The 112,818-nt window shown below is 40.0% G+C and overlaps 6 protein-coding genes and 2 non-coding genes across 10 annotated transcripts; 5 read left to right on the top strand and 3 right to left on the bottom strand.

Annotated features, from left to right (window-relative positions):
- Nucleotides 1-26,964: 26,964 nt before the first annotated feature.
- On the bottom strand, nucleotides 26,965-30,610 carry LOC114554274 (zinc finger protein 37 homolog). The gene is made up of 2 exons (XM_028576001.1): nucleotides 30,220-30,610; nucleotides 26,965-29,550 (listed from the first exon to the last, which is right to left on the bottom strand). The coding sequence occupies exons 1-2, from the start codon at nucleotides 30,398-30,400 to the stop codon at nucleotides 28,631-28,633; spliced, it is 1,101 nt and encodes a 366-aa protein (XP_028431802.1). The 5' UTR covers nucleotides 30,401-30,610; the 3' UTR covers nucleotides 26,965-28,630.
- A 1,521-nt stretch (nucleotides 30,611-32,131) lies between these two features.
- On the top strand, nucleotides 32,132-37,621 carry gnl3 (G protein nucleolar 3). Of its 2 annotated transcripts, XM_028575603.1 has the most exons (16): nucleotides 32,132-32,239; nucleotides 32,461-32,519; nucleotides 32,712-32,852; nucleotides 33,057-33,176; nucleotides 33,587-33,667; nucleotides 33,762-33,897; nucleotides 34,046-34,149; nucleotides 34,727-34,877; nucleotides 35,104-35,191; nucleotides 35,396-35,573; nucleotides 35,690-35,832; nucleotides 36,063-36,199; nucleotides 36,479-36,627; nucleotides 36,841-36,910; nucleotides 37,016-37,132; nucleotides 37,165-37,621. In XM_028575603.1, the coding sequence occupies exons 1-15, from the start codon at nucleotides 32,227-32,229 to the stop codon at nucleotides 37,108-37,110; spliced, it is 1,665 nt and encodes a 554-aa protein (XP_028431404.1). In that variant the 5' UTR covers nucleotides 32,132-32,226; the 3' UTR covers nucleotides 37,111-37,132; nucleotides 37,165-37,621. The 2 variants fall into 2 exon arrangements, with proteins under 2 accessions (XP_028431404.1, XP_028431403.1); XM_028575602.1 differs by having other exon boundaries at nucleotides 37,016-37,621.
- Nucleotides 34,442-34,566, top strand: LOC114554990 (small nucleolar RNA SNORA47). Its single transcript, XR_003692510.1, has one exon. It is a non-coding gene; the product is annotated as a small nucleolar RNA SNORA47 (small nucleolar RNA).
- LOC114554988 (small nucleolar RNA SNORD19) lies at nucleotides 35,890-35,963 on the top strand. The gene has a single exon (XR_003692508.1). It is a non-coding gene; the product is annotated as a small nucleolar RNA SNORD19 (small nucleolar RNA).
- Nucleotides 37,622-40,358: 2,737 nt separating the features above from the next.
- glt8d1 (glycosyltransferase 8 domain containing 1) lies at nucleotides 40,359-44,932 on the bottom strand. Of its 2 annotated transcripts, none has more exons than XM_028576276.1 (9): nucleotides 44,548-44,932; nucleotides 44,201-44,299; nucleotides 43,808-44,018; nucleotides 43,552-43,669; nucleotides 43,377-43,461; nucleotides 43,101-43,213; nucleotides 42,811-42,977; nucleotides 42,028-42,140; nucleotides 40,359-41,250 (listed from the first exon to the last, which is right to left on the bottom strand). In XM_028576276.1, exons 1-9 carry the CDS (start codon nucleotides 44,561-44,563, stop codon nucleotides 41,066-41,068), a joined length of 1,107 nt encoding a protein of 368 aa, XP_028432077.1. In that variant the 5' UTR covers nucleotides 44,564-44,932; the 3' UTR covers nucleotides 40,359-41,065. The 2 variants fall into 2 exon arrangements, with proteins under 2 accessions (XP_028432077.1, XP_028432078.1); XM_028576277.1 differs by lacking the exon at nucleotides 44,548-44,932 and adding an exon at nucleotides 44,440-44,537.
- Nucleotides 44,933-45,623: 691 nt separating this feature from the next.
- On the top strand, nucleotides 45,624-47,787 carry spcs1 (signal peptidase complex subunit 1). Its single transcript, XM_028576544.1, has 4 exons — nucleotides 45,624-45,755; nucleotides 46,987-47,046; nucleotides 47,147-47,233; nucleotides 47,483-47,787. The coding sequence occupies exons 1-4, from the start codon at nucleotides 45,720-45,722 to the stop codon at nucleotides 47,606-47,608; spliced, it is 309 nt and encodes a 102-aa protein (XP_028432345.1). The 5' UTR covers nucleotides 45,624-45,719; the 3' UTR covers nucleotides 47,609-47,787.
- nek4 (NIMA-related kinase 4) lies at nucleotides 47,626-57,562 on the bottom strand. Its single transcript, XM_028576543.1, has 16 exons — nucleotides 57,214-57,562; nucleotides 56,115-56,381; nucleotides 55,823-56,020; nucleotides 55,627-55,734; nucleotides 55,303-55,454; nucleotides 54,945-55,086; nucleotides 53,136-53,822; nucleotides 52,414-52,464; nucleotides 52,090-52,239; nucleotides 51,430-51,591; nucleotides 51,229-51,295; nucleotides 50,871-50,983; nucleotides 49,931-50,022; nucleotides 49,531-49,748; nucleotides 49,313-49,446; nucleotides 47,626-48,588 (listed from the first exon to the last, which is right to left on the bottom strand). The coding sequence occupies exons 1-16, from the start codon at nucleotides 57,301-57,303 to the stop codon at nucleotides 48,490-48,492; spliced, it is 2,730 nt and encodes a 909-aa protein (XP_028432344.1). The 5' UTR covers nucleotides 57,304-57,562; the 3' UTR covers nucleotides 47,626-48,489.
- A 939-nt stretch (nucleotides 57,563-58,501) lies between these two features.
- Nucleotides 58,502-99,694, top strand: camk1b (calcium/calmodulin-dependent protein kinase Ib). Its single transcript, XM_028575395.1, has 12 exons — nucleotides 58,502-58,586; nucleotides 66,795-66,908; nucleotides 87,922-88,053; nucleotides 92,722-92,796; nucleotides 93,873-94,011; nucleotides 94,162-94,288; nucleotides 94,649-94,724; nucleotides 94,900-95,012; nucleotides 96,202-96,280; nucleotides 96,844-96,931; nucleotides 97,435-97,558; nucleotides 98,103-99,694. Exons 2-12 carry the CDS (start codon nucleotides 66,823-66,825, stop codon nucleotides 98,198-98,200), a joined length of 1,137 nt encoding a protein of 378 aa, XP_028431196.1. The 5' UTR covers nucleotides 58,502-58,586; nucleotides 66,795-66,822; the 3' UTR covers nucleotides 98,201-99,694.
- The last annotated feature ends 13,124 nt before the right edge of the window (nucleotides 99,695-112,818 follow it).

Raw genomic sequence — 112,818 nt, 5'->3', positions numbered from 1 at the left:
AACCCAGGTTTGTCCAATCTAGAGACGCGCGCATTCACATAAAAGAGCGCAATACAAATAGCCGACGCTGTAGATGTTTAAATCACAACTCCAATATCACTTCCCCATCAGTCAGGGCCAAGATCTGGCCATAATTACACTTGGGCTTTCCATAAACTGTCGTTGCTTTAGCCTATTGTTTCACTTCTAACCCTGGCAGTGGGAAGCGATCGTGAGAGCAAATAAAAACATAAAAACATAATTCAAACCGATGTGCGCATTGGCGACACACGGCTCAAGAAGCCGATATGTAATTCCCTCCCATTAAAATATATAGGCTATATTTTATAAAAATACCCATGTTAACGGGGTTGTTGGTCTCTAAATGTTTTAACTTTTATGAGCGCACCCCTCTCTCCCCCTCTCTCTCTCTCTCTCTGCACCGAGCTCCGCCTGATCTTCTTTAAGAATGGTGACGCCGTTATCAATCAATAGAGAGACTGATGCTACGTTTACACGTAGCCGGCTATTTTCATAAACGGACATTTCAACTTCTCCGTTTTCAGAAAAGTGTTTGTTTACATGTACCCGTGTATATATGCTGTCAATGCCGTCAAGAGCATGCCAAACCTGTAGGTGGCAGTGTAACGAGAAGCTCAAGCCCACGTTAGCCAATCAGAATCCCGACAATAGCAACAACAGCAACCAATTACGTCCTCCTTCTCTCTCTCGGGTGCCTAAACCTCCATTTGTCTCAGTTTACATGCAAATGTGCAAACAAAGATTTCCAAAATCTCCACTTTGGCCGGAGTTTTTAGAAATAATCGTTTTCTGTAATAAAAACTGGGTTTTCGTGTAAATGAGATTCCAAACCACAGGAAAATATCTGCGTATTCCCTTCGTGTAAACGGGGCCACAGAAATTGACAGGCAAAGCAAAACAGAAAAATGGCAAAATAGAAAACACAGGACTCACAGCTGGAAAATAAACGAAAGAAAAATAGAAAATAAAACAGGAACTCACAGCCAGCCGGAGCCCAACCATCACAAAATGATTTGCTTTTTTGTTGCTTAAAGGTCCAATGTGTGAGAATTTCTCCCATCTAGCGTTGAGATCATATATACAGTTCAAAGTACATATTACAGTTACAGTAGCCTTCACGCTTTTTTCTGATGATGCCGGTCTCTTGCTCTTTTCAATATCCTTTTTCTTTTTCTGGGCGACGAAGAAGACTCCTGTTCCTGAAATTTGGATTTTGAATACGTGTGGTCCTCCATGTTTCCTTCTTCAAACTTGCCGGGGCCGGGAAGCTACGATACCCATTAGCAGCATTAGCAGCACCTGTGAGTTTATCATGCGACAGCGAAAACGTGAAAGGCCGAGCAGTATGTCCTGTATGCCCCTTACCGGCTAACGTATTTCAAGATGGCGCATGAATATAGAGTGTCTATCCCAGTTCATGCAGATGCAAATGTAAAATTTCAAGCCAAAATGAATACTTGGAATTTATGGTGGTGGTAAACATTCATAAAAAGGACACGTTTGTGAAAGGGCAACACAGATTTTGTTAATGAATAACTAAAACCGTTACACACTGGACTTTTAAACTGCACCAACTTTTAATTTTAATCAGAAATGTATGCAAATCAATATGTAGCGCAAAACGAAATCTTGCTCTGCATCACAATAGCTCTACTCAATCATAACTCATAAGGTCAGTCTGTGCACAGCATCATTTAGATGAATCTACTGAGGGCTGCCAGAATATAAGTGAATTAGGCACCTACCACAAAACCTTTAGCATTATACTGCCCTCTTAAAAATATTGCTTGAATATATGTTGTATTTTTTTTCACTTAAGATGAAACTCACTTCATTATGCATTAAAGGCTCCAATCCAAACCTTCTACTATCGTATATCTTCCCTCTTTCTCACAGACACATTTTTAGAACTAAACATACCATAAATGTTGATCTTTTGGGTGAAATCCAGACTTAAATATATTGGTATCAAGCTAGTTGTCATTAACAGAACCTCTTTTTATTTTTAAGGGGGGCATGCTGGGAAAGTGAGCCATTGTGGGGAAACAATAGGATTAGTGGTTTAGATACCTGCAGAGGCTTTGGAAATTACTTGTAAGTTCAAAGTGAAACCAGTTGAACATTATTCATCAAAAGGAAACCTGATCAAAATGTTTTTGTGTGTGAGGCTGTGTAGTTTCTGCTTTTAAAAGAATAGTCTGACATTTTGAGAACTACGAAGCTGGAGTCAAGAGAGAGATAGCTTAGCATAAAAACTGGAAACAGCTAGCCTGGCTTTGTTCTAAGGTAACAAGATCTGCCTACCAACACCTCTAAAGCTCACCAATAGTGAGCCAAAGTCTGGACGTCATGTCCAGGCTATAGCCTCTGTTCCACTAGCTTCTGTAACGCAATACAATGTGCCATTCAGTATTTCTTTCATCGGCCTCCTAGGCCCTTCTTTCCATATTCTAACAAATTAGCATCCTCAACAACAGTTGCTATAAGAAGTTGAAAATGTTCACTCATACTCATCACTCATCTTTACAGCTTATCCGGGGTCGGGTTGTAGGGTCAGCAGCTCCAGCAACAGACCCCAACTTTCATTTCCTGAGGCATTCCCAGGCCAGTGTGGCTATCTAGTCTTCCACCTAGTCCTGGATCTTGCCCCAAGGCCTCCTTCCAGCTGGACGTGCCTGGAACACCTCCCTATGGAGGCACCCAGAGGGCATCCTTACCAGATGCCCAAACCACGTCAACTGGCTCCTTTCGATGCAAAGGAGAGGCAACTCTACTCCGAGTTCCTCACAGATGACTGAGCTTCTCACCTTATCTATAAAGGAGACGCCAGCAACCCTCCTGAGAACACCCATTTCGGCCAATTGTACCTGATCTAGTTCTTTCAGTCATGACCTAGCCTTCATAAACATAGGTGAGGGTAGGAACACAAATTGACCAGTAGATCGAGAGCTTTGCCTTCCGGCTCAGCTCTCTTCTCCTCACATAGGTGCGGTAAAGCAAAAGTAAAACCGCCCCTGCTGAGTTTTAATTAAACCCAGGAGACTGGGGTTCATGTCAACATTAAAAATAAAAATAAAGTTTCTTTACAGATCTTGGTACTTTCCCGGAACAAACGGAGCCACGTCACGTTCTGTGTCATGTGCGTAACCCAAAGTGAAGTTAATGTCTTATTTAACCCAAACCACAACCTTTTTCTAAACTTAACTAAGTATTGTATACTATATAAATTGTACAGTATGTTACTACTACGTGTCTATTTGTTGAATGCATAGACAGTTAACACCTACCAAAGTCAAATTCCTTGTTTATGTAAGTATACTTGGCCAATAAATCTGATTCTGATTCTGATTCTGAGTAGTTTTTGTGCCTAAACCTAACCAAACTATGACCGTTGAGATGTTTTGGCTTTACTTTTGGGGAGCTGTCAAGTCATCCATGATTTCTACTGCTGCAAACATTAGGAGTTGTTGGTGCTAATTCTCCAGTTGGGTGCCATTAAACCAAGAAGAGGGTGCAACGAGATGACAGAGAGAAACTGTTGAAATGTGATGGAAATATGGCATTCATGTTTGTTTCATGTGTTAATTAGTAGAAGGTTACAGTCTCCTCATCGCTCCACACAGATCTGATGTCTCTTCAGTGGCTTTTTAGTCACATGCTTCGTTATGAGAAATTAGTTTGGTCTATTTCCATTTTACTTTGTTGCATTTTGTTTTTATCAATACATCAACTTTTCTGTTGGAAACACATTTTGTTTTTTGAACTTCTTAGCTGTAATCTCTACCGTGTAAAAACTAAAAAGCCATTCAGACTTCTCTGTCCTGCTGTTATTACTAACATGTCTGACTCGCCATGCTTCTGTCATGCTGGTAACGTGAAAGATGCCATGGTCTAGGGCTTCTGGGAAATGGTGTTCTTCAAAAGCCACTAAAAAAAGAAGTATAGAATAAAAAACAATGTTAGACAGTTTAGAAAAAAATTACCTTCATTACATAGATATATGGAGTGAAACACTTAACACACTATTGAGTAAGTTTCTGTCTTGAGGTTGGATTTTTAGTAATTTACATTATTATTATTATTATTATTATTATTATTATTAATGATAATAATGATATTTATGAAAATGCCAGTGTTTAGTTCCAGTGTCACTTTTTTAAATCCATTTGTTGTTTAATCTCTTTGTTTAATCTGCTTAATTCTTGGCTGGGCGATAGGACTTCCTGGAGTATTGCAAGGAATAAGAGCGAGGGGTTATTATTACATCATTTAAATTTTGCATTGGTGCCAGACTTTGGTGCCATCTCTATAAATTTAATGGGGCGAGCATGGCAAGTCCCACTATCATATCTCTAGGAGTCTTGTGGTCTCTGTGAGGTTGCCAGGCAACCAGGGGGGACCAGGATGTCACTGCGTCTAGACAAGAAATACTACACGTCCCTGTAAAACTAACGTGTCATTTTTACACTTTAAAGGTCCCATGACATGGTGCTTTTTGGATGCTTTTATATAGACCTTAGTGGTCCCCTAATATTGTATCTGAAGTCTCTTTCCCAAAATTCAGCCTTGTTGCAGAATTACAGCCACTAGAGCCAGTCCCACAATGAGCTTTCCTTAGGATGTGCCATTTCTGTGTCTGTAGCTATTGAGGAGGAGAGAGGGGGGGGAAGGTGGAGGGTGGGGGTGTGGCCTTGACCAACTGCCACTTTGCTCATTTGAAAGCCATGATGTCTCTCTCTCATGGGTGGGCCAAATTCTCTGGGCGGGCAAAGCAGAGAAAGGGGAGGTAACCTTGCTCCTTATGACCTCATAAAGAGAAGATTCCAGATTGGCCCATCTGAGCTTTCATTTTTTCAAAGGCAGAGCAGGATACCCAGGGCTCGGTTTACCCCTATCGCCATTTTTAGCTAATGGGGGACCATAGGCAGGCTGGGGGAATGCATATTAATGTAAAACAAATCTCATAAATTGAAATTTCCATGCCATGGGACCTTTAATTGTTGTACAGAGCAAACAAACATTTGCATAAATGTCATACTATTCCTTTAAATTCATACACAGTAGTAGCAACTGATTTAGCTCAAGCCGATGAAACAGTAGGCTTGCAATAGTAACAATTTTCTGTAGGTAAGTTTCATTACGAAAACTGCTGACCTAAGAGGCAATTAATTACCTAGTGCACATGTGTCAAACTCAAGGCCCGGGGGCCAAATCCGAGCCCTTGCAAATTTTGATCCGGCCCGCATATCAATTTAGGTTCATAGCAAATTTTGGCCCGACTAGTTGTGCACCACACCAAAAAAATTAGGAAACTGTAATTATGTGACACTGCCGTGCAGAATTTGACAGATTTGCAGACTTTGAGACTCAGAATTCCCCGCAGAAGCAGAGAGTTTTTTCGTATCCAGGCTGTGAAACAGGTTGTGGTGAGTCAGATGGGTGGCAGCTGCTTTTAAAAATGTAATGTTTGTTTTTCATAAGTTGCTAAATTCTACGATGGCTAAGAAACTTTTTTGCTGACTTTTTTAGGGTTTTATGTCGACCAAACTGTATGGGAGAAAGCTATATGAGACATGCAATAATACAAAGTTAATTGACTTTTTTTGTTAAATAAAAGCATGTCAATAAACTCAACATGTCTGGCCCTTATTGTGATCATCATTTCCAGTGTGGAAGTGGAATTTCCTTAGTGAAATTGAGTTTGACACCCCTGACCTAGTGCGTCAATACACTGTCTTGAGTCACCATGTTATGGCACGCTGATGTGAGATTATTTGGAAATGTGCCCTCACAAGTCGTTGCTGTCAGGTGATAGTTTAGATGTTTTTCATGGCTGTTCACTAATACAGATACTGCTTAACATGTGCTTCATTTTCCAGCAGTGTCCGCCCAGCATCAAGACCCTGTCAGAGCTGGTTGTAAACATGTATCAAAGAATCCCAAAGAGTGAGACAGTCAGTGAACTGAAACAAGCTTTAAGTAAGGCAATTAGGTGAAAAAGGAGAAAGTGTATTCATCATAAGAAATTGTTTCTTAATCAGTTTAACTTGTCACCACACATATTACAGTGACTAAAAAATAGAGAATATCTTCCTTTATCTCAGTAATCTCTTTCCTCTGTTCCTCCTCTCTGTTGCTCAGAATACCCTCAATAAATTAACCCCATAAAACAATCAAGATTTGTATCAATACATTAATAAAAGTCAGATGGGGGGTAAACAAACACGTTTACCTGTTGGAATTTCTTTCTTTACCTCTGCTCACTCTGCGCTTTCACTCCTGATTTACCTTTTCTTCTCTCATCTGAACCCCCCTCCCTCTATTTTACCGCTCCCTCCTTACATCTATTTCTTTTCCTCTGGCTCCTGTATCGACTCAGACAGACAGAGAACTGAAGCTCATTGTAATGCTACACACCGCAGCGCTGGAACAAAACAGTGTCTCTCCTGACTGAAATGTTAGAACGACCTCTGCGTATATATGTGTTATTTATGTGGATATCATTTATTATTTTTAATCCTTTCCTTTTGGGTCCAAATGCCAACAGATTCACCACTTTGTGAATTGACATACCTGACAAAAGCAATTATTTACTCTAATAAGGTGTTACAAATTTAAAATTAGGTTGACGCAGCCTTACACTTTTAAATACTGAAGTTGTCAAATCACATAGAGAAAGTGTTGAGTGTCTTGAGATTAAAGTGTCACTCACAAAAGGGAGCTTTGCTGACAGCATACTATGTCGGTGGTGGTTAAAAGCCCTGCTGTTATTTTTATACTTCAAAGGATACACCTAAATGTCACTATATGAGGACTCTGCTCAGGCCTAGAGCTCATAAGATAAGTATGTTTTTGGCTATTTGACATGCTGCTGCCATAAGGTATTCTAGCAAAAAATCTGTTAGAATTAACATTAAAAGAGTAGTTAAACTTCAGGGAAATGCACTTATTAACTTTCTTAGTCACATTCCTAGAATTACTAACGTAGGCTACATAAACTAACGTAGGCTACATAAGTTAAAACAAGTCAACGTTGTGTTACGAAACGCACTAAACAAATCGGGCTCGTTAAAACCCCAAAGACCACCGCTAAAGGTTAGCCTAGCCAGTAACAAAATAAATTATTTTCCCTACGTGTTGCATTCAACGTGAGTGTGAGACTAACCAGCCTGGGTGAGTACAACACTTTCCTACTTCTGGAGGTGTTTGCGTTGTGTCACTGACTAACCTCAGACTCTGATGCTGTTGCGTTCAGAAGACGACGACTGCCTCGGGGACCGCTCCAGTGCTTAATTGGCCCCCTTCTGTCTGTGTATTTGCTGGGCCAGCCCCGCTCCTCCTTTATTGTAACAGTTCAGATTTTTGAAAATGTTTACAGTATATACAAAAGTAGTAGTAGTGGGGGAAACAAGAAAGTCTTTTGGTTCTTTGTCTTCCGTAGTGTTCTTTGTTTAGCAACATCTGCTTTACAGCCATTCGCCTGAGGCCGTTCTTTTTGACTCACCTCCAGCTGGAAGCAACCTTCTCCATCACCACATTCATCGCACACACCCGTGACTCGAGGTTATATCAGAACACAACCACTTCCCCCTCAAGTCACGTCAGTCTGATCCCTCCCACTTCCTGAAAGACCCAGATTAATATGTTAACAGCTGACTTTTGGTTTCACACAGGACACAAACAACGGCCTCCTGGACATGCGTTCCCCCAGCCTGCTTATCCCCCAGTGGCTAGAAATGGCAATAGGTGTAAACCGAGCCCTGGGTATCCTGCTCTGCCTTTGAGAAAATTAAAGCTCAGATGGGCCAATCTGGAATCTTCCCTTTATGACATCATAAGGGGAAAGGTTACCTTCCTTTTCTCTGCTTTGCCCACCCAGAGAATTTGGCCCACCCATGAGAGAGAGAAAGAGACATCATGGCTTGCAAACGAGCAAAGCATGGCAGTTGGTCAAGGCCGCACCCCCACCCACTACCTTGCCACCTTGCCACCCCCCTTCTCCTCCTTAATAGCATTTAAAGCTACAGACAGAAATGGCATATACTAAGGAAAGCTCATTGTGGGACTGGCTCTAGTGGCTGTCATTCTGCACCAAGGTTGAATTTCGGGAAAGAGACTTCAGATACAGTATTAGGGAACCACTAAGGCCTATATAAAAGCTTCCAAAAAGCAGCATGTCATAGGAACTTTAAATCACATCTATTAATTCCGTACAAAAGCTGAAGCGTGAAAATGACAACTGTAGGTAGGTGGATTATTTTTTTGATTTACAGTCAGGCAGTTCCCCCATTTCCAGTCTTTAAGATAAACTATGCTAAGCTAAACTAAGCTAAGCTAAATGTCCCCTCCTGGCTATAGCATCATATTTAGCACGCAGACATGAAAGATATTAATCTTCTTAAAAGGAATTGATTAATCCTTATTTTGACTTGTTTGTGTAAAATGATTGTTTCTCTTGTTGGATTTTCCCTTCATTTCCTCAGCCTCCAACGCTTTGATTCTACTGTTAATGTCATTTTGCTCTCAGTGTGTTATGATTGTTATCTTGTTTCAAACCATCAGGAAGCTCCATGTCTGCTTTATTCTGATCTGTATGCAGCCAGGGGGGTTAGTGTTTGTTGTCCCTGCTGAATATTTTGGATACTGGGGCAGCTGATTTCCATAAGTGATGTTTGCTGCATTTAACTGGTTAACATTTTATGGCAATGACACTAAATGTATTCAAATTGACTGTGTTCTTCTCTCCCCAGGTAGGTCATCGTGTCTGATACAACACTTTTGCACCGACAAATGTCAGCACTGCAGGGTTTCGGACAGCACGTTGGTCATAGAATATCCATCTAGGTGACCTTTAGATTTGAAACGGTTGATAAGAGCAAGGAAAAAAGAACAAATCATGTCTTTGTTTATCTAAACACTACACCAAAAAAGCTTATCTCAGACATGAGACTATTCAATGTCAAAAAGTGCTCATAAATAAAAAGAAAATGGTAAGCACTACTTCACTTTACATATTGTGTCCCTCTAGAGCAGTGCATTTAACCAGCAGTGTAATTTGAAACACATGAAAGAGAAGTGTGATATTATATAGAGGAAAGAGAGAGCTGAAATTGTGTCGGTTTGGACAGCTGTGGGCTCCAGCAGAGTTATCGCTGTAAATATGGTGGTCGGTGCTCTGACATTTGTTTGATACATAACTGCTTCAAAGATCACTCTGACCATTCATGCAGAAACATACCACCGTGACTGACTGCTCCTCTCCGAGGCGCTCACAGACTCAAAGGTCTCCGTGTCTCTGCTTCAGCTCGCTCCTGTGTTTCTTTCTGACATTTTGATAGACCTATATGAGTGACTGACTGAACTAAATGTAGAATTACCTCTGAGGATACGCCAAGAGATATTTGTATGGATGTGACCAAACTTACTCTGTTAACAAGATTGTTTTTACTTTGTAAACGTGTCATGTTTTCACTGTGTGTTCTTGATTTAAAAAAATGATAGTTTTGAAATATTCCAAATTGTATAATGTAACATGCTTTGACAGCTGTTTTTGTCACAGTTTGGGTTTGGTGGGTCCTCTACGTTCTTAAGAAATACTAATCTGACAATATAATCTGTTCGCCTCAAAGGCATTGTCATTGCTAACCTGTGTTTATTGAATAAATTGGTAAATGTTAAATTGTAATGTTAGTAAAATGTGTATCTGTCAATTAAATGTACCTTGCGAGGAACTGTGTACAAAAATAACTCATTTATCGTAAGCAATGAAAAATTTTGTCTTGTACCAAGACCCCAAGAAGAGGCCACAGGACCACACCTAAGGCAGGGTGGTTAAACCAAACACTCCTTCATGGGAAGGGACTGCCCCTTCCAGGTACAATCAATTCCCTTAATATGAGGCTATATATAACGGCTTCCTCCCTTTGTTCACTCGTCTACCTAACCATGATTTGTCCTGTAAATTGATTTTCTTTCATATTGTTTTTGATTGTTGCATTGATTCACGCACACAATTTATGTGTATGTTTGAATCATTGTTAATTAATTTTATGTTATCTCATTGCAGAGTGTTGTGTATTGAGTTAGAGTGCGCTGTAGACCACAATACATTGTACTGGATGTTGGTAAGAACGGTGAAGGAGAAGAAAATAAAGAAAAAGAAGTTAAGTTGGTGCTAGCTTGACGGTCTCATCTGTTCTGCTGTGGATTATCTGATACATAACAAATTGGCGACGAGGATGGCGACTGCCGGTGTGCCTCTTCCTGCGTTGTTTCTGCCATGCACCCTATCTCGAACCTCCTATGGCGCCATTTTGATACTACAAAGTGATCACTGACTAGCATTCATTTTGACGTCACTTTGACAGTGAATAACTTTACATCTGAAGCGTTTAAAGACTCTCTTTGTCCATTTTTTATTTCTAAAGAAACACGACAATGTATAAAAGGCTCCATTACCTTGTACCTCACATTATGGCTCCATAGCAGATGTTTTTGTAAAAATAGGCTAACGATTGTGTCATAACCACGCGACTTACTGTCGCGTAGTAGAGGAATTATCGTATAGTACAGGAGAAGCTCGCAGGCAGTTTTGATTTGCGTTAGCTGTTTAGGTTTAATTACTAATGTTAACTATCATTTTAGTTAGCAATAATTAGCCTGTTCCCATGTTATCTCCTTACATATACCTACACTCTCCGTCTCTGCAATTCGGAATGATTGAGATTTCTCTTGTCACAGCTACCAGAAGACTTACAACTTTCAGACAGGTTACGTCAGGTCATGTCACATTTACGTTGTCTCTCTCAGTTGGAGGCTGCGCAGTAACGTTCAGCGCTCACCAGAAAAGTGCTTCTAATATCCTTCACTGGTCTCCGTCCAGAGCAACGGGATCTGTTGGTCCATTCTTATATACTGTCTATGGGAATTACCTGCTTGCTATTCACGCAAAGGGGGACGACTGGCCCGACACAAGGAAATGTGCAGTTCTCCTACACTGCCTGGGCACCGAAGGCCAACATGTATTTTATACACTCACGAATATAGGTACAAACAATGATTCAGCAGTGGATGCACTGCGTGCACATTTCAGTCCAGCAATAAATGTTGTGGTGGAACGACACAAGTTCAGACAAAGAGTGCAGAGACCGCACGAAACTGTAGCCGAGTATGTGGGTGTGCTACGTGAGTTAGCTACAACGTGTGGAACACAGATGAAATGATATTGGACCAATTGATTGAGCATGCTAGCTGTGTAAAAATATGTGAGAAACTGTTAGTACAAACTGAGGCAGATCTCACTCTAGTTGGCTTGTCAAGTGGAAGCAGCCATTGTTAAAAGCCCTTTTAGGGACAGGTGTTGCGAATTAGCCATGGCTATAAACACTGTGATACAGGCATCGGATTGTTCTTTATGTAATAATCTATGTTTTTTGTATCTGTCCCTATTCAAATAAACAAACAAACAGAAAAAAAAATTGGGCATGCCCAGACTCTAGCTTCGGAGCCGCATTCTTCAGTGCACGTGGTGAAGGTGAGACCGAAACGTCCATTCAGAACCAGAGCAAAGAGTAGTTACTCCGCCGAGCCTGCAGCAGCACTGAAACAGGATCAAAGTTGGTTTAGATGTGGATCAGCAGCTCACCTGGCAAATGCTCAGGACTGCCCTGAAAGGAAAGTGACTTGCCGAAACTGCAATAAGGTCAGACACTTTGCCCGTGTATGTAAGTCCAAGCAAACGGCCAAGGTAGGAGAAGTGGTTATTCTGGAAATGAATACGGTGCGAATGATAGAAAATCATCAAATGCAGAGACTCCGACTCTCTGTTAAACAAGCTGTCTCTGCTGAATTGGAGAGATTGTTAGAAATGGATGTGATAGAGAGGATTGACGCATCTCCATGGGTATCACCCATCGTCACACGACAAAAGAATGGTTCAGTGAGTGCGTGGACTTACGTGAACCAAACAAGGCTGTAGTGATGGACAGTCACCCACTTCCCCTCTTCTCTGAAATGCGTGGAGCCACTGTGTTCTGCACCATTGATTTTGCAAATGCTTATCATCAGGTGTTACTGGCAGAGGAAAGCAGAGATATGACTGCATTTATAACTCATGAAGGGCTCTGTATGTGTTGAGCCCCAAGTGCGTTCTCCAAGATGATGTCTCTGGTGCTGAAAGACCTCAAGGGGGTCCAGAACTATCTGGATGATGTCATAGTCTATGGCACAGGAAAGGAGGAGCATGATCGTAACCTGCAGATGGTGCTTGCTGCGCTAAAGGAAGCCGGCCTCCAGCTCAACAATGAAAAATGCCACTTCAACCAGACCAGCCTACGGTTCCTTGGACACACCATCTCAGCCCAGGGTTTGCTGACAGACAAAGATCACCTCAAGGCTATTACAGCTGCTCCAGCACCTAGCAACGCCACCCCACTGTGCTCATTCCTGGGGCTCACAGCATGGTATGCAAAATTTGTGCAAAACTATGCATCTCTGGTGGAGCCCATGCGAGACTGCCTACGTGACGACACATTCCAGTGGACGGCAGCAGCACAGTCAAGCTTTGACACGGTCAAGACTCGCATTGTAACCAGTTCAGCGCTATCCGTCTTTGACCCCAGCCTTCCTACAATTGTGTCTACAGACGCTTCGGATTATGGTCTGGGGGCCATACGGACAAAAATGCACTCTGATAACACGGAGCGCACAGTTGCTTTTGCCTCACGTTAACTTACCCCTGCTGAACGGAAATACTCCATTGTAGAAAAGGAGGCGTTAGCCTGTGTGTGGGCAGCGGAAAAGTGGAGGACTTTCTTATGGGGGACAAGATTTACACTGCGTACAGATCACCAGGCTCTGACCACACTGCTACACACAAAAGGACTTGGGCGCGCAGGAATGCGTATTGCCCGGTGGTCAGCCAGACTTCTTTGCTTCACATATGACGTGGTGTATTGTACAGGAGCACAAAACTATGATGCTGACTGTCTCTCCCGTTTGCCTCTACCATCAGAAGAGAATGCAGAGCCAGTGACTGAGCCTGAACTTGTAAGCTCTCTCGGTGAAGGACTTCGCTGTGGCATGTGAGGCATGCCCAGAGCTTACTGCCATCAGGGCACAGATGAAAAAGGGGTGGCCTAAAACAGCAAAGTCTCTACCTGCAGTGCTCAAACCCTGCTTTGCTACTAGAGATAAACTCTCAGTCCAAGATGTGACAATATACAGGGACCCTCACCGACGGCTAGTGCCTGTGGCCCTGAGAAAACAGCTGGTGGACCTGGCACATGAAACTCACCAGGGTGTTGTGCGCACCAAGCAGAGGCTGCGTGACTTATATTGGTGGCCCGGCATGGATATGTGGGTGCAGGACAGCATTAGTGCATGTGTGACTTGCCAGATGAATGATAAAAGCGCTAAGACGCATTTTGCCCCACTCCAGTTTCCCTGCCAGACGGTCCATGGCAGAAGGTGGGAATCGACATCGTCGGACCATTCAAGTCAGCAAACTGGGACTGCCGCTTTGCGGTGACGCTGATTGACTATTACACAAAGTGGCCGGCAACCCCATAGAACTCATTAGTGATAATGGGACACAGTTTACTTCGAGCGAGTTCTCAGAATTTCTGGCAGTGAGGGACATTACACACAGGAAAGTTTCCTTGTATTATCCACAAGCAAACGGAGCCATTGAATGCTGGAACCGCGTTCTCAAAGAGACACTTCTTACTGCCGAGCACCATGGAAACCATTCATACAGGATTTCTTGCTCACGTACCGTGCAACTCTACACAATACAACAGGAGTGTCACCATATGAACTCATGTTCAACAGGAAAATGCGCACAAAGGTGAACATTGGTCCAGCAAGCAAATCTACTCTGCTGACAGAGAAGCAACTGCGCAACTGTGTCACCTCTAAACAAAATGCATCAAAAGCTTACACAGATGTGAGGAGAGGTGCACAAGTACCAAAGATCAAAGAGGGAAGCCTAGTAAGAGTACGGAAACCCTTCCATGTCAAGAAAGGACTGTCAAAGTTCCATAGACCTGCCAGGGTGGTACGGAGAGCTGGTGCAAATGCGTATGTGCTGGAAGACGGACGCACCTGGAACGCTACTCCTCTCTCTCTGGTCCCTGACAGCGTAACAGACACCACTGACAGTTCTGTTCCGGTACCTGAGTCGGGAACTGCACAACGGCTGGATGGTGACGTGCGGATGTCTGCCAGGGTCAGGAAGAAGCCTGCATGGCTTAGTGATTATGTACATTAATCCTTCTCATGGCCTTTGGCAGGGGAAACTAAGAGGGAATGACAATGAAAGTTGAAAAAAAAAAAGAGGACATTGAAAACGTGACTGGAAGAAAACTATAATTGGAATGCTGTTTTGCTTGTGAAATTGTTTTTTTTAATTCCGCTTAAGTTTAAAGCTTCTGTTAGAAGTGTGATAAACATAATGTTGCACGCTATAGCTGTTAAATTGATACTCTTATTGGAAAGAAGAGGATGCTAATGTTAAGTATGAAAAAGGAAACCTTTAAGTTTGCATTATATTACAGCCAAGGTCTAAGTGATTTAAGAGACAGCGTATTCATTTTTATTTTACCTGGCAAGCTTCCTAAACAAGAGGGGAAATATGTTGTGTATTGAGTTACGGCTTAACCACTAGAGGGCGCTGTAGACCACAATACATTGCACTGGATGTTGGTAAGAACGGTGAAGAAGAAGAAGAAGAAGAAGAAGAAGAAGAAGAAGAAGAAGAAGAAGAAGAAGAAGAAGAAGAAGAAAATAAAGAAAAAGAAGTTAAGTTGGTGTTAGCTTGATGGTCTCATCTGTTCTGCTGTGGATTATCTGATACATAACACAGAGTTAAAACCACACGTATACCCAAACAGAAACAGGCAGAAAAGAAAGTGAATTGAATCTGCGTTCTGCCAATAAATGCTTTGCTTTAACTGCCCACCTGCTTACTGATTCTCTTCCATTCTGACATCAGTTGAGTCTCCTCCAGTCGTTTCCCTTCACCAACTGAACTAAAAATACATTTAATATAAAATACCATGAATTACAAGCTTCAATCACATGCCAGATCTGCCCAAAATAGATGCCCATTTATGGAATATAAGGGTACTATTATACATACATAATGTTATGTGCCTATCATATTTAGGGGCCGAGGATGCTAACGACTAAATAAACCCGGGGGGAAACCAAGGGAAAGGTGGAAACAGTTCAACATAAAAACAAATAATGTATTGTTAAACTTAGCAAAACAACTTAAAGCAGTCTTCAACATGTAGTGGTGTGTGCAGTAAGCTTTGCAACCTGTTGGTTCTTGAACACACCTTAACTAGACCAAATTAGCTCCACCCAGACCAAACCCCCTCATTAGCTGAGCTTATATAAAGCACCTGTATCATCTTATCTTCCTCTAGTAATCTTTTCATACAACACCACACCACACCAATCTACTGATGAGTCCCCTTTCTTCTTGATGTTTGGACAAGATCCCCTTTTACCTGTTGACTTCCTCCTAGGAGAGATCCAAGTCCCAGAAGCAGGCAGTACTCATGACTGGATTGTGGAGCACCAGGGCCCATAAATCACGATCAAAAGGTGAAGGACGCTCCCCTGCAGGATGGACGGCTAGTTTACCTCAAGGACGTGGGAGTGAGAGGCCACAACAAAATACAAGATGTTTGGCTTTCAGAGGTATATAGGGTTCTTAGAGCCCCCAAAGAAGGAGGATCTGTGTACACGATCGCTCCGGTGGATGATCCTGGTAAAGCGAGGCATGTTCACCGCTCACTTCTGAAAGGCCAGCCTGGTCGTATGGACCTGAATGCGACCATGGAAGCCTGCGCCCAACAAGATGAGGAACCTTTTATTGGGGAGGCAGACTCGTTCGATGGTGATTGGTGTGTGGTATACCCTGATATTATCCAGCCTGATGTGCCTGTAAATCCTCTATGCCCACAGATCAACACTTCTTCACACCCTGTCCAACCCCAACTGGCTCCTGCCACAGATACCACAGCTGAAGAAGGAGCAGTAAGGAGGACTAGTCGTCCCACAGTGGGGAAGCACACAAACATTCACAATCTTCCCCAGGCAATGGGGAGCAGGGCGATTGGGGCTACGGTCTTCCAGGTACCTGTAGCTGAGACAGCTGTTTTTAGACCTCTGCAATAAATTAACCTTCGGGCCAACGATTCAAAAAAATGGGGGTGGATTGTAGTGGTGTGTGCAGTAAGCTTTGCACCCTGTTGGTTCTTGAACGCACCTTAACTAGACCAAATTAGCTCCACCCAGACCAAACCCCCTCATTAGCTGAGCTTATATACAGCACCTGTATCATCATGGCTACCTCTTAGCTTTGTCTCTGCCTGTTGGTTGCCACATGGGACCATCTCTGACTTTTAGTTTGCTGCCTGCCTCAGTCTGACTGTTGTCTGCTTGGGCCTGGAAGGGATTCCAAGCTTCCCTGCCTGGAGTGGTGTGATAAATTCCCTCTTAGCCTACTGAGTACATTTGAGTGACTAAAAGTAGCAAGTCTGGTATGATCACTACCGGAGTATATTATCACCTGTTGACCACTGCTTTTAAACTTGTCATTAATGCAATCTTCTGTCTGAATTGTAGGTGGTCAGCTGCTGTTTTGCCTTAGTTTAGTTGTTTTGGGATTTTAATCATTTAGTATATTTGTTAGTGACCCCAGGACACTGTTTGGATTGCTTGTATTTTAGCTTATCAACTGGTTTTGTTTTTCTTGATTCTGTTAAAATATTTAGCTTTGCAGTGGAGCTAGAAGCCAGCTTGTGGTGGAGACTAGGCACGTTGGTGTGGTTCTCTTCACAGATTGTAGTGAAAACCGCACGGTGACACGATTTGCAGTGAACCGGTTTGCAGTGACAATCGACTGCAGTGGGCACATGCGGTGGGTAAATTGGAGTGACGTCACATACTCAGGTGAACTCCTTGGAGGGGATTATACACAAGAAATAACAGCAACACAGAAACCAAACACTATGGCACATAACAAAGTTTCAGCCATTTAGCAGAAAGGGGGGGAAAAAAACTTGACTGGATACACACAGCATAACCTAATTGAATTACATCCACTCAGGATGTCTGTAGTGAACCAAGGTCACTATAAACTTGTGGATTCATTTATAATTTCAAAACTTCTCTCCAGAGCTTTTACATAGTAATGTAGCCTATAATTAAGTGTAAGGCATTTGAATAGCTGGAAATTATGCAGCACACCTTGAAACTGCATAGAGATGGTTGTTCTGATGGAGAGTGGAAGAGGGAGAGCATTGATGATGCTTTTCAAGCGCTTGATCTAATCATCTTGAGTAGTTTCGCGAATAGCTTCTTAACTGCATTTCATACTCCACAGATGTATGACGTGCATGAACCCTCCCTGCAAGCCTGACTATGTGACGTCTCAATCAGTGGAAGCTGCAGTCTAAGGAAATGGTTCAGAAAGTCTTTTTGGAATTGGAGGATGAACTGTTACATATTTGAAAAGACAGATGAGATTATATCTTCTAAAAGACAGGTATTTTCCCAGACCATGTTTTTAAGTTCGCTGCTACCCTCAATTTCATTTCGATTTACTTTTTTGGTGACAAAAGTAATGAAAAGGCTTCATGTACCGGTCTTTTTGGCTGAAAAGTATATTTTATTGTCTTATCAGTCCAGCTTTTGGCAGGATGCTGGAGAAAGTGCAGTAAATTACTTCTACAATTTACAGCATGTGCCTAAAGTCTGTTATGCCGTCCTGGAGCTAGGCCAATTTGTTTAATAGGCAAGTCTTTTAAAGTTATTGATTTTCAGGGTAATTCTTTCATAAGGATAAATGATTTCTAGTAGCGAAAACAGAGGAGATTCAGGGACCCAAGTGGGGCACCACTAATACTGATGTAGCCTATTCATCCGAGCCTGTTCTCTCTAGAACCCATTACCCCCGTCGCCTCACTGGGGTCAAAGCACCAGGGTTGTTAGTGAGTATCCTCTTTTATGAAGCTTCATCTCTAATGAGGCCCACTAAACTCAGTGCCCAGTCAACCAACTCTCATTTGATCTCTCTTGCCTCTTTTCTCTTATCTTTTCTCTCTCCTTATATTGTTAACACAACGTAGTAGCCAAACTAAAAGTTGGCAGTATTTTAATAACTTACAGTAACCTTTTTGAATAACCTCGTAGCAATTTGTCAAAGGAAAGATGACCTTATTTATAGAAGTTATTTTAGTTACTTTGGCAAGTTTCACATAATAGAATGCATTTTTAAGTTTCATTACTTGCCCATAAATTGCTTGTGACTGAAACTGATAACTATCTTAAACCAAACAATGTGGCTGAAGCCAAATTCACTATTATAGGGAAAAGCAATGTGCAGAACGAATCGCTTGATAAATGATATCCAGTGTCTTACCAGACCAAATCTAGACATGTAAACATTTAGAGAAAAGGCGATATGAGGACCGAGACTAGCTGTAACTCATATGTTGCGTATCACCCGTCCATCTCTCATGTCATTTTCCACTTAAAGCTGTCCATCGAAGCAGAAAGGCCATAAAGGATCATGTAAAAAACAGCATACAATGCATGAATTGTATAAATATATATATATAACCAACAAGTGCTACAACAACAGGAGGCAAACCGCATGATAACAGGTGCTGGCAATAAATGGTGACATTTGAAGCAAAAACGATAAGCCCTGCCTTCTGTTACGCTTTCCATTCTCACAAGGCACATGCAGTTTACAGTGGTGGATTTACCACTTGAAATTCGCAGTATCCTAATTTTTGGAAGAATGGGTTTTACTTAAATTTTACACGGAAGAGAAAAGAGGAGGCTTCTCAATTCTAGGTCATAAAAATATGCTAGGGACAGTTTAAATGACGACTGTCTGTCGCTAGCATATTTTTATGACTTGGATCTAGCTAACGTAAAGTCATCCAGACTCTAAAACTCTGGGAGTTGGCTGAAGATCCCATCTTTTTAATATTTAAATCAACAAAACCTGTCGAAGGTCTTATATGATGGCCACATGATACAATGCTACAAGAGTGAGGCTAAAGCTAGATATCCCAGGTAAAATGTTAGCATGCTCACAAGTTGATGATTCATGAAGAAGACATGGAAATAAAGCAGTAGCAGTGTTTGTTTAGGGGATGGATGGATGGACTTTATTAATCCCAAATTGGGAAATTACTGTTACAAGCAGCAAGTAGCAAGGGCATACACACATACTCACTCACACACAAACCAAAAATAGAAGAAATATACTAGAAATAATAAATAAGATGAAAAAAATATGGTTGAATAAAATAAGATAGCAAATATTATAAAAAGCCAGAACTGAAAAATATACTTCAATGAATGAACAAGAATGTACATGTACAGTATATACAAGTGTAGAATAAAAATGTACAACCTACATACATAGTATACATATCACAAAATCACAAAAAATTATAATAAATGTTTTAGCCCCAGTGTATGGCTTTGTAGGCCTACTATAACTATGAACAGGGTTTTGTAACCTGTGACATCACAAAATAATGATACTATAGGCTCCTTTTGGAAGTAATACTAGATTAATACTGTAGGTAAAAAGCTAGTTAGCCGGGCATGCTAACATTTGCACAGATTTCCCTGTTTTCTTGGATAGTGGGATCAGAAAAATACAGCTGCACATTTAATCCCCGAGATTTATGGCAGTGCATGTGTGCACCTAGGCTGGCATCAACATTAAAAGGCCGCTGGAAATGTGATGGCAGGGCCAAGAGATGGCAAGGCTGCAAGAGAGAGTGATAGTCATAGACAGTTAAAGAAATGGACGTCATATACTTCCAGGGAGACCAGTGAAGTCAATTAGGAGCACTTTTCCGGTGAGGGCTGAGCGTTACTGCACAGCCTCAAACTGAGCTTGACGACGTAGATGTGACGTGAGCAACCTGTCGGAAAGTTGTAAGTCTTCTGGTAGCTTTGCCAAGAGAAATCTCAATCATTCCGAATCTTGAAGAGTTGGAGAGCGTGAGTAGGAGCTGTCCATGAGCGTAGGAGCAGGAGCAACTTTTGGTATTCTGATTAATTATTTTGTTATTTTGACTGTATGCCTCCAGGTCCCCCCGATTGCCTGCGAGCTTCTCCTGACTATACGGTAATTTATCTACAGTGCGACAGAAAGTCGCGTGGTTATGACACAATTGTTAGCCTATTTTTATAAAATCAGCTGCTACGGGGCCATAACGTGAGGTACAAGGTAATGGAGCATTTTATACATTGTCGTGTTTCTTTAGAAATAAACAATGGACAAATAAAGTCTTTAAACGCTTCAGTTGTAAAGTTATTTGCTGTCAAAGTGACACCAAAATGAAATTGTACAAGGTATAATTCCAGTTAAATCTTATTCCATTAGCATCTTCAACATGTGCATGATTCATCATACGGTAAAGCAGAATGTGGCCGTCCGATCGGCACACAGTAAAGGAGTCACCTTGGTTGAATGGCAAAATTGACTTGACTCCAGTCAAGTCCAGTCAGACATGCAATAGAGGCCGTGTGTACAGATTAGACCATCATAAAACTCTATAATTTCTTGTAGCATTGTATGTCCAAGCATTACCATCCAGCTCTTTCCAAAAGCTGGCATTAAGAGGAAGAAACAAGTGAAATGAGTACTCTGCTGTTGATGGTATTTGTGACTGAGGTCTGTAATCCTATTATGGACAAATTAATTTCCTGTGATGCTTATTATGGATTTTCCAAGAGATTATATATAGTAATTAGACCACATGGCAAATCATATTAGTGTGAAGCCACAACTCTTTATAGCATGAGAGACTTTGTTCTCAGTGACTTAAGAGGTCTAAATCACGAGGAGGGAAGGACTGCTTAATAATTAGTCCTTGAGTTTTAATCTGTGAGATTTACCTTAGTTTTCCAGAAAGTTAGTTTTAAGAGGAATTTGATAGGAAAATAATCTAAATCCATGTATCCAATATATATTATCCTAAATAATGAAATTGTTACACAGCATATACAGTCTATAACTTCATAATTCTGTTAAATTATCTTTGTCTTCCAACAGTTTTCATTGACCCTCTACAACTTGCTTTAGGGCATCACATTAGTTACCGACTACACTGACAACATCACTGACTCTCTGCCTCTATTACTGACTTACTATGTTACTACCTCTGTAGTTCCTCATGAAGCATTATTCATGCAGCCACATCTCTCTGACTGGCCCTTAAAATCACTTACACTCCTGCCAACATACAATATATGTTTTAATTTCCACAGGATCATAGAGATGTAGGCGTAATCCTTCCACCTCCTCTGTGAAGAACAAATCGATGTGACATAGAGCGGTCAGACAGAAGCAGAAGAAGAAGAAGAAGGATATGTGACAAATCATATTTTGTGTGTGTGTGTGTGTGTGTGTGTGTGTGTGTGTGAGATAAAACCAGAGATAGCTACATCCCAAGATATATCATGTTTGTACTATTGGATCGTTAGATCATTACATCAAGGTAATAACTCATCAAAGATGACGTGAACCAACAGCAGAGTTGAAAAGCAGAACTGTAATCTGTAAAACCGTGGTTTTTCATCAAGGTTTTGTCAACATGTGATGTCTAAATAAAAGCCTTAACATGATCATTCTATCACTGAGATACAGACACAGTGCAGTATTTGATTTACATTAGGATGATTTTTTTAAATCTAAAATGTTCTGGCAATATTTAGGCACTTTTTTACATCTGTTCCACCTATTTTCAAATTGTTTTCAAGGCTGACCCGAATCATCTGCTCAGTAACTGGCAGGAGAAAATGTACAGCTTCAGTTAAGCTGCAAAAACCTTGAATCAGCCAACTGTTAGTCCGGGCCAAACTTATAAGCAGCAGCCTGTTATCTGACATTTCTGAGAGTGATCGTTCTATTCCTCTTGCCATAAATGAACACACCTAACAAAGTAGAGAGAATGCCATTTGGCATTTAAACACAATTCAAACTGCTGAATATAATCTGCTCTGCTGGCTCCATCTGAGGAAATTTTGCCAGCAGAAATATATTCATGATACATTTGCTACCATTGTGGCAAACCAAACTCTGAACAAGCAAGCATTACGCAATAGGAGATGCGAGAGCACCGTTTGACTTAATAACTGACTGATCTAAATTTGGCTCATGACGGTCTCTTGCGATTGACTATAGATTTATTGGCAACAGTATGATGGTATGCTCCGTTGTAATACCTAGGTAGAGGTGTTTTCTTTATAAAAACCCTTAAAGTGCTCATATTATGCACACAGGTGCATAATTGTATTTAGAGGTTGTACTAGAATAGGTTTACATGGTTTAATTTTCAAAAAACATCATATTTTTGTTGTACTGCACATTGCTGCAGCTCTTCTTTACACCCTGTGTGTTGAGCTCTCTGTTTTAGCTACAGAGTGAGACATCTCACTTCTGTTCAAACTTTGTTGGGAGTGGCGCATTACCTAAGTAAGGACTACTAGCCAGTCAGAAGCAGAGGATGAGGGCGTGCCACGCTAGCAGCTAGGCGAGCATTATAAGGTGTCACAAAGTGACACACGTTTGTCACGGAAGTAAAGGCTGGACTAGAATAGAGCTGTTTGGAGCAGTTTGTGAGCAGTGTTTTCTGTTGGAGATGGTAAGTGCCTTTGGGGTGGACTTTGTGCTTTTTCACTTTGTAAACCTATTACATGCACAAAAAAAGATTTATAACACAATAAAGGAAAGGGAAAAAGCCAAAAAGCATAGTATGATCACTTAAACTGTTTTGCTTTCTGGAAGTTCTGCTTTTTGCCAGATTAAAGGAATAGTTCGACATTTTGAAAAAAAGCACTTACACGTAAATCACATTTCTTCAACCTCATCGATGAGAAACACTGAATGTAAATATAGCTTTTGTTTGTTTCCAAGAGAACCCCTCTAACTTCGACGGGAAACGGGGTGGAAACAGCTAGCCTGGCTCTGTCAAAATGTAACAAAATTAATCTACAATCACCTCTAAAGCTCACTGATTATTTCTCATTTGCATAATCTGTACACAACTGAAGTGGGAAAAAACAAGCTGTAGTTTTTACAAGGGTTTATGTGACACTATTTCTTGGCCGGATGCAGTGATTTTTTAATATTTAATGGTCATGTGGCAACCTCACTCTCGCGACAACACGATAAGAAAGCAAATATTCCACAAAATGTCAAACTATAGCTTTAAGGTTGTTTGTCATTTAAATGATGACTTGTATGTGTTCATGATTAAACCCTAATGTACTTTGGCACACACTGCTTCCCCACAGTTGTCTATCAAACTAGAAACTGTTGCGGCCGGGTTGGCTCAGTTGGTAGAGCAAGCGCACATATACTGAGAGGTTTATGCCTCGACGCAGAGGTCCAGGGTTGAAATCCGACCAGTGACGATTTCCTGCATGTCTTCCCCCTCTCTCTCCCCTTTCTCGCGTAACTGTCCTGTCCATTAAAGGCAGAAATGCCCAGAAAACTAATCTAAAGAAACTTAAAAAAAAAAAAAAAACTAGAAACTGTTTATGTGCAGAGTAAATAAATGTGATTCCTGCTTTACACAAGATACTGTTACCATTTTATGCAATTTATTTAAATTGCCACAGTACTTTGACCAAGTTAAATGAATTATTTTCCCTGTCATGATAAACTGAGGTTTTTACATACACAGCATAGTGTTTTCCAGTAAATGGCTGTAGTCTACAGACTGGGCTAATAATAACTCTGGTCTCCTGAGGCGCAGAGCCGCAGGAAAGTAGTTCACAGGCTCCCTGCAGGCTACTCCGAAGAGATAAATACTGCTCCCCTGGAGTGAAAGAAACGTCAATAGATGTCTGGAAAACTTGTGTATCTGACACACAAAGCTGAAACAAAAACAGGGACAGAGTACCACACTCACGTACAAGTATGTGAGTATTTAAGTGTACAAGATCTTATACGGCCTGGCCCCTGCATGCTTAGTGGTGTTGTTTGTATGGTTTTTTTTATTGTGCCCTGCCAGGGGACTGCAGATGTAAATTAGCTTGAGGCTAACTCTGGTACAATGAATCAAATTGTAACATTTATGTTTAAAATTGTACATGGTCCCTAATAAATTAAATTAAATAAAAAAAATAAAAAAGTAAAACTCCAAATAGATACACAACGTGCACTACACTTTACATCAGGTACAGCATGTGTTGTCCAATGTCCATACATACATTATCGGACAGACAAATTGCTTTCTTCTGTTCCTTTCTGTCCTAAACCTTAGATCAATATGTTAAAGATGAGAAACCATTACTTATGAATTACTGTTCTGAGGCTGAAATATATTGGTTTCCGGTCAGAGATCTAATATCCATCTCCAATGCCCTCTGCTTTTAACCTACCTGCAGCTACTGACCATAAACCATATTTATTGAACTTAATATTCATGCCATCATCATGGGTTATGAACTGACATCTTCACTGAATGCTTAAGCTGGAGATCCATCAACATTTGAATGAGATCCCTGGAGAAGTCTCATCACACCGCTCACTCAATCGCAACAGCGGTCAGACTTTGAAACCTCTGTAGCTCATAAAATACTGATGTTCTCTGTTATTTTTAGATATAAAGGGCATGGTGATTGCTCAAAATGTCCCTTTTATGTGAAGTTGGCGTGGAGGGAAACCACTGTATGCTCCTAGAATTATTTTTGATAAAATTGTCTGACAAAAGTAGACTACAATGACTTTTTGGGTGGACTTTTTATGGAGTCCGACATCCCAGAGATATAATGTTTATTTCAAAACCTGGGTCAAATAAGGCCAAAACTACCTACTTGGCTAAATGCCACGGTAAGAAAACCAGTTTCTTTCATAATTTGAAATTGAATCACATATTTTAGGTATCAATTGCGTGCAGTTTATAATTAACCTCCTGAAAAGCCTCCAGAAAAAGCTGAGTCTGAATTATGTGTTTTTGTTGTAAAAGACTAATAAAATCTACCCCTCGCTGATTTGAGTTAAGTAACTGTAAGTCAAATCAGTGAGGGGTAGCAAATGCTGAGGTGAGCAAACTTGTTTTAAAAGATGAGATGCTGCATGTTTTGTATTGAGTGTAATGTATTTTTCTTTGTTTGCAGTTGGCAAAGAAAAGTATTTATTTATAGAGTTGGGGACATCTGACTTTGATGGCTGATTACACCACAGGTTTCTGATTGGATTGCCTGTGATTGGGTAATGTAATCATACAATAACAAAGTAGATAGCTTGTTACATTGGGACTATCCTTTTAATAAATTCAAATTAAAAAAAATTGAATTGTCAGACTGATCGCCTTAAAGGGAAGTTTATCTAAATAACTTCTGTTTGGCAGCTACTGACATTTTATATTAACTGCATCTCCCTCAGTCTCCTGGCTTTATAGCTTCGGACCTCCTGGCTCTTCCTGCCATGTGCATTCATCATTTGTGCCAGCACCTTGAGGAGATGTGACATCTCCCTGCAAATCACAGGACTAAAGTGTGGTCCAAGTGTGATCTGTGAGGTCTCCTTGGTTTTGTAATTTGTCTCATGTTTCACGGCTGCTGGCAGACATGCCTTTATTGTCAACACAGAAACAGAATACACTGTTATATGACCGTAATAAATATCACAGTATTCCCTCACATCATGAAGATATTATTGGAAACATATTGTAGTTGTTCGGAATGATTAACTGGTGCATAAAGCTTGTTAGGGCTTTCAGTGACTCTCTCTTACTGATGTAATCTCTTCAAAGAAATTAAGCTTTGAGGCTGTGATGTGTAAATATATGGTTCAGCACAAGGTTGCATACAACCAGATATGTTGATATTAGCAGTTGTCAGTCAATTTATAATGTGTAGAACATACAAGTCTATATGATCTTATGATGGCAAAGGCCAATTCCAGTTTCCAGTTGTTCATTTGTATGTGCTTTTCATTTGAGTTAAAAATGTAGTTTGAGAGCCAAACATTGCATTAACCAATAACTTTTTTTAATCTAGAAAATTTGTCCAGGCAGATGGCAATTAAAAAAAATATATTGTCAAGTTCCCTCATGAAAAACATTGTAATGGAAAGTACCCCACCAGGTGTTGTATATATGTTACTACAAACACTTATGGATTCCTTGCTATGAATTGATCTTTTTGTTGTACATATTGCTTATCAATACTGGCTGTGGGCACATGATGGGTTTGAGGATTTTAATGTGGTTTAAATATAATTGCTTTTTTTTAAAAAAGCACAGCAGTAGGATTTAGAGTTAAAATTGAAATAATTGAATTAAGAAAAAATATTTATGTTCTCCAATGGGCTTTTTTTCACCTCACACATTTTGACTTGTCATAGCTGGTAAAGCGCAGGTGTTACTAATACCATTAACGATGGCTCGGTTATTCATGTGTCATAGTAAAGCCATAACAGTGAACCTGCATGCACATAACATAGTTAATTTCATTTTTTTTTTTTACACCTGTGCTTTTCCCACTGTGGTATGTCAAGATGTCAACTGTGAAAAAAACACACATTTCTATATAATAATTATTAAGTGATAAATATTAAAAGTTCTGTGGCTACACTTAATTTAGAAGTTTAAATTACAGGGCCTTAATGCACGCTGGCTCACTGTCACAATTTGCTGGGGCACCTGAATACAGACAGAGGCATCCTTAACGTTATTAGTAATGCCTGAGCTTTTCCTAAAATGACAAGATAACCAGAGTAAAGTCTGTATACAAAGACCTGTCCCAGAAGAGACTGAAGGTTAGCCTCTGTAATTGTATGGATAACAGTACTGTAGGTAGATAGCACTGATCATCAGCACCATGCCATGTTAGATTCTTAAACTTTGCTCTGTTTGCATAAAATACAAAACAATTACAATGGATATTCAATTACTACTTTATTAAAAAATAACATTTAATACGTAATGATACAACACTGTACATTAGAGTGTGTGCAGGGGGAGCAAAGGTGTCCCAGAGAAGACTGTGAGTGAAGGGCTGCTGGTCAGCTGAGGACATGCCGTAGTTGTCTCATGCTGCATTCATTACGCACGGAGGGTTCACTGGTGAGCATCCCAGAGCAACAACTGAGCTCTGACACACTCTGAAGGTATCATATTTTATTTTGTTGAACTTCTTGCAGGATGTTCAGACGCAAATTGTTTGGAATTGTTAAGTCATGTTTATTTCTGCAACACGCAGGGACAAATTCCATGAGAAAACTCACAAACCCTGAGTTTCTGACTTTTATAATAGCCGTTTCAAGTCAGGTATTAGCCCTCATGTTATGAATGCAGCATTAGTCCTGAGAGGAGAAAGGTGATAGTAGGGTCTACTGTGCAGGGGGTCAGTCTAAGATGGGCAGAGGAAGTACCTGATTCTATGATACACCAAACATCACCTCTGAAAATCCACTACCAGAACTGAGGCCACTCCAAAAATGTGTCACATGTGAATGACTATTGTAGTGGAAACACAGACAAACATAAATCCTTGCAGAGTGAGACCCCTGAAAAACCAAAGGATAGGCTCAGCTAATACTGTACGGCCCTATTATGGAGTGAATTTCTGCACCTTCTTAGAAAGATGCCATTGTGCATGTCATTAAAAAAAAGACACAAAATTCCAAAATGAATGGTAGATCGAGACTAGTGGTATTTTACAGAATATCACATTATGTCACAAAATAGTGGAGCAGTCTCACAATAGATTGATCCATATTTTAATGTACAACATGAAGCACTGGTGATGTGAGATGGCAGTATTTAGCTCTGCAACAATTTAAAAGCACTAAGAAAAGAAAAAGGATGTTAAAATAAAGACAAAAATGGAGATAAGTGCCAGGTTAGACTTCTCCTTGTAAGTCAGTCAAGTCCACAGTTTACGGGAACATTTTAGTGGCTTTTTGTTTTCCTAAACTTTGTGTCATTGTTTAATTGCTACATAAAAAACTACTGGCAGTGCTAGACAGAGGACACACAGGCTTCATTGGTCAGGCCATCAATTCTCTAGTTAATTGAGATAATTTTATGCACTGACTCTTAATTTTAGGTCCTAAAATAATGATTACAATATAGATGTCAAGTCTGCAGATTTTGAACTTAAGTGTAAACTTTATGGATATGAAGTGACTGGTTGATAATAAACCGTGACCGTGTTGAACATCGTTGCATTTTTTTATGCATCTCAGTTTCAAGGCATGTGTGGAAGACTTCATCATGCTAATTATTTGACTAAGGAAAGGCTAGATAATTCAGAAAGGCTAGCTAATAACTCAGATTGTGTCTTAGAGTTTTAATACTCTGTGACAAGTACAAAATTAAGTAAACGGCATACTAAACTGGCTAATACAAACTCTATTGAGAGACTATGGCGTGGAGAAGTGTTAGGTTAGATAAGAAACTTTCTCTAAGACTTGCTGAATCCCTAGTTCTTGAAAAGTTGGAAGAAAAAAAGCCTCATTTGAATGGCAGCGATTTTAGCTTTTTGTAGGAGAGTTTTCCTTATCATGGATTCACAAACTGGGTTGTTTAACAACACGCTTGCATCATTGCCCTGAGAAATATGTTCCCTCGCGGCTATGGGTCTGAAGATGCCTTTTGATTTTGTCAGAACGGCTGAAGCATTTGCCACAGACAGGGCAACTGTATGGCTTTTCCCCAGTATGGATCCTCATGTGTACCTTCAAATGAGCCATCTGTGTGAAGCCCTTTCCACAAATCTGGCAGCGAAATGGTTTTTCTCCTGTGTGGCTACGCTGGTGCTCCTGGAGTCTGCCAGAGGAGCTGCAGCATTTCCCGCACACTCCACAACGGTAAGGTTTTTCTCGAGTGTGCACTTGTACATGCACATGCAGGTGGCCAACGTGACTAAATGCCTCACCACAAACCTTGCAGGAAAAGGAAGACATGTGGCCTTGTATGGGGGATTTTTGATGAGGGCAGTCCACAGTATTGGCTCCTTGGTTGCGCATATGAGGGGCCTGTCCTCTGTTAGCTCCAGTTCCATTTCCTTTAGCACCAACCATCTGCCCTCCATTCTCAACCCCAATAATGTCAATGTTGTTCTCATTCGAGCAGTTTGGGTTGACTGGTGCGAGTGGCTGGGCGCCGCTGTTGGAGGAAGTAGAGCCTCTGTGGCCTCCTCCACTCTCTACCTTCACATGCCTTGAGGAGCCTCGAGATGCAGGATCCCTCTCCCTGTTCTCCACACCTTGACTCTGAGGGAGGTTGGATGTGTGCGGGGCTTCCTGGGGATATTCATTTCCAACACGCGGGGGAGTAAAAATGTTCTCTGGTGTGCTGCAAGAGCCATGGCCACGAAGCTGATCATCTCCTTGGTTGGCCCGGAGATCTCTTTTATCCTTAATCAGAATAGGGATACGCTCTTCATGGCCCATGCTGGGACTCCACTCACGGCGTGGATGCTCACCATCCTCCTCGTCCAACAGCGCCATGGATGGACGATCTGAAAACACAACAGGAGGAAGAGGCTCAGACGAAAAACATTTACTTAATTGCTGCAAACACAACTGCCTACCCAAAGCATTCACTACCTCACAGTGGGTGTAACTGTGATAACTATGCACACGAGAAAAAGTCTGCAAAAAAAAACTCTACAAATGGATTGTTATTAAGAGTGCATGGCGTATTTACACTCATAATAATAATGGCACCTTTGGCAACACTTAAGCAGCAGTTTCAGGCATGTGTCTACTCTATGTGGATAGGTAGTTTTAAAATTGGAGTAAACAAACACAAACACTATGACAAAACAAGTGAATATTGTGAATTTTTGTTTTTACTACGTCAAAATGCACACTAGTATACAGATACAGCTAAATGCTAACTCGGGTGTAGGCTAGTCGGCTAACCTAGCTGGTTTGCTAACGAACAAAGGTTGCTAACGCGCTAGCCGCTCCACAACAACAGCAGCTAAAGTCAACTAGCTAGCTCGCTACCGGCTAAAGTTAACTTGTTTGGAAGTGACACAACATAATTCTGAGACTATTTATTGTATTTTAACATTAGTCCTGTACGCAGTCACTCCCATTCCACTACCTAATGCCACCCTACAGACTCGGCAGATAGGACATAAAGGGTCGCAGCTTCACCGCTAGCTTTCAGCAGAGCTAACCTGGCCATATTTCAATTCCAGCGTCTCGCAGCCTGCGTCTCAAATGATCGTTCTCCCGCTCCCTGATCGCGATCTCCTCCTGGAACTCCAAAATCGTGTCCTCGACAGATTTGTAGATCTCCTGCGCAGCAAGCATGAGACGCTCAGTCAAAAAGACGTTTAAAAACTGCAGTTTGGTCATTTTCTTGAGTTGCACGGAGCTTCTGCTATCATCCAAAATGGACCAAAAAAAGATGCTCGACCCAATCACGTGACCCGGAGTTACGTCTTCTTCTTCGCCTTCTACATCGTCCCCCAATATCTTCTGTGACCCCACTGATTAGTGGATGTATAAAGAGCAGTGATTCAGTTAGGTTATTGTGCGACACCTGCTACTAGCCTATCACCGTGACAGAACAACATACCCTGATGTTGTGAAAGTGCTAATCTATGACCTATTTATGAAAACTTTTATATTGTTTGCCATATGGCTGCAAACGGTAGTTTAACATAAATTTTATTAACCTGTGGTTTCATGGTTACACTTTTTGGGACCAGTGATGCTGAGCACATAGCCTACAAATTTAAAGGCTAGCTGTTTCCTGAAGATTTTCTGACAGCCTTAATGGGCCTCTAATAATCTTAACGATGGTTCTCCTCCTTTTTGTGGTTATCATCCTAACAAGCACCCACTGCCAGCTTTGACATTATTGCATGACGCCCAAACAAGGCCCTCTGCATCTTTGTGTGGAAAATGGGCCATCTAGTCCCAAATATAAACAACACAGTGGGGCATCGATATGATACAAACACATGTGGTCTATTCCAGTAGTTACCAAAGTGGGCTACGGGGACCCTCGGGGGTCCTTGAGGGTGTTCCAGGGCATCCCCAGCAAAACGGGGAATAATTTCACTAAAATGTTCACTATAATTCCAACCATAAGTAACACAATGACAGGATATACGATTATTTTGGTCATGGGTTTCATACACTTTCTGTATTAATATATCTAAAGCTAAAATTCAATCAGATGGGGGACCCTGGGAAAAATGGTCGGCCGTCATTGTCTAATTTATGCCAGTTTAGGGGTCACATGAAAACGTTTGGGAACCATTGGTCTATACTGTGTGTCTATACAGTCTGTGGATTATACACTGCATCATAGACTCATGGACACCAACATTGCAGTATACAAAAGTTAAAGAGATTTTTTTGTAATAGTCTTCAACAACAAAATTGCAGTAACATCTCCAATCAGGTGCGTGATCAAAATTCAAAAGTATATAAAATACAGAAAAAGGTAACCATATTCAAAATAAAATTGAACAACAAATAAAGCCATTGAAAACTGTTAATACTAGTAATATACAAAAAACAATATGTGAATATCATGATATGAATATCTAACTACTGTAGCAGATACTTAGTATTAAAAATACTATAATGAAAATGTGAAAGTGTAAAATAATGTAGACTTGCACTTGCTAAAGCTGTAGACTTGCTTTTTTGTATTTTACATCCTAACAAGTCAGGATGTATTCAAATTACTTTTCAACATTATTATTTTATCACCAATTCATTATTTAGTGATAAGGATGACATGACCTGGAGGACTAGCTTCCTTGCACTTGATTAAATGTTAAGTTAATTAAACATGTTTTTCACGGAAGATGATTAGGGCCACATGTGAAAAATTTATTTGACTTCTGAGAATAAAGTCAGAATTCTGAGAAAAAAAAATCAGAACTCAAATACATTTTTATGTTTATATATATATTTATATAAATAGATGAAATGACAGCGTCTTCACTATATGCGTCTATGGTCTTCACAGCTTAAAGTATTGATTAAAGTACAAGATTAAAGTATTAAACTCTCAACGGATGAGTATAAAGCACTCCAGCTCGGCAGGGGGCGAAACTTGCGCCGACAAAGGCGGAAATGACGAATTATCAGACTTGCTCACTCCTCCACGTGCGAGAGCAGTGCTGTGCAGTCACATTGGCAGATCCGACCGCAGCTCCACGATGAAACGACCAAGTAAGTAAGCAAGCGCTAATAGCGACGTTACATTAATATAACGAGCTCCTAAAAAACAAACGTTTAAGGCTTTAATGTTCGGTTAATAAACCTAGCTAGAAATAAATGAAAATGTTAATCGCTAACAGCCACCGTTATTCAGTCTGCTTTAGCTTCGTTTTTAGCTAACTATTCAACCAATGTTCACATGCTCTAACGTTACTTTTATATTTTGTCTTTAGAGTTAAAGAAAGCAAGCAAGCGGGTCACATGTTCCAAACGCTATAAAATACAGAAGAAGGTAAGTGTCTGACTTTATCACCCGTTACTAGAAAGACCGCAGTTTAACTTTTGGACGATGAGGCCTGTGTGAGCGAGGTGCGACTGCTAAAGTTAACGTTACTCTAATTTTGAACTCTTTAGGACTAATTTTAATGTCGTCTAGCTATGAGAAAATAAGTTTCATTTTTTTTTTTTTTTGTTACGTGTTTAGGTCCGGGACCACACCAGAAAGCTAAGGAAAGAGGCAAAGAAGAAAGGAGTTAGCAAACGAGTGAAGAAAGATCCCGGCGTGCCCAGCAGCGCTCCCTTCAAAGAGGAGGTCCTCCGCGAGGCAGAGCAGAGGAGGCTACAGGTTGGCATCATTGCTCTTCTAATGCACGTTATCGCAACAACTAACGCTATCTTTTATACATGTAGTGTCACTTTTCAGATTGGCTAAAATCATCTGAGCCTTGATGTTTTTGGGAAACGGGACTGGACAGTGTTTTCAGTGTCCTTGTGTTGGTCTGATATAGCTGTATATACTCATTGCATTTCTTTTTTTTTTGTCTCACAGATTGAAGAAGAAAAAGAGAAAAAGAGAGTGGCTAAAATATTGGAGCGAGCCCAAAAGAGGAAAAAGGAGAAGGAGGTCACAAGTAAAGAAACGGAACCCAAAGCCAAGAAGGCTCGCCAGGTAAAGGCCAAACACTTAACCCTCGGGTTGTCCTTGGGTCAAATTTGACCCATTTTCAAAAAGTTTCTATATCAGAAATTTGGGTTTCTTTAAACCAAATTGTACTCCAAACAACACTCATAACAAGTAAAATAACTGATAAGTTCACTACTTTCATTACATTTGGTTTAATTCAATTTTATAGTGTTTGGAAAAAATGATAAAAGAACGTTTAAAAAAAAAAAAAGTGACAAATGTGGGAAAGGACGTCCAAGTAGTTTTAATTTTAAATTTAGACTCTGAAAAACAAAAGTTGCATGGTCGATGGGAAGACAACACAAGGTTTAAATAATCCATCAGTTCAAAATTGTATCACTCTACTGTTGACTTGCTTTTAATGTTTTTTGGGGCGGGGGGTCTTGTTTCCATAGGATGAGGTTGGAATACAGCAAGGCAAACCGTCTGCCCCAGACAAGAACTCAAAACAGTATTTTTGCTCTGAATTAAATAAGGTAAAACCTCCCAGTCCCAGCATGTTTTACTGTAGAAAATCAATGACTTTCACCTGATCTTCTTCAGTCTGATCTACCTTTTTTACTTTTTCAGGTTATTGATGCATCTGATGTAGTAATAGAAGTCCTTGATGCTCGTGATCCACTGGGGTGCAGGTGTCCACAGCTGGAGGAGGCAGTGCTGAGGAGGGAAGGCAACAAGAAACTGCTTTTAGTTTTAAGCAAAATAGGTAAGTGGACATGAGTCGCTGTCATGTTAATTTGTAGTCAAGTGTATACACACACACACACTGATGAGCAGGGGTTTGTGGTCTGTTGTGAATTTCAAAGAAACATGGTTTGTCTGGACTCTAAATGTTTTGATATTCTGTGTTGTAGATCTGGTACCAAAGGAAAATGTGGAGAGGTGGATACAGTGCTTACAACTGGAGTTTCCAGTTGTGGCGTTCAAAGCATCAACACAGATCAAGGACAAAACAGTGGTAGGAGGTGCATTTTACATACAACAGGGATCACAAACGCTTGTTTGCAGGGTAGAATGCTTTATATAAAGACTGTAGAACTCAGACAGATTTCATTACTTCCAGCTTTTGAGCTAAGGGCTCCTAACCTCTTATTTTGATCTAATAAATGTTCACCATCCAGCTTTTTGCAATGTAATTAGAATTTACAGAGTCAGAATTTAAATTAATTCCAATGCAAATGTGCGAGGGGTCAACTATCAATGATTCGTTTATTACTAAGAACTCATTTTTTGTTTTATATATTGTAATGCGGAGGACTGAGAAGGTTGAGCAGCTTGTGCTGTTATAACTGGTTATAACCTCCAATAGTAACTCACAAACCACTCAATTGATCATCTTTGTTATGAGCTGATTTGTAGTGTTTGTGAACAAAACAAATGTTTTTTTTTTAAAGAAATATTTACCAATGCCTGAATGCTGTATTTAGACTGTGAGAGGAAACTTTAGCCACTTAAAATGCTAACCAACTAGCCAGTGTGAATTTGTGGATGGTACTTAAAAAGTAATTTTTCTTGTCTCGTTTTGTCTTCATCAGCGAGCTAGAAAGCGCACAATAGTGGCCTCCAATGAAGTCCTGGACCGATCCCGGGCAGCAGCCTGCAGTGGAAACAGTTGTCTCACCGAGCTCCTTGCCAGTTTTGCTCCTAGCACGCAGAATGAAGCTTCACTCCGAGTGGGTGTAGTTGGTAAGCGCAGCTTTCTCCCTACATAAAACTGCATTCTGTGTGACATTGGATTCTATCGGTTATGGATTTAGATGTGTTGAGTTCTATGAGGACTTCAATTACTTAACTTTTATGCAGCTGTGTGATAGATGCACAGTATTGATTCTGATTTTGTTCATTTCTTTAAACTTGCTCAAAGTAGAAAATCTGAATGCTCATCTTTGATGCAATCTTCTTTTACCGCTAGGTTTTCCTAATGTGGGGAAAAGCAGTCTTGTCAACAGTATGAAGGGGATCCTTGCATGCAATGCTGGCGTCAAGAGAGGCATCACAAAGTGAGTACTGAAAATGAGCATACAACGCTAGCTCTGAACACAATTATAGCATTTTGCCTGGGATCAGTATTACAGTACCTATTTAGCACAAGCATTATGCACATAACTTTGGGATTATGTTCAAATTGTATATAAGATATTTCTTAGGCCCCTTATTTTTAGGAGCTTCCAATAGTCAAATGTTACCTGTTCCCACCCACTCAGATCCATGCAGGAGGTGCACATCTTGAAGAACGTGAAGCTAATAGACAGCCCAGGAGTGGTGGCGTCACCGTCCAACCCACCAGCCTCCATGGCTCTGAGGAGCCTGCAGGTGGAGGAGGGCCAGGAGAGTGTGCTGGAGGCTGTCAGGACTCTGCTCAAACAGTGTGACCACAGCCAGGTAGGAGCACTTCCCATCACAGTAGAGATTTGTTGAGTATTAGATGGATTTGGGTGTTCCCTTGTAAATGTGAAGTGATTTTGTTATTTTCAGGTCATGTGTTCTCATGGTTTCAGATCATGCTTCAGTATAACGTCCCAGACTTCAGAAACTCTCTGGAGTTTTTAACCTTGTTCGCCAAAAAGCATGGATATCTGCAGAAAGGTGGAGTCCCTAACACAGAGCAGGCAGCCACGGCTTTCCTTGCTGACTGGACAGGGTGAGTGTTTGTATTCTCAAAGGATTGGAAAGGGTGGGCAGCTGTAGTGCGTCAGTGTGGAAATGAGGACAAAACGCAAGTCTGAATTTCATTATGAAGACTTCTAATCCAACTCTGATCCCAACACTGTGCCAGGATAACTGCAAATAGGACAATTCATAAAGTAGAACAGGAGTGCTATGTCTTACTTTATCTCACAGAAGTCTGTCTCTGGTTTGGTGTCTCCTTAGAGCCAAGATGAGCTACCACTGTAAGGCACCGGAGAACCACAGCCTCCCCGCCTACATGTCTGATGCTGTTGTCGCTGAAATGCGTAACGGTTGGGATCTAAACAACTTGAAAACGGGCAATGAGGAAACTCTGAAAGGTACAGGTGTTTAATTGGATTATTCAAAAAGCAATTAGTTTTGAATTTTTCAGTCTTTTTTTTTTTTTTTTTTGCAAGTGGAGGGCTCCAAAATACAATAGCACTGAAGCTCAGTCTGCTGTATCAACTGATTTTCTTAACATTGGGTGTAAAGAGCAACATGGCCTCTTAAGGCCACTAATGGGCTTCAGACTTGTCAATGTACGTAGCTACTGAAAGAACATTCTTTCACTTCTGTCCGTGTTGCTGAAAACATCTTTTGCCCTTTTCTTTTTTTAGGTGTTAAATTCCCAAACCAGGCCAGCAGTGTAAGCTTTATCTCTAAAGGACCAACTGCAGGCCTGCTGAGTGTCAGCGATGTCTCTGAAGAAAAACCTGGTGCTGCAGCCACAGAGAGACAAGAGGAGCAGAATGATGAGAATAATGAGGTAACGATAGAAAAAAAAAAAAAAAATTAATACAGCTGCTACAAATAATGTTAGCAGTCTGGTTGCCTGGAAATGAGGACAAACATTCAAGTCTTGATTTGTTTATGAAGACTTCTAATCCAACTCTGATCCTGCTGGCTGGACCTTTCTCATGGAAATCACTCTGTATCTCGAAATGAGTTTAAATAGTTAAAACATCTGTTTTTCTTGCAGCCTGAACAAACTCCTAAGGAGGCAAAAGAAACGGAAGCACCAGAGAAACCACAGAAGGTGCTACTCAAAAGTAAGATCTGTTATAAAAATGTCCTTTTTAATTTACTGAAATCTCCACTTATTTGGTATTATTTTTATTATTACTATTTTTTTTACATCTCTCCTCATCTTCCAGAACAACCCGGCCATGTGCAGTTCCAGTCTGTCCCCATCAACCTCTCTGCAGCTACGACAGATGATGCCTATGACTTCAACACAGATTTTAAATAAGCTTTGTCTTTGTCTGGCGGACATGCAGACCTGGATTTGTCAGCGTATACGAACATGCTGACGTAAAGAATCCCTGTCAGGGTGCCTTTGACCACCTCATGACAGGCACGGTTGATTAAGAATCAGTTTGAAAGGCAGGCACGGTTGATTAAGAATCAGTTTGAAAGGCACTGCTTAGTTGATTGGTTTAAGGCTAGTCAATTATTTGTGCTTTTACTTCAAACTTTGAATCTGAGACACAGTGGGACAGTTTCCAGACAAGGACTTACCTTTTATCCTAGAAAACATTTTTCAGTCTGGCACAATTGAATTGTTGGTCTAGGACTAATCCCTGCTCAGATAATGGACTTCATCTATTAAGTTGTCCTGTATATATCCACTGACCAATGTCGTCGGTGAATGATCTCCAGTTTTAAATGTCCAGAGGTCATTTGTAATATTTTGTGTTGATGCAGAAAACTGTATATAGATGACGTACTATAAATGTAATAAACCCTCTACAAAGCCTAAATCTGTTATTCTTACTGTATTTTTTTTTTTTTAAACCATGAAATATCCCCACAACTAATATTTTAATGCTGTAGCGGTCTTTAACCACATCTTTTAAAGGCAGGGTTGGTAACTATTTGCAATAAACACTTTTAATATATTGTTTGAAATGGTCTTTACACCCCGACAGCAATGAATTATGGGCTCTGAAAAAGGAGCGAAAAATCATCTGTAGCTGCTGTAATCCTGGAAAAATGCCACCAATCGCTGCCTCACGGTCTGCTTGGAAAGAACCAATGAAATGCCTCCTTGCCCTGCTGTGTATTCTACAATGCCCCCAGGAACCTCGCTGGGCTTTGATGCAAACAGTGGAATTGCAATGTCACGTGATGCTCTCTGGCCCAAAAAGACTTTCCCATTGCCTTTACATGATGAAAGATGTCTATCAGCAAATATATTTTTGAGGTACATCACATCAACTTGCCAGTCAGAATACTTATAGTCCTTATTTAAATTGTCATTTTTTTAACAGTTGTAACATGCACTAATAGCCAAATTAGGCATAATGAAAGCGAGCAGACCCACAGGACTGTAACTGGCTGAGCTGCCCTGCAGGCTCATGACGGTTCTCCTGAGTTGCTGTATTAGTAATAATGACTACAAATCATCATTTGTATTATCTTATAATACATCAAAGGGCCGTATCAAAGAGTATAACCTCTTTGGCCGTATGCTGTCAAGCCTGTAACATTGACATCTGTTCCCAAACGACCGGCTAGTAACTAGTGGTTGATAGTAGCACAACATATCTCCTTGGTTCTCTTAATACAGTTCATGGGTTTATTTTGATAAGCATTTGAATGAGGAATAACGAAAACACACGTGAGTGAATATTTTGTCAATGAACAGTGAGTTTGCCTGTATAGTTGTTTCTATATACATAAGAGACCTACTCAGAGCAGCTGGGAGGCAAGGTTAAAGAAATTGCTAGTGCGCATGTCCGTCATATCATAGGCCGCATAATGCGGAAGCAGAGGGGAAGATCTGGGTATTTGTTTAGCTCCATTATTGCTTCATGTGCCACTGAGCAACTCTCATCGGAATGAATGGGGCTTTGCGTCAAATGACGTTTCCACATCTCTTAATACGTCCATGTACTCTACCCCTCCTGTGAACGAGCCTTAGCTCAATGCCGTCATCGCCGCATTTCTAACAGTAGTCATGTTTGTTTTAAAATTTGGTATGATTGTTGATGATTAGGTGTTTGCTTACCGGTGAATGAGACATGAAGTAAAATTGTGCTCCTTTCTCCGCTCTGCTCTGAAGCATTGATGCTTGTGTACGTCGGTTGGTGGGTTGGAGCTCCGAGGGGAGGGGTTGGACGGAGCCCTGAGATGCTACTTTCTAATCTTGATAGCTTTTACATTACCAACCCTGGGTTTAATTATTTTACACCCCGTTTCAGGAAGTATTACAGAAAACACAATCTTGGAAATCTAGAAAATCTTCAAAAATAACCAGGTTCATTCATTACAGATAATGGGAAAAATTACAAGATTTAAATGATAAAAATGTAACTTTTATTTCATGTACTATACAAAGGATGACATATTTACACCAGCAAGGCGAATGCTTTTCAATGTGTATAAAAATCCTGGCAGAAGAGATATAAAGCATGGGTATACTGTGCAATTCCTGCAGATGTGTAGTTTGCTTAGTGGTCTGTATATAAAGTGATTAAAAACAGTTGAGCATGAGAGGCAGTAAGTACAGTACTAATGTTTTGTTCATTTATGGCAGTTATAATTGATAGGTGGGACAAGCAGCACACTCTTAACTGTAGTTGCAAGGGATTAACAATTCATATTTGTGAAATTGCCATGGAGAATGATGGAATTATAGAGGAAGAGGGAGTTAAACAGCATTTTCTGTCTGTCTTCTTGTGATTGAAATGCTGCACTAAGCACGACCACTGTTAAAAGGATCTGATAAACAAATGTGCAATAAAGTATGCAACTTTTCCACAGGAAGTATTGAATTGAGGTAATGACATGAGGCATCTGCATGGCTAACATGATTACAATTCAGACTGAAGTCATAAAACAGAGGAACGTGTTTCAAGACACCAATTTATAGCTGAGGTAACCGATTAACTCATTGTATATAAATAAAGTAGTCGGTATTAAGATGCATGTAAACATACCTACTTAAGCCATCATTACTTTGACAATGGCTTCAGTTGTAGATGGTCGTCTTGGCACGTTGCGACAAGGTATCTCATTATCATGCTGACTGGGATTAATGCATACATACCCTTCAGATGCAATGCCTCTCTAATTATGTTCAGGAAAAGTGAAGCCAATGCGGAAGTACCTTCAACCTGCATTCTATCTCATTTCCAGCAGGGGGCAATTAACGGGTTGGGGTCCAAAAAGGAGTCAGTTTCTATAGAAGTCTATGGGGAAATGACTTTACTTCTCACTTGATTAATTACCTCAATAAAAAATTTCATAGCGAGTTTATGGCCTAAATCACTAGTTGCAAGTATTCTGCAATACATCATGATGTTCATTTTGTCTATTATGGTCCCATTTATTTTAAAATAGACAAAGCACGGGAAGCTTTAGGGGCGTGGCTACACGCTGACCTGTCAATCAGGACAGAGGCTTGGCAATGCTAACCATGGCCCTGTGTACATTAAAATACTCATGAACTTGTTTTTGGGTGTTGCCCAAGTTTTCATTTTAAACTTTGACCCTATCACTGTGTTTTTACTTCAAAGTTAATTGGAACACTTTGGTCGCCTACAAATGTCTTGTTCAGCGCCCTGCCAATCAAGCTAGCTAGTGCTAGCTGTTAACTTAAGAGAAAGTCTGCAGATTTTCAACAAGCTCACTGCCATACATGCAGATGAACGGCACCAGTCCGCGTCTACCCGCTAGTAAAACTCCGCTTGACGACAGAAGGGTTAAAGATTGGCGACATTCCCTCTTTAGTGTTTAGCTTAGCGTAACGCCATGGAACCATACACAACACTAGCTTAGCTGCGTCATCCTCCCCAGCTCACTTCTGGCTTCAAAATACCAAGATGGCAAAGGCCAAAATGCAAACTCCTAGCTTCAAAACGGCAGTCCACAACCAATGGGTGACGCCACCGATGCTACATTATATTATATTTAACGTCTATTCATGAAAACACCACTCTTATCATAGGGCGAAAAATGTGAAAGGTTTCAGGACTAAAGAAATGTGAAAAATGTGTGCGCTCTAAGCATAATAAGATGCACTGGGTATAGAAAAAAGGTGCACGTTCAAGGGAATTCAAGAGTACACAGGGTCCACATGTTCTTAGGATGACAGGACTGGAAAGTAAAAAGGCCTTACTTAGTTCCTGAGACGCGAGCGAGGCGTAGTCCTGCTGGGTGGGCCTGGCCGCTGTAAAGTTTACTAAAACCAATTTTTCAGTCTAGTTGTCCCCTGCATGCTTTCGCACGGGATGAAATTTTCCTGTGGGGTCTGGAATGAACCACTTGTCCCACACGTCAGAAAAGGAGGATGTTCTCCCCCAGGGCTTGTAGTGTCCATTCCAGTGGAGGAGTTTGGCAGCTTTCACAAACTGGGGGGAGTAGCGGTTTCCAGCACCTGTCGTGCCTGAAAAACAAGGTTTGGCCATCATATGATAAGGTCTACTGTAAAATCATTTTTTTTTTTTTTTTTTTACTTTTTAAAAGACTTAAAGCTACAGTGCTGCTCATGAGTTTAGGAACCAATGCTAAAGTTGACTAAAAAGAGGAATAAAAAAATAATCTTTTGGAAATTATGGATCTTAATGCCTTAATTAAAAAAATGTGGAAAAATCCAACCTTTAAGGACATCAATTTTCTTTGTGAATGAATAATGTATCGTAAATAAATAAATGTTCTTCCTTAAAATACAGGGGAGATAAGTCAGTACACCCCTATGTTAAATTCCCATAGAGGCAGGCAGATTTTTATTTTTAAAGGCCAGTTATTTCATGGATCCAGGATACTTTGCATCCTGATAAAGTTCCCTTGGCCTTTGGCCTGGTTTGGCATGGTTTTATTTCAGTTAGCGTAATAGCTGGTTTCATTTGCATTGAGAGATGATTTTATGGAAAGTACCCCATGCCAATCTCTAGGTATGGTGAAGGGTATGCGATGATGTGGGGCTATTTTAATTCCGGTTTTCACATGCTCGGCCATGACCGGCGACAGGCAGGTCACCGGCCGGTCTATCGGTGCGTCTCTAGTATGCTCATGTAAAGCACTTTGAATTGCCTTTGTGTATGAACGGTGCTATATAAATAAATTGCCTTGCCTTAAAATCAGTTTGATATACAGCCAATGTTTTATTGACAAAAACTCTTAATGTATTCTAGTTTCCTTTCAGTAACTAATCAAAACTTACCAAGGTGCCTGACATGCCACATGGGGTCGATCGTGGAGTGACGTTTGTAGAAAACAATGAGGAGTGGGGGGGTGGTGATACTCTCTGCCAGCGTCTTACTGTACAAATCCTCCCTGAGGAAACCAACAAATTCAGCTTAATATGAACAGAAAGAGTCCACTACAATATAATTGTGTACAATTAAAGCTACAGTTGGTAACTTTTATAACTATATCCTGACAGTAGTACATAAGACAGATAATCTGTGAAAAAGATGTTTCTCTGCCTCCTCCTAATGCTCTTAATAGCATTAGCAAGATTCCGCGCCCGAAGGAAAACAACCAATTAGAGCCGAGGAGTCTCTAACAGCCTGTTAACTCAGTTCAAACTGTCAATCTAGGCAGCACTGATCAAATATGAATCAATATTCTGTTACTGCATTGCTTATTTCCGCATTTGGCGTATGCACTGGCTGAGGCACCTTTTAAATAGTGTGCAGACTTTGCATACTTGGCGCACAAGTGATTGACACTGGGTTAGAGACTCCTTGGCACTGATTAGTTGTTTCCTTCGGGTGCAGTAGGATCTTGTAAATGCCATTAGGGAGCAAGAGGAGGCAGAGGAACACGATTGAGTCAGTTCAGTAACAAGTGACAGTTTCAGCTAATATGATAATATAAAAGTTACCAACTGTAGCTTTAATGAAAAGAAAAAAAAATCCAGATTTTGGCCTTCAGTTAGTCTACATTTGACATAAGTAGAGACATACTCATCTTTTTACCGATGTGAATGTGAGTTACGTACTGTGTGTTGAGTTCCATCCAGTTCTCCAGCTGCCGGGTGATGTTCTGGTTCCTCCACTCCGTCAGGTTGGCGAGGATGACCCCGGGGTTGAAGGAGCATGTGTTGGCCCTCATCCCCAGCTTCTTGATAGCGTCCTTCTTGAAGTCCAGAAAGCCTATATAGTTATTCTATTAGAGAGGATTCATTATTAAATCAAATGTCGGCATATTCACATAGAAACATTCCACATCATGATACTCTTAATTTTTTTTTTTTACATAACTGAAAAACTCATGCAAGAGATGGCCCACCTGATTTCCAGCCCCTCGAATGATGCCCTTAGCAGATGCTGAATCACAGTCATCAGAAAAGGCAGCTGCGTGTCCTGGTTTGAGGTTGGTTTCATAAAGCTCTTGAATGTCCCCTAATATCAAACAGAACAGGCAAAATCCATTCATAAATACCCTTCCAGAGCACATTTTGTCTTACAGTTATAACATGTATAGTTCTGAGAGTTAATGAGTTCATTAGGTGCATGAAAAACAAATTTTCTGCATGACAAGTAGTCCTTTAAAGTGGTGTCTTACCTTGTACAATGACATCGTCATCCAAATAGATGGCTTTCTCTGCCTCGGGTATGTATAGAGGTAGATAAAACCTGGCAAAAGTCAACTGAAAAAAACACCATTAAAACAAAGTTCACAAGAGATGAACATTTGAAGAAAACAAAGGAAATATGAATATAACATTCAGTTGTCTTACTGGTTTGACAGCTTCCAGTGTCTGAGGATCTTTAGATATCTTCCCATTAAGGAGCTCAGGCTTGAAAATAACTATTGTATATTTGACATTTTTAAGCCGTGTCTTACTAAGCCACACGCTGTTGGTAAAACAAGGAGAAAAAGGTTATGTCAGACAATAGACATTTCACAAATTCCTCTTAGCTAACCTAAAGACAAACCAAGGCAATATAATGGTGTGCATGATGTAGCAAGACAGACATCCTCCATCATCTTACTTTAGGTGATCCACCGTGTCATTCAGGGTCACTATGGTGAAGACGACATTGGCTTTACTGTTCTGGTAGACGCTGTTCATGGCAGCAACCACAGCTCCGAGTCTTTCCACAGCAGCAGTGACGACGACAGGGATCTCCTCTCCTTTCCTCACCGACTCTTGTCTGAGCTCCGGAGACAACTCGGATTCAAAGGGAAGAATCATCCCTGCATCTGGATAAAGACATATTTAGGATTTCACAAATGACTTCTATGGTTTCATTTTAATGCACTGAATTTGTCTGATTAGATGTTCACTACAATACATTTGACACTCTGAGGAAAAGGTGTATCCCGTGTGTAGGTACTGAGCAGCTGACACACAGAATACTTACCCAGCACAAAGATAAACATACCGGGGTTTTCCTTGTGTAAAATGTCACTGAGGTTAAGGAGATTTCGTTGAACTATGATCAGGAAGGCCACAGCCAGCAGCAAAAGGATGACCACGTTTACTGAAAGACACAATGAAGAGCTCATTTGAATGATAGATACACAGGCCAACAGTGTCAGTGTGGGAACTGAAAGCCACAAATCTGTTGGGAAGTCATGTTAAATGTAAATGGCAGCCAGTCTGCCTCAGTATTAGACTTACCAGTATCTATTTAGTTTTCCATTCTCACTGTAACGTGTTATCTAAACTACATGCATGCTTCCTTCCATAGATATAAAACATATCTATGCTTCCTTCAGACTGACTCACCTCTCCTCAATGTCATGACAACGGTCTCATTAGTTCCTCCGCCTCATTAAAAAATAATAAAAACAGGTAAAAATGTCAGGGTTGATCTGAGTGCAGCCCAATGTGTATTAACTGGCTACTATATAGTAGCTAATGAAGACTGAGGTAAACCCGGATTGCTGCTGCACCGCTGCGTGGCGACCGCATACACACAACGGGGCCGTCAGCAAACTAGTGGCTTTTAACTGTGTTAATACGCCTACATTTTAAATATATACAGCGCAGGTGAAGTTAGCTCTTCAAAGAAATAAGATAGGGCAACAAAAGTAGTTTACGCTAAAAAAGCCAAAAAGCCAAACTGCCAACTCAACATCAACAAGTTTATCCGCCAGCAATTGTGCACGTAGTAATAGATGCCAATGCGTTTGCCTGATTGTAAAATTACGCTAGCTTGGTGTTTTCAGTAAATAAAAATAATGTTAGGTTTAATTTAGTATGTACACGTGATTTAATGACTAGAGATACAAGGTCAAAATTGTATGCTTAAACTATGATGGCCAAAAGTCGCTAGACATATTGACGGGCAGTCATTTAGGCAGGCAAACTTTCTACTAAAACCCATGGATTTTGACACTTTACCAAATATGTCAACAACATGGAGTGCTTTACCCAATCCCGACTACTTAGAGATATGTAAACTAGCTTTTTATACATACAATTTTCATTGTTCTATGAGAAATGTATCTAACAAAATTAGTCTTAATTACCTTCTTATTTTTAAGATATCTTATAGAGTTGCCATATTGATGCAATAATGACAAAAATGTCAAAAAATTGGGTTGGAGTCCGCCCATTTCTGAATGTGAATTTTCCTAATAATACAATTAACTGCACAAAAAATACACCTTTTCCCACCTTTTCCTTCTATAAAATGGAAGAACATCAACTATCATGGTATATATACAGTGATAAAACAAATGGCATATTTTTTCTTTTCTAGTTAACAGAAAGTGCAAGAATATTGAATCTTTAATGTCTTTTTTGGATGGATGTTTTATTTTTATTTATTTATTTTTTCTGCAGTAGCCAAATGGGTCCTTCACAACACGACGTATCTTTGTGAAACCGGAAGTGAACCTGCTTCGGTTTGAACTAAATTCTGTCCGTGTATGCTTGTTCACTTCAAGTAGAAAATGCTGTCTATATTCAAGTCCATTCCCTCGCACATGGTAAGAGATGATTAGCGTATTTGGTGGGGAGCGGCATAGTTATGCTAGCTATTTATTCATGCTTTCTATCAAGCTTACTAGCTAGTGCAGTGGTTGAAGTTGGTAACAGCTGCTAGCTAACGTTATGATGATGATATTCTTCACAGCTAACGTTAGTTGACCAACCATCCAATGTTTCTGATTTTCTTTCGACGGAGTGACTTATCAAACACGAAGTTAACCTGCTGTCCGTTGTTTGCTGATATTTTGGCCCGTATGTGATTGGACTTACAGTTAACTTAAGCTACATCTAAAGTTGTTTAGTACCGTTAGCTTTTAAATTTAACGTTAGCATCGCCAGTAATATTATGTTTATTTTTCATTACTCTAGCTTTATTTAACCTGCTAATAAGGGTTAGTGTAACGTTAAACAAAGCTATTATCGCTAGGTAACAACCAAGTTTCACCAGATATTTATTTTTCAAAGGTGGACTAGGGCTGGGGTCAGGGTACCGAACTTCGATATTTTTAGGCACAGACCGAAGTCGAGTATGGGGGGGAAAAAAAATCCCAAATTTCAATTTCTAAGAAGTAAATCTCATCATCGTCAGTGAGCCAATATGCAGTACGCTTATACCAAGATCTACTAATGATTCGCTGTCTACACGTTGTAGGATGCAGACCTATGCACACATAGGTATGTTATGCACATAGACAGGGCTCACGTGTGTATGTTGTATGTTTAGAGACTTGACTACAGTGTGTGTCACATAGGTGTTAAGGAGCTCGGGGAAAAAAATATTTGTAATGTAATTTGTTTTTGTTGAAATGGATTTTATAAAATTGGTTGGTCACTGAAGGAGCTGCTCAGTGCTATCAGAGTCCTGCTTGGGGTGGGACCATAGACTGTAAAAATAATGGACACAGCTTCCGGGCCTGAAAAGTGAAGCCAATGTAGAAGTGCCTTAGCCTAAACCCTTCATTCTATCTAATTTCCTGCAGAGGGGAGCTCCACTGGTTGCAAAAAGAAGTCAGTTTCTATAGACGTGTATGATTTATTACCTCAATACACGCTAATTTCAAGTCTTCATCAAGACAGCATGATGTTCATTTAGTAAATTATGGTCCCATTTATTTTAAAATTGACAAAAAAGCAGGGGATGCTTTAGGGGCGTGGCTATACAGACCACTACACAGAAGACTTGCTTATTAATGTTGCCTAAATTATGTTTCCCCATCCCTTGTGTTACAGGATTATAAAGGCCAGAAACTGGCTGAACAGATTTTCCAAGGAATAATACTCATCTCAGCGGTAACTAACCATGACACATGCAAACTAGAAATTCATTTATTCATTCATTGTATTTTTACCTTTTTTATGTTCACTGATATTATTTGTATTGTCTTCCCAGGTGATCGGATTTGTGTATGGTCTGATTATTGAACAGTTTGGTTGGACAGTGTACATCGTCCTGGTTGGTTTTGCTGTGTCCTGTGTGGTAAGTTGTTTCGATCTTGTGTGTGCTTTATTTGTGGGGAAGGAACGATACATTGTGCACCCAAGATGATTAACTTTTGTCATTGTACATTGTTCTGTTAACACAAGACAACGCCATAGATTAGGACAATACGACAACATTTTTGCACATTGTTAGCCGTCTTGTGGTTGTATACCATGTAAATACTTTTTCTGGGGGGCCATAAACAGCCAACATTAATAATTTCTTCTCTTTGTCGTTTGGATGTAGTTGACGCTGCCTCCATGGCCAATGTACAGAAAGAATCCTCTGTCCTGGCAGCCAGTTATACCAGAGACCAGCGGGGAGTCCATCCAAAAACCTCAGGAAACTCTCAAGAAGAAAAAGCATAAATAACTCCGAACTGTCTCTGCCTGGATTAATAAATCCTTTATTTCGGAAACTATTTTGAATTTTGTCCCACAGATCACATTTTCGGCATTGGGGAAGAAAATTTAGTTGCAGTGTTTGTCAGTCAATAACAAATTAATCGTGTCCAAATAATAAACATCGAATACTCAGTTTTATAAACGGGATGTTTCATTTGTATTTAGTTTTTTTTTCTTTTTCTGCAGGTTTGTTTTATTGTGGTGCTCAACATTTTGGAAAATAGGTGTAAACAAAAAATACATTTGATTTATTAGAAAAGATTCAAATGTTAATATCTACAATGCATCTACATAATATTTTGTTTAAAAAAAAATACAATACAGCAGCAGAAGTGAGATCTAGTTTCTTCAAAGATACAGCATAGGTAAAACAATTTAAATTCTAGTCTGCATTATAAACAAAGGAGTATCCACAACAAAAAGTAGACGAGTGCTTTAACATGACTCAAAATCTTTGCATAAACATCCTGAAAATTACAGGAATAATTACGAATTCTGTGTTTGAAGAATGAGGTAAAAAAAATAAAAACACTTTACACAGTCACACATATGATTGCTTGCACAAGAGCAGTAACATTGTGGCAATTCCATGACAAAACATGCAAGCATCAATGATGATTTTTGAATGCAAGAATGTTGCAATGCTGCACAAGCAGGTTGGTGTTTTGGCAGGAAATTAATTCATTGTCATGAACAATATTGACTAGTTGTCACTTCAGTTTCTACTTGGAAGCTAAAACATTTCTCCCAAAGACAAAAGTTTCCTGTTGGAGATCTATTGCCTCTTCTCACAGGTGGTGTCATGGAAATGCAAATGTTTGCTCCCTTACAGTATATACAGCATTTTCTCTAAACCTTGATGGCAATATCCTCAAAGAATTTCAGCTGCCTCACCATCACAGCATAAGCTTGGTACTTCTCATCTCCCATCTGGTCACGGAGGCACAGCTGCAGTGAGAAAAAGGGATGCCAACTGTGATCATTTTGGAAACGGGACAGCAGAATTATTTTTTGAGTTCTTTACACACTGAGTTATGAACTTCGCAGACAAATTGATTACATTGTGCATAGGCAAGTTAATCTATTCGGAGGTGTGATATGGATGGAATAACACAATTTTAATTTGAAAGTTAACTTATTTTGAACTAAGAAGTCAGTATAACTTATTTAACTTGCAGCCCGATTAATTTGTGGATGTCAGAACGCGAACATAAAACATTCAATTAATGCTTTGACCTAAGAAATGCATTAGAAAATCATTAAGTTTTGTCTGTATGTAACTTGTACACTAGGCTTTCATCTTTGTGACTTCTGTTACCCTTTCTTGAATAGAAATGCACAATGTGGTGGCCAGTTAGCTATGTTGGTAGAGCGGGTGCGCATGTGCAGAGGTTTATTCCTTGACACAGAATGTCCAGGGTTTTGAATCCAACCTGTGAAGGTTTTCCTGCATGTCTCCCTGCCCTCCCCCCTTTCATAGCTCAGCTTTCTTATCCAATAAAGGCAGAAATGCCCCTCCAAAAAAATTGCACAATGTCTTTTAGTGAAGGAAACCATAAAATCCCTGAGCATTTGCAAAGCATTGTGCATACATGTTACTGAACATTTTCAGTTAAACCAGTGTATATGACTTGGTGTGGTGTGTTTAACTTTTTTTTTTTTTAAATCATACTTCTCGTTTGGTTTCATCTTCCACCTCCATGATTTCCAGGACTCTGTCCAGCAGCTTGACCCCGAGGCCCTTCACCACATCTGTTCTCAGGTGTTCTATGGCTCTCCTTATCTTGGCTGGACCAGACGTGGAGCCTTTTCGAAGAAAGAAGCTGGTTAAATGCAAGGAAGCTCCAGAATGGCGGACCAATGACAATAGAATATGATCAATTATCTAACCGATTGGTATTTCCCCGAGTGACAAGTTCTCCGCTTCCTCTCGACCCTTCCCATGAAGCACCAGGGTGTCTCTGTACTTCCTGTTCAGTTTGAATTCTGGCAACGCAGTAGAGCCAAATCTGCCTTTGTCCACCTCACTCATACCATCTCCATTATCCATTCTCAAAGTTTGGGTCATCATGTGGACTAAATCCTGCATGTCACTGGATTCAGTCTTCCTGCAGAGATGACCAATAAATCATGGATTATACAGCAAATTTTATTCAAGCAATGTGAAACAGCAAATACGTTAACATAGACTACCTAGAGCTAATAATACGAAAGCAACGCAATATGGTGACTACTTTCGAGTTGACGTGAGCTGCACTTGTTATTTTCTCCTGTCTTGTGGTTCTCTCACCTTTCCCTGCAGTCTCCCTCCGAACGTTCTGTGGAACTTGTGGATGAGCTGCACTCGTCTTCATCTGACCTTCGCTCCTGCAACTTATCCTGCTGTAATGAAACATTCCACTGTTGTCCATTTTCATATATATATATATATATATACATACACACACAAACACATAAAGTATAACTTATGTTGTCAGTCAATTGTAGCATTGACCAGCATGAAATTGGCATACGTCAGACTGACCCGCCGGTCATGGTCGTATGTATGTATATATATATATATATATATATATATATATATATTTTTTTTAAATTTTTTTTTTTTTCAAGATTTTTTTTTGGGGGTTTTCCCTTTATTTTTGTAAGTGGATAGACCAGAAAGGGGGAGAGAGATGGGGGATGACATGCAGCAAAGGGCAGCAGGTCGGATTTGAACCCTGCGCAGCTGCAGGACTCAGCCAACATGGGCCGAATGCTCTTACTGGGTGAGCTAGAGGTCACCCCAGTTTTGCTTATTTAAAGCTAATGTACTTGCACTACTTGTCTAGAGTTTGCACCTTCAAGGTTGAAAGCATATAACTGGAAGTCGCTTTGGATAGTTTATCGGTGTTGTTTTAAGCCCCCAACGTCTCCTGTCAGGCAGCGCTGCAACCGTTGACTTCAAGGCACCTAACCTTAACCATAACCATTGCCTAATCCTAGTGCCTTCCAGGCGGCGCTGCCTGGAAGGAGACGTGGGGGGCTTAAAACAGATAAAAGCGTCAGCTCAATGGCATGTAATGTAATGTAATGTAACGTAACTTCTGTTTTAAATTCACTGTAAAACCATCATATTAGACTCACAAGGCACATCTAACCTTTTTTGTCATACCAGTAGACATTAAAAAAGGGCAGTATCTTTCGTATGAAGTACAGTACCATTGAATGTCACAGTGATGGGGTATCAGTACCTTACAGTCGGTCTCAGTGATAGAGTCTGAAACAGATCTGGTATAGGGAGCATTGCAGTGCTCGTCCTTAGTGGAACTGACATCATAAGATGCCCTTCTTGCAACACTAACACCTGTGGAAAGAGCAGGAAAGTATTCAAGACAAAAAAGTCAACTACTACAAACTATTCATTTTTTGGGGTTTTATAGAGCTGCAATGCACAAAATATTTTAGCTAAAATGTGCATGTATGTTTGTTATTAAGTGTATATGTGTGTATCTATGTACTTGCATTTTCTAGGATTGCCGTTTAGTTTTTTTCATAGCTTTATTTAAGCCTCCTATTGTTGTTGTTATTGGTCCAACTGTAATTAAGTACCTGGTTTGCTGGCACTCTCCTGGGACTGCCTCAGTCTTCTTCTCTCTCTGGCAGACAGAGGACGATCCTGAAAATAACATTGAGCCACAATTTCTGTCATTGATAAACAGCATCTGCTGATTTTTATATTCTTTTGTATTACATTCACATCTTTGCAGTAATGTGGCTGTATGCAGTGCGTGAGTGGAGGGGCACTCTCACCTGTGGCAGCGCTAAGAATCCGTCCTTAGAGGAACTAACTGATGTGGAGGTTGCAGCTACACTCGCCTTCTTGGCCTCTGTGTACCTCCGACTCCTTTTCCTCCCTTCCACGGCTATGCCCTCAACAGGAGGTGGAGGTAAAGGTCTTGGAGCCACCTTGGACTAACAGAAGGCAAAAAAAATTATAAATTAAAATTAAGATATAAAGAAAAAAAGATTACTTTATTCAACCTCACTGACTGTTGATCATTGTGTTATTCTCAAGTCTTACATTTGTCATATTTACTGGTTGGCTATAGTACTACAGAAACATTTACTTATTATAGAGGATAATTCCAACAGTCATATCTTGACATGAACTCAGCATAAATTGTGTTCCTTTACAAAGGCAATATGATGGTAAGTTTGAGGAAAATCAGCAAACTCAACAGCAGTGGAAAAAAGGCAGATCGATTTTCTGGGGGGAAAACTTAACTTTCTCTCATGTTTCCCATGTTGTCCCACAAGGCACTCGTATTTAGACTAAATTGAATCCTGTAACTGACCAGTTTTTTTATTTATTTTTTTATTTTTTTATTATTCGCTCAAAGCCCACCAATTCTTGCACTTCAAGATCCAAAGTTTCAAATACCTAACATTAGCTCCTGTATCTATCTTTACCGTGTCCTGATCCCCGTGTGTCCGTCTTATGTCCCTCTCTGTGTCCTGCTGTGATATAGATGGTTCTGATGAGAAGTGAAAGGGACTTTGGCATGGAGCGATCAGACCCAGTTTACTGGCTGGTAAGGGAGATTCCTCCCGAACAGGTTCCTGAACAGAACACAATTACACTTTTTCCACTGTGGCAAAAATCTTCCAACAACACAAGAAAAACTTCCTGAACTTTGTGCCATTGGATGTTAGCAGTGTTACACACTCAGCTAGGCTTATGGGCTTTATTCTGGCAAAAGTTCACAGAATGAGTACAAGAATTGTAATGCTCACCAGTGGTGGGGGGAAGGGCTCTAACAGCTTTTCAGTAGATTCAAGGCTTTCCTACAAAGACACACGTTTTAATATAGACAAGAACACTTCATGAGAAAACAGAAATACAGCTCCATTAGGCCGGTTACACACTGGATGCGTCGCACAAGCATGTGAGCTGCGTGGCGTGTCCGTTTATATTTCGGCTCCCATGTTAACATGTTATAGCTTACACAATGCCTGCGTGACACGCTGAGCCACGCCGAAAATGCGTGCCTGCTAGAAATAGAACCGACGCCTATTTTTCACGCGACACGCAACAGTGTTAGAAGTGTTTCTAGGCAAAATAGATTAGGAAAAGATGTTTATATGTTGTTTAGACACAAATACATATTAATAAATGACATGTTGATATAAATGCAGATATAAATGTAATAAAAAAACGATTTTCTAATATTGCACCTGTCAATACAGAACGAAATATTCTGTAGCCTATTTTGCTGTCAATACTGCCAACGTTGTCTTTGCTGTAATCATATCAGTATATATTTATGTTTAACATGGTATTTCATTTTATCAATGGGAAACATACATGTGTCCAGACAAGGCTAGCAGCAGCAGCACCGCATCAGACACGTTTCTGGTGTGTAAAGACAGAAAAATCCACGCAGCTGACACGCAACAGAAACACCACACTCACGCCACGCAGGCAGTGTGTAACCGACCTTACTAAGAGCACTTACTTGGATATCTGAGGTATGGTGTTGTGTCGGAGCTCCCTTCAGAAGGGTAACGGTGTCACTTTTATTGTCCATATTCACTTCCACAACTACTTCGATACCTTCCGTATTGCATTTGGGTGCAGATCTCCTCTCAAGGATAGAAAAAGCCCCCTCTCTCTCCACTTCCAGCTTCGGGTTCTGCATGTCAGCCTCTTTAAGTAACTCCATGGTATCATCCTTATCATACACATCTGACATCTGTTTCTCCCCACAGACAGAAAATGTATCCCCAGGGTTTGGTGTGGCCTCTGGATGAATGTCTAACAATCCATTGGATGACATCCTCTCGCCTGCTCCCCGACTGCCAACACCCGATACAGACTTCAGAGGGGGCTTAACAGGGGAAGGAGGGGGAGAAGGATCTGGTTTCCCTCTTCCCTTGCTGTCTTTGTACACACTGTGAGTCACAGGTTCATTACATGCACGGTGGTGTGAAACAACTGCCTGAGGCCCCTGCACCTGTCTCTTCACACGCTCCTCATCCTCCTGCAGTTGGAGATCAATATTAATGTTGCTGATGGTTGCCAGGGATGCAATGCTGGATTTGAGAACATCAGGTGAGCAGGATTCGGGTGACCGAGGCGTTTGGACTGTAGTGCAGTCTGCGATGCGGTTTTGAACTTTATGTTGTTGTGATTTCTCTTCTTTCTGAGGATAAAGAGAAGAAAAAAAAAACATAATAAACACTGATGATTCCCTGCCTGACATTCGAAGTGAAGAAGCTTGGATAAACAGCTTTAACTATCCATAGTAATGGAGCAATCCGGTTTTTGACATCTCACTACTTTGATGGCCAGGATAAATCCACACATATATTGTACAATAAATATACAACAATGGAACTTATTCAGGACTGAAATGATTGATTTGGAAAACCTGGATGCAATGTCATGTATGGTATAAATCTAAAGATATTGCTGCAAGAACATACATGTCCACATGTTCTATTGATTCTGTATAAATGTCCCAATCAGATTCATTAAGGTGCCCTGCAACATGTATTTCATTACTTAGTGGTAATGTCTGAAATTCTACCATGGACTTTTTTATGTGGAAAAAATGCCTTGGTTACCTTGTTTCAAGCCATTTTAGTGTGGTATAGAAAGCCTGCAGGAAGACTCAGCTCGATTTCTGTCAGTTCTCCATTCAACGAGCTAAGCTGCTTGACTCTGATTGGCTAACAGCTAGCCAACGAGAGCCTGGCTATCAGCATCCTTTACCGAGCGCAACTGGGGGAGCTAATGAATAGTAATGAGCTCAGGCAATACCACATCAGACTGACCTGCTTTTGTAATTGGCCTGATTTCTCTGCTTATTTCTTTTCAGTGGCTAGAGCTGACAGAGGAGGTAGCAGTTCATTTTCACATTCACGATATAACACAAACACATATGGACCTAACATATTTCCAAAAACGTTTTTTGTGTGGCAGGGAACCTTTAAGGTTACAAATATGAATACCAGTTATCGTTATGGCTGCCTATTTGCCAAGCACAGTACCCCACTCTTAGCATTAATTATAACCAACATTGTACAGGTTAGGCCAATGCATTACCGTCCATGACAGCCATATTCAACGGGCAAACCATAAAAGGAGCATTTCAGTTCAACAACTAGCACGATTAAGTTGGCAAAATAAAATGCAGTAAAGCATGGTCATAGCATAATACAATACTGGGAGACTTAAAAACTGTGGGAATATTCTAAAATATTATAGTATTAGTATAAAGTTATCGGTGTTAAACCAGCCTTGCTATTCTCCAGTCACTCACCCGGTTTACCCTGGCTAGAGATTCAGGCTGGGAACTTCTCTCCGGTTTTGTCAGATATGACACCACAGACGATCCACTGTTGGCCCTACAATCACCACCACCTCCAGCCACAGCTTTCTTTCTTGACTTGGCCGTTTTTTCTGGTAAGAACCAAAGCAAACATAAACATTTAAGATGTATTTCATAAAGATGTATCATTCTACTTTATGCTGGCAGCTCACGGTTGCAGAGCAACAACAACAAAAGGAGGGATAAATGAATATCGGACGGTGGAAATAAATAAAAATGTGCACACAACAAATAGCTTTAAAAAAAATTAGAAACAGCAAGGTGTTTTGCTGTCAGTGCCACCTACTCTTTAGTGGCCTCAAGGAACATGGCAATTTGTTGTTTAATGTAAGGCTGCCTGAGGATAAGTTTGACATCAGGCCTGTCTTCAGGTCTCTTACACAGCATGCTCCTGATCAGTTCTCCCAGCTGGGGATCATACCTACTGGGCATCTGTGGCAGCTGATAAGAAAACCAAAGAAAATGTTATAAATCATTGTGATATATATATATATATATATATATATATATATACATACATACACACACACATACATACATATACAAAAAGATGATTGCCATTCAAACTTGACCTGAACAGAATATCAAACTATATGTAAAAAGATGAACCCACCTTTCCTTCTACAATGCGATAAACCAGCGAGTTCATGTCCTTGGCATTGAAAGCATGTTTCAGTGTGGACATTTCATACACACAGCAACCCAGGGCCCATACATCTGACTAGAAAAAAAAATAACATCCATTTGTAAAGCAGTTCCTATGACAATTCATGAACAAACTACAGAAGAAGAGCAGACAACCATATTACCTTGTGGTTATAGGGTTTATTAGAGAAGAGCTCTGGACTCATATAGTAAGGGGTCCCTATGAGTGTGCTGGCCATATCATTCTGGTTCTCCAATACTCGTGCGATGCCAAGGTCCCCAACTTTGATGATGTTGGTCTTGGTCAAGAAGATGTTCTGCGTTTTAAGGTCCCGGTGAAGAATGTTCCTCTCATGCAGGTACTGCAAAGAAATCACAACAGTGACTTCAGATGTCCTGTACTCATATAAAGACGTTGAATTATGTCTGACCTTGCATGGCCTTTACTTTTCCTACCTGGAGTGCCATGGCTATCTGGACAAACCACTCCACCACCTGCCTCTCTGGTAAGAGTTCGCCCTTTTGCTTTTTGAGTCGATGATAAAGGTCACCGCCTTCACAGAAACCCATCACAATGTACAGCTGGCAGTCATCTCCTTCCCAAGACTCCCTGTATGTCACAATGTTAGGATGTCGCAGCTGGGACAGAAGCTGCGCCTCCTGCTCTGCAGATCGCCGTTCCCGCTTGGAGGAGGTGGTTAAATTCAGCTTCTTAATAACATACTGGGGGAAAAAAATGAAAAATGCACAGTTACTCTCCCTGAATTGGAAACTATTGGAACTATACAGTATTTGTCCTTCTATATTAGTGAACATGAACAAATTAAGAAACCAAAACATGTAAAGTCACTATAAGATGGAGAAAGTGAAGCATTTCTAACCACATTGCAATGAACTGAACTCAGTTTTTGTTCACATTTACATAATTAGGGATTAACAAACCCTGGAAATGGTAGTGATCCACACATTAAGCCATGAGCCGTTGACACAGGAGCTCTGCACTTTGTTGTTTTATGTTCAAACTACAAAACTTGCTTTAAAGGAGGGGGATAACAGTCATCATGGTCAGAAATATTCATTATCCAGCTAAGGAAACTGCGGATTCTTAAGGTTAAATGGGTTAAAATAAATTGTCCCTGTTGTCTCAAACCCTTCAAGGACTCTTTAGGGACCACTACAGACAGGAACATTTTTTATCAGCTGTCAAACTGAATGTTATTGCCCTGTAAATAATAACATACATTTATCTTTACTAACATAGACTTTGTTTTGTCATGTCTTCCAGCGCACTGCATGTGTTAACATGATGTGCTGCTCCACATATCTTAAATATAACAAGTTAAAAGAGCGTCAAACTAATCTGTGATGTGATAGCCTAACGTTACTTAGCTAAGCTAACTTTAAGCTAACGTTAGTTAAAGCTGGCAGGGTTTTTATAGCGGCAAGCCCGGCGATAATAACATTTCAAGCGACTACCTAGCTAGCTACACTCGTTAAAGCTACGTAACGTTGCTTTTTTGAATTGTTGTGGACTGTACTGAATTCCATTTCTCACCTGTTTTCGGTCTGTTTTGTGTTTCACCAAGTTCACCTCCCCATAGCTCCCTTTCCCAACGACCCTGATAAAAATGTAATTATTCATCATTCTTCAATACGCTTCATAACGCGACCTGAAACGCTGATGACGCTACACGACATTCACGGCAAGATGAACAGTTTTATTCCGTCCCATTACTCCAGCTGCAGAGACGAGAATAGCATGGAATCTGTTTGGGAAACTTCGCACTAACTAGCTCACAGTGCCAGCGATGAGATTTTGAAAACGCAGGAAATCAGCAGCAGTCGATAGTTTTTCGTCACTAGGCAACTGGCGGCTCCCTGCAGACGACGGTGAGAGGGTCCGACTAGACCAAAACCAGCTCTGTGTAACCACAGCGCCACCCAGCGTCTGCATGTAGACACGTGAGCAGCGTTAGCCTACTAAAGGCACGTTAAGAAGCAGCTGCAGCACAGCATTCCATTTATAAATGCGCTCACTTCAGAAATGCTTACAATGCCATATCGTTAATAAAGGAGGGAAGGTAAGAGGCCTGGGTGTAATAACAACACAGGTGTAATCAGGGTTAAAGTGGGCCGGGGCTGTCCTGTAGCCTACTCTCAGTCTTAATAATTCAAACAATGAAGAAAACACGTTTTCCTTGTAGATGTATTTTTTCTGTAGGCACTGTAATTCTGGGTCCGTTGCCAACAATGTCTGCTAATTAAAAAAGGCAAAGATCTTAAGGGAATTAAGATAGGAAATAACAAATGGCCAATAAACATTATAATTCCCTAACTGCCACAGGCACGATCGCAGGGCTGTAGGCTATCCCTTAAAAAATATATTTAGCTGAATAATGCACATAGGCTACTTTTGGGGGGCTTTATTCTGGGCCTTATTTTAATGCGATGTCACAAATAAATTAGTCAAATTGGTTTGGCAATGGATTTTATTCTGTCATAAAACCATATACAAACAACACACTAACTTGACCAAAGATATGCTAAGTCACTAAGACGCGGATTACCAAGACAATAACAAAACACGCATTGAGCATGATATGGACACGCGAAAACAATCAAATGCAATGAAATAAAGTTACATTAAATCAAACCATAAAATATAATAATAAACCAATAAATAGCATGCGATAAGACAAGATGTTGTGTATGAAACTGAAGCATATGTGACATCTGAGAAACACGCGAAAAGTGAACGAATGTATGCGGTGATTGGTCCGTTGGTCGTCCTGCCCTGAAGTGACGTCAGGGTGAGCGCTTCTGGTGAGGTTGCCAAGTACAGATTCTGTAGGAGACCGCTCTGAGTTGTAGAGACAGACGGACGGACACAGACACGGCCGTTGGACCGTACTGACTGCTACATTTCAGGTAGGGTCGACTGCTGCTTCAAAGTCATGACACAAACTTGTCACTCTGACTCTATCTCAAGGGCTAGAAGGATGTTGGCGCGTGGTTTCTTGCCAGTGGTTTTGATTGATTGTTTTCTAGCAACATTTATCAGTAACGTTCGCTAACCTTAACAGGCGCTTTACGTTCACTCCGTGTTATGGGCACTTTTTTTTTTTAGGGTAACGTTTTACAACTCTTTGAGGTGATTTCATGACTTTAAAACTATACGTCGTATTAGCGTCACTACAGGGGAGACTGCTGAAGTTAACCGTAGTCTCGATATGCAGATGTAATGTCATTTACATGAAGAGGACCCCGTACAACCTGAAGCTGCAGTTTCGAACATACTGACATGGAATATGTACTGAAGTGATAGCTTACTTTTCTTCCACACAAACCAGTAACTAGACTGCTGTCTGAATTAATGTAATGCACACTAATAAAGTCAAGTTTATACAGTAGGATAGGTCTGACCAAATATAAATAACTCTATGCTATGTATTGAGAGAGCCCTGGTGGGGTTATTGTTAATATTTACAGCAGAGATGGTTTGAATGTTTTCTCAGTAAACATAACAACGTTTATTTTTTTTACTACTTCCCTCTTTCGGTTTCTCTCTCCCTTTTTCATCTCTCTCTCTCTCTCTCTCTCACACACACACACACACACACACACACACACACACACACACACACACACACACCTCTTCTGTCTATGGGATCTTGTAAGGAGATGTCTGCTTATCAATTAATAAGCTCACTTTGAGAGGAGATTTGTTGTGCGTCACTGACACCAGCTGACCAATCAGACGGCTCTTAGTAAATCTCTCTGTGTTTGACAGTCAGCCAGTGGGTGCATAGGGTTGATGGATGGAGAGCCATGCAGTTTTGGATAGGCACCAATGGCAAGCTCTCTCTTGAGGGAGCAATGGTGTAGATTAGTTGGATAGTTCTCTCCAGTGATAGTTAGTTATTGTTGATTTATCAAACAGAGATAATAGAGACAAAAAACGCTCGCCCACCACTGCAGAGACCTGGGATAGTTGTCTGTTTAACCGTTTGACCCAATGAATCATTTTATTTGTTGTACTAAATGTGTGAATGGAGTTTTGCCTGCATTTCACTGTGGTCAACATGTTTATTCCTTCCTGATGCCCAGTATTTCCAAAGAGACAATAAAGCCACTAAGGTAAAAAAAAAAAAAGACAAATGTTGAAAATTAGAAAAAGGATTACTATCCTTCAAAAACTGATTTAACTGTATGAAATGTGATCCCAAACCTGGGCAGCTGGATGGGAAAAAGAATGCTGGGCTTTGGTCTTTAGGGCAAATTTCAGATTGATTGAAAGGGTCCTGCCTTCTGCAGCTCTAAAAGCTCCAAAAGATAAGAGAGGTAGGTATGCCTGACCTAACAAAGCCCTGAAAAGAAGTAGTAAAATAAAATCATCACACATCCAGTGTAGTGAATCTGCTTTAACAGGAATACAGATCGTTGGCATGAGTTAAGTCTTTGTTTATAACTTGGCCGCAGAATTTCTCACAGTTTTGAGCTGTGCGGTAGATTGCCTGCTGAGATAATAGTAGTAAACACAAGCCCAAATCAATATTTGACAGTGTTTAAAGACAAAAGATAAGCAACTTTGAAGTGTGCCGTAGATTATCTGCACTTTTGTAGAGACATGAGCCGTCCACTTAAAAGATAACAAGTCCATTTGAGCAGAAATGTGCCCAAGAGCTCAGTTTGGTCAAGTTCTTATTAAAATTTTAGACATCAGGTTTTAATATTAGCTCTAGGAGTTTGTCTGTCTGTGTGTGTGTGTGTGTGTGTGTGTGTGTGTGTGTGTGTGTGTGTGTGTGTGTGTGTGTGTGCGCGCGCGCGCGTGCGTGCACATGCAACTGTTGCCAAAGGTTTTAACACCATTGCAAGTTAAATTTCACAGATTCTAACGCCGTAACCACATGTCATTTCGTCACGCTTAACTGGTCGTGTGTACGTGTGTGTGTTTCTTCTGTCAACTGCACATCACAGGAATGGGAAACCAGTGAGTACAGCGACTCTATTTTGTGTAAACCTTAAACGCAAGATTGAATGCTGCATGTAACATATTAGTCTGGGAATGTGGTTCTAGTATCGTGCATCTCCCTACATCCAGCCTCGTCAATCCTTTTGCTTCTTGGGTTTTGAGCACCTTATCTTCACCCGTTGGTCAAAAGTCGTGTCATCAGTGGACATGGAGGGGCTCTTTTTTGGCCTTCTACATGCTCATATGATACCTGCATGTGTCTCTCTCCTCTGCTCTCCCACATTTTTAAACTTGCCCCTATCTGCCCCTGAGTGTCTTAAACTTGAACCTAATTCTGCTGTTTGTAGCATTTGCCTGTTTTAAAAACAGAGTACCCCTCCCCCCCTTGCTCAACTTTGTCCTCAAAGCTCCAATTGCTTGAAATGTCTTATTTGAAATGTAATATGAAGTTGCCTAATGTAAAACACATCCAGATGTATGTGCCATTGAAGTGAAATTCAGGTGTTATAAAGGAGATTTAGGGGCATGTTGGTGTTTCCTGTAGCTTTCTAAAAGGAGCACAACCAGTGACAAGCAAGGGTTAATGCCTTCATAGATTTTAAATGACTTTGATGTTTAAATCACTTTGATGTTCAATGTCATAAATTCTGAGTGCATGGATTAACATGAATCTCCATGAATCTCCATGTGAGCAAGCTGAAATGCTAAAAAATAAAGCAGTATGTGAGAGGTGTTTTCACCGTTTCTCTAGCTTCAGTGTTTTCCTCCAAATGGTTGCAGTTATTTTAAGCCTAAAGGTTACTACTGTGTAAACATGTACTGTGATGCCCTGCCTAAATAATGCTGGTCAGGAGATAAGGTTAGAGCTGCAACTATTACTTTGATTTTTGAACTCTTCTTGCCAAACAAAAATGCCAAACATGCTGACAAATCTATCACAGTTAACAGAGCTTTAAGAAATGTCTTAAAATAGATCCCTTTTTATGTGGTAGTCAAAACGTGTTTTGCGTTGCATCAATTTGAAATGGAGAAAAGCAAGCCAATCTTCACATTTTAAGAGGCTGTAATCTGCAAATGAACTTTTTAAATAATTCACTAATGATTATTTGAATAATTATCACAGAACATTTTTTATTGGCCAGCTAGCTAGTCAGTTAGTTTCAGCACTACAAACTCAAAGTCTTCTTATTTGTAACCATGCATACATTAGAAAGCCTAGAGAAGAATCACAGTTATTATGTATTTGTATTTTCAGACGTTGATTAGTACCCATTGACCTACTACAGATATTTTTTTAATGAAAACATTCATGCTTGGGTAATGGATCCTCAATTCTCAAAGCAAAAGACTGGTGTCAAGTTGAAGATGTACCGAGGAATAGAGTTACAGTCTACTATGTATTGTTTGTTTGTCCCCTACAGTAGGTATTAGACTACAGGAACAGAGGCCCCAATAGGGCGGACTTACCGGAAAAGCTTTTATACACTGGACTTCCTCTTACTGCTTCCCCAAAGCTCACTACTTTGCATGCTGCTTTTTCATGCAAGTGTTAAGAGATTCTTCCTTTTACTTCAGTTGCTTTTAAAGGTGTGATAAATTAAGTAGAGGAAATGATGAATGAGATGAATTTAAATGTTAAACTGTAAGCTTAGTTCCTTGTGCTTTTGGTTACAATGTTCAGTGTGTAGTGACTATTTCGTCCCGAGTTTGTTCTTTGTCACCTTGGTGTTGACTGGCGGAATCTTTGACGCTTGTTTGTTCCAATAAACCAAAAAATATCCAAGAGAGTAAAGTTGAAAAAATGTGTGCTCCCACCAACGTCAGCTTCCTATTTAATGGCCTTTTGACCTGTAAAGGGCACAACTTAAGAAGAACAGGCCAAACATTATTATAATACATTTTTAAACAAAATAAATGGTTGAAAATGGCTCCTACACAGTGAGTTTACTGTATATCAGATGCTGTATGTAGCACCTGATCAGGTTATATCATTTTTCACTGCTTGTGTGTGTGATATGTCTTTCTAATCCAATAACCACACACAAGATGCTTCTGTGTACTTTATTTAAATTATTTTATAGCTAAACACAACACACTGCAGCCAGCCGTCAAAGTGAGAATGATTTCCACCTTAGCTGCCACCTGCCATCAGACACTAAAGCAATGTTGACTCTCAGATACCATAGCAGCTTCTTTGGGTTTCCATGACGACGCGTATGAAGTCAACCTCTGACATTATTGAAAGTGGCGAGAGGGCCACCGCATTTGTGTGTGTGCAGCAGCAATCAGTGACTGCACCTCAATGCAGCTAGAAGAGGCCATGCCCTTTTTAACATTTGAGATAACAGCAGTGTTAAGCCCAGCCCTGTCTATGACTTAATGCCACTCATACACGGATTTCAGAATTTAAATGAGTTTACTCTGATGTAAGAGGGAAATGATTAACTGTGCTATCATATAGTCTTTGACAAAATGACTCTTGGACTATCCAGAACAATACGTTACATCATCTCGTATGACCGACTGTGAAGTTGCCAGGCAGGCAGCAGTAACCGAGGAGGAGAGAGGCATGCTGATATGAACAGTGCTATTTTAGTCTTCCAGGTCTTGCGTTATAGGCACTTTCTGGGTTTAGATGATGATAGCTGTGACAGCAGGGTGCTCTGTGATCTCTAGAGAGTGTCGTGAGGACAAACATCTGAACGGTAACTTCTTCTGATAAATGTGAGTCACAAGTCGAATTAACATTGTTTGTGTCTTTTTTCTAACTCTTAAAGGTAGGAGTGTTTACAGCTTGGCATGATTTTTTTTAGTTGGCCCAGTTTGTGAAGCTAATTCGTATCTTAAACATGAGCGTTACACAAGCTCAGTAAAGTCACACACACACATTACAGATAAGCTGACATTTTATAGACCGATACGCTCGTTGAGTTTTGGCTCTTCACACAGAGGCTCATCTTTAAGTTTCAGTCATACCATTGACATTTTGACAATACCTTTGTCATTAGTAAAGGGTTAGGGTTTTATGCATCTCTTGCACTGCTTGGCTTGGGAAACCACTGTGTACTTGAAGTCATTCTTCTGCAGCAACAGCCGGGTCACTCAAGTGAAACTATAGTTTGTTTATTAACCTAGTAGATATTGAATTTTAGCCCTCTCTGCCATAAATTCCACTCTTGTAGATCGCACAGATACTTGACTGCAGGACGTAACTTTTTTGTCTGAATAAAGAAAGGAAATTCTATATCGACCACATCATCTAACTTGACTTGCCAGATGCTTTGTTAACACAGCAGCCGTCTTTGGAAACGGTTTGCAAAAGGGCGGGCACTTTAAAAAAAAACGTGGCAGGTGATTGGATGAATCATGTGTCTATCACGTCTACCATTGTTGTTTTGACAAACAGTCGTGGCCATCACACACCTGAACCACAGCCGTAGCTGCCAGTAGCTCCTCATCGAACGCTGATTGGCTTCGGTCCGCTGCTGTCCAAACACAAATGCATTACTTGAAGCCTGGCAAGATGGGTTTTCATGTGAAATGTGATCCTGCGATTTTCGCATGATCTCGTCCTATCGCGAGGATCCAGCTGCCGTGCAAGGTAACAGATCCTCTGCCATGTTGAACCTTCAATGTAACAACATTGCAGCAACCGCTTTTGAAGGCTAAAGTTGCAGGACTCATAAACAACAATGACCCTGTATTTACCTGTGTGACAAGTATTTCAGTGTAATGTATGCAATGCAGCTTTAAAGGAACACGCCGACTTATTGGGAATTTAGCTTATTCACCGTAACCCCAAGAGTTAGATAAGTCCATACATATCCTTCTCATCTCCGTGCGTGCTGTAACGCTGTCTGACGGCCCCAGCGGCATCAGCCCATCACAGAAAATGCAAGTGACTGGTTCCAGCAATCCTACTGCTCCGAATTGTGACAAAAGCGACAAAATAACGCCAACATGTTCCTATTTACATGTTGTGATTTGTAGAGTCACAGCGTGTACAAAAAACAACGTAACATGAGACACAGCCATCTTCTAACCGTAAACAAACCGGGAACTATATTTTCAGACAGGCTTGCTGCAAAGCAAATCACTCCGCCCAAGTAGCAGAAGTAGCAGAGCTTCGCCTTCTGAGAATATAGTTCCCGGTTTGTTTACGGTTAGAAGATGGCTTTGTCTCACGTGACCTTGTTGTTTGTACACGCTGTCACTCTACAAATCACAACATAATATAGGAACATGTTGGCGTTATTTTGTCACTTATTCGGAGCAGTAGGATTACTGGAACCATTCACCTGCATGTTCTGTGCTGGTCTGCTGCCGCTGGATCCGTCAGACAGCCTTACAGCACGCACGGAGATGAGAAGGGTATGTATCGACTTGTCTAACTCCGGGGGTTACGGTGAATAAGCTAAATTCCCAATAAGTCGGCATGTTCCTTTAAGCACATGATAGGAGGTAAAATCACGAGGTAGGGCCCAGAGCACACATAGGCAAAGCGCAGTGCAGGTATACGTCATTATTAGGCTCATTCGAGATGAGGCAGGTCTTCGCAGAAACGATCACTGGCGATCGCCGCCCGTTGCATGCCGGTTAGATTTGTGTCCGACTTGATCCTGACTTGCTCTGACGTCATGCACGCGTGGGCAACGATAACCTCACGAGATCAAGGCGGCCGCAGGTTTGAGAGGCAGGCAGCGCAGTTGCTTTTCACCGACTGAAAGACCCAGGCGGACCCAGAGCATGCTGGGAAACGCCTGCCTCTCAGCTGATTTAACAGATGATTGGTTCAGAATCTACTCAACATGATGACGATTTATATAAACTTTTTATTGATTTTGAATCGGAGGGATTTTAATGGCCATTTGTCTGATTTAAAGGCTTATTCTGTTCAGAACACATGTTGTGTGCCTGATCGTGACGTTAAGAAATCAGAGACTTAATCTGTTCAGATCACGGATCATCTGTTATTAATTAACATCAGCAACAGATCGCATGTAGAGCATTTTGACAGCTACTCTGTCTTAATAAAAACAACTGGAGACTGTGTACAACCTGATATATGTGTCTGATAACATTTTATTAAATCGGAATCGGACCTAACGGGATGTGAGTGTTTCTTTGACTGCCTGTTCAGCCTATTTCTTCCGGCATTGGTTGTGCCTTGAAAGGTCAGCGCCAACGAGGTCAAAGTTGAAATAATTTGAACTTTTATCGCAGCACTTGGCGGCAATTCCGGTGCGTGACGCCAAGTTTCTTGAATGTATTTTGATTGTTTGTGTTTACAATGTATTTGCCTCTATTTGCCTCTGTAAAGCATGTTGAGTTGCCTTGTGTGTGAATTGTGCTATACAAATAAACTTCTCTTGCCTTGCCAAGGGTAGCGCTTCCTCCACCAAAGGAAACAATGTCACAGCCAGCGAAGATGGTTTTAACCGCAGATCGTGTGTAGGCCTGTGTTGAATAACCTGTCATAAGATATGTTTTAGAGAGAAATCAGGATTTACTGCATTCCTGAGACGCATGCAATTGTCTATGTAACCGACCAAATTTTGCAACGGTCTGTTTGTCAAGCTGCTTGTAATTTTGTAAGTGGTAAGTTTAGGCCACTTCCTTCCTTCCACTGCCTGAACCTGTGAAATAGAAGTTATCATTTTGGCATCAAACAATTTGATAAACAATTAGTCAGTTACTTCACTTCATTGTGTAACTTTTAGCTGCAAGAAGTGCTCTTCTCCAACACACACCCACAGAGCTAATGCAAACCCCAGCCTTCAACCCCAAAGATCTAAATACATGCTACATTACACAGCAATGGGGCCTGGATTAGTTTTTTTTTTTAACATATGTTAATGTAAAGTACTTTGAATTGCCTCTGTGTTTGAAAGATGCATAGATCATATGCCAGTATTTCCCAACATGACATCATGCATTGCATACTATTAGTGTTACATCACAAGTGGCAAACACTTTAAGAAATCCACGGATGTCAGTAATCTAAGTCATAAAAAAATTCAATCATTTTGTATTCACTTTGAATACATAAAAGAAAAGGGAGCAGCACTATCAGTGCAGTATTGTACTTACTGCATGTGGGAGATGGAAGCAGATACATTTGGTATTAATGAGCTTCTCCTCCCTCTCCTCTTTTTCTTCTCTAGTATTGTCTCTGACCGTAACAACAAGAAGATGCCACTGGGTCACGATTGCCATGCCTGGAAAAAGAAGACCACAGATGTGAAGGATCAGTATGACTTCAAAGAGATCTTGGGAACGTAAGTGGCAGTGCCAGCGACAAAAACCCTTGTGTCTCAGCTTTGTTTGATGGCTTTTTCAGACTCTGGGAAACAGTGTCAAAATTTGAATGAAGGCTGTGTGTTTTTACATTTTTACTGATGCATTTATTGCATATTTGTTAACTGTTCTCTCAGATGTACAAAGTACAGAACATTTGCATTTGTTTTGTTTCTGATCCTGACCTTTTTGTATGGATTACATTTGATAAATGATCATGCAACTGTTTATATTTAAGTGTATTTATGCTGGGCTGCTCCTGTCAGTGTCCCCAGATAAACAGCTTGTTGCTTAATCGGACATAAGAGGCTCTAATGGGAACCTGATGTGGTGCAAGCAGCACACATGTGGTAACTGTGTCAGTGCAAATCCAGCGGTAACAACAACACTGTTTTTCTCAGGCCATTTTTTTTCACCTTTACCAGTTTGGTAATTTCATGGCTAATAACAAATAGGCTTATGCCAAGGTACATGTCGGTGGTGTGGCACAGATGAGTTTGTATGAATACAGACCAGGTGGTGCAGTGCAGTTTGTTTTGGCATGGAATTGCACCTGCATTTTTGGCTTCTCAGACTATCTCTTACAATGTTAGCACAAACAGCTATTTTTGTGCATTTGTTGAAACACACAATGACTTGTACAAGATTTTATCTAAATCTCTCTCTCTCTCTAAAATTTAAAAACACATTCAAACACAATATTTAAAGCAGTTGTCCATACTGGTTAACTATTACCTTCAGATTCCACGTTTATCCAGTGAAATCATTTGGAGCACAGAGCACCATTACAGAGCTTGTGACATTTATATTTGGGCAAAACTCCAAACACAATTTCTCTTGGTAGTCAAAAGGATATTTTTCGTCAAATAAATAGGATTAATTAGGATTGGTCAGTGTATGCAGTCTAATGCAAATTAATACAATAACCCTGCCGTAGATTTTCAGTAATATAATAGCACTACTAGGGCTAGGTACCAAATTCAATACCGTTTATGCACCGACCGAAAGTATCGAGTATCGAAAAATGTGCCGTCATTCAAAAGCTAAGGAGCAGCGCCAGGGAGCCAATAAGCATGCAGCATGTTTCTACCAAGATCTAAAAATGCTTGTGATTGGCTAACGTTCCACGTCGTAGAGACACGCAGGAAAACTCTACGTTATACAAAGACGGGGCTCACGTAGTAGGAGCTGAAGAATAAGTAAAAAGATGTGTGCCGTAAAGTGTAATGTTGTAATTGCTTTTTGTTTAAAAAAAATTGGTATCGAAAAAAGTATTGTTTAGGAACTGGTATCGAAGTCACGGCATTGGTATCTGTACCAGTATCGAAAGTTGTTGAGCGATACCCTGCCCTAAGCACTACAGTATAGCTTTAGTGAAGCTTCCAATGTTTGCATTTGTTGACTGTGTCATCAGAACCCTGTTGATTTACCTCGCTGACACAGTGTCAACAAAGCATTACATTGAGAGGCTGATGCTCTGCTCCCTGCATACAAGTGATTGTAGACAGAACATTATAAACACCTCTTAAGGAAATACAGTTCACAGGGAAACGGCACCACTAAATATACAACCTCATAAATTACCATGGAGTTGATTCAACACCTCTGACACAGTGTTAATGAAAACTGAACTTGATACTTTACAAAGATAGGAGTTATTGCTGGGCTGCTGTATTAGATTACATAAGTCTCTGTACAGGTGTATTTTATAAAATGGTAACTCTAAAGGATCTGGCAAAGGAATTTACACAGACACAATACAGCTAGACCTAATATATTATATAATAATATATAATATAATAATTCCTAAAGCTAGAGTGGCCAACCGAGCTTAACACAGTGCAACTTAGATGAAAAAATATGCAGACAGTCATTTACACTAATGAGTTTTACTTTACATCAGTTTCAACCTTGGATTCTAGCTTTCATGTCTCTTGCTGTGTCTGCGTAGGTGAGTGTGAGGCATTTGGGGAGGGGCAATTTTTATTTTTTATTTTAGGACAACATTTTTAGCTTCTTTGTCTATGGAAAGGAAACACATCATACATTAAGATTACATACACGTTTTTGGAGTGCTTGGTGGCATGCCTTACCGCTTGTCATTTGTAGAGCCGTAACTCATGTTCTGCACATCTTAAGCCAGACTTAAAATAATAATAATAATACACTTTATTTGTATAGCACCTTTCATTCCATTAAATGCAGCTCAAAGTGCTTTACAAAAGAAACAAATCAATAACACATATGGCAGTCTATTCTATATGAATATATATTATACATGTGTGAATTCACACATTCAAGTAAGAGGGAACATAATTGTGGTAGCACTAACAGTACACTTGTCCTAACCTAAAGTATAATAATTTGGCACTTGCAACATAGAGCATATTCCATCTCCAAGACAGGACCATTTTTGACCCCTCTTGGGTTGACTTGTTCCTCCTGTCTAAATGGTCCTGCTATCCTTCCCACTGTGAAGCGTTTGCCCAGCTTTCCCAAATTAGCAGGACAATTTGGTCTCAAAGAACAAATTGCTCTGAGAGTACACTGCGGTTAAGTGTAACTTAATCCTACTACTCTTTGTTTTATGAGCCTTAATCATGAGTGCTGAGTGTCATAAGACAGGATGTTTATCCAAGGTGTCTCACTTGATGCACCTTTCACATACACCCGTGTCCTTGTTAGTCCAGGATTAAGTTGTGTGAACACAAGACTGTCATAGCAGCTTTATGGCCATTTACCGTCTTTTCTGTCGGTATTTCTACTGTACACAGTTGAATGAAGGCAAGATCCCACTCAAAAGAAAATCTGCAAAGGCTGAATAATCTGTCAAATTCAATCAAATTTGCAGGAGCATTGATCAAAAATGCATAACGTAGGCAAACTGCATTAGAAAGAGTAGCAGTGGACCTCAGTTCAAAGAACTGAATAGGGATGAGATTAGAGCGACTGCCAGTGCTAAATGGTTTGCATCATAATGCGGCTTGTGTCCGTAATTGTGTTAGTTACTTCCAACTTAAAGTTTGATTCATGAAATGTTTAAATTATTTTTCTAGCACACTAATGTACATAGAGGGAACGAAAGGGGGATATTGCAGCCTGATATTACATACAGGTAAATATAGCAATATCAAGCCAAATTGAAGTTGTATAAGTATATAAGCACAGCCGATGGTTGAATGTTTTCCCATCCTTTGAACCCTCTCATTGTCGTCGCTCCAGTCCTCCACCTGCCCCCAGTTTGATGCTGAGCTTGTTTATGGAGAGATCACCAGCTCACCGCATCACTCAGCAGTGCGCCACATTCATTTGCCATTGCTGGATTGTTGTCTTGGTAACAACAGGAGACACTTTCCATAATGGACTCAAACAGTCACTATGGAAACAAAGTTTTTGATTTGCTATTAATAATCCTCCAACGGGTGCATATGTGTGTGCATTGCGCAAGAGATGAATTCACTCTCTCTTTCACAGGAAAACACAGAAATAATGGCACACAAGACAGATATTCTCCACAAATGTGCTCATGTTTCTGGAGCCTCCTTCCTTGATATGTTTGACCATGAAGGAGATGTACTGTATCACCTCATCACTGAATCCAATTTTTTTTTATATATCCCATCTAAAGCATTAGCATAAATCTTTCTACGACTTGCCACGTATTGGCCTCTGCAGTCAAAGTATAGAATTGGTTGTCTTGCTTCTCTGAATACTTTTTTTTACTTTTTATTCTCAGAGCATTTTAACATATATGACAAGTATCACAAACACATAGTTTTTACATTTGATTATTTCTTTTAAATGTCTGTCTTTAGTGACACAAATGAAATGATACGGGGACTTTAAACCCAATACTAGTGGATTATGTGGTTTTGTACTGTGACTCCCCAGCTGCTGCCACATGTTTTTGTAATCAAAACAGATTAATAATCCACACACGCAATGACACTGTCACCGCAATCAACTCAAATCCTCTTTTGCCTTCCTTCTTTTCTCATTTGTTTCAGTAACTTATGTTAATCCGTGGCACCCCCTCTCATTCTTATTTTCTGTTTAATCTCTATCTCTGTCCAACCCATCCAAAAACCACATCCCTGCTGTCAGAAATCCAGCTCCATTTTGGCTCCCAATCCCTGTCACCTGCTCTTTTACCTGTTTCCTGGTTTCACACTGTGTTTGTTCGCTGTGGAACAGGGAGCCTAGTGTGTCCTGCCGCCCTTTGATTTTCAGCTGAAATTAAAGCTTTCATTATACAGGGATCAGAACACGCAACTAAGCATAAGGCCGACCATTGGACCCACTTCAGAGTTATTGTCAACAAGACATATAGTTAAATAGCATCCTACTAAATTGTTAGGAACATTGAAAAAAACATATGTCACAAATATCTGCAAGCTTTTGCTTACAAAAAGAGTCAAAAAAGTAAATTCCTTTTTACCATGTAATTCATACACATACATACCCACCCATCCAGACCTTCTTTCGAAAGTTTGGATTGCCTTGGCTTTCCCGGCGCTTCCCTTGGCTTTATTTCAAACATTGACTTACCCTGCACTCTCCAGCATATGTTGTTTAGTATGTCATCATTCAAACCTGGCTGCTTATAGATTCACAGGTAACGTATTTGGAAAATTAATATATTCTGTATTTTGCTGTAACTGTTATATGACAGCAGAAACTATTTTTAGCAGTGCACTAATTCTACTTTCATTTCCATTTTGAACAAGTCTACCAGCTCACAGGTCTATGACAGATGTGGTTAATTAGAAATACATATTATTCTGAATCTGTAATATGGATGTAATATGCTGTGGAATACATTGCTATAAAGATTCTTAGATTCAATACAGCAAACAGCCGCTCTGTGTTGTTGTTTTTATTTCAGTGTTCCCACACTTGAGGTTTCTCTACTGTGACAAACTGCACAAATGGACCATGTTGCCTTTTCTGACATTTGAATGAATGCCGAGAGCAGTGAGGGGAAATTCTTGGCCCTTTTTAAGCCCAGAATACATTGCAAAACACAGAGGGAATGAAGGGCAGGGTATGGGAGGAGTGGAGGGTAGGGGAGCGTGGTGTAATCATCTAAAATCGTTAGGGCTGATGGATTGGCCCCTGCCTGTTTATGTCACTCTTGTCGAACGGTGACCCAGTAGCTCCTGCCCCTATGGTCAGCTTATTGGCCACCATTGATTCGGAAGTGGTTGTGTGTGTGTTTGTGTGTGTGTGTGTGTGTGTGTGTGTGTGTGTGTGTGTGTGCGTGTGTGTACGTAATGTGTGGGTGAGGGAAAGACAACACTTGTTTCGGCTATAGTTGTGTGTCTGTTCTTTGTGCACTGTTGTGTAGGTCCATAAGTGCATACGTGTAATTAAAGGGTCATAGTTGTTCTGTATGTCTTTCCTCTCTGTTTTTTCTTCTTGATGACCTTTGCCTCTAGTGTTCCAATCTCTCTCTCTCTCCACCTCGCTGAATGAACACATAGCACCCATCCTTACACATCTTCTCGTTTTACAAAGCAAGAAGCTCACAGGCTGATATTTTTGATTTGACAGACTTGACATCCATATTCAGTGGATAAAAGACCACAAAGATGAAATACCCGTGGCTTTAGTGCTTGACATTTTCATTAGCCAAGCATGCACAATGTATATTTGAATAGGTGTTTTCTTGTTGATCCTTAATTGTTTATCCAGAATCCAAACAGATTGCTGTTGTTTTGTGATTCAGGAATTGTACTCAGGGCTGGGACACAATCTGTTATTCAAAAGAGGAACCTTTTGCTCCACTTGTTCCCTCACACTAGTGCCTCTCGGCTACATTACACTGGTTTTAACGTAGATTTACCACTCAGGCTGAGGGCTCTCTGCTTCTGAGTGGAAATGTTCAACTCAACACGTGTGTGTGTGTGTGTGTGTGTGTGTGTGTGTGTGTGTGTGTGTGTGTGTGTGTGTGTGTGTGTGTGTGTGTGTGTGTGTGCGCACACAAGTGTTTATGTGTGCACTTGTGCTTGCAGAGGCATTTATGAAAGACTATAAAGTGTGTGACAAGAGGTAAGGCTTTGACTCTGCCTTAATGTCAAATTCACTTGAATTAAATTACGACATGATAAAATAATGTCAAAAATTGTCCAAAAAAAAAAAAGTCAAAGAATTGTCAAAGGTGTATTCCTCCCTCAGACCTTTCTTTATGTTGGAACTATTTAACAAACAAAGTAGTTCCTTAATACAGAGGTCTATGACGCATATGTACTGCACAAACAGCTAGGTGATAGTTGTTGACCATTAATAAACAAGATGCAAGACACAACAGCATATGCAGTAAGTCACCTAATGTAACTTATTTTAAGGAGAAATGTAATATATTTGATACAGCTCTCATTGTCTTTTGAGTTCATTTATTTTATTGATACATGTGCACTGCAGAATATACAAGTGCAAGTTAGGGTGCCACTTACAACTAAAAAATTAAGGTTTTAAAAAGGTTTCTTGATAAGGAATGTGCTGAAGGATAAACAGCATGAACATAGTCCATTCAGAACTTTACTTATTGTCACAATTAAACAGAAACAGCTTATTAAGCAAAATATACAGTGTGTTATGCAAAGGAAACCACTACCTTTATAGAGCAGATAACTCTCCCAGCATGAGGGGTGTCCCACTTCATCTATTTTTCATGTCTGTATCTCTCCATGCTTCTCTTTTTATGTCTCTGTCCTAACCCTTCCTCTCTCTCTCCATAATTGATATTTTATATATATATATATATATATATATATATATATATATATATATATATATATATATATATATTTCATATTAATCCCATTGTATTCATGTGATATCTCCTTCCTTAATGTTTTTTTTGCCTTGCTTTTCTTTTGTTAAAAGGTTTGGTTTGTCTAAGCTGTAGGATGAGAATAAAGCTAAGACCGTCCTTCAGTAAAGGAGAGGAGGCACACACAGTGCCCTGCTCCTGTACTGGACAAAGCACATGCAGGACAGCATGTTAGCGTGTCTGCCTTTGTAATGCTGTGTCAGCCACTGATAAGACCATACAGGAGTTACGAGTCAGGCTTGTGACATGCTTGTGTGTGTGTGTGTGTGTGTGTGTGTGTGTGTGTGTGTGTGTGTGTGTGTGTGTGTGTGTGTGTGTCTCTCTCTCTCTCTCTCTCTCTCTCTCTCTCTCTCTCTCTCTCTCTCTCTCATCTCTTCACTCTGCATCTTTTTTGATTCAGTGCTCAGACATTATATGTGCTCAAAAAGTGTGGTGATACCCTCCTTGTCACCTTTATTAATAATAATAATACATTTTATTTATAGTGCACTTTTCAAATTCTTTAAAGACACTTTACAGTAAAACTAGTACATTAAGCACATTAAAAACAAGTGAAGCAATAAAACCAACACGTAAAAAACAAGCCTATCAAAAGCAAGTGAAACAATAAAACCAGCAAATAACAGCAAGTGAAATGTAATATTATGTAATGGTGAAGGCTAATCGAAAGAGGTCGATTTTATTTATTAATTTTTCTCGGGGGGGTGATAGGATAGCTGAAGACAGGAGAGAGGGGGATGACATGCAGCAAAGGGCTGCAGATTAGAATTGAACCGGGCCTCTGCAGTAAGGAATGAGCCTTAGTACATTGGGTTCACGCTCAACCAGGTGAGCCAGGGCGCCCAGAGGTAGATTTTGATAACTGATTTGAATGTGTCCCGGTCAGTACAGTCACAGATGTGTATGGGTAGTTCCAGAGGGAGGGGGCTGCAATGGTGAAAGCTCTGTTAAGCTAAGTTATCAACCATAGTAAGATGCATTACAGGACTATATAAACAAGTCAGCTACTGATTAATTCTGAGACTAAATCACATTAATTCTGACACTCCAGTATTCATAGCAATTACAGTTTAACCTTTATTTTGAAAAAGAACAACTTGGTACAATTTCCAACCCAGTCCTGAAGATCCATCCCTGCTTATGGCACCCTCAGCCCTACCCTGACCTAATTTGAGCAGAATCCTGTGTTTCAGCACAGCTCAGCATGGCATAGCCTGCAGTTCCTGGAAAACACACACACACACACACACACACATAAATGCCCACTGTCTGGCCCACTTATGCATCTCCATCTGCTCACAGCAATATATCCAAATTTATATACAATTTTAAATACACTTGCAAGCTTGTCATGTACATCTTCCCACAGTCTTTCACAATTGTTATAATCTCTTATTACCCATATTCTTCACATTGCAAGCTGCCCATATCAGCAAACTGACTTGAGAAGACTTTCCTTTTTTATCTCTGGTCCTAGAAATCCTTAGGGAAGCAAATTCTTTGCTTACAATCCACTACACGACTTGGATAGGGGTATTGTTTTTTTTTTAATGTGTGTTTCAAACCAATTCCTTTCAGTAAGTGGACTTGAAACAGTGGAAAGCTGGATCTAGTATTCTCTTACATGGGGAATAAAGCACTTTACGTTGCATTAATTGAGCCACTCAATGGCTAATGTGTTAGCACACAATTGCCTGCATTCACCACAGAGAAAACATTATCCTTCAATCAGAGTCATGTTTCTGGCCGCCTGACATATTTTAGGTCCAACATTTGCTCTGCTTTTAGCTCCATTTTGGTCTTCTAAGCAAATATTGCGTTTAGCTTGCTAGATGTCCGACATTCTTTAGCAACTACTTGTTAAGTTGGTCTGTCTTTGGTGATAGGCAGATCGTTTACAGTGGCTTTATCAGAGCTTTTTTTGCTGAAAAGGCTGGCCTACTGCTGCTGGAAACTGTATTGTTGAGAGCTTTGAGATTGAACTAGTAAATGCACTAGGGCTGCCACCTCTTAGTCGATTTGTTGACTAATCGGTCGTTTTGGTCTTACTCAACTAAGATTTCTTTAGTTGATTAGTAATTTTTTATGCTTATTCATGCTTAATTACTTATTTCCAAGAAACTTCTGAGCACATTTATGGTAAACACAAGATTTAAAGTGGTGCTTTTGCAGGATTAATTGTGGAGAAACTCAGTTTTACAGATGGTTAATAACTACATTTATATTGTGCTTTTCTAGTCTTAACCACCTCTCAAAGCGCACAGCTCTGTCAATTAAATCAACTAATCGATTAGTCGACAAAATTGTATAAGTGTTAGTCGACTAAGAATTTCTTTAGTCGAGGACAGCCCTAAAATGCACAGACCATAAAACCAAAAACAACTATTAAAGTGCACTCTGTATAGTGCAGATCTCAGCCAGGTGTGTCTCTATCTCCCCTCCCATCAAGATGCTGACAAAGATGACAAAAACGTGGATTTATTTATCTCAACATATCAGGTATGGAATTAGCAGATGCCCTGGTTCATAATGAGCCCAAACTTGTTTAGGAAAGTCCGTTTTTGAGCAACAACAAAGGCCAAAATGTGGCCTGCAACAGACTAGGTAAGGCTTCTTATTAGCATAGCCGATTGCCGGAAATGCCTTTGCTACTGAAGTAGTTGATCACTTGTGGTCCCGACCGGCCAGTCAATACAAAACAGAGCAGTCAAAAATAGGTTCCCAAAAATTATGAATGACCGCGACCACAAAAGGTACCTTAAGCATACATAGCCTAACTGTGCACAAAAAAATTTATGCTGACAGACAGATACACACACACACAGATGCACAGGCATGACCAAATGCATGATCCCCTCCAGGCTTACACCTGACAGAGATAATGAGCTAAACGTGTCTAAGGATCTGTAGAGGTGCAGAGTGGATTATAATACTCTGTGTACTAGCTTAAAGGGGTGATAGAATGATTATATAGGGTATTTCACACTGTTCCTTAAGGTCTCCTAATAGGGTATGTAACATTGATTGGGCTGAAAATTGCCCGAATGCTATTTTATGGGCCCTTAACTACCCTGTGAATAAGGCCCTATTTGTAACATGAGCTTTTCTTCCAAATATGGTATGCTCATGAATATATAGATGAGCTGCACGCTGATTGGTTAGAGCGAACCACATATAAACACATTGGAGATGAAACAGCAGGTCTCATATTTCAGACGTTTCAAAGTTATACATTGTTTTTCTACTATTTCGTTATTAAATTCACTTCTGAGACTTTTTTATGCGATAAATCAACTATATAAAGCTCAAATATGGGCCGTTTTACGAAAATTGATGGCTAAGTGCGAATTTGCTAAGACGGGTCGGACTTTAGGAGCTCCAAACAGACGAGAAAACGGCAACCTCCATACCCAGTGAAAGTCACCGTTTCTCGGTTACTTACTACCAGAGGTGTCAAAAGTGTTCACATTCATTACTCAAGTAGAAGTATAGATACTAGGGTTTGAAAAGACTTTTGTAGAAGTTGAAGTATCAACTCAAGCTTTTTACTTAAGTAAAACTGTAAAAGTACTGGTTTCAAAACTACTTAAAGTATAAAAGTAAAAGTAATGTAAGGCAGAGATCTTCAACCAGGGGTCCTCAAAGTCATTGCAGGGGCCTCCAAATTATTGTAAATTTTTGAGTCTTTTTATTATCTTTGAGTCTTTTAAAATTAAAATGCCTTAACATAATTCCAACATATTATTAGCAAATATAAATTCCCACTGATGATAGGCTTACTGGCCTATAGGTAAGGGAGTCCCTAAGATATCAGCCCACAGATACAGTTAATCCTAGATTTACTGTGCCACATACAGTATGTAACATTAAAATATTATAAAATCTTGCCAACAATTAATATTTTAATAGCTTATCCTTATAGGTCCTTGGTTTAAAAAACGTTGAAGACCCCTGATGTAAGGGGGAAACAATGCCATTAAGGACAACAGCTTAACCCCAAAACGTTAGGACAAAATCATATGACTATAATAATGTAATATTAAAATCATACCTGCAAACTCAGAAGGGCTGAAAAAGGTGACACATCTCTGTGTCTGTTTTTCAGACAACGGCAGCTACAGACTGGTGTTACAATCCTCTGCAGTGAAATACAGACACACTTTTACACCGTTTAGCTGTCAGAATTTTAACCGTGTTTACTCCCGCTGCTAGCTAACCGTAGGCTAACGTTAGCTGCTGCCAACTGTAGTGTTAACTAGCGTCCCGTGCGGCGATGTTCAGTTCCCTCTAACGTCCGTTTTCGGAGCATCAGAGAGAAGCGCAGGCATCTAAGTGGCACCTAAATAAGGCACCGAAATCCGCGTTGCTATTCGGTCCGGTAGATAACGGTCGTTAAGGCACCGGTGGCGTATTAGCACCGGGTCTGTGCAGGTTTGATGGATCGCGTACAAACCAATAGGGTGTCGGAATAGCTATGTTTATACTTCTCATCCAACCACAATCACATTCACTCTCTCCGGATGGAGCGATTTGGATAGGTTTTTTTGTGTGTGTTTTTTGAACAATGACGAGCCGGAATGAAAACAAGCCGAACTGAAATATGAGTAACGAGGCTATTTTTAAAATGTAAGGAATAGAAAGTACAGATAATTCCGTGAAAATGTAAGGAGTAGAAGTAAAAAGTATGCTGTAAAATAATTACTCCAGTAAAGTATAGATACCCAAAATTTCTACTAAAGTAAGGTAACGAAGTATTTGTACTTTGTTACTTGACACCTCTGCTTACTACCGGGGCTCGGGGCTCCGCGGAGCTGGCTGGCTGCCAGTTGCCTGCACGGTTTGAATTTTGTCACGCCACTTATGTATCAGCTACCCCAAGGTCTTATAAAGCTAACAATTGTGTCCGATTTCAATTTAATGCATTTTTGTGAACACGAGAGGTTTCGTTAGCTGCTAGTGTTCCTTCAATCCTATGTGTACAGATCACAGCTAGTTAGCTACACTTTCGGCATAACTAGAGTATATCAATGTAATGCATAGTTATGGATTTTAAGGCCAGCCGTGACGGAGCTCCATCTACCTCACAGCAGGCCGGTTTAGCCATCAATTTTTGTAAAACGGACCATATTTGACCTCTACATAGTTGATTTCTCACATAAAAAAGTCTCAGAAGTGAATTTAGTGGTAAAACAGCAGATGAACAATTTCTGAGATCTGCGCGACCTATTCAGAAGACTAACTGACCTCAGATCAGTTAGTGGCCTATGTAAATGTTGGGGCATTACAAAGATAGAAGGTAGAGCCAAATAAGGAAGAGTTGAGAAGTTGACGTCAACTTTTAGCTTTGAGATTTCAGATTCGCCCGTTTTCAGAGGCAGTTTAAAATTGTGAGATTTGCGGAGGAAAGAGGTGTCAATGGGATTTTGAGGTTCTATGTATGTCCTATTTACCCTCCAAACTGTTGTTATTCAACTATGACAAGGTAAAATCAGTTTTGAATTCTATCACCCCTTTAAGAAATATTTAATTCTAAAACTGTTTACCATAAGTGACACAAACACAATGTGCATCACACACCGGAAATAAATGTATAACTATTTACAGTTACAGCATTTTACATAATTACAAATGTTAAGCACTATGGACAATTTTAAAATGCATGTTGTTAATGGTTCGTGGTATCTGATGTACACACCAGATGTCCAAATGTAAATTGTTAGTCATTCCCACATTCAGATTTACAGATGGACAGAAATGTTTATGAAGTACGTTGGGGAAGACGAGTCAGAGGAATAGTGAAAATCAAGTGTCACTGTGGGCTTTGCCACACTTCCTACTGGAACTGATAAAAGCACAGACAATATTTACATTTTCTATTTCTTAATATGGTCATGATATTTCCTCTTGTTAAGCAATTGTGTGGAGTGCACTGACGGCTTCGAAAAAGGACACGGTTACTGGCAGTGACATAGGAGCACCATGGCAACACTCATATTTAGGGATTATTAAATTGAGCGTGAGCAAAACATGATAGCACCAGCAGATTATATTTGTTATCAGTTCAAAGCAGACTAAAGAATATATCCTTTTTTATTACAATTGCGTCATTTGGTGTACACATATTCATCTGGAAACATCTGGAATCAGTTCAGTGTGCAACCAAAGCAATTATCAACAGCATCGGAATGTTTCTTATCGCACATATGTGACTTTACTCAAAGTGCTTCAGTACCAGTACCATTGGGACTGGATTTGTACATAACAATGATGGCCAGGCACTGTGAAGTGTTATATTTTACTTCACTGTACCAAAAACATGCCAAACCATGACCCCAAAACCACAGGATATATAAAGAATTAGACTACATAATGCATAATTAAAATGACTCAATAAGTGTTAGGTTACATTACCTTAAAGGTGGAGTCCGTGATTTGTTCAATGATTTATGATATTTGAACTCAAAACCAAAACAAATTCACCCCCTTCCGTCAGTTTTTTTTCTTTTTTTAACCATCCTTCTTGCTCCCTCTGCCCTTCTCTCATCATACATCCACGGCCTTTTCCCTGTCCTGTGCACGAACACAGCTGTTGCTCTTGGCTAGTCTCTCTTTTGCCAGACCTTCCTCCACAGGAGGGTCTGGCTAGTCCGCACAGCATTTCGGGATGGGAGGAAAACGTGCTCTGGTTTATTGGCATTTCTTTAAACCAGTCACAATCGTCATGGGTGGCGTTAAACACCGGGCAAAGCCACGGTGCCGCTGCAAAATAGCCTCGGGAAGGAACTTGTTTTGGTGGGACATGAGTATGTTTAAAAGTTGTTTTAGTTGTGCAACAGAAAACTCAGATTGGACAGATAGTCTAGCTAGCTGTCTCGATTTACCCTGCAGAGATCTGAGGAGCAGTTAACCATAGTCCTCACAAATCGAACAGAGTTTAAAATTCCAACACAAAGAAAGCGGAAGGTACCGGACATCCGCCCGAAAAGAGTGAAATCCGGCGTAATTTCCGGCGGCGATGTAGCAATCTCGGAAGTGGAGCGTCGTGGACATAGACGACTGTTTGGTTGGAATAGTATTGTGTGGCTCGTTCCGAGGCATTTTATTTGTATCCCATTTACAGAGCCTGGGCTGTGTATGAATACCAATTTGTTTTTAAGAGTAATTTATTGCATTGGAGCTCTAAATCTAGATGCTGTTGTTATGCATTGCGTTAATTACCAGATAAGGAGGGCAAATACGGTTTGGTTTTGCAGATCTTTGCATTTGGAGGGCCCACAGTGCAAAGATGGTCTTTTTATGTTTCAGGGCCAGATTCACAGTTGGGTATCTCTCTGCTCTGATTGGACCAGATGGTCCCTCCCTATGTCTCTTTGACCTTTCCACAGTTACCATTTTGTCATCTGCTTACATACCTTCTTGACCAACTTCTCAGCAGGACAGATGGCACAATTGGTTGGAGTTTAAGAAATGTGGGATTTATAGGGAAAACAGTACATGGCAGAACCCATTATAAGGAAGCTCTGTATTCTCAAAACGCCACAGCATACGAGGAAAGCTTCCTTCGTTATGTTATAATGAAAATCAACATTGATATTATTTGAGTTTACTTCAACACGGCGCCTGTACTGTGCATGTCTGCATTGGCATAGACCCCTCTGTAATAGAGCAGATGGTAACAAAGGACAAAGGACAAAGTTTTTTTTAAAAAGAGGAGCGACTGAGGCTGTAACAGCATACGAAGAGTGGGCCTTCCTTGGCTCTGCAAAAAGACAATGCATATTGTGTTTGGCTTGGTTGCATAAGTATGTCAGTAGTAATAGTTAACTTATCAATATGGTCTTTGTTGTTGTCATCGTAAATCAGAGCTTGGCTACTTTCATCTGTGTGGATGTAACACAGCCTCGTATAATGGTCTGCTACTACATGTTTGCATTTATGTTATGTGCCTGTGTGTTTGTTGTATGGGAGTGAGTACAAATGCGTGCATGATTGCATGTGAGATCCTAATTCCTTGGTTTTGAATTGCTTTCATGCACCGAGTAAGGCACCATGCACCTACACAATGAAAAGGCTGCTTGTAGTGCAAGCAACTTACTCAGAGACAGAAAAGAGTGATGTAATACAGAGCAAGTAAATTAGTAAATTAACTATGTTAATATTTGAACTTTTTGAGCAGTGAAAGTAAAAAGGCTGTGTTTGGACATGGAATTTATGCATAATAGCACAATGTCCATCACTAGAATATATGTTGTTTTGTCATCATGTAAATATTTACTCTGTTTGAGGCTCCATACATTTACAATTTGTTGCTGCCTGCTGTGTGTGTGTGTGTGTGTGTGTGTGTGTGTGTGTGTGTGTGTGTGTGTGTGTGTGTGTGTGTGTGTGTGTGTGTGTGTGTGTGTGTGTGTGTGTGTGTGTGCTCATCCTGGACACAGGTCCCATGGTGATGATAAGAATATCCTGTTAGGAGCAGGAACAGCTCAGCAAACACAGTTGTTTACCTTTTATTCCAGTTGAAACCTTTGCTAGAATTAAGCTCTCCGCAAACTCAACAACTACTCACCACCCATCAAATATTCATCACAATTATGCTCTTCATATTTTATGGCCCTGCACTGTGTCAGTAACAAATGGATTTTTGTTTACATTTTTTTTCACTCTTTAGTGTAACATCTGCACCACAGCTAGACACAGGGATCTCCTAGATTTCCATCCTTATAGTAGAAATATTGTGGTGCTCCACAATAGAGAGCCGAAGTCATGCCCCTTCCGGTGGACCTCATGGGACCTTAATTCGGAAAATATATGAACGGTAGTGAACGGGGAGAGGCAAATTATGTTTTTGATCCCGTTTGAAGTGAGCCATAGATTAAAAATATGATGTTCGTCAATTTAAAAGAACATTTTTCAGCCAAAGAAAGTCTCAGTTAGCCGTATGTTTGTCATATGACCACTTAGTTTTGTGTGAAACGGCTCAGTGAACTACATCTCCCGTCTCACACAATCTACCTCACCTAGCTTGATGCTCAACTTTCTCGCTAGCTAGCTAGCTTAGCTCTGTTACAACACATGTAATGTTATCTTGCCTGATGTGTTTTATCCAGTGAAGTGTTTTCAGCAGATAAGCAAAAGAACAAGCACACGTTACATCCCCGGTACGATACCCACAGACATCGTAGCTTCAGCGAGACGTCATTCATGCGACTTTGAAGTGTGTAGTCTTTCTAATTACGTATTTTCACAGTCTTATTCTTCAACAGTTTAACAATAAACTGAGACTTTCTTCGGTTGAAAAATTATCTTTTAAATGAACAAATATCATATTTGTAATCCATGGCTCAATTCAAACGGGATCAAAAAATAATAATTATCTCTCCATTGACTCTCGTTCATATTTTTTCGAAAGATAGGTCCCATTGGCTGGAAGTAGAAGGGCGTGATTTTGGCTCCCTATATAGTCCGTAGAAAGGCACTTGGATGAGTGAGCCAATGAGAGACAAGACCGGGCTTAAGTGTAGAACAGCCAGAGCCAACACTTGTTTTTTTATTATTTTTTGGGCATTTTTAGACCTTTATTTTTGACAGGATAGCTTAGACTTGAAAGGGGAGAGAGAGGGGGAATGAAATGTAGTAAATGGCCGCAGGTCGGAACCGAACCGCTATGTCATGGACTTAACCTCTATAAATGGGCACGCGCTCTACCAGGTGACCATCCAGGCACCCAGAGAGCCCACTCTATTGAACGTTGTATTAAACAAATTAAATTATTTCTTCATTGTTATTGCTATGTTTAGTAAAACTAAATAGAGTGGTTTTTGGTGTTGTTTTTTCACAAAACATCGCCCTTTGTTAGCAGATTAACGTTGGTACTCTCCTCCAGCCAATATATTTGCTGTATTATGCCCAGAATAAACATAATCATGGGCAAAAAAAAAAAAAAAGGCCTTGTATGGAATGTGCTACATAGTTCACATCCTCAATATGCAGAATTCACCTATTTTAAATGGTGCCGTGTTAGAGATCGTTCCCTAACACAATGAAAATGTTACCCTGCAGTTCACTGACATTCAGAAAGAAGGAAGTATTTTCTGGGACTACATAAAAAAAAAGGCACAGCACCATTCGGTGCAAGGAAGTAAGGGGTAAAAAGACTTCTGTTTCTGACAAACAGGCTTTGTCTACAGTTCAGCTGACCTAGGGTTGCTGTTTCACTTAATTTGGGGAATAATTAAAAGGATGTGCCACTGGCAAGGGTTTGCCTGCAAACAAACAGACAATATCCATAGTTAAAAACACATTAGTGTTCTCAGATTTTTCAGTGATTGTGTGAACCACTGTTTGACACTTCTCCCAGAGCCCCTCACTGGGAGTATGGAGAATGTCAACTAAATCCTCCAGATGCTACAGAGGAATTTGCAGCACTGACAACCTCCTCCACGCAGCTGGATTTCTGCCAAAGCTAATGGCCTCTCTGTGACAATTACTTTATGTTGAGATGTGACCACAAGGTCTCACTCCCAGGATGACTCTTACTTTTATCAGGAAATGGGTTCAGTGTTCTGTTTTTAAGGTTAACTAGTACAGTGCCCATTCAAAACAGGGGTTTGATTGCTTGGACTCTTGTATTGCTGCTTGTAGCTTTCTCCAGAACTCCAAAATAACGTACAGAAGGACCCCAAAGAACTTAATATGCAACCACACTACTGTATACTGACTTACTGTGTACTTCTACTTCAGAGAAAAACGTTACTACTGCATTTACCTGACAGAGAACCTTGCAGATTAAGAATAGACTAAAAATATCACAGTTAAAATGTAGAGTACTCACAGATATTTGCCCCATGGACTCATGGGGGTGCACCATGTGCCACCCAATTCCGGCTTGATATGAGAGCCAATCAGCAACAATCTGCGTTAATTAACCACCAGAACCGGACTGAGTACAGAGATGGGCTCACATTGGACTCACAAAGACGGCCTCGAAATGTGAGTGTGTAGCTTTAGAGAGAGAGAGAGAGAGAGAGAGAGAGAGGTGTTGTTTTTTTCGTCCACGATACATGTTTATCGCACAAACAAGCAGGGTTTAATGACAGCGGCGCTATACTCGTCTTCGTCATTATTATCATTAATTAATTTAACACTTCTGCAGAGGTGTTCGTTTCCAAACAGGCTTAGTGGCTTGATGGTTAACATTTAAGTATGGATTTGATGCGCAGGGGTGTTTTGCCGACGGTAATGTTAGTGTTATAACTTATAACACTAAGTTAGCAGCACACTTAAACCACTGAACCCAGGGTGAGTCTGAGTGAGACGGAGGAAGACTGCTCTCTTGCCCGGTCAGCTTCGAGATGACTTATGTTCTGCCGTCTGCTTAGAAGCTCACAGCAACTTATAGTGCGTTCCATTTGTACCCAGAACTTGGATTTTCTGAAGTCAAAGTGGGAAACGCGCCCCCCTGACCTAAAATTTCCAAGCTCAGAATTCTGGCAACCACTGAGTTCCCTGAGCTAAAAATCTAACATGGCTGCTTCGTGCATCTAGTGTCTGGCTTTTGTTTGCTATCTAATGTAGCCAAAAATTCCTTGTTATTGAGTTTCCTCTTAGCGAAATGATCTAAATTAATTTAAGCTGGGCTTTTATTTTTAAGGGTAGAAATGCATTTTATTGAGTTTCCTCTTAGCGAAATGCTCTGAGTGAATTTAAGCTGGGCTTTTTTTGTGAAGGGTAGACATGGAATAGCCAGCGTTCCCGAATCTCGTCGTCTCTCCAATTAGATATTTTTGTCAGCATCTTGGTGTAAATGACCCTTCTTCACCCTTGAATGTTTGTATTTTCTCAGTTTCACGCCAGCCGCATGATAGAAACGTCAGCCACACACCCACTCGCTCACTAGCTCAGAATAATTCTCAGGACAATGACCAGCTCTATTCACACATGACATTACACAGACTTTGTACTAGGGTGCTGGCAGGGTAAAGTCCGTTTAATGTTCGACCCAACTGATTCTGACATTTGCGTTCTCAAATCTGTGTAATGTCTAGATAATTTAGAGTTGTAGTGCATGTGTGAAAGGGGCTTAGGTCATGCACTTTCTTTTCTGGTCACATTGGCATGAAACCATGCAGTCCTTCCTTGTTTGTAAAGCTGTAAAGTGACTGGATGATTTCCTCTCTGCCCACACGTTCAGCTATATGTGGCCAAAGAGATACTGTAAAACAGCTGACATTTCTATATTACTAATTACCATACTGTAGACATTATGTTGCATAATCCTCCATGGACTTCATACGTGTAATACATCTGAGACCACTTCCACTGTAGACCTTATTTACCATTAAATCAACTGAATTGAGAAATATGTTACACAAAAACACCATATGGAACTTACACTGACAGGAAGTAATGTAGGCCCTAATGATGCTTTACCTTAAACATCAGCAGAGGTTGTAAAAAATGTCTGCCTCTTCTGTTAAATTGGGTCATGGGAAAATGCTAAAAAAAAGTTCTGTTGATTTTACTTGTTTGTCATTATTGATTTTAGTTGGCAGGGAGACACATGGAGAGAAAAAGAGAAATAATGTAGTAGTTTATTGTAGAAGGCGTCAGGGCAGACCTAGTAGCTGTGCATCCTTCAGCATGTCACAACCGAGTATAAGACTGTTGAGTACAGTTATCTGTACACATATGACAACATACAGTACTAGATGGTTAAAATATACATTAAAATGCTTGGTAAGTGATAATGTTACTACTAGTCCACCTATATGCTGAAATTAAAGAATACAAGGAGTTAGCTCTCTGTTATGTTAATGGTTATTATATGTCTTATATGTCTAAACCTAACTATGGTGAATAGGGGTGTCACGATTCTCCGAAACATGGATTTGATAAAATTTTCGATTTTAAGGTCCCGGTTCGATTCGATTCTCGATTTTTAATTTTTTAAATTTTTTAAATTTCCTTTTTTAAAGCACAGGTTGTTATGCCATTTTTAGACTATATATTTATGCAATATAATATCTGACCTTTGTTCGCAATGTACCACACTACATTGTCAAATTTAAAACATTTATTAACAACATAATGTAACAATAACTTATATCTTCAGTCAATTGTAAACTTGAGAATTTGTCAATAAAGTAAAAAAAATATTTTGTCGGGATTAAGCTATAAGCAGAAGGAAACTCCGCTAGCTGCTAGGCTAATGTGCAGTGGTAAACACACAGAATATGGTACACGCACATAGCAGAGCTTGCAAACTGTGGCTTTTTTGTTGACAACGCAAACGTTGTCAACATAACTCACTGGAAAACCAAAATACTTCCACACCTGCGACATCAGTGAAAGAGGAGGGGGTTCAAGTTCTTTTGATGGGTCTCCTGCATCTGTAGTTGCCATCCTATCTTTTGACTGGCTGTAATGTTGACTCGCAGCACTTCAGCATGTGTGTGTTTTTTTTTTTTCCCGCTTGGCAAAACGTGAAATGGGGGCGTGCACGTGGGCAGGCGCAGTTCCACCATTGGCCACTAAGCCCATGGTTTTAAGACATCGCGCTGTTCTTGGGGGTTTGGGTGGCTGCTTGACAAGCCGACCGGATGGGATTCCATTTTTTTAATTCGAAATTCGAGATTGTGACTTAATTTCAGTCGATTTCGAAATCGTGACACCCTTAATGGTGAACTGTATGATCCACATACACATACCAGCAAGTACTGCACTAAGCTGACACTTTTTCAGTAGTATTGTTAACTTTAAAAGAAATAAAGTATGTTAAAAGGAAAGAAAGATGCCCGTTACCATACAGTATGTTGCACAGAATGATAATGTGGCCATCCAATTGATGGATGGTCATCACATAAGTGAAGCTTTAAATTAAAAACAGTTTGGGGCCAGTATCAAAATTTGTCACCAAGATAAACCTCAGCAATTGATATTGGTTCTTCCAAATCATCCCACCAAATTGTCCCCTCTCCAAAACTTGACTCAGCAGCAACCCAAAGACTTCAGGAGGAGGCTGAAGTTAAAAAATAAACACAATCTGGCATCAGCTGGCTAGAATTTCTATAAAATGTCACAGATGCATGTGAAGAGCTCTGCCTAAACACCGAAAGATAAATGGACTGAGGTCTGACAGACTGACCTGTGTGTTTGTGTTTCAGGGGAGCTTTCTCTGAGGTGGTCCTGGCTGAGGAGAAGGGTACCCAGAAATTGGTGGCTATCAAGTGTATCCCCAAGAAGGCTTTAGAGGGCAAGGAAAACAGCATTGAGAATGAGATAGCAGTCCTGCACAAGTAAGTGGACTTCTATGATTAGCAATAATAGACCCTATATTTCTTTATTAATCAATAACATGATATATAAAATAAACATGCATTTTTAAGTCTTTATTGTACTCCACACTTTTCAATGTTTAACAATGTGCAGCATTAGCTTGCATCTGAAATACTAGCCACAAGGTTCAAGATGGTACATTTTTCATCAATGTATCTCCATTACTACATCATATACGTTGTGTCACATTACTAGATATCATATATAATACTGCTGTAATATAATGCATGTGATGATATAATGCATTTTAATTATACGCACCTTTTTAAAGCACTCAAGGACACCTTGCAGGCACAGTTGAAAACAAGCATCAATGTATTAAGACATCATAAACTCAAACAAAACAGTATTGTAAGTTAATACAATAACTAGATATACTATTTTAATCCGTGCTAATGGGTTATAGCCATTAGAGACAGAATCAAACCAAATATGCCAGTTTAAAAAGGTGTGTTTTAAGACTGATTTTGAATATACATAATATTGAACGTTATCTACTTTTCACTTGATTACTGTTATAATACATAATAGTAATTCCTTTTATCTATGGACTTTCATGTCACTCGAGTTCACCTTACAGCTGTAAAACAGTAATAAACTGTGAGACTTGGATCCATATATTCTGTACAGAAAAGGGACAGTTCAATCAAATAATTAACTAACTAACTAACTAGTCTTCCAGATAGAAAATTCAACACCAGCTTGTATTTCAGGAAACAATGTCCTGATTAATCCGGACCTACAAAAGCTAGCACACGTGATTCCTCCTTATCCAGCTCATGCACATGTTCCCTTTCTACCTGTACATGAGATATACGGTTGTATTATATAAAGACAAAGGCAAGTGACAATAACAAAATTACGGTTCAAACGTACTTCTCTTTAGATGTGGGGAACCACAGGCCATGGTAAAACGGGCTGATCTACATTGGTTCCCACGTTATTTTTAGAGCTCTTGTTGCCTGGGTTACAGGAGACACAACTCTAGCCAATATACAGCTACGATCCCTCCTGAGCTGAGGTGAGGTGGAATGAGAGTGGTGGGGGTTAGTTAGCTGTTACAATTTTGACAAATGGAGTAAACTTGGCCTGAAAATCGCCTTCTTTGTCTGAAGTTTGTGTAGACTCATACAAAGGTTTCATTCCTCATTGTAACACGTCATCCTCAACTCCCTCTCAGTACACAGAGAATGGGGACGAGGTCTGACTGAGTAATATTTCCTTAAAGCTGCATTAATTCATATTTTTATATTAACAACGGATCAAATGACTACATGAAAGGTGAGCGGCGTGACTCATAGTGATGAACCCACAGAGATTTATCACCCAACGCTGCAGTCCCACTTGGCTCTGCAGTCTTTCAGATGATTGTTTTGGTTTTAGAGTTTACAGCGTTACTGTTTAGATTCAGTCTCACCGCTGCCATCAGTCTTATTTCCAGCAGAATTTAGTTGTAGAGTTGAGAACCAGATAGTTTCTGATGCTTTGAATAGGTGTAATTGTAAGCTAAAATAGTGTAACATGTTAACATTTCCTTTGGTTTACAAGGTCATGAAGTCATCAGATTGAAAATATTATTTCCTCACTTCGGATTATTCAGTCCAGTCCAGTTAAAGGTGTAGTCACAGCCAGTTGTTTGAATACAATACAAGCCAAGCTTACAATCAGTAAGTAAAGTATTGCTAACACTAAATTGATTGTGTACCTGTGTAATTGTTGAAAATCATTCCTACCCCACAACACTGAAGATTTACAGTGAAGTAAACCTGCTCTCTTTTTTTTGACTGCAAGAGACAGTTGGAACACAACATTTTTATTCTGTAATAAAAATGCTGTGGCTAAAACAGTGGCAGAACATTATACAGCCCACGCTATCTTCGCTTCTCCTTCCTGTTATGAGCCAAACATGTCATCTTGACTTTTCTTTTATGACTCTTGTTATGTCTCCCGCTGTAATGTATTGGTATTTATTTAACATTTCCAACCTGTGTAAAGCACTTGTGACAGTGTTTTGAATATTAAAAGAAGTTCATTTATTATCAATTCAGTGTCTAATGGTCCAGTTTGGGTTGTGGCAGATGTAGAGCCAGATAATCCTCATTGAAAACACTCAGGCTATGTTCAGACTGCAGGCAAAAGTGGCCCAAATCAGATTTTTTTTTTTGAGGGGGGGGTTCAAGTGACCAGGTCAGACTTCTTCAGAAGTCAAATCTTGTCCAGATCTGATTTTTTTTTTTCTCAAATCCGATTTAGTCCACTTCAATAAGTGGTCCTGAATCAGACCCAGGTCTGATTTCTTTTCCAGTGCGACCGCAGTGTGAACAACCAAGGCAGATTTGATGTGACTTTTACGTCACTCTACATCGACAATTGTCACAATTACGTATGCGCCGGCGGGAGTTAGCCCTAGACACAGACACTAAAATTAAAAACTTGACTAGGCCTACAAAATGGAGAACAGTGATGGAGCAAGTCAATGGAGGGAGAGTGAGGTGTTAGACTTAATTAGTGTATGGGGAGATACTTAAATTCAATCAAAACTAGAAGGATCATACCGTAACTGCTCCGTTTTTTTAAAAAAACCTTCATTTTTCTCCTCCTCAGCACCTGCTCATTAATGTTACAGTTGCCATTACACAAACATTTAGAAATAAAAGCGGAAATGCTTACTTCCTCCATAACCTCCCTAACTTTAGTGCAACAGCGTGCTGCGTCTGATTTCATTCTTATTGTTGTTATTGAAGACGGCCGCACAGCCCAATGGTGGTTTGATGTATGATGTATGTAGACCTATGATATCATCACATTAGTTAATGGCTGTTCATCCTCTTCTAATTTTAATATAGACCAAATATTTACTCAAACACAGACATACAGTGACTAATCATGGTCTAGCTAAGTCATTTGTAGCCGTGCCAATCAGAGGAGTTGGTGTAAAGTTGCTGTGGAGGCTCGGTTGAAACTCTGAAAAGGCTTATTAACATGGCTGTTTCAAATGTCCGGGTAAAATAACAAAAAAACTTTCCCATTGAACACAAAGTATTTTATTTTTTAACACACTGCACACTGGCAGGGAGACGGATTACTAAACTGCAGTTTCCCTCCTTGACCACTCATAAAAAACAGCTCATACCTTAGGAGCGGTATGACAGAAAATGTTAGTGGTTTTGAAACCTTGACTCTTATAAACCGGTAACCGGCCCATGCCTAGACTCAACAGAAAATGGATTAAAGAATCAGTAGATCTACCAATTTCACCCAAATGTCACATGTAGTCATTACTGCAGAGAATCACCAGCCCTCAATAGACATTTCAGCTCCCTGACAGTCACCATGACCAAGGCTTTTCCTGCATAGAAGAATGTTTGGCACCCCTGACTCTATTTTTTTTGTTAATTTGGGTTTTTATTTACTGAAGCATAATAGACATTTTTTGTTAATCAAATTGTCAGAAATAACATACTGCTTGCATACATGCCAAATAAGGTAATACAGTCTCTTAGCGTTCACTGTACGCGGATCGATCATGCTTACTGCCATGCGTAGTCACCCTCCCCCCAAAGGCCCATTCTGAGTCAGGAAAAACCCTGCATGACCAGTGTCCACCATAAGTTCTTCAGAAACACACATGCACAGAAATTCAAGTTAAATGCACCTTTACTGCGTTTGTTTGACCTTCTGTAATTGTGTGTGAAAGCGCATGCTTGAGCTCACACTCTTTACATGAGTCTGCTCACTCGGCAGGTTTAATCCATCATTCATCCTTCACTGGGTCCATCTCTCCTTCCACACTGAGCTAAGCAGAATGAAGGTGTTCATGTATTTACAATCTGGATAAGAGTCATTGGTGTAATCCAGCATGAGCTCATGCTGACTCATGCACAGTTACCTCTGGTACAGCTCAGACACATGTTGGCTTTGTGTTGTCTTTGTCCTCCTACCTTCAAGTCAACTCAATAACGCTCAAGCCCACATTCATAGTCCAGATACTGAGGTTAATTAATTGAATGGGTTACACACAAGCAAATATTATAACAGAAATATTTTTTTAAAATTGGCTTTGCAAATGCTTTATGAGAAAGAAAATGTTTGTTAGACCTCAGGGCTACACATCATGTGTTGTGGTGAGAGACACTGAATGTAAAACATAACTTTTGATTTTTTTACAAGAAGGGCCCCTTTAAATTGAGAGTATTAAAGTTGTCACAAGGCGGGAACAGGGTAATAACAAATACATTTGTACATGTACACACTTAGTGGCCACTTTATTAGGTACATCTGTACAACCAAATGCAATCCGATTCAACTGTTCTACCATAAAGTCTACTTTTACTGTATGATTCCTATCATGCTCAGTTTTTGCAACCTTTGTAATGGTAGAATTTATGCCAGAGCTGTTACATGGAATTGCATCAGAATGTACAAGTGTGCCTATTAAAGTGTAATACAGTTATGATACACACCGTTACCATACCAATCTCAATCCGGTGAGTCATCATTTTACCCCTATCACCGCACCCACGGGTCTCAAGGGGCAGCAGAGCACAGAGTTGACAACAGAATGACTAGTAGGATTATTAATATTATAAGAACATCTTGCCTTATTTTTCTTCTCACCTTCTTCACAGGATCAAACACGCCAACATTGTATCTCTGGAAGAGATATTTGAAAGTAAATCACACCTCTACCTTATCATGCAACTGTGAGTATTTACATGTGTGTGGGTTTGTGTGATGTGGGTTTCAAACTCTCTCCCACGCACACTGCATGTCACATGCCATTAATTGCACCCTGTAACACACACACACGCAACATTGTACTATGCCTACTCATGAACACCAGTGGGGAGTTTGCCCTCACACCTGCAGCCTGTCAGCCTCCCACCCACCTCAACTACTGAAATGTCAGAGAGAGAGAGAGAGAGAGAGAGAGAGAGAACAAGAGAGAGAACAGATTAGAATCAGAAGCACTGTTAACTGTGAGGCTCCAGAAAAAAATTAATTATTTATGCATTAATCACACTCAATGGCAAATCATAGACATAAAAGACAGAGGCAGAGAGGGAGGGTGTACATTTATCAAGAGAAAGGATGAGTGGGAAATTGTCCTTTTCGTTGGAATTTGTCCTTCGTCAAAACAATATGTTAACACTTGAATGCTCACGACCAGACTCCCACAGTTCTGATCTTCTGTTAAAAGGTTGCTTCTCCTGGAGGCTCAAACAAACGTCTTCACATCATCTGTAGACAGAGTGAAGTCTCCATCTAGTGGCTTCTAAGTCTAACGTCAAGCAGACATCATCACACTGTCTGTGGTTTCATTCACACCACAGTGGACCTTTTTTCACTCATTTCATACAGCGTCTTATAGCAGTTATTTACAACTTTGAACAAATGAACAAGTTTCCTTGTTCAGATTAGTCCCTGTTTTATATTTCCCTCATGCACGTTCTCTCTCACACTCTGACAGTTTGTCTTGGTCACAAATACTTTCAAAATAATATGTTTATACCATGTATTTTTACACTTTCAGACTTTATCTCACTATTCCTCCATTGCAACCATCAAGACCTACCTGGCTAAAGGCCTACCTGGTTAAATAAAGGTTAAATAAAACAAGGAAATGTGGCTAAAATCTATGGCTCTCTCGGCCAATCAGTGGGCTCCTTCCATTATTTCCAGTCCAGTCTGATTTGTGTGGTTGTTGTCTCCATACTGTACTATATATTCCACAAGCTTTTCTTCTCTTTCATGATTGGATCCCTCCTACTGTTTCTAGGGTATCTGGCGGGGAACTCTTTGATCGTATCATAGAGAAGGGCTTCTACACGGAGAAAGATGCCAGTAAGCTCATTCAGCAGATTCTTGATGCCGTCAAATACCTCCACGACATGGGCATTGTGCACCGTGACCTCAAGGTCAGTACTCGGGCCACAGATATTAATGGAAAGTTAGCCTCCATATGATAATTTTTTTGTGTGTTCAGGAAAAAGTTTGCATGATTTGTGCGATGGTACTCTGTCATCATCTTTCATTTCTGGTTTTGGTTTCGTCCCTCCTCGTCGCAGCCAGAGAATCTGCTGTACTACAGCATGGATGAAGACTCCAAGATCATGATCAGTGACTTTGGTCTGTCTAAGATTGAGGGCTCTGGCAGTGTGATGTCGACAGCGTGTGGAACACCTGGATATGTTGGTAAAGAAGTCAGAGACTCTGCTTCGAATGAATCCAGTGAATTCCCAATGGCAGGGAACACTGTATCGTGCAATATTCGCACAATGCCAATATCCAACTGGTACTGCAATGCAAAATCTTTCATTTAACACCATCTACAGCTAATAAGAAGCTCATATAGATATTCAAAGTCAGGAATCATTTTACCAGTTTAATTTTTGTCAATAATTTTTGCCACCACGGTCACACTCTAGCTTTACTCACATGCTCAACTAGAAAATGAATCCCTTTTTAACATACTAATGCTGCTGAACATGTGTCACACATTGTTAAACATCTGTCTTGCTAATGCTCGTGTATAACCTTGTTTTGTTCTTTCAGCCCCTGAAGTGTTGGCTCAGAAACCCTACAGTAAAGCAGTGGATTGCTGGTCTATTGGTGTCATAGCCTATATTCTGTAAGTACGCTTTTTGAACCGAGCCTGACACTGGATAGATTGAGGTATTATAGTCATTGATGCAGTTATAATCATCTCCTTGCTGACTGCTTTTATAACTGCAGTGATTGTCATTTTAACCTCCTGGGATGCTTCTAGTAGAAAAACATGACATCTGTGCTCTCCTGTGTGTCAGGTTGTGTGGTTACCCTCCGTTCTACCACGAGAATGATTCCAAACTATTCGAACAGATCCTGAAGGCAGAATACGAGTTTGATTCTCCTTACTGGGATGATATCTCTGATTCAGGTACAGTAATTATCAAGCTATTTTTCCCTTTAAGTTAAGGCAGATTTTTCGGAGAGACACATCAAACACGTCTATATATCTCTTTGAATGTGTAGATCTCCAAGTGTGCATTAAGTTCTTTAGATGTGTTATTTTTCCAGGTGCATAATCTATTAAAGGTCACCGGGGAAACAATTATTAAACCACCCAGAACATCTTTTTGTCAACAGCTTCCCCTGACCTCAAGTTAGCTTAGAAACTGTCCTGGCTCTGCCTTGAATCTTTCCTAGTGCCCAAACCTACTGAATTCCTCTTGATCTATTTAGAAGTGGCCTAAAACCATTATCCTCCCTCCTTGCTTAACTCCTTACTTTATCACATAGGTCAGAGAGGTCAGCCACTTTATGGGATTCAGTAATTGCATCTTCCAGTCATAAAAACAACCCTGAAAATAACATTGAATATAAAATTGCATAAATGTCAGAAAGGAATAGGAAACTTTATTAATGCAACAAAATTACAGTCACTTTAGCTGAAATTAGATCTTTTTTTTCAGGGAGCTGAAATATTTTCTAGTACAATAATCTTTGCAAAATATTGCCTTGATAAATACTGAAATTGGATGAAAATCTTCACAGTAACAACAAATAATCTAAAACATGTTTAAACAAAGTCCTCTCCTGCACCTTAAAGGTGCAGTAAGTGATACTGCGCAAAGATTGTTGATATTTTAACTCAGCTGCCCCCCCCTTCAGAATCTCCCCCCCGAGATTGGACACACTTGTAACGCACATTGCCATAGCGACCAGAGAAACACTTCTGCTAGTATCTCTGCTGACTAAAGGAAATATGGCAGAATCTATGTTATCTAGGTTGTGGATTAGCTTTTGCTGTTTTTCAGCGATCTCTTGATAACTCCTGGCAGGACGGCCCATTCATATGCTGCCTACAAGCCCACAAGCAAAAGCAATGATCCCATGTTTATTTATGTATCCCCCAGTCCTGACTCTTTTCCCTGCTCTGGGCGAGGATCTCTTCAACATTTAGAACAAAGTATACAATTGATGCAGCGGCCAATTTTCTGGCATATGGGAATTACCTCAAGATTTGTTTTCTGTTGTTGACAGCACTTCAGTTATTACATCAATGCAACTGGTGCAACTTTTGTAATTCTGACTTTTTTATTTTAAATCCTTTTTTGTCATTATAGCTAAAGACTTTATAGTCCACCTGATGGAGAAAGATCCCAACACACGTTACACCTGTGATCAGGCTCTGCAGCACCCCTGGTACTGGTCCTCCCTCTGTCGTCTGATTCAAACCTTGATACTTTCAACTTCAGTGATTTACTATTTTAACCAGACATGTATAAAGTACTAGAGACCCAGACTTGAGTAAAAGTACAAATGCTCTATCAAAAAAGCTCATTTTTTGTACTTAAGTATTGCAAGTAGTTTATTTTAAAATGTACTACTCAAGTACAGAAAGTAAAAGTACAAGTATTGAGTTATCTAGTTATTAAAGAAAGCGGTCAAAAGTTTGAATATCATTGTTTATATTATTTCAAATGTTTAGCCTAACGAGTAACGATGCAGCACATACAAAATGTGTATCGGAGTGAAAGTATTAAAGTCATCGAAAATATGTACTGCAGTAAAAGTGGAAGTAGGAGAAAAAAAAATAATACTCTAGTAGAGTACAGATACAGCCTTTTAGTACTTAAGTACAGTAGTGAAGTAGTTCTACTTTGTTACTATACATCTCTGGTTTTAACTAATCCCGGTTGTGGCTGTACATGTCACTTTTATCCATGGAACACACTCTTATGTTTCCTTACCCCTCTGTTTGTCAGGATTGCTGGGGATACTGCTCTGGATAAGAACATCCACGAGTCTGTCAGTGCTCAGATCAAGAAGAATTTTGCTAAGAGCAAGTGGAAGGTAAGTCAGACTTCCAGTTTTTTTTTGCCTTTTAGTGTACATGGAGAGAATACAGTTTAGCTACAATAACAACTGTTGGTCTGAACTGAAGAATAGCTAGAAATGGTAAAGTTTTGAGACTGCCAAAAATCTTTAGGCCGGTGGTTTCAAACCTGGTGGTTGGGACCCCCTCAATGGTTGTTAAATGAATCCATGGGGTCAAGAAGATAACAAAAATGAGACAAAATTGTGCCTCACTTTCTTTTTCTTTTTTTTATGCTTTTCTTCAAACTTTGCCCGTACTCTGCACAGTTTAACTCTCGGGGGCCTATAAAAACTACTAATATGAAACACTCTTTAAATAAACTGGTTACAACTCACAGACGTGCACCCTCTTCTGAAAAAAAATGTCCGGAACCACTGCTTTAGGCAGCTGTCCGTGTCGAGGTTGGTCTTTCGTTTTCAGATGAATGAGATTCTACAGTTTTCTGGGTTATATTGCATTTGTGTCTTTTCCTCTGCAGCAAGCATTCAACGCCACAGCAGTGGTCCGTCACATGAGGCGTCTCCAGCTGGGCACCAGCCACGAGGGACCCAACCCCCCCCTGGCCAGTCCGTGCCAAACTCATCTGCTTGAGGAAGGAGCAGGTACCAGTTACACACACACACACACACACACACACACTGTAAATACATTAGGGGCGTTGAAATGAATCATTGCATCAATGCATCGCAATGCGGATGTGGACGATTCTGCATCGATGCAGTGACAGACCATAATTGACTATTGGCTACTGATGTAACTTGTTGATTTTCCGGATTCTGCTTTTTTTTTTTTTTTTTTTTTGTTGCCTTTTGTCTGTTGTCTGCTGTGTTCAGACTCTGCTCCAATCAGGAAGTGTCTTTTATTTTTTAAGAGCAGATCCAATAAAAAGGGGAGTTCATCTATATCTGACTGCTTGAATTTGCAATATATAATAATATTGAGGAGGGGGACATGCATCGTGTTATCGATTGGAATCGTTGCAGGATAATCGTAATCGAATTGAATCGTGAGACCAGTGAAGATTCACACCCCTAAAATACATCCGTGACTATGGACTGCAGCTGTTGTCATTTCTAGTGTAACATATGTATTGGCTTTAATGACAAACAGCTACAGTACTGATAGTAGGTCCTCTTTCTCTCTCAGATGCTTGTTGCGAGGGAGGATGCTCCCAGAACCTCGACAGCGGAGCTGACCCCCTGTCCAACTGCACCTACCGCTGCCACCCAACCAGCAGGGTGTGATCCCTGCACCTGCTCCACTTACTTGCCTAATCAATCCCAGTGACTTTCCAAATTTTACCCCCTCGGTGGAACGGGAGGTACCATCTCCCCCCTTATCTGGTTAGGAATACAGCGTCATTCCAACCTCTCGCCTGCAGGGGGAGCAAGTCTGTCCAGGCTGAGACGGAAGACCTAAAATGGGATGAAAGGAGGAGTAGTGAGACTTGATGATGATGATGATGATGCACCGGAGGATTACTTTTACAGACTGGGGTGGTAGTTTGGGATGAGTTAAAATGGGGAGAGGATACAAAGGAAGGAGGGGAAGATCACCCCCTCCACCAGCATGTCAGGGGGGGGTGTTTTTTGCTGAAGCAGGACAGAGCTCATTGAACACTGTTTTTACTCATTTTTGGTTCAGCCTGTCTCTTTGTTTTTTTGTTTATTGTTTTATACATATATATATAAATATATATTTGTGTTGTCTTTTTAACCTCCTACTGTGGAGTGTAAATCCAGAGACAATATCTGCATGATGAGGACAGCGTTTCCCCATGCATGTTTTGTTATCTTAAGAGATATACCCTGTTGCAGAAATGCAGTATCACAGTACAATGCAAATGATGGAGTGTTGCGTGCAAAGTTGCTAAGGCATAGAGCATTTTGATGCGTTGCAGTATTTGAAATGAAATTCAGTCAAATCTTGTCATTTTTTCAGATCTGCATTCTGTGTCTTTAAGTCATGCTTTCAGACAATCAGTAAGAATAGTTTATGCAATGAAAACTCCATATATGGACTATTTAGCCTTCCTTGTGGTGATATAGTGTTTCCATGCAGCGGTTTGGCTTCTCCCTCTCTCTTTTTTTTTTCAACCCCAACCTCTTCAACCACTTGAGCACAGGGATATATCTTGTCTAAGGTGCCTTTAGGATATACAGTATGATGAGTTTATTTTCAGATAGCTTCTGAAATGTTTTGTCAAAGCATAGACTCTTTCAGTCACTCCATATTTTGTATGTATCACATTTTAAACTTTAAAATGCAGTCATCATTACAATATGAAACAATAATATTGTTAAAGCCTTTCTGGAGAGCTTAATCAGGATTATTTTCAAAAAGAATCCTTCAAACACATGTTTTTTCAGAATTATTATCAGTATATTGCCAGCTCTCTCAAATACATCAACACATATAAAGGAACTGTGTTGATGTATTTCAACACAAATCCTATAGTACATTTTATGAAAAAAAACGGCATTTGCAAACCAGGAAAAGCATTGATCATTGTGCTTAGCCATACTCGAGACTAGGCTGATTTAGTAGGATTAAGTATGTTGTGTGAATGCAAAAAAAAAAAAGACTGCAACCAAAATATGATATGCATCTGTCACCATGTACTGTAATTGTACCCTCATTCCAATCCTTTTCTTTTTACATTATTTTACAGACTTTAGTCCTCAACATGCAGCCTGTTTAGAAAGGAAACCTGGATTAAAAAGTGTGAATACGCATCAGATTGACTCGCTTCATCTATGCTGCACGTCCACCGGTGTTTTTTATGTTTGTGTGTGCATGAAGGGTACAAACTCTGTATTCATTTTCCATTCATCCAACTCTTTTTTTTTTTTAAACAGACAAACTTATAGCAGTGTTTGCTCTTTTACGATGTAAATTCTTTAGAGGAGAATGGTGCTCAGACTATCAGATGTAGAGGAGCTTAATGCATATTTGTTCGAATCCTCTGTAATTCATTTTGGACTGCCCTAGATGGCTCACAGATCTCCACTAAGGCAGTGAAAGTGATGCTGAGATCTTCCACCGACCATAGCTTCATCCATCCTCTGATTGCATTGTCCTGTCCTTAACAGGATCACATTTTCTTATTAACCTTTCTTTTTCTCTCTGATACAACCATATACACATTCGGTACTGATGTGATTAGCATGATGTAGCTTGGAATTTGTCAAATCCCATGATCAACAATGAGTAGTGTGTACACTTCTTGTGATAATGTAACAGATGCCATGAGATGAGTGCTTTTAAAATGAGAGATTTTGTCAGAGGTTTTACTCTTCTAACAAGTTCAAAATTCTCTTCAAGTTCAATGTGCTGCTTCAAAGTCTTTGAGCTTTATTCTGCATTCCTAATTGGATAGGCGTTGTAGTGTGGTGACTCCAAACTGTAAAGCGTAGATAAAAGATTTTTAAATTTCTGTGATTTTCAGTGTGAATTGTTGGTACTTCATGAATTACTGTGACAGAGAAAGACCCAAACAAGCAGAGGAAAGCTGAGGCATGGTGGCGGTTGTTGTCCTCAGTCTTGTCATGTTGGCTGACAATATCACAATTAATCTTCTGATAATAAAAACAACTCAGCTAATTTGACATTTAGCCACAAACATTCAGTCATAAATCTCCTGTAGTCCAATTTAGCTCCTGTAATTTGCCTACTGATGATTCATTTTATTGTATTAATATACTGTACAAAGTTTTTTACATACTCCAGCTCCTTTTGATTTAGCACACTCAATCCTAAAAGTGCTCAAAAATGATTCCCAAAAACCCTAAATGAAAAACTTATTTGTAGGAAAAAATCTAAAGATATATTAGAGAAGTAAAAGAATTTTGTTAAATTCACTTTGTTATAATTGAGCGCTGTGAGTGAGCATTGAACCAGCGAACCTAACGAGAGAAATAACAAGAGAAATCTCTGGATGTTTGTTCTTGTGCTGTTCTTTGCTGAGGCAACAAACCTGGAAACTAAATATTTTTACATTCCAGTGCAATGAAACAAATGACAATGAAATACATAACCAAGTAGAATCCCATTACCTCACCACTCAACCACCTTGGCAGGCAAATAGCAGGAGTGATACAACATACTGTAGGCCTACATACATTTCGTTCCTGGAGTTTACAATGCATCAGCCAGAAAGAATTCAATGATTTGTGTGAAGGTTTCTCCTTTGATTGCTAATTATTGTAGAGAATGACCAATGTGTGATAACATTGTTAAATAAATATGTTGCCTTTTAAGAAATGCTGTTTTGGGCCACAGTATGCGCTGTATACACCATAGACTGTAAAAATAAGTATACATAGATGCAGTGCATCATGGGTTGTTGAAAAGTGATTACTGCTCAGTGTGAAAGCCAGTGACTTGATCTTGAAACAGATTTGTGAATGAAACGCACATTAAATTCCCTGCTATGCATTATGAATCTGTCTGACTACATTTGTAAAAGATAAAAAGACATTTTGTAAGCTTATATTTCATGTCCTATATATCTTTAACAATATGCCAAAACGTTTAATCACAAGGCTTATTTCTGGAAAACAATTATTTTAAGCAAATGTATTATTTTGCACTTAAGCAGGAAATAATGCAACCAGTGCTGCCCTGACAGATATATAGGATGGCATGTCCGTCGTTATGCCTTATCTTATCTTATTTATTTATTATTTTACAACAAAAAGTAATAATGACCTTTACTAAAAAACATTAGCAACTTTCAACCAACAAAAGTTGTCCTTTCAGCTTTCCATTTAACATTATTACTTTTAAACAAATCTAATAAATGAATGAGCAATAATACATGTGCAATTTAAAATACAAGTGATTTAACCACACCAAATTGTGAATGTCACTTAAGTCAAAAGCTGAGTTAGCAGCTGAACTTCTACTCTACTAAGCTAGGCTAGTTACCCGGTTAGCAGGACTAATTTAGCAGTTTCTAGTCTTGACTGGATTTTGCTGCTGCCTTATTTATGTAGGATAATACACAAATTACCAAGACGTTAGTTACCAAAATGTATTCAATTACAGGAAGAGACCGCTAGTGGGGAAAGGTCAGTGGCTTTGTCTTTAGCCAATGCTAGCTGTGTAGTTGACTATTGCAACTGCGCATTAAACATGCTGTTTTCTCTGAAATTATATATTTATATGACATAAGAACATATAGTATGGTAAAATAAATGTCTACATTTTGACCAAATGTAGTTTTAACTTGTAGGGTATAAACGTACCGTGTCAGATTTCTTTGAAAGTTACTCTCATCCTTTGTCAGAAACGAGAAACCTGTAAGAAAAGTTATAATAATAATAATAATAATAATAATAATAATAATAACAACAACAACAACAACAACAACAACAACAATAATAATAATAATAATACAATAGAAGTGATACTTTTCTCAATGGGGAAATTCTGCAACTGTTGCTCTCATGAAATAGTTTTGTGGCTTGAAAGGTTTGTCATGAATGTTAATTTCATAGTCTGCTACATGAGGCCTCTCTCGTCCTCTCCGAGGAATGCTGGGTAATTGAGGCTTGTGGTTTGGCTCTCTGGATCATTTGCGCTGGAGGAGACAGAGAACTGAGCGAGAGCATGAGTCTGGTGGTCGACCTCATTCAGGAGACAGCAGACAGAGTAAAAATGACGCGGTCAAACCAGAAACAAGGGACTGGTTCAAAATAATGGGAGATAAATTGCATGGATCACAAGGTATAGAGTGCTGAAAGATGCAGGCGGTGTTTAGATGTGGAAGAGTGGAAAAAATTAAGCGAAATGGCCATGGGTGAAACTTGGCACTGTGTAAAACAGTACAACTAAATCAAGGATGGGTCCATTTTTTAAGCTAACATACATAACTTTATGCCTGGGTTTAATTTCCCCCTACAGTATGAAAGCATCAGCACATTGATGAAGATTGTGCGCATCCTCCTCCCATCCTGAATCTGGAGTGCTGTTGTCCATGCTTGCATGGAATGTGAAATAGAGACTTGATACAGAAACAAGCCAAAAGTGAACAACACTGGTATTACTGACTCACAACTTTTTGCATAGTGGATTTATCTGAGCAGTGTCAGCAATTCAAAACTTTTTCAAACGTACACTGTAAGCAAATTCCTATAGTGACGAGAATCATCATGAATAGGCTGCTATGAAATGAACAAGGCACAAAATTGCTAGCATACGCTCAATATGACTGCAGTATACAGTTGAGCTGTATGAGAAGTTTGAGCTTGTAATGAGGTACTGTTTATTTGCCAACTTGTTTGCTTACACATTTCAGCTTTATTTCTGGCAGAAATCATGCCTAAGTAAGCCATACTGGGGTTTGCAACTAAATGTTAATGTCAGCATGCTAACATGCTCACAATGCCAATGCTAACATGCTGAAGTATCGGTATAATGTTTGTTATGTCCACCATATTAGTTCAGTGTGTTAGCATGCTAACATTTATTAAGTAGCACTAAACAGTACACCTCATGCTGATGGGAATGTCCTTAGTTTAGCAGGTTTTTAGTCATAAACTATATTGGACAAGTTAGAATTTGTTTGTTTTTTTAAGATTATTTTTTGGGGTTTTTCCCTTTATTTTTGAAAGTAGATAGACATGAAAGTAGGATAGAGATGGGGGATGACACGCAGCAAAGGGCAGCAGGTCGGACTCGAACGCTGCACCGCTGCAGGACTCAGCCAACATGGGGCAAACGCTCTTACTGGGTGAGCTAGAGGTCGCCCCGACAAGTTAGAATTTTGACCTGATCATGGCGCTAGATGAAAAGTCAGGGGATTGCCAAAGTCGGTTTTCAAGACATTTTACTTAAAACCACAATGTCAATTTAATGGTGCAGCTTGTCAAGAAAAGTCAGGGGATTCATTTTCTGGGCATCATAAATGTATTTACAAAATGCTATGTCAATCCCTCCAGTAGTTGAAGAGATGATACTATCTGGACCAAAGTGGTGGACCAACCGACAGACCAACATTGCTGAAAACTAAAGCACTTTTGGCCTCAGTGGCTTTCTGACGAGCACTGCTGTCTCACAGGTCCATGAACTCTTGTTACTCCCATCCAAGGTGACCTACTGTACCTGGCACAAATGTATACTCCAATAATTATGAAGATAACTGATAAGATGGTGTAGGTCAAGCTGTATGCGAGTTTATAAAGGCATATTTTGAGAAATAGGCAAATCAAATAAAAAAACTCTTAATAAACCTTCATTAAATAAAATTGATTGATTGACTGACTATTCAAGGTTTCACCTTATGTCAAAGTGTTGAGGTAAAGTTTAATAATCAAATGTGTTGTGTGCACAGCACACACTCTGCCTTCCTGTCTGTCAGCAGGAACCTATTGTGCATCTGTCTGTCAGTGCTCTCAGGAGGTTTATGTGCCTATTATGCATGTTGTCCTTCAACATTTGTGCTGTCATAGGTGTGGAGAAATTTCACTAGTTGAGCTTTTTCCACTCTTTTTTTAGTCAAAGTAGAATATGTTAAATCTGTACTCAACTGGGGCGCCTGGGTAGCTCACTTGGAAGAGCACGCACCCATATATTGCGGCTTAGTCCTTGACGCAGCGGCCGCGGCTTCAGCTCCGACCTGCGGCCCTTTGCTGCATGTCATTCCCCCTCTCTCTGCCCTTTCAAGTCTAAGCTGTCCCGGAAATAAAGGCCTAAAAATGCCCAAAAAATAATCAAAAAAAAAAATAAATAATCTGTACTAGACTGGTCTTCCTCTATGAGGTCTTTTGGGAAAAGAAATATTTGAGGGAATAGAAAACTCTGCCATTCATATGATTATTATTTTAACTTGGCCATTTATTCATAAAGCATCTGCATCAAAATCGAATCACTTCTTTCTTGGCCCATGGTGGAACTCAACAGCAAATTTAATCAAACTCTGACTAGAAAAAGACAAATAAACAAATGAACGTAACCTCCTTGGTGGAGGTAACAACAAATTCAATGACACGCCATGTGTAGTCTGATATGCTGTTTATTTTCATATGACACAAGAGGACATCCAAAGTTTAATCTCATCATGCAGATACTGCACAAATAATGTATAACGCCATATGACATATTGGTAAGGAGTGAGGAGCTAATTAGGATACAAATCAATTAATCATTTTTATTCAGCTTTGATTTTCTTCTGCTTTGAACAAGACTAAATTCACACTCAAACTAACACACACGTCTTACAGACGTGTGTCGAACAGGTCAACACACACACGCGCGCACACACACACACACACACACACACACACACACACACACACAGGCATGCAGCCTGAGAGCTTTACTAACAAATAGTTGTTTGGATAGATTTAGATTGGCTTTATGAACAAAATACCAAATAAATATAGACACACACACACACACACACACACGCACACACACACGCCGCAGCATGCAGCCTAAGAGCTTTACTAACAAATAGTTGTTTGGATAGATTTAGAGTGGCTTTATGAACAAATACCAAATAAATATAGACACAGACACACACACACACACACACACACACACACACAAACACACACTTAATGACAGATATTTTCTTATATCTCAGTTCTGCATTTGTTTTGGATGCAATGTCAGATAGCTGAGAGCATCTTGGCCAAATATTTTCTTTGGACCAAAACATGGAAAAACAGACACAAATCATTAATGTAAAAAGATTTTCCAGTTACATTTCTCCTTGGTCCTTTGGCCTCACATTGTTTTCGGAGTGAAACCAGGTTGTTTGAGTTTGAGCATGTCAAAGTCCCTGAGGTGCTGGAGCACAGCAGAGGGAAAGAGACTTAACTACACAGTGAGATCACCCTCCTTTCCGGGCCCTGGAGATGAGTGACGCGCAGTTTTTTAACAATTCACTCGCTGTGAATGACTCATTGTAGCAGATCTGAGTGGGGGAGACTATGTGAAAGTGTTTTGCTACAATGTTTCAAAGGCTAGTTCTTCAAAGTTTGTTTAGGTCCAAAAAGATGGTCAGGGATTTCTTTTTGCGAGAAACATGGACTGAATTCTGACCCCACAGTTGCAGACCCTCAAAAGTCCTGCATGACATATGATGTGCAAACCGCAGTAGGTAATAATAAACAGGATGGAGAGAATCTGGCAGTATGAGGAGAGCCACTCATTTTCCACTTTTGGGAAAATTCAGCCTGCAATTAGGGTCAAACGTCAGCAGAAACTTGACATCCATGTTACTTGCACAAGTAATACACGTGATACTGGCCTGTGCTGGGAGTTTACCTCGAATCTGTCCGTCAGACGACAAAGTCCCCGACCACGGCAGATGAAAAGGAAACACACTGTCATGAAGAAAACATGAAAAGAGCAGGATATATACAGAGGAAAATCCTGAAAGAGTGTTGTTTCCACACCTAAGCACATCTAGAATGGGATTTGACAAATTTTGTGGGGGCAATGGATCAAAGCAGACATCCGACAGGATGCAGAGTGGAATGAGTTGTCTGAGGTCACATTGGGGGTCGAAGTCACTATGATGTCGACACAGAAATGTGGCAAATATCTTTGTGAACGACTCCCTGATAACTCAGTTTCATTCATTCATTTCAATAATTCACCCTGATCAAGTCAGTCCAACAGCAGCTTTTTTTCTTCATTTCCACTGATTTATATTCTTATTTACATAGTAAACACTTGAAATTACAATGAATGTATTGGCCCCTACATCCTTTATTAAAACTGGGAGGTAGAAATAACAGCAGTTCTTTCAGTTTTACAACTAAACAAATTCTGATCCAGGTTCGTACTTCCCATTCTCAACAAAACCAGCTTGAGGAAAGACATTTTTGATTGACTTACTGAAGCCCCATCCACCAATCCTTGACATGCAAAAACACGCTCGCACACTGTGCATGTGCAGACTGCAGGCCGGTGCTTTCTGAAACCTTTTCTCAGGCAGTAATGCATGTTCATATAATATGCTCAGGCTGGTTTTACAGCATGGGTTTGTACCACGATGCAAAATAGAGTGCTGCTGATCGATCGGCTGTAACTTTCCCAGTGACTCATATCAAATGGATTTGATCGATTTCAAAACACTTTTATTTTTTTGAATATCAACAACAATAATGATAATTACACCTTTTTCACAATACAGATTTACATTTGACAGATATTGTGTAACCCTTTTACTCTCTATAATGGCGCTTATACCACTGCTAGTAGCAGCTCAGCTCGGCTCGGCTCGACCGCTTTGCCCCGTCCTCCTTTTTCCATTGCAGATTTACCCATAGACAGTATATAACATGGACTAACATATCCTGTTGCTCTGGACGGAGACCAGTGAGCAAAATTACGAATCCCACTATGGCCACGCCAAGACCCGCCCTACGAAGCAGCTTGATTGGTTGGGGTTAAGCATTTCACCTTGAGTGGTTAAGGTTAGGATAGCTGATTGGTCAGGGGATAGGACCTGTAAACATGGACGCCTGGCCAATAGTAGCTATTGAATGGCGGGTCTTGGCGTGGCCATAGTGGGAAAAAAATCGCGACCAGTGAAGGATATTAGAAGCACTTTTCCGGTGAGAGAGACAACGTAAATGTGACATGAGCAACCTGTCTGAAAGTTGTAAGGCTTCTGGTAGCTGTGCCAAGAGAAATCTCAATCATTCCGAATCTTGCAGAGACGGAGAGCGTAGGTATATGTAAGGAGATAACATGGGCACAGGCTAATTATTACTAGCTAAAATGCTAGTTAACATTAGTAATTCAACTTAAACAGCTACTGTAAGTTGAAACTGCCTGCGAGCTTCTCCTGTACTAGGCTATACGGTAATTCCTCTACTATGCGACAGTAAGTCACGTGGTTATGACACAATTGTTAGCCTATTTTTACAAAAACGTCTGCTACGGAGCCATAACGTGAGATACAAGGTAATGGAGTCTTTTATACATTGTTGTGTTTCTTTAGAAATAAACAATGGACAAATAAAGTCTTTTAACGGGGTCCATACGAGTCAAGTACGAGGTGAGTCGAGCAGGTACCATGTAATGGAAAAACGCCGAAAGTGTACATGCACTGGATACTGCATACCATGGAGCTCTTAGGTTCATCACTGATTTTAAAGCCTTCACTCACCATTGTGAACTGTATGAACGTGTCGGATGGCCTTCTCTATCAACACGGAGACTTCAACACTGGCATATTTTCATATACAAGGCTATTTCAGGTCTACTTCCATCCTACCTTCTGACCTATATCGGTGTAAATAGTGTCGGGACTTACAATCTTCATTCCCAGGATCTTTTCCTTCTGTCTGTTCCAAAGGTTATAACTGAAATGGGGAAAAATGCCTTTAAGATGGCTGCTCCCTCTACATGGAACAAGTTACAGAAATCCATGAAAACGAAATGAGCTGGTCTCATTGGTCGCTTTTAAGAGGATGTTGATTGACTTGGAGGCAGCCACATCTGGCTGCAGATGTTTTGCCTGATGTGTTTAGGATTGTGGTTGACTCTGAGGGATTTGCTGTTTCAGTTGTTTTATGTTTTTAGTGTTTTGTGTATATTGTGTTTGTGTGTATATGTGGTTATACTGCTGCCTGTCTTGGCCAGGACACTCTTGAAAAAGAGATTTTTTTTTTTAAATCTTAATGACTCTCTTCCTGATTTAAAAAAAAGGTAAATAAAATAAATAATAAATAAATATAAGTTGTCGAGCTTCATCACCACACTGCATGATCCATCATGCTCCACTTCTGTCACACAGACTTTCTCTCTTTCAATCTGATGCTCAGACTCTTCTGGTCTCCCAATCAACTCCACCTCTGAACCTTATCACCATCTGCTTTGACTCGGCTTATGATACTAATGATCAGATCTGTAGCACTGACCAACTCATGTCTATTCACATCTGAGATGCATCCAACACCTCAGTGTTTATCAAACTAGTAACATCAATCACCAACTGGTGGAGTCACAAACAACCCTACTGTATGATACTCTTCTCTGGAAACTATGCAAATACTTCACATGCAGGCTAGAATTAAACCAAAAAAAAAAAAAAAAGCCTCAAATGTTGAACAATCACTCAGAACCGCTGTAAACATTCAGGTTGGAAAATACAGTAACTATAAACCTAACGTCCCAGAGTCTAACCATCAGATATAAAGAAACCCGCTTGGCAGCGCTAACAACAAACACATGAGGTCAAATTCCTCCTGCTTGTCTTGCGGACTTCGTCAGCAACCCAGACGAAGAAAGTAATAATTACAAGTGAAGGATGGAGGATGAAAGAAAGAAAGATAGAAAGGGGGAGGGGAAGAGGAGGATGAGGAATGGGAAGAAGTAGTTTGTTCGTGAAGGTAAAAACAGCAGTTTACCTTTATGACAGAAGAATTTAACTAAATGCATACACACTAAGTACTGCTGAGGTGATTTCCAGCCTGAAATAAAGTTTGTGTCATATTCTTTAGTCAGGAACTGCAGACATGATAAATTGTTGAAAAAAAGAGTGAAAAAAACTAATTCAAAGTGTGAGCCATGGTCTTTTTGTGTGCCATTTCTGGGCTGTGGAATTGTATCCGGTGTTACGGTCATTATTGTAGCCTTAAAGTCAATTACTGTGCTCACTCTTTTTGGCTCCACAAAATCCTGCATTTCCCTCTCTGGTGTCTCAAGATTGAGATTACAGTGCTGAGGCTAAAAGCACGATATTGTGAGTTTAGTTTGACTGGAACAGCAGTGGTCTCTGAGGGCAAACACACACACACACACACACACACACACACACACACACACACATCCGTCATCCTTATTGAAACTGACGTGGACAGGCAACAATGAAAAATGACCTCCTCTTCGCCAGAGTATACGGCTGGTCAAGTGTGAAGAGATGATGGAGGAGCGTTTCCACTCAAATCGAATCCACATTCACAGAGGTGCTGGGTAATGTTCACTCAAAACTGAATGACAGAATTGTGAGGAAGGCGCAAACTGACCGAGATTAAAGGTTTCGCTGACTTGCACTTGGGTGCAACATAATATCAAATTCCCTAGAAAGTTTGATATGAATAGCATATTCTGATGTTGTTAATATCTCCCTTTTTCATCCATCCCTTTAGTCCGGTCTGTGTTAGATAGATTGCCTTAGGATCTGTACAAACATTTATGATTTTGACTTTAAAAAAAACTACTTAACATTGATAATCGGAAAAAAGAAAGCAGCAGAATCATGAACTCTTCGCTGTTAGTATTCAGCTCAAAGCACCACTGTGTTGCCTCAGAGAGCCACAGCATGGCTGTAGAGTTTAATGTAACAGGGTTGACTAATTTAAAACACAAAGAGCTGATGTTCTTTTCTTAAAAGGAAACACCAGCTCTCCAAGTGCAGACCCAAGTTATTAGCTCCAGGAATAATGGAGCCAATGGCAGGTCAGAGAGCTCAAAGGTAGAAACCTCTCTGGTGGATTTCTTTATGCGGAGCGACGAATGACAGACATAGTGAAAGACTTAAGCGTAGCTGATTGAGAAAAATTGAACAGAAAGGGGGATAAAAAAGAAGAAAAAAAACATATACTGTATTAACCAATCAGATGCTCTGGACTTATCAATACAAAACAAGAAAAATTGAAACCAGAGCAGCCAGAGAAAGTAACAGCATTTGAAAACATATAACCAAGCTAGATAAAATAAACCATATCCACAGATAGCAGGTCCTCTGGAAGGGACCACCACTGTGCCGTCGTATTGCCTGACATCTGTTTTGCAGCTTGGCTGTGCAAGGTGGTTTATGTTGAGAAAGCAGTGTGTGTATATCATCTTTGGCCCGGGTCCATGGGATTTTGACAGTTGGCTGCAGGCAAGGTAGTCTGATGTGAAGGTTTCACGGGGAGAACAAAGAGCTAACGAGGAGACAATAAAAGGAGCTGTTTTCTGCAACACTTTCTCTCTTTGGGACTAATCTCAGTTTCACCAATTTATTTTTGTTTGACAAAGCCAGAATAAATTGCTGAATTTGAGATTAGTCAACTTTGTCCTGGAGATCTGTGTGTGTGCTACCTTTTCACCTTTGGGTATTCAATGTTGGAACTTGATACACTTTGGTTTAGCACCACAAACAAATACTGGGAAAGTGCATCTTCTCAAAGACCTAAAGTAACTACTTCTTTGCTAAGGAGGTTCAAATGATGCGTAAGAGGGAAAGCTTGTAAATGTCCAGCTTTACTGCAGAACGATACTGCGAGAGAGTTCCTGACATACAGTAAAACATATTTGAAATGTGTCAATTTTTGTGTTTCTCCTCTTGCCATGCAAACCCTGCCTCTCGGTTCATGCGACGCCACCATATGGAAGAAATTTGGTTCAGCTTTCCTCGAAATTGTGTTGAAAATGTCATCTGCCAAGATGATTTTACGTCTCAAATGGTCCTGTGTTCCCTCTAAAAGTGCACCAGACCAAACACTGGACAACAGCTTGAGAAATTGATGTTGCTTTAAAACTTACACCAATTCTTGGAAAACCTTTGATTTATTTGCACTAAATCACACCAAACATGTTGTGCATACCAAAAAGCATTTATCATGTCTGACTTGAATATATCGAAAGCAGGAAGCGTTTCAATTGAGGTTAGAAACTTTACTTGAGTTTGTTACTTTGTTCTGGTGTTTGGCTAGACACATTTATTTGAAAGTGTGTTGCGGATGAAAAGAGAGAATTTTTTTTTTTTTTACTGTTTTTTGCACCTAAACCAGGAAACTGGTTTAAATTGTTGCTTTAAACTGTAGCTGATTGGACAGGTCTTGAAAAGTCAATGAGGCAAATTAAAGATACAATCATGAACACCAAGACTACAATCTGCATTTCTAGATTGCAACTACAAAAGAGGGATTGTGGTTAAGCACAGGAAACAACTTTTCACAGTTTTGGTTTTTATTGTTTGATTTATTTGCTGAATGCTTTGTAGATGTAGTTGTTATGATGACTCAAGGAGGATCTAATCTGTGGATGTATTACTTTTCATATTAAAATAGTTCATTTCTATCAAATTCCACCCAATAAAAGTAACATACAGTACAGCATATTATGATGACTGTGACAACTAAAAATGACCACATAGGAAGTTTGGTAAAAGTCCATTTATTTATGGAAAAAAAAAAAAACTACATACATTATGCTATTGGCAAAGCAAACCATATGTTTATAGTTTAGAGGAAGCGAAATCACAATAGAAGCAAATACAGAAATTATAATAAATGCAAAACTTTCATTTCTGACACAGAAAAAGCCAATCCTGTACCACGCCAGGCTCACTGGCTGGATTTAATGAGTGCTCAGCACTCTGTTTTCAAATACAAAAAATACACTTTCATTCAATACAATGTGAATCATACACTTTGGGATAGTTTCTTGGGTATAAATTATGCAAGTAAATGAAATGCAGGCAAAGGTAGAAAAGTATGATATGACATAATGTTAGGTCTTTAAACTTTGACACAGCGCTTCTCTGTAACTATACGCTCACATACACAGTCAGAGCTTTATGAGAAAGACAAGACGTGTTCATATCACCTTGTCTAAGTGTGGACCGTTAAAAGATGGTTGATCTGGAGCATTTTGATGATAGTATTCCTGATGTAAGAAACTAATTCTAATATTTATACAATGCATAATGTGTCCAGCACAGAAAGAAACGACATATTCAATTTTCAATGCTTTAACATTGTCCTCCCATTGTTCAACAGTGCATCCGCCAGCTCAGAGCTCTGTCCGATGATTTGAAAATGTGCTGCCACTGAATTAAACTAATAAAAGACAAAGGTAAAAGTTGTGGGGGCAACAGTTATTCAGACAGAAATATCATATTGGACTA

Source organism: Perca flavescens, chromosome 4, assembly GCF_004354835.1.
Source record: "Perca flavescens isolate YP-PL-M2 chromosome 4, PFLA_1.0, whole genome shotgun sequence".
Lineage (NCBI taxonomy): Eukaryota > Metazoa > Chordata > Actinopteri > Perciformes > Percidae > Perca > Perca flavescens.
This window is presented reverse-complemented; position numbering and strand designations above follow the sequence as displayed.

Excerpts from the sequence above, each read along its gene's own strand:
- LOC114554274 (XM_028576001.1), bottom strand. The coding sequence starts at position 30,400 with ATGACCAAACTGCAGTTTTTAAACGTCTTTTTGACTGAGCGTCTCATG. Across the intron at positions 29,551-30,219 it reads TGGAATTGAAATATGGCCAG|ATCGTCCATCCATGGCGCTG; the intron begins GTTAGCTCTGCT and ends TTGTGTTTTCAG.
- gnl3 (XM_028575603.1), top strand. Across the intron at positions 32,853-33,056 it reads CAGAGCAGAGGAGGCTACAG|ATTGAAGAAGAAAAAGAGAA; the intron begins GTTGGCATCATT and ends TTTGTCTCACAG. Across the intron at positions 33,898-34,045 it reads TTTAGTTTTAAGCAAAATAG|ATCTGGTACCAAAGGAAAAT; the intron begins GTAAGTGGACAT and ends TCTGTGTTGTAG.
- spcs1 (XM_028576544.1), top strand. The coding sequence starts at position 45,720 with ATGCTGTCTATATTCAAGTCCATTCCCTCGCACATG. Across the intron at positions 45,756-46,986 it reads AGTCCATTCCCTCGCACATG|GATTATAAAGGCCAGAAACT; the intron begins GTAAGAGATGAT and ends CTTGTGTTACAG. Across the intron at positions 47,234-47,482 it reads GTTTTGCTGTGTCCTGTGTG|TTGACGCTGCCTCCATGGCC; the intron begins GTAAGTTGTTTC and ends GTTTGGATGTAG.
- glt8d1 (XM_028576276.1), bottom strand. Across the intron at positions 43,670-43,807 it reads GACACGGTGGATCACCTAAA|CGTGTGGCTTAGTAAGACAC; the intron begins GTAAGATGATGG and ends TTTTACCAACAG. Across the intron at positions 42,141-42,810 it reads TGGATGGAACTCAACACACA|GGAGGATTTGTACAGTAAGA; the intron begins GTACGTAACTCA and ends TGGTTTCCTCAG.
- camk1b (XM_028575395.1), top strand. The coding sequence starts at position 66,823 with ATGCCACTGGGTCACGATTGCCATGCCTGGAAAAAGAAGACCACAGAT. Across the intron at positions 95,013-96,201 it reads GGATGATATCTCTGATTCAG|CTAAAGACTTTATAGTCCAC; the intron begins GTACAGTAATTA and ends TTGTCATTATAG. Across the intron at positions 96,281-96,843 it reads CAGGCTCTGCAGCACCCCTG|GATTGCTGGGGATACTGCTC; the intron begins GTACTGGTCCTC and ends TCTGTTTGTCAG.
- nek4 (XM_028576543.1), bottom strand. The coding sequence starts at position 57,303 with ATGATGAATAATTACATTTTTATCAGGGTCGTTGGGAAAGGGAGCTAT. Across the intron at positions 52,240-52,413 it reads AGCCCTTCCCCCCACCACTG|GAACCTGTTCGGGAGGAATC; the intron begins GTGAGCATTACA and ends TGTTCTGTTCAG. Across the intron at positions 51,592-52,089 it reads CACACGGGGATCAGGACACG|TCCAAGGTGGCTCCAAGACC; the intron begins GTAAAGATAGAT and ends GCCTTCTGTTAG.